The 129,108-nt window shown below is 61.8% G+C and overlaps 13 protein-coding genes across 21 annotated transcripts in view; 9 read left to right on the top strand and 4 right to left on the bottom strand.

Moving 5' to 3' along the window:
* Positions 1–22,609, top strand: part of DNAH17 (dynein axonemal heavy chain 17) — a 28,514-nt gene extending 5,905 nt beyond the window's left edge. The window contains exons 14-61 of the mRNA XM_054221497.1: positions 47–172; positions 290–397; positions 534–665; positions 1,142–1,302; positions 1,407–1,563; positions 1,985–2,089; positions 2,544–2,701; positions 3,219–3,357; positions 3,852–4,079; positions 4,241–4,378; positions 4,851–4,983; positions 5,288–5,415; positions 5,531–5,679; positions 5,786–6,068; positions 6,173–6,346; positions 6,836–7,043; positions 7,140–7,305; positions 7,890–7,992; positions 8,165–8,312; positions 8,647–8,738; positions 8,898–9,059; positions 9,213–9,377; positions 9,541–9,732; positions 10,180–10,446; positions 10,966–11,127; positions 11,633–11,866; positions 12,049–12,213; positions 12,323–12,418; positions 12,511–12,728; positions 12,973–13,180; positions 13,507–13,622; positions 13,964–14,156; positions 14,272–14,507; positions 14,795–14,917; positions 15,586–15,790; positions 16,297–16,461; positions 16,599–16,739; positions 16,884–17,054; positions 17,245–17,367; positions 17,893–18,086; positions 18,217–18,365; positions 18,507–18,634; positions 18,982–19,209; positions 19,763–19,954; positions 20,636–20,815; positions 21,155–21,337; positions 21,954–22,136; positions 22,396–22,609. Of these exons, the coding sequence (XP_054077472.1) occupies positions 47–172; positions 290–397; positions 534–665; positions 1,142–1,302; positions 1,407–1,563; positions 1,985–2,089; positions 2,544–2,701; positions 3,219–3,357; positions 3,852–4,079; positions 4,241–4,378; positions 4,851–4,983; positions 5,288–5,415; positions 5,531–5,679; positions 5,786–6,068; positions 6,173–6,346; positions 6,836–7,043; positions 7,140–7,305; positions 7,890–7,992; positions 8,165–8,312; positions 8,647–8,738; positions 8,898–9,059; positions 9,213–9,377; positions 9,541–9,732; positions 10,180–10,446; positions 10,966–11,127; positions 11,633–11,866; positions 12,049–12,213; positions 12,323–12,418; positions 12,511–12,728; positions 12,973–13,180; positions 13,507–13,622; positions 13,964–14,156; positions 14,272–14,507; positions 14,795–14,917; positions 15,586–15,790; positions 16,297–16,461; positions 16,599–16,739; positions 16,884–17,054; positions 17,245–17,367; positions 17,893–18,086; positions 18,217–18,365; positions 18,507–18,634; positions 18,982–19,209; positions 19,763–19,954; positions 20,636–20,815; positions 21,155–21,337; positions 21,954–22,136; positions 22,396–22,572 (7,992 nt within the window). The 3' untranslated portion in view covers positions 22,573–22,609. The remainder of the gene's footprint in view (positions 1–46; positions 173–289; positions 398–533; positions 666–1,141; positions 1,303–1,406; positions 1,564–1,984; positions 2,090–2,543; positions 2,702–3,218; positions 3,358–3,851; positions 4,080–4,240; positions 4,379–4,850; positions 4,984–5,287; positions 5,416–5,530; positions 5,680–5,785; positions 6,069–6,172; positions 6,347–6,835; positions 7,044–7,139; positions 7,306–7,889; positions 7,993–8,164; positions 8,313–8,646; positions 8,739–8,897; positions 9,060–9,212; positions 9,378–9,540; positions 9,733–10,179; positions 10,447–10,965; positions 11,128–11,632; positions 11,867–12,048; positions 12,214–12,322; positions 12,419–12,510; positions 12,729–12,972; positions 13,181–13,506; positions 13,623–13,963; positions 14,157–14,271; positions 14,508–14,794; positions 14,918–15,585; positions 15,791–16,296; positions 16,462–16,598; positions 16,740–16,883; positions 17,055–17,244; positions 17,368–17,892; positions 18,087–18,216; positions 18,366–18,506; positions 18,635–18,981; positions 19,210–19,762; positions 19,955–20,635; positions 20,816–21,154; positions 21,338–21,953; positions 22,137–22,395) is intronic.
* Positions 22,610–22,611: 2 nt separating this feature from the next.
* PGS1 (phosphatidylglycerophosphate synthase 1) lies at positions 22,612–42,935 on the bottom strand. Of its 2 annotated transcripts, none has more exons than XM_054221498.1 (10): positions 42,734–42,935; positions 37,983–38,172; positions 37,019–37,096; positions 35,804–35,903; positions 34,939–35,128; positions 34,403–34,581; positions 32,908–33,441; positions 28,529–28,677; positions 26,082–26,224; positions 22,612–24,261 (listed from the first exon to the last, which is right to left on the bottom strand). In XM_054221498.1, exons 1-9 carry the CDS (start codon positions 42,901–42,903, stop codon positions 26,105–26,107), a joined length of 1,710 nt encoding a protein of 569 aa, XP_054077473.1. In that variant the 5' UTR covers positions 42,904–42,935; the 3' UTR covers positions 22,612–24,261; positions 26,082–26,104. The 2 variants fall into 2 exon arrangements, with proteins under 2 accessions (XP_054077473.1, XP_054077474.1); XM_054221499.1 differs by having other exon boundaries at positions 22,612–24,172.
* A 1,605-nt stretch (positions 42,936–44,540) lies between these two features.
* SOCS3 (suppressor of cytokine signaling 3) lies at positions 44,541–46,968 on the top strand. The gene is made up of 2 exons (XM_054222013.1): positions 44,541–44,618; positions 45,055–46,968. Exon 2 carries the CDS (start codon positions 45,122–45,124, stop codon positions 45,749–45,751), a length of 630 nt encoding a protein of 209 aa, XP_054077988.1. The 5' UTR covers positions 44,541–44,618; positions 45,055–45,121; the 3' UTR covers positions 45,752–46,968.
* Positions 46,969–63,278: 16,310 nt separating this feature from the next.
* On the top strand, positions 63,279–67,037 carry LOC128918121 (uncharacterized). Its single transcript, XM_054222004.1, has 7 exons — positions 63,279–63,464; positions 63,722–63,805; positions 64,550–64,638; positions 64,939–65,124; positions 65,317–65,454; positions 65,605–65,797; positions 66,213–67,037. The coding sequence occupies exons 1-7, from the start codon at positions 63,398–63,400 to the stop codon at positions 66,548–66,550; spliced, it is 1,095 nt and encodes a 364-aa protein (XP_054077979.1). The 5' UTR covers positions 63,279–63,397; the 3' UTR covers positions 66,551–67,037.
* A 15-nt stretch (positions 67,038–67,052) lies between these two features.
* AFMID (arylformamidase) lies at positions 67,053–70,749 on the bottom strand. 2 transcript variants are annotated; one of them, XM_054222003.1, is made up of 11 exons: positions 70,631–70,749; positions 70,448–70,538; positions 70,236–70,340; positions 70,104–70,152; positions 69,849–69,934; positions 69,696–69,768; positions 69,356–69,453; positions 68,801–68,879; positions 68,433–68,562; positions 68,096–68,200; positions 67,053–67,908 (listed from the first exon to the last, which is right to left on the bottom strand). In XM_054222003.1, exons 1-11 carry the CDS (start codon positions 70,658–70,660, stop codon positions 67,879–67,881), a joined length of 876 nt encoding a protein of 291 aa, XP_054077978.1. In that variant the 5' UTR covers positions 70,661–70,749; the 3' UTR covers positions 67,053–67,878. The 2 variants fall into 2 exon arrangements, with proteins under 2 accessions (XP_054077978.1, XP_054077977.1); XM_054222002.1 differs by lacking the exons at positions 67,053–67,908; positions 68,096–68,200; positions 68,433–68,562 and having other exon boundaries at positions 68,569–69,768.
* A 227-nt stretch (positions 70,750–70,976) lies between these two features.
* Positions 70,977–74,443, top strand: TK1 (thymidine kinase 1). Its single transcript, XM_054222089.1, has 7 exons — positions 70,977–71,226; positions 71,710–71,741; positions 71,837–71,950; positions 72,030–72,123; positions 72,441–72,530; positions 72,619–72,738; positions 72,859–74,443. The coding sequence occupies exons 1-7, from the start codon at positions 71,161–71,163 to the stop codon at positions 73,015–73,017; spliced, it is 675 nt and encodes a 224-aa protein (XP_054078064.1). The 5' UTR covers positions 70,977–71,160; the 3' UTR covers positions 73,018–74,443.
* Positions 74,444–75,672: 1,229 nt separating this feature from the next.
* Positions 75,673–77,074, bottom strand: SYNGR2 (synaptogyrin 2). Its single transcript, XM_054221530.1, has 4 exons — positions 76,909–77,074; positions 76,458–76,695; positions 76,023–76,162; positions 75,673–75,931 (listed from the first exon to the last, which is right to left on the bottom strand). Exons 1-4 carry the CDS (start codon positions 77,017–77,019, stop codon positions 75,734–75,736), a joined length of 687 nt encoding a protein of 228 aa, XP_054077505.1. The 5' UTR covers positions 77,020–77,074; the 3' UTR covers positions 75,673–75,733.
* On the top strand, positions 77,071–86,400 carry TMC6 (transmembrane channel like 6). 2 transcript variants are annotated; one of them, XM_054221526.1, is made up of 21 exons: positions 77,071–77,262; positions 78,155–78,235; positions 78,426–78,544; positions 79,393–79,524; positions 79,632–79,790; positions 79,908–80,013; positions 80,110–80,206; positions 80,298–80,552; positions 80,833–81,023; positions 81,106–81,250; positions 81,514–81,669; positions 81,829–82,004; positions 82,148–82,229; positions 82,602–82,699; positions 82,857–82,952; positions 83,698–83,773; positions 83,954–84,087; positions 84,491–84,667; positions 84,861–84,939; positions 85,092–85,170; positions 85,666–86,400. In XM_054221526.1, the coding sequence occupies exons 2-20, from the start codon at positions 78,180–78,182 to the stop codon at positions 85,161–85,163; spliced, it is 2,406 nt and encodes an 801-aa protein (XP_054077501.1). In that variant the 5' UTR covers positions 77,071–77,262; positions 78,155–78,179; the 3' UTR covers positions 85,164–85,170; positions 85,666–86,400. The 2 variants fall into 2 exon arrangements, with proteins under 2 accessions (XP_054077501.1, XP_054077500.1); XM_054221525.1 differs by having other exon boundaries at positions 77,071–77,327.
* An 821-nt stretch (positions 86,401–87,221) lies between these two features.
* On the bottom strand, positions 87,222–88,614 carry ARL16 (ADP ribosylation factor like GTPase 16). Its single transcript, XM_054221533.1, has 5 exons — positions 88,508–88,614; positions 88,310–88,369; positions 88,098–88,211; positions 87,769–87,884; positions 87,222–87,563 (listed from the first exon to the last, which is right to left on the bottom strand). The coding sequence occupies exons 1-5, from the start codon at positions 88,592–88,594 to the stop codon at positions 87,392–87,394; spliced, it is 549 nt and encodes a 182-aa protein (XP_054077508.1). The 5' UTR covers positions 88,595–88,614; the 3' UTR covers positions 87,222–87,391.
* Positions 88,615–88,657: 43 nt separating this feature from the next.
* Positions 88,658–98,546, top strand: HGS (hepatocyte growth factor-regulated tyrosine kinase substrate). Of its 3 annotated transcripts, XM_054221527.1 has the most exons (22): positions 88,658–88,759; positions 89,102–89,186; positions 89,563–89,638; positions 89,871–89,930; positions 90,150–90,242; positions 92,171–92,294; positions 93,284–93,336; positions 93,842–93,910; positions 94,116–94,240; positions 94,472–94,550; positions 94,638–94,736; positions 95,105–95,200; positions 95,556–95,594; positions 95,679–95,822; positions 95,974–96,187; positions 96,378–96,550; positions 96,688–96,828; positions 96,907–97,084; positions 97,164–97,297; positions 97,598–97,720; positions 97,885–97,980; positions 98,056–98,546. In XM_054221527.1, exons 1-22 carry the CDS (start codon positions 88,723–88,725, stop codon positions 98,161–98,163), a joined length of 2,346 nt encoding a protein of 781 aa, XP_054077502.1. In that variant the 5' UTR covers positions 88,658–88,722; the 3' UTR covers positions 98,164–98,546. The 3 variants fall into 3 exon arrangements, with proteins under 3 accessions (XP_054077502.1, XP_054077503.1, XP_054077504.1); XM_054221528.1 differs by lacking the exon at positions 89,871–89,930; XM_054221529.1 differs by lacking the exons at positions 88,658–88,759; positions 89,102–89,186; positions 89,563–89,638; positions 89,871–89,930; positions 92,171–92,294 and having other exon boundaries at positions 90,161–90,242.
* A 928-nt stretch (positions 98,547–99,474) lies between these two features.
* On the top strand, positions 99,475–103,499 carry MRPL12 (mitochondrial ribosomal protein L12). The gene is made up of 4 exons (XM_054221531.1): positions 99,475–99,744; positions 100,091–100,174; positions 100,288–100,419; positions 103,129–103,499. Exons 1-4 carry the CDS (start codon positions 99,490–99,492, stop codon positions 103,243–103,245), a joined length of 588 nt encoding a protein of 195 aa, XP_054077506.1. The 5' UTR covers positions 99,475–99,489; the 3' UTR covers positions 103,246–103,499.
* Positions 103,500–103,915: 416 nt separating this feature from the next.
* SLC25A10 (solute carrier family 25 member 10) lies at positions 103,916–111,699 on the top strand. 3 transcript variants are annotated; one of them, XM_054222015.1, is made up of 11 exons: positions 103,916–104,044; positions 107,131–107,250; positions 107,413–107,527; positions 107,609–107,657; positions 108,022–108,063; positions 108,420–108,463; positions 108,921–108,991; positions 109,085–109,177; positions 109,426–109,503; positions 109,607–109,663; positions 110,452–111,699. In XM_054222015.1, the coding sequence occupies exons 1-11, from the start codon at positions 103,955–103,957 to the stop codon at positions 110,551–110,553; spliced, it is 861 nt and encodes a 286-aa protein (XP_054077990.1). In that variant the 5' UTR covers positions 103,916–103,954; the 3' UTR covers positions 110,554–111,699. The 3 variants fall into 3 exon arrangements, with proteins under 3 accessions (XP_054077990.1, XP_054077992.1, XP_054077991.1); XM_054222017.1 differs by lacking the exon at positions 110,452–111,699 and adding an exon at positions 110,123–110,441; XM_054222016.1 differs by lacking the exon at positions 110,452–111,699 and adding an exon at positions 110,102–110,441.
* A 2,041-nt stretch (positions 111,700–113,740) lies between these two features.
* On the top strand, positions 113,741–123,707 carry GCGR (glucagon receptor). Of its 2 annotated transcripts, XM_054222041.1 has the most exons (14): positions 113,741–113,869; positions 120,323–120,484; positions 120,703–120,799; positions 120,909–121,016; positions 121,197–121,318; positions 121,398–121,504; positions 121,597–121,750; positions 121,815–121,974; positions 122,064–122,124; positions 122,380–122,449; positions 122,566–122,654; positions 122,784–122,922; positions 123,050–123,091; positions 123,179–123,707. In XM_054222041.1, the coding sequence occupies exons 2-14, from the start codon at positions 120,434–120,436 to the stop codon at positions 123,473–123,475; spliced, it is 1,497 nt and encodes a 498-aa protein (XP_054078016.1). In that variant the 5' UTR covers positions 113,741–113,869; positions 120,323–120,433; the 3' UTR covers positions 123,476–123,707. The 2 variants fall into 2 exon arrangements, with proteins under 2 accessions (XP_054078016.1, XP_054078017.1); XM_054222042.1 differs by having other exon boundaries at positions 122,566–122,922.
* The last annotated feature ends 5,401 nt before the right edge of the window (positions 123,708–129,108 follow it).

The raw sequence follows: 129,108 nt of genomic DNA, 5'->3' as shown, positions 1-129,108 counted from the left end.
GGGCTGGGAGCCGCCGGCTCAGGGTTTGCTGGATGTGACCCTCCAGGTGGAGGTCTGGCTGAACCGCGTGCTGGCGAGCATGCGCTCCACGCTGCGGCGCCTCATCCCCGAGGCCGTGGTCACCTACGAGGAGAAGCCACGGGAGCAGTGGGTGTTCGACTACCCGGCACAGGTGGGAGCCGCCGTCCCAGAGCAGGAGCAAGCAGAGAGCCCGGGGAGGTCCCTGAGCCCTCGAGGGGACGGCGCATTTCCCTTTACGACCACATTTTGTCCCTGCGGTTTGCTGCAGGTTGCTCTGACGTGCACCCAGATCTGGTGGACTACAGAAGTCGGCATTGCCTTCTCAAGGCTGGAGGAGGGCTATGAGAACGCCATGAGGGACTACAACAAGAAGCAGGTTGGCATCCCTCGGACCTGAGCCGGGGCTGTCCTGCAGCCCCTCTCTGCTGCCGAGGTCTGGTCCGGGGGGGTCACCGGGAGAATAGGCAAAGCATGATGCCATTTTTCTGTTCATCATTTCTTTCCTTCCTCAGATTACTCAGCTAAATGCACTGATTTCACTACTCATTGGAAACCTAACTGCTGGAGACAGGATGAAGATCATGACAATCTGTACCATTGATGTCCACGCCAGGGACGTTGTGGCCAAAATGATCCTTGCAAAGGTATTCGTTACGAGATGTTTGTACTGCTTTGTCTCTGAGCACTGCTGAGCAAAGATTTCCTGTTATGTTATGGCTTTCCAATATCTTCAAAGTATCCAAACTGGGTGAGGAAAGCCTGAAGAAGGAAACCACACGTAGGGTCTTAGGGGTGCACGGGAGCCGGGGAGGTGGCAGCACGGCCGGGCTCCGATGAGGCCAGGCTGGGTCTCGTACAAAGCCAGACCAGGAGCGGTTTTGCTGGTTGCTGCCGAGCTCGGTGGGAGCCACGAGCCTCAGCGCAGGACTGCGCTGCACCATCGGGGGACGCGGGGAGGGATGGTCCTCACCCACCCCCGGCATTGCACTGGGACCAGTTTGCACGCTCTCCTCACGGACGGAGGTGACAAAAGGTCCCGGTGGGTGTTTGGGAGTTCACTGTCCCGGCGGGTCAGGGTGGGCAGCGGCGGTGCCCGCCCTTCGCAGCCACTGCTCCGCAGGTGGAGAACGCCCAGGCCTTCACCTGGCAGTCCCAGCTCCGTCACCGCTGGGACGAGGGGAAGAAGCACTGCTACGCCAACATCTGCGACGCTCAGCTCCAGTACTCTTATGAGTACCTGGGGAACACCCCCCGGCTGGTCATCACCCCCCTGACGGATCGGTAAGGATTCGTCTCCCCTCGCCTCCCGCTGCCCACGCCAACGTCAGCTCCGTGCCCGGTCCGCGCCGCCGGCACCGCTCAGCCCTGGCATCTCCCCTCCGCAGGTGCTACATCACCCTGACACAGTCCCTCCATCTCTTCATGGGGGGGGCCCCCGCCGGCCCCGCAGGCACCGGAAAAACAGAGACCACCAAGGACCTGGGCCGGGCGGTCGGCATGATGGTCTATGTCTTCAACTGCTCCGAGCAGATGGACTACAAGGTGGGGCACGGGGGAGCGGGACGGCGGCACTGAGGCAAGAGCCGTGGGGTGTCCGCCAAGACAAAGGGGGACCCTCTTTTGGGAAGCACCGCTGCAGCGTGCGCCCCCGTGTTCGGCTGCAATGCCCATCGCTGGTGCCCTGAAGCTGCTCCCTTCTCCCCCGGCTCGGCAGCCGGCGAGAAAATTGTGGGTCCAGCCCCGGTGCCATCCTGCGCCGCTCACTCCCACCACGCTCCGGCCAGCTCGTGGCCCTGAGAGCCCAGGGGGGCTGTAACGCTGCGGGGCATTTCCCCAGGGAACAGCACAAACCGTAACAGCTCGAGCAGCTGCCAGCTCTTGGGATTTCTTAACAAATCCCCATGTCGCAGCCTCCGCGTAAAAGCTTGGTGTCTGATGCCCGTCTCCGGTGCTTTCTCTCCAGTCCTGTGGCAATATCTACAAGGGGCTCGCTCAGACCGGTGCCTGGGGCTGCTTCGACGAATTCAATCGCATTTCAGTGGAGGTTTTGTCCGTGATTGCCGTGCAGGTGGGTGCGGCAGCGCCGATTGCGGTAGGGACTGGAGGAGCCTCTCGGCGTTTCCAGTTCTACTGCACGTTGTCTGGGTTACTTTCAAAGGGAGGGTTTGCTGCTGTTATTTGTGTTGTGTTGGGGGGCAAATGGAGGGGAAGGGCAGCAGTGCAGAGTCTTTGGGCATGTCTAAGGTCACGCAGACCAGCTGTGTCCCATCCCGGTGACCCATCACCCCCCCACGGGCTCTGCCACCCCCGGGGACAGGGTGCCGTGGTGCCACCAGCCCTCCTGAGCCCGGGGATCGCTGCGCTGCCGTGGCTTCGGCAAGTTGTTGATATTATTTCTAGCATTGCCGATGGCACGACCAAGCCCCCAGCTCGTTTTCCGCGGGCGGGTGGTGAGGGTGAGGGGGGGGTGCAGGGCAGGGACGCCCGGGGCTGCCGGCACCGACGGCTCTGCTCGCCGCCAGGTGAAATGTGTTCAAGATGCAATTCGCGCCAAGAAAAAAACATTCAATTTCCTTGGAGAGACGATCGCTCTGGTCCCCTCGGTCGGGCTGTTCATTACCATGAACCCGGGCTACGCAGGACGGACAGAACTGCCGGAAAATTTAAAAGCTCTGTTCAGGTCAGTGTGTAACTGGCAGCCGCGCTACATCCACAATGTGAACTTTGCTAGTGCAAATGAGGACATTTGTGTGTACTGGCCGCCCTTGTGTCAGGAGACCTTGGCACCCCGGGATAGCCCTGCTCAAAGCCCCTGAGATGGTCACAGGCTGGGGGGAGGACACTCAGGGTGTCTAATTGCCACCTTCAGCTAAAAATCTAATTGAGAATAAGAAAAAAAGATGGTCAAGCACTGGAAGGGGTGGCCCAGGGGTGCCGAGGGATCTCTGTCCTTGGAGGAACTCAAACTGTGACTGGAGAAGGCCCGGGGGACTGAGCCCTGCTTGGAGTGGGAGGCTGGATGAGAGACCTCCGGAGACCCCAACCGGCGTAAATGACTGCCCGAATCTCTGACGCCAACAGCAGCAGGGAACCATTTCTATTGGAAACTCGGGTGCAAATTCTTTCTGTCTGTGGGGGGCGAGGGGGGCGTGGATGTCCGTGCACAGCCCTGATAACCTGCCCTTGCTCTTCTCCAGGCCCTGCGCCATGGTGGTCCCTGATTTCGAACTGATCTGTGAAATCATGCTTGTTGCAGAAGGTTTTATGGATGCTAAGCTTCTAGCAAGGAAGTTCATTACTTTGTACACACTCTGCAAAGAGCTACTATCTAAACAGGTGATTTAACAATATTGCAAGGTTCTTTAAGATGAAAGAGTTCATTTGAATTTCAAACCTGAGGGATTGTAGTAGGATTGCTGGTAGTAACGTGCTGGCTGGCGTTCGGCAGAGTTCAGGTCTATGGCTGGACAAATTCCACTTCCAAGCTGGCGCATCATATGGCATATTTCTGCCTTCTGGAAGAAATCAAGCGGTCCAAAAATAGAATAGAATAGAACAGAGCCAGTTAAGATGAGAGCAGACAGATATTATTCATCTCAGCAGACGTGATTTACAATAAAAATGTGCTCCTAGGAAGCAAGCCAGACGGCCGTCCACCTCGTGACTGACTGGGGCTTGTCTTGTGCATAAGCTCATTTAAGTCCAGCCTGCTGGGCACCGCCTGCGTAACCTGGGTGTGGGGCGGTGGACGGGGTGTTAGTCTGTAGTGGTGTTTAAAGCAGTTCTCCCTCACCAAAGGGGAACTGAAATACTTTGCTGCCTGTTGGCAGGACCACTATGACTGGGGGCTGCGGGCCATCAAGTCCGTGCTGGTGGTAGCAGGTTCCTTGAAGAGAGGGGACCCCGGCCGCGCCGAGGACCAAGTTTTGATGAGGGCTTTACGAGACTTCAACATCCCCAAGATCGTGACAGACGACTTGCCCGTCTTCATGGGGCTGATTGGAGACCTGTTCCCAGCCTTGGATGTCCCCAGGAAGAGGGACCTTGACTTTGAGAAGGTACAAGCCCTGGCGCAGCACAAGCGCCAGAGACATCCCAGCCCTGGCAGCATCCAGAGGCTCAAGGTCCATTTGGCACTTCTGGGGGCGGCCGCCTCGTCTCTGGGGTCTTGCCGAGGCCGTGACGGCTGCCTGTGGCCACTGCACGCTCTCCCTCCCAGATCGTTAAGCAGTCCATGCTGGAGCTGAAGCTACAGGCGGAGGAGAGCTTTGTGCTGAAGGTGGTGCAGCTGGAGGAGCTGCTGCAAGTGAGACACTCCGTCTTTGTCATCGGCAACGCCGGCTGCGGCAAGTCCCAGGTAGTGGCAAAACCATCCCCGAAGACACGGATCCCCTCCTGCTCCTGGGCGAGCACATCCCATGGCCTCCCCGTCCTCTCCATGAGGACGTGGCCACGCAGACCCCAGCTGCAGCAGCCCTGGGTAGGGGATGGCAGCACGGCCAGTGCCCGTGGCCACCCCGGACACTCCAGCACCGCATGTGCTGGGCTCAGCCCGTGGAGTTGAGCAGGTTTGGGACGGGACTGTCCCTGGGCTGGCCGGCATGGCTGCGGTGCCAGTGAGACGGGCTGGCGTGGCTCCGGGCTCTCACAGCACCCCGGCCAGGAGCCAGCTCTGCACAGGGAGGTCTGGCGCCTTCCCAGCGGCTCTCCAGGCCTGGGTGCTCCGCAGCGGGTGGGCGCAGGGCTCTGTGCCCCCAGCTGCAGGAAAGGCTGCCGAAGGCTGCGGGCACCCTCGTAGGAGCAGCGGTGCGCGGTTCCCCTCTCTGCAGGTGCTGAGGTCGCTCAACAGGACATACAAGAACATGAAGCAGAAGCCGGTCAGCGTGGACCTCGACCCAAAGGCTGTGACCTGCGATGAGCTGTTCGGGGTTATTCATCCATCCACGCGAGAGTGGAAGGACGGTGAGACACCAACGCTTGTGCATGTGGCCACGAGGGTGGTCGCTTACCCCAGGTGGGACCTGGCACAAACCATCTTTCAGCAGCTGCTGGTGCATAGGCAAATACCTTCATAAAATGTGACTCTATAAACACTTTGGGATGCGGTGACGGGAATGGGAAGACCTTTTCTTGGGGCTTTTAACTGGAGTGTGAGGGAGGAGAAATGTGTTTCAGGGACGTACCCAGTTCCACGTGTCCCTCAGCAAACGGGCTGTGAGTGGAAAGAGCTGCCAAGGACAAACCCACGTGTCTCTCATTGGAGCAGGTCTGTTTTCTTCAGTGATGCGTGACCTGGCCAACATCACACATAAGGGGCCCAAGTGGATCATCCTTGATGGAGACATTGACCCCATGTGGATCGAGTCCTTGAACACAGTCATGGATGACAATAAGGTCAGTGTCATCACACCCTAGGATCTTTGCTTGCTCATCAGTTGGGGTGATCACTTGCATTTGTGCCTGGGCCCCAAGATCAGGGCATCCTCCCATGACGGGCTACTTTCTCCAGGTTCTCACCTTGGCCAGCAATGAGCGCATCCCCCTCAACCCCACCATGCGGCTTCTCTTCGAGATCAGCCACCTGCGGACTGCCACTCCAGCGACCGTGTCCCGGGCAGGAATCCTCTACATCAACGCCACGGACCTGGGCTGGAACCCGTGAGCCCTGGGAGGGAGACGGGACGGGACGGGATGGGACGGGACAGGATGGACAGGTGCTGGCCCCCCACGCGCTCGCCTGCAGCCCTGCCTGTCCCTCCCGCAGAGTTGTGACCAGCTGGATTGAGAAGAGGACGGTGCAGTCCGAGAAGGCCAATTTGATGATCCTGTTTGACAAGTACCTGCCGGTGTGCCTCGAGAAGCTCAAGTCCGGATTCAAGAAGATCACCCCCATCCCCGAGATCACGGTGATACAGATGGTGCTGTTCCTGCTGGAGTGCCTCCTGACACCGCAGACCACCCCCCCGGACTCACCCCGGGAGCTCTACGAGCTCTACTTTGTCTTCGCCTGCGCCTGGGCCTTCGGCGGGGCCATGTTCCAGGACCAGGTACAGCCGCCCACCCAGCTCCATCCCTCGGCTGCATCCCCTTGGAAAATACCGGAGCAACAGGGCTGGCCAGTTTCTGAGTGTCTCTGTTCGGTTCCTCCCAGCTCGTGGATTACCGCGTGGAGTTCAGCAAGTGGTGGGTGAACGAGTTTAAAACCGTCAAGTTTCCTTCTCAAGGGACAATTTTTGACTATTACATTGATCCGGAAACGAAGAAATTCATGCTCTGGACTGAAAAAGTGCCAAAATTCGAACTCGATCCCGAAGTCCCTTTGCAGGTATTTCCCACAAGCTCTCTGTGTTTGTGTGGGGTTTTTATTCATTACTCCATGGTCTCACCCCTGAGCGTCGCTGGGGTGGCACAGGGATTCGGGATTCGGGCTGGCTCTGCCACTCCACCGCGCGGGCCGGCGGCACCCGGCAAACCCCTTGGCTTTCTGTGGCTCTGCTTCACCCCGCAGAAACCTCAGCCAGAGCTGCAAGTTGCAACTCTTCTTTTTTAATATCTCAGATTAACACGCGGCTTTGTAGATTCTCGTGAAATAATTGTAACTGTCGCCTGAATGCAAAAAATGTACTTTAAAACTTTATTTGCATGACTTTTGAAATGCTGTTGGGTGGGGGGGGGGTGGTGTCAAAGATGTCAGACCAGCAGCATTACCGGGAAAACCAGGCCAGGCTTCCACGCTGCCCGCTGCCTCTGCCTGCAAACATCCCCTCTGGCAGCACGGGGCGAGCTCCGGGGACTGACGTCGCAATTTCCCCAGGCCTCCATGGTGCACACGGCAGAGACCATTCGCCTTCGGTACTTCATGGACCTGCTGATGGAGAAGCAGAGGCCGGTGATGCTGGTGGGGAACGCGGGGACGGGAAAATCGGTCCTGATGCGGGACAAGCTCGAAGCGCTCGGCACAGATGAATACCTCGTGCAGTCTGTGCCCTTTAACTTCTACACCACCTCGGATATGCTGCAGGGTAAGGCTGGCCCGAGCCCGCAGCCGGCCCCGCGCCAGGCTGTGCCACAGGGTCCCACGGCGCTGCCCCACTGCCCACCCGCTCCTCTCGCTGCAGCCGTCCTCGAGAAGCCCCTGGAGAAGAAATCGGGGAGGAACTACGGCCCGCCTGGGACCAGGAGGCTTATCTACTTCATCGATGACATGAACATGCCAGAAGTGGACAAGTACGGCACGGTGGCACCGCACACGCTCATCCGGCAGCACATGGACCACGGGCACTGGTAGGCGTCCGGCCACAGCCCCACTGACCCCGGGGGTTTGGTGACCTTCTGCCGGGCAAACCCATGCTGTGCTGGCACCTCGCCCGTCCCGCAGAGGAGCCCGGCCATGCCCTGCCCACTCTGCCTCCTGTGCCACGCTGACGGTGGAGCCGAGCCACCCCTTCCCTTCAGCCCACTTATACCCAGGGCAGCTGCGGAGGCCTTGGAAAAGGAAGGGGAAAAACTCTCTGCTGGCAGCCCCAAAGCCCATCCAAAGCAAAGAGCTCCGCTGCCAGCACTGGCGGGGGGAGCCATGGCAGGGGGATGACCATGGCCACAGCGCAGCACGTGGCGCAGGCGCAGGGAGGGCTTGCGTGGGAAGCAGGCCAGAGGTATCGAGTGCCGGCTGCCGTGGGGGAATTTGGGGATAGGTCTGGCTGTGAGGTGCGGGAAAGGTCCCTCACAGCATCACCAGGAGCGGTGCCAGGTTGCACCAAGCACCAGGGGAATGGGGATCCCCCCTCCTGCTTCCCTCTGGACGCAGCTCCGTGGGGTCAGTGGAACCCGTCCCCAGGGAAAGTGTCACAGCGTCGGTCCCTGCGCAGGTACGACAGGACCAAACTGACTCTGAAGGACATTCACAACTGCCAGTATGTGGCCTGCATGAACCCGACCGCAGGGTCCTTCACCATTGACTCCAGGCTGCAGGTACGCAGGGCCGCGGGGCTGGGGACGGTGCCCTAGCGGGTTCGCTCTCCTGGGACCGGAGCCAGGAAGGGGTGGGACGGGGTGGGACGCGGTGGGGGACCTCACGGTGCCGTCTGGCTGCATCAGCCCCTGGGGACAAAGCTCCCGCCTGAATTTTTGTCCCTTGCTGCAGCGTCATTTCTGCGTCTTCGCCGTGAGCTTTCCCGGCCAGGAGGCTCTGCTGACCATCTACAGCACCATCCTGGCGCAGCACCTGGCCCTGCGGAAGATGCCGCCGGCTGTGCAGAAGCTGCAGCCCCAGCTGGTCGCGGCAGCGCTGGGTGAGCCCCCGCGGGGCCAGGGGGAGAAGGCGGCCCCCAGGGAATGCACCCACTGACACCGGGAATCCCAAACACCCCACAACCGGCCAGTGCCCCTGGAGCCCCATGCCGCACCTCCGTGACATGGCACAGTCCAAATGAAAGCTCCATTCCTCCTTTTCTCCTATCCATGCTCGAAATATGTCATCGTGTCCCTAGAAATTGTCAGACTAAAGCCCCACGCTTGTCCTTCTGGCCGAGGGTCACGGAGGGGAGAGTGAGCGGCTCAGGGATGCTGCTGCCGGAGGCTGCTCCAGGGACCTGCCCCCGGCTCACCCCTGTTCCCTGCCGACAGCTCTCCACCAGAAGGTCGCCTCCACCTTCTTGCCAACAGCCATCAAATTCCACTACGTCTTCAACCTCCGGGACCTCTCCAACATATTCCAGGTATTGGGAAGGCTCTTTCCTCTTAAACATCCTTATTCCTTGCAGCGCACCATGCCCTTGAAAAGTACCATGCCCTTGTCCCAAAGCCAACCTTTAAACTCAGCTCTGAGTAGCAGTAAAATAAACCCCCGGGGACTGAGGGTTTCACGTGTTTGTCAGGGTCTGTTGTTCTCCACTCCCGAATGCCTGAAAACCCCCGTGGACTTGGTGCGCCTCTGGCTCCACGAAGCTGAGAGGGTGTATGGAGACAAGCTCGTCGATGAAAAGGATCAAAAAGGCTTCGGGAAGGTGCTGGCAGACACCTGCAAAAATTTCTTTCCCGTAAGTTGTGCTGGCAAATGAGGGAGTGCTCCGTCCCCACGGGGCTGGCTGCCAGGCTGAGCTCCCCAGCGCGGGCTCGGCAGCGGCACAGGCAGCAGTACCCACCCCCAGTGCCCCACGGCTCTGCCCCACGGCTGGCATTGCCTCTCCCAGGAACTCAGCGAAGACCTGGTGTTCGCCAAACCCAACATCTACTGCCACTTCACCCAGGGCGTGGGGGAACCCAAGTACCTGCCGGTTCCGAGCTGGCCGGATCTCAACAAGCTGCTGGCGGAAGCCTTGGACAACTACAACGAGGTGAACGCGGCGATGAGCCTGGTGAGTGCCCGGCTGCGGGCAGCTCCGTGCCGAGGCAGCGCGCGCACCACAGAGATGCGGCTGCAGCATCGCTCTCGCTGGGGTGTGTACGTTACAGGGCGTTCGCTGCTTTTCCTGCTGCGATTCAGAATATCGAACCTTCCCCTCCTGTTTTTTTTTTCAGGTGCTCTTTGAAGACGCAGTGTCTCATATTTGCAGAATTAGTCGGATCTTAGAGTCTCCCTGGGGCAACGCGCTGCTGGTGGGGGTGGGCGGCAGCGGGAAGCAGAGCCTGGCACGGCTGGCAGCATTCATCAGCAGTCTGAACGTGTTTCAGATTACACTGAGGAAAGGCTACGGCATCCCGGACCTGAAGGTGAGAGCAACTTTCCTCCCGGCCCCTGGGCCAGCGCCGCTGGCTCGAGGGACAGATCCTGCCAATGCGGAGTGGTGCCAAGCCCCGCAGTGGCTGCGGTGCCTGGGGTGGGTGCGCGGGGCTCTGCTCTCCTCTCGCTGCTGCATCTGCACACCCTGCGATCCGCTCAAAGGTGCTTTCTGGAAGCCCACCAGTCCTGCCCCGAGGGGCCACAGAGTTTCTCCAGCCAGGGACGGGCAGGAGCCACCCGTGAGGGCAGGCGCAGTGCCGGCAGCCCTGGCAGAGCAGCGGGCACCCAGCACCTTTCCATAGGCACCTTCCCAAAGGCACCCTCCCGGCATCCCGGGGCGGCTCAGGGTGCACCGGGCTGTGCTGGACCGGTCACTGCGGAGGACAGCTCGGGGGGCTGAAGAGCCGGGAGGTGACGGCTTCTCTCTCCTGCCCCAGCTGGACCTGGCCTCCCAGTACATCAAGGCAGCCGTGAAGAACAGCCCCACCGTGTTCCTGATGACGGACTCCCAGGTTGCTGAGGAATCGTTCCTGGTCCTGATCAATGACTTCTTGGCGTCCGGGGAGGTGCCGGGGCTCTTTCAGGACGATGACCTGGAAAACATTATCAGTGCCATGAGGCCCCAAGTGAAGTTCCTTGGCTTGCAAGATACAAGGGAAAACTGCTGGAAATTATTTATAGAAAAAGTCAGGCGTCAGTTAAAGGTGGGTGTTCACCCAGGCGGGGTGTTTTCTTAGTGCTCCTGACTTGCCTAATCCAAACCCTATTTGCAGACAGGACACAGAAAATCGTGGTTTCGTTACACAGTGATGGGTTTGGGCAAAAGGTGTTTTCAAAGGCTCCCCAGCCAACGGTGCCCCCTCCAGCCCCAGGGCCACAGCTCTTCACGCCCACGGATTTACTTGCCCTGGGGCCGAGGGACTGAGCCGCCTCCTGGGCTGTGCTGGGCGCTCGCAGGGACACCAGCGCGGGCACTGTGCTCAGCCGCTGGCCACAGCCACCGCAGGGGACCCGGTGCCAGCCCCGACCCTGCTGAGAGGCGCAGGGTGCACGGTCACGGACCATCTCACACGTACTGGGAAGGGAGGGAGGCAAAGTCCCGATCTCCAGCAGAAAAGCTGGCAGCCGTGCGGAGCCCGCAGTGATGCTGCCGCCACCCCACGGGCCAGCTTGGCCCCCCCCGGCAGTGGGGACACCCCGCTCACCCGCGCGCTCTGCCCCAGGTCATCCTCTGCTTCTCCCCCGTGGGCTCCACGCTGCGCGTGCGGGCGAGGAGGTTCCCCGCCGTGGTCAACTGCACGGCCATCGACTGGTTCCACGAGTGGCCGGAGGATGCGCTCGTGTCCGTCAGCAGCAGGTTCCTGGAGGAAACGGGGGACATCGAGGTGAGCTGGGACCCCGGGTCGGTGCACGCCGCGCCTGTGCGTAGCCCCCTCACCCGGGGGAACTGGGGAAACTGGGCTGCTGCGGGGAATGACCTGCGCCGCCACTGCTCTCCTTGTTGCAACACGGTCAGGATGGGGCCTGGGTGACCCAGGGTGCTGGGGTAAGCTCACAGCCACAGCCTGCAGCCCCACACCACACAGGTGGGGACGAACCTTTCCTCGTTTCCCGTTTGTCCCTAAAACACCACAAATAACAGCCTGGGAACAGCAGCGTTTCCCCGGTGCAGCCCAGGTTGATCTGTGGGATCGGAGTCAGGAAACCAGAGCTGGGCTTAAGAACCAGCGTCCTTAGTGCTGTGACCACCCGCGTTCCTCCGCCGCAGGCTGTGCAGTTTAATGAAAAGCGGCGCTTTGCCGCCTGGCCTCTGCGGCTGGACGTGGTTCTGCCCCAGTGTTGGCACCGCGTCCTCGTGCACAGCGGGTCGCTGTCTGTGCTCCTGCGCAGCCCGAGGTCAAGCTCTCCATCAGCCAGTTCATGTCCCACGTCCACATGAGCGTTAAGGAGATGTCCAAGACCTACCTGGCCATGGAGAGACGCTATAATTACACCACGCCAAAGACCTTCCTGGAGCAGATAAAGCTCTACCAAAACCTGCTGTCGAAAAAACGGAACGAGCTCACCGCCAAGATCGAGAGGCTGGAGAAGGGGCTGATGAAGCTGCAGAGCACGACGTCGCAGGTGCCTGCCCACAGCATCGCGCCTGCCGTGGGTCTGACACAGGGGGCGAGAGGAGGGCGTCCCCACAGGGTGGTCATGGTGGCCACAAGGTCCCCGAGCCATACTGAGCCCCCGCTGCGAGGCCGGGCAGAGCTCGGCAGGATCAACCCTCTGATCTGCTCCGTTTCTCCCCCAACATCAAGGTGGATGATCTGAAAGCCAAGCTGGCAGTCCAGGAGGCAGAGCTGAAGCAGAAGAACGAGGACGCCGATAAACTGATCCATGTGGTGGGCGTTGAGACGGAGAAGGTCAGCAGGGAGAAAACCATCGCTGACGAGGAGGAGCTGAAGGTCCAGGTCATCAACACGGTGCGTGGCGCTGGGCCGGTGCCCACCGTGCCGGGGTCCGACACGGAGCGAGGCAGCGCGAGCTCTGTCAGCTCCGGCTGCTCACTGTCCCATCCCCTCGCCCCCCCAGGTCGTGGCCGAGAAGCAGCGAGCCTGCGAGACTGACTTGGCCAAAGCGGAGCCAGCGCTTGTAGCCGCCCAGGAGGCCCTCAACACGCTCAACAAGGTGGGCGACCCCTCGGTGGGAAGCAGGTCCCTGGCTGGTGCCAGTGTCCCCACGCTGGGGTGATGCTCAGCAGCTCTGTGGCCCCTTCCCAGAACAACCTGACAGAGCTGAAGTCCTTCGGGTCCCCACCCCAAGCGGTGGTGAACGTGACGGCTGCTGTGATGGTTCTGACGGCCCCGAAGGGCAAGATACCGAAGGATAAGAGCTGGAAGGCAGCAAAAGTCATGATGGGAAAAGTAGATACTTTCCTTGACTCCTTAAAGAAGTTTGACAAGGAGCACATCCCCGAGGCCTGTCTCAAGGCGTTTGAGTGAGTCCATGGCTGGTTCCTGCGCCCTTCCCGGCCCCGTGCCGCAGGGTCACCCTGGGCAGGGTGTCCGGGAGACCCTCACCCAGCGAGCGCAGCGCGGGTCGAAGGGCAGTGGTAGGATCCAGGCATTTGCTCCGCTCTCCCTCCCTGACACCCACGGGCAGCCCAAGCCCCAGGAGGAGCAGGACGGGGCCACCGGTGGCTGTGGCACGGTGTCGTGGCACGGTGTGTCCTCCCGTTCCAGGCCCTACCAGTCAGACCCCAGTTTTGATCCCGAGTTCATAAAGACGAAGTCAACAGCAGCCGGAGGTCTGTGCTCCTGGTGCCTGAACATCGTTCGCTTCTACGAGGTGTTCTGCGAGGTGGAACCCAAGAGGCTGGCGCTGGAGGAGGCCAACGCCGAGCTGGCGGAGGCACAAGAAAAACTCAGTCGCATTAAGAGCAAAATTGCCGTAAGTGTGTCGTCCCCCGCTCCTGCAGCCCCCGGCCCCGGGGCCAGCCGCTGTTTGCCTTGGCTGGCACCCGCCGCGACCCCATCAGCCACCAGCCATTCAGCTGTGGGTCAGGGCCAGGAGCCAAAAATGAGCGAGAAAGGTTCTTATAATTCACGTCAGCAGGAGCCCAGGTGCAAGAGCTGCGTTGTCACGACAGGGGCTGCAGCAAAGCTCCTCGGGGTGTGCGGGGCTCTCTCCTGGCCCGGCAGCTCGCTGCGGCTGCGCTGGGGGCGGGGGGGCTGGGGGGGGGGGGGTGGTCACTGCCGGTGTGTTGTCTTTTGAAGGAACTGAATGCCAACCTGGCAGCTCTCACCGCAGAATTTGAGAAAGCTACAGCTGAGAAGATCAAATGTCAGCAGGAGGCTGACGCCACCACCCGAGTCATCACGCTGGCAAACAGGTACCGTGCAAACGCTGGTCCAGAAGCACTGGGATCATCTGCTGCCCCCCGGCATTGCTTGGTGACAATGACACAGGGGTCATGGAAGCATCAGAGACCCCCCCCATACCCTCCCCAAATTAAAAAAATCCTGAGAATGAATTGGGCCAGAAATTTGGGGGTGGAAAACGCAGCCCTGGAGCCGTGCACCCGGGGTGAGGGCAGCCCGAGCAGAGGGGGGTTAATCCCAAGGGCGATTGGCGACGGCCACCCCGGGGCATCACGGCCGAGTTGTCCCCACCCCGCACAGCACCAGGAGTGGCGGCACCGCAGCAGCCGCCATCTCTTCTGACCCGCCCCAGGCTCATCGGGGGCCTGGCATCCGAAAACGTCCGCTGGGCTGAGTCAGTGGAGATGCTCAGAGAGCAGGAGAAGACGCTGTGCGGAGACGTGCTGCTGGTCTCTGCCTTCGTGTCCTACGTCGGCTACTTCACCAAGAAGTACAGGGTCGAGCTGCTGGAGAAGCACTGGATCCCCTTCTTTGATAAGCTGGCGGTGAGCGGCCATGGGTCCCGTCCCGGGGTGCCCGGGGCTCCTTCCCCCGATGCTGCCAGCACTGAGGGGCTCCCACTCCTCCACGACCACGCACCCAATGTCCCCTCCCCGGCAGGTGCCCATCCCCATCACCCCGGGGCTGGACCCCCTCAGCCTCCTCACCGATGCCGCCGACGTGGCCGCCTGGAGCAACCAGGGGCTGCCCAGCGACCGCATGTCCACCGAGAATGCCACCATCCTCTGCAACACCCAGCGGTGGCCCCTGATCGTGGACGCCCAGCTCCAGGGCATCAAGTGGATCAAGAACAAATACGGGGAGGAGCTGCAGACCATCTGCCTGGGCCAGAGGAGGTGGGCTGGGTGCTGCGGGGTGGCCGTGGGCTCGGGCTGGACCAGCTCCCCTTCCCCTGGCACCGGAGGGGCGCAGGGCTCTGCAGGCCAGGGCACCCACGTCCCCCATGAGACCCAGGGCATCCCCACTGATGGGGGCACCCGACACCTCTGTGGGCTCCGCCGGGGCTGGGTCTGGCAGGCGCTGCAGGGTCCCCCCGGGGGGGCAGCGGCTGGAGGGCGCTCGCCCGAGCTCACCGCAGCACGCACTCGCCCCACGCCGCACCTCCCGCCCCTCTCGGCTGCAGCTACCTGGACACCATCGAGCGGGCGGTTTCCGAAGGACAGACGCTGCTGATCGAGGACATTGGGGAGACGCTGGAGCCGGTGCTGGATCACCTGCTGGGCAGGAACACCACCAAGAAGGGGAGGTCAGCAGCCCCCGCCTCTGGTTGCCGAGAGCTTCACCTGCTCTGAGCAAACACTGCTGCCCTGAAATGCCGATTTATGCCCCTTTGCATGACAGCAGCTGGGGCCTGACCCTTCCTCTGGCCACATCCCCCAGTTTTCTCCAGTATGTCCCAGTGGGGATACTTGGCAGTTGATGTGACTTACTGGACGGTTCTGGTCAGCAGAGTCCAGTTCATTTAGTGATTTAAGAGCACATTCCCTGAGGCACCTGCGATAAGGTGTGATAAACTGGGAGCGTTTTCTTAGCAGCCAGGGAAGCTGTTCTGGGATGGGGCTTTTGCCGAGAACCCCTTGCCCCATCTCCCTGCCCCACACGGCGTTGCCACCCCCAGCCGCGTCCCCGGGTCTGGCAGGGGCTGCGGGGACAGGGCTGCACGGACGGGGCTGCACCGCGCTGCCCTCACAGGACCCTTCCCCTTGTGTGGTGGGATGGTGCCACTGGTTCCTTCTGCTCCTCTGCCTTTGCCCTGCCAGGGCTGTTTTGGCGCTTCTGCCCTTGCTACGCCTTTTCCCAACCGGAGAAATACATCTCGAGCGGCCGGGAACAGCACGTGGGTCGAGGGGGTGTCTGTCTGTGATGAGTTATTGCCAAGCGTACAGAAATTGATTTGTTTAATTAACTGAACAGATACATTAAGATAGGAGATAAAGAAGTGGAATATCACCCGCGCTTCCGCCTGATCCTGCACACCAAATACTTCAACCCTCACTACAAGCCAGAGGTGCAGGCTCAGTGCACCCTCATCAACTTCTTGGTGACCCGGGAGGGGCTGGAGGACCAGCTCCTGGCTGCTGTGGTGGCCAAAGAGCGGCCAGACCTGGAGACCCTGAAGGTATGAGCCCAGCAGGGAGCATCCCGGGGGGGGGCTGTGGTGGCTTTGCTGCAGGGAGCAGCGAGGTCTCCCCTCCGTGAGCTTGCTGCTGCTGATCGAGAGCCGAGCGAGTCCCGGTCAGAGCCTGCCATCTGCTTGGGTGGCTCTGGGTCCACCATCGTCCCGTGGAGCCTGGCGCTGCCACCGGCACGCTCGCCAGCCCGGGGAGGGCCATGTCCGCCCACCTCTTGCCTCAGCCCTTCGGTGACAGCGTGAGAAACTTGGCTGGTTTCTCCGAGACCCGCAGCTCAGCTGACAGGTACCGCAGCGTGTTGTCTGGGCTGCATTTGTAAAGGGAGAATTCCTAATGAGTAGAAGATAAAGCCAGCGGCGCTGCCGATGGTCCGCAGCCTGTTGGAGGCCGTTGGTTGGGGAGCGCCCAGCGTAAGTCACGGCGACTGATGTTAGAGTTTTTGCCGCGGTCTCTTGACTGACGCGCGTCCCTCCTCCGGGCGCTGGTGTTGTAGGCAAACCTCACCAAGAGCCAGAACGAGTTCAAGATCAAGCTGAAGGAGCTGGAGGACTCTCTGCTCGCCCGGCTGTCTGCTGCTGGCGGGGATTTCCTGGGGGACACGGCGCTGGTGGAGAACCTGGAAACCACGAAGCGCACAGCCATGGAAATCGAGGAAAAAGTAAGCCAGCTGCCCCGGGGCTGGTGCTGCGGGCAGCGGGAGCTCTCCTGGACCGCACCGGGCACCCAGTGGGAGGTTGGGTGCTGCTTTGGCACGTGCCAGGATGCTGGATAACACCCGCCTCCGTGTGTGTCAAGGTGAAAGAAGCCAAAATCACCGAAGTTCAAATCAATGTCGCGAGAGAAAACTACAGGCCAGCGGCAGAGCGAGCGTCCCTGCTGTACTTCATCCTGAGTGACCTCAACAAGATCAACCCCATCTACCAGTTCTCTCTCAAGGTAGACGTGGAGCAAGGAGGGAAGCGGTTTGTACGGGCAGGACGGGGCTTGGGGGATCTCGGCGATCCAGTGTTTCGGCGCTGATGCTGCTCACAGGACACCCAGCAGCCCGGGCGCTGAGCTGCCCGCCCCGCTCTTCCTCAGGCATTCAACGGGGTCTTTGAGAAAGCCATTCAGCGCACGGCCCCCGACGACGACATCAAGCAAAGGGTGATCAACCTGACGGATGAGATCACCTACTCGGTCTATACGTACACCGCGCGGGGACTCTTCGAGAGAGACAAACTCATTTTCCTGGCCCAGGTTGCCTTCCAGGTAACGCGTGCAAATGTCTGGGGCTTCTGTTGTATAATACTGGACATGAATTTATGTGGCTTTAGACAGGTTCTTCTCTTACTTCTGTGCTGCTGCTGGATGCTCAGTAGCTTCTTGCTCGGAGCGCAGCCCCTCGTGCCGTGGCCACGTGTGCCAGGGCGGTTGTGACGCTGCGCCCTCAACTCGCCAGGTCCTGGCAATCAAGAAAGAAGTGAACCCAGCGGAGCTGGACTTTCTCCTGCGCTTCCCTTCCAAGGCCGGCGTTGCTTCCCCCGTGGACTTCCTGCAGCCCCAGGGATGGGGCGGCATCAAGGTTGGTCTGCACGGTTGCCCACTGTGCCGGGGCGAGGCCAGCACGGCCCCCAGCACAGTGGGGCCGGGGTCACAGCGGGGGCTGTGTGACGGCAACGTGCCGGGGTGCAGGGGTCCGCGCTCAGCCCTGTGGCAGGCGGTGGGGTCAGCCATGGAGCTGAGGCAGAGACAGCCGAGGGGGGCCACTCGTGCCAGCGGGAGGAGGCAGCTGGCGAGGTTGTGTCTTGGCAGCATTTTGGACTGTCAGTGTCCCCCGTGTACCCCGCTCCTCCCCCGTGAGCGCAGGGGTGTCCGAGCGATGCCCCGCCAGCCCGTGCGCAGCGTCCCCGTTTCACCGGGCACCCCAGGGATGCCTCTGGGACCCCTGAGGTGGCCGTGCCCCACGGAGGGTCCTGCCGGGGCTGTGGGACCCCTCGGGGCTGGGCTGCAGCACAGCATCATCCGCACGGCTCCACGGGGACCCCCAGCCTGGGGGTCCCGAGGGTGAGCAGAGCCCAGAAGTGATTTTGCCATGTGCGACCTGAAGGTGCTCTCGGAAATGGAAGAGTTCAAGAACTTGGACAGTGACATCGAGGGCTCAGCAAAGCGATGGAAAAAGTTTGTGGAGTCCGAGGTGCCGGAGAAGGAGGTGTTCCCCAAGGAGTGGAAGAACAAGACGTCCCTGCAGAAGCTGTGCATGCTGCGGTGCATGCGCCCGGACAGGATGACCTACGCCATCAGGTGTGATGGCACCTGCCCGCGGCATGTGGCACGGTGACCTCCTGGCAAGAGCCCCGCGGTGTCACCGTGCCGGCGGCACACAGTGACCACGTTTGTTCCTAACTCACGTTATGGTTTTATTTTTCCACAGGAACTTTGTGGAAGAGAAGATGGGGAGCAAGTTTGTGGAAGGAAGGAGCATCGAGCTCGCCAAGGTGTACAAGGAGAGCAGCCCCTCCACGCCCATGTTCTTCATTCTCTCTCCTGGCGTCGACCCGCTGAAAGACGTGGAGGTGCTGGGTGAGCCGTTGCCCCCTCCTCGGCCGGCACAGACCATGGGGGCTGGTTGGGCCAGCGAACGGCCAGGGCTGCGCAGCCCCGTTCCTATTAATACTAACGAAAAAGGCGTCTCACGCCGTGGCGGGTTCCTCCCCTCCCCAGGCAGAAAACTGAACTTCACCATCGACAACGGGAGGATCCACAACGTGTCGCTGGGACAGGGCCAGGAGGTCGTGGCAGAACGGGCCCTGGAGGTGGCGGCCACACAGGGCCACTGGGTCATCCTGCAGGTGGGTGGGAGACACTGGGCCACACCGCGGGGCACACGGCCCGGCCGACAACTGGGAAACGGAGAAGGGCCACAGAGTAGGAGACCAGCAACAGAGAGCGGAGCCCAAAAGCGCAAGAGGCCGTCCAAAGAGGATGGCAGCCCTGCAATGGGGGCACAGCGTTTCTCATGGTGTGCCCCACGTGAGGGCAGTGACACTGCCCATGTTAGTCGGGCGTCCCCAGCCCAAATGGCACCAGGTTGGGCTGCACCTACTCTCTGTGGAGACACAGTAGGAATGCGGGGGGGAATGAGTGATTCCCGAGGTTGTACTTGAGGCCAGGCAGTACAGGAGGGTTCCTGTTGCAGAACATCCACCTGGTGGCCCGGTGGCTGGGGACGCTGGAGAAGATGTTGGAGCAGTACAGCCTGGGCAGCCACGCCGACTACCGGGTGTTCATGAGCGCCGAGCCAGCCCCCAGCCCCGAGGCGCACATCATCCCCCAGGGACTGCTGGAGAACGCCATCAAAATCACCAACGAGCCGCCGACGGGCATGTACGCCAACCTGCACAAAGCCCTGGACCTCTTCACCCAGGTACCCTTGCCGTGGCCGCGCCAGGCACAGCCGGACCATTCCAACCATTCTGGGTCCAGTTCCTCTCCGGCTCTCCCCGTCCCTGGGGTCTCACGGCTGAGCATCTCTGGGGGTGTCACTGCAGACAAGGACACTGCGCAGGGAGCCAGCCCATCCCCAGATATGTCCTGGGTGCCCAGAGCCCCCATCTGTCAGGACATGATTTAGGGGCGATCAGAGCTGCCCCAGGGCTCCAGAACCAGGCAGGGTGCGGAACCACCGGTGCCTTTCCCACGGCCCAGTGTTGGGCTGCTGCAGCTTGGGGCCATGAACAAGCCACCTCGGCTGTCAGCAGGCTGTATAAAAAAACTCCTAATTTTTTTATAAACAGATAAGCGCAAAAATTAACCAACTACCAAATCTTTAAAAGATAATTTTATGCTTTTTTTTTTTTAATAAACAACTTATTATTTTCCTTTGCCATCATCTCTTCACTTTCTCCAGTAGCCGGATGGCTGATAGCGATAGTCACTCATTCACTTGCAAAGCCACTCTCATTTTTATTCCGCTGCAGGACACGTTAGAGATGTGCAGCAAAGAAATCGAGTTCAAATGCGTCTTGTTTGCGCTCTGTTACTTCCACGCGGTGGTGGCCGAGCGGCGCAAATTTGGCACTCAGGGCTGGAACAGACCTTACCCCTTCAACAACGGTGACCTGACCATATCCATTAACGTCCTGTACAACTACCTGGAGGCTAACCCCAAGGTAAGGGATTTAGAAAGCGACCGTACCTCAGCACAATACACACTAGGAAAGTCAATCTTTTTTAAAAAAAAAAAAAAAAAAATCATCAGTTTGGCACACAAATGCCTTCCCTTGAGGAGACACAGAGGTGCCAGTAGCTCTTCCCTCCTCCCCAGGGAGCCACAGGCCCCGGCAGGTGAAGGTGCAGAGTCCTCGGCGCAGCGGAGCTGGGGGGAAGCAGGCGTTTCGCACTGGGCTGCTCTGGCTCATGCCTCGGTGCTTTCTTGGGGTGTTTGTTTTTTTTTTTTTAATTACTTTCCACCCAAAAGGCAAAGCCTGCCCTGAGGATGAAGGTGCAATGAGCAGGACTCAGGTCCACCCTTAGGAGAGTCCTGCTTTCCCCGGCCCTACAGACGTGGGTCAACGTTGACCCGAAAAGAGACGGGGTGACGGGGGTTCAAAGTGGGGATGGCCGCGTCCATTCTGAGACCGGGTGAAACCTGGGGGCGAGCCCAAGAGACACCCAAGACAAGGGCCTGTGTCTTGCTCCCTTCGCTCTGCCACCGTGCCTCCGCAGGTGCGGGGTCTGTCACCTCCCTGGACGCTGGACAGACCGACCCCGGAGCCATCGCTCTGTGGCCCCCGGGGCTGCGGGGGAGCTTTTGGGAGCCACGCGGACACCCGGTGAATCTCTCCTTGTAGGTGCCGTGGGATGATCTCCGGTACCTCTTTGGTGAAATCATGTACGGGGGGCACATCACAGACGACTGGGACCGCCGGCTCTGCCGGACTTACCTGAGCGAATACGTGCGTGCGGAGATGCTGGAAGGGGAGGTGTACTTAGCTCCGGGGTTTCTGATCCCTCCCAGCTTGGATTACAAGGTAAGAAAGACTGAAGTTGCAATTTGCTGTGGAAAACCACCGGTCTGGATAAATGCCCACGAGCCTGTTAACTGATGTTAACCAAGGGGGAATGTAGGGGAAAAAACAGTTTCAATCCCATGGAAACATGCAGAATTGCTGCAAAAATAATTCCTGTGGCTGGGGTGGTAAGGGAAAAACTTAGGTAAGACCTGAGTAAAAAACCATCTTGAATAAGCAACGCCAGCCAGCTGTGAAGCCCCGCCACCAAAAAGCGATGACGCATTTTCAAGGCTGAAGTGAAACTCGCTCCCTTGGCCTCATCTGCTACACTAACGTCAGCGCCCGCCCCGCTCTTAGGGCTACCACGAGTACATCAATGACAACCTGCCACCGGAGAGCCCCTACTTGTACGGCCTTCACCCCAACGCAGAAATTGGCTTCCTGACTGTCACTTCGGACAGGCTTTTTCGGACAGTTTTGGAAATGCAGCCCAAAGAATCAGACGCTGGAGGAGGCGCAGGTGTCTCCCGAGAGGAAAAGGCAAGTTTTACACCACACAATGACGACCTGGAGGCCAGGAGGGGACCAGCGGGGAGGACAGAGATGGGCCCACGCACAAAAGAATCTGACCTGTAATAAATAACTGATTCTTATCAGTGCAAGCTGTCACAGAGATGCCATTCTAGCCCAGCACCTACAGCCCCAGGCCGTCAGCCTGGAGAAGGGGGGGCGCGAGCGCAGAGCAGCGGTCAGGGAGGTTACTCTCTGATGGGGCAGAGATGCGCCAGTGGCAAAACGTGGCTCACCTGCTGCGTCAGCACGTGGAGTAAGTTAGTAATTCCCATTCATGATGACAACTACTAAAATTACAGATATTTAAAAAAAAAAAAAAAAAAAAAAAAAAAAGTCTTCCTCCCAACTCCCTGGATTTTACACTTGAATTTTACAGTGGCTTCAGCTCTTACCTTCCTGGCTATCAAAAACAGAGCTGCAGCTTTTTAAGAGCCAAGAGCAGTTAGTAAAAGAATGGAGTATTAGTAACAGAGGAAGAAGCACAGGAAAACACAAAACCAGAAAAATATTACTAAGTTAATTAACTGTTAACTCGCAGCATTTTCCCTTAGATAAGAGCAGGTTTATGGCGTATTCTTTCCAGGTGAAGTCAGTCCTAGACGAGATTATTGAGAAGCTGCCGGAGCCATTCAACATGGCAGAGATCATGGCGAAAGCGGTGGACAAGACCCCGTATGTCGTAGTTGCCTTCCAGGAATGTGAAAGGATGAACATCTTGACCCATGAAATCAGGCGCTCTTTGAAAGAATTAGACTTGGGACTAAAGGTACGCATTAGGTGGCTGCCTAGAAAGCACCTCTCCCTGCCAAATAACTGCCCGGGATTTGCAAGTGGCTGGTGCTCGTTCCGCACCCCACCTGGCACACAGCGCTTGGCTACCCCTGCTCACGCTCTTATGCCTCCCACTGCGCCGGCTACGGCCCGGCGGGATCAGCCTCCTCCTTTGGGAGGAGTTTGAGACCAAATACTTCCGTGGGTCTCGTTTTCTTCAGATAGAACTGCCCAGACTGTTCTCTTTTCTAAAGGGAGAGCTAACGATTACATCCGATATGGAAGAGCTGGCAACCGCTCTCTTCTACGACAACGTCCCCGAACGCTGGACACGCTATGCCTACCCCTCTCTCCTTAGCCTGGGAGCCTGGTACGCAGACCTGCTCCTTCGGATCCGGGTGAGCACAGTTCTTGTGAAAGTCAAAGCTTAGGGAGGCGGCGGACACCACAGAGGACCAGGAACCACCTCCACCACTGTACAATGGTTAAATGGTTTATTTTTCAACATTAATTTAAGCAGTTTGAAGTACCTGAAATAGCCTGGTTACCCCGAGAATGAGAGCAGAAGGTTCACCTTTAGAGTATATCACTGTTTCAAAAGAACATTAGCTAACCCCATCATAACTTTATATGTCTCAGAAGAAAAAAATATTTCATAAAACCATCTATTTAAAGTCTGGCTTTGTTAAAAAAAAAAATAATAGCAGTATTTACTGCAATCCAAACGAACAGTTTAAGTTTCATTGCTGCAGTGGAATCTGCTGTTTATTCATCACAGTCCACCTCCATCCCAGTCTCCCCCTCTGGAAGATTACCTGCAGCTCGTTAGGCACAGTGAAGCATCAGCTCCTTGTCACATCACATCTCAAAGCAGCATCCTGCCACCCAAAGGCCATGCTTCACTCCAAGTACTTTGTTGGTTTTATTTTCCAGGAACTGGAAGTCTGGACAACAGACTTTGTGCTGCCCGCAACAGTGTGGCTGGCCGGATTCTTTAATCCCCAGTCCTTCCTCACTGCCATCATGCAGTCCATGGCCAGAAAAAACGAATGGCCACTGGACAAGATGTGTCTTTCAGTGGAAGTGACCAAGAAAAACCGCGACGATATAACAGCTCCACCCAGAGAAGGCTCCTATGTGCATGGGCTATTTATGGAAGGTAAGAGACCACATCTTTCTGAGATGTTTCAGACACGGAGAAAGCACAGTTCAGCCTTAAAAATTCTTGCAAACAGAGCAGGTGTTAGCATTCACTGCCTTAGGATTTGTAGAGCTTTTGCAGAAGCTCCAAGCAGTGGAGCCTTTATTCCACGCTAATGTGAGAGACGCGCCAGCTGAGGGCAGCACCCGTCCAGTTTACAAGCAGAGTTTCACAAACCAGAAACTGGTTTTGGAAATTCAGACTGCTGTTATGGACCTGAGGACTGGGCTGTCTGAAGCTACGTGGTTCTAGTGAATAAATGTATTACACTCTTATCTGATGTGTGAGTAAGACAAATCAGGAAATTCAGAACCTAAAATAATTAATGCTAAAAAACGAGGGGGAAGAGAGATGGCAGTATCAGCAGAGCACCGCAGGGGTCCACTTGAACAAGAGCACAGACCACACAGGACAGCTTGTCGTAGTTCCCACCACGGCCAAGTTCCACCTTCAGCTCCACAACTGTCATGCAAACCCGTGCTGAAGGGATGAGCGGGGACAGAATTTATTTAGACATCCCACACACAGTAAGGCAAAACGCATTCATGAGTCACAGTGAGATGATAACATGTTAGCCCTAACGACTACTCAGCCATGGCTACCCAACCGGCACACTCCATCCCCGGCTGGGCTACCAGAGCAACTCCTCCCCACCCATTAGCAGTTACGAAAACAGCCCCCTCCAAGCAAAAGAGCCGTTGGGTAGCAGGTACCCCGACAACTTCATAATATTGCAGGCGCTCGATGGGACATCCCTTCTGGTGTGATCGCAGACGCTCGACTGAAGGAGTTGGCGCCCATGATGCCAGTCATCTTCATCAGAGCCATCCCTGTGGACCGCATGGAAACCAAGAACGTCTATGAGTGTCCTGTCTATAAGACGCGGATGCGAGGTCCCACCTACGTCTGGACCTTTCACCTAAAGACAAAAGAAAAAGCCGCTAAGTGGATCCTTGCCGGGGTTGCTCTGCTCTTGCAGGTCTAAACTTTAATGATTATGGAAAACAGCAAACACTTTTACTTGCAGAAAAACTCAAAGTTGTGTAACTTAGACTAAGTTTGATTGTACCAGAACCATTTTAGCAAAGTATCAATAAAAACATTGCTGAAACTGCTGTCATGTGGAGGCTGCTCTTACAATACGTGGAGTTTCTCATGACGGATACTGGTTTTCAATTGGTGGTTTCTGATAAAGTGCTGGTTGAGAGCCAGACCACCGAAGGAAGCCAAACGGAAAAATTGCATGCAACTATCCGGATTCCTTCCTTTCTCATAGCTCTCTGTCTTTCCACAGCTATTTGTTTGATCGCTCAGTGCTAACTGTGAGCCGAAAGTCATCAAGCCGTGTGTATGACACATTCCTGCAGGGAAGCGTGTATCTGTTTAGACCAGATGGAAGAAGAAAGGGGCAGGTTTGGCCCAGCTGACCAACACGTCAACCTGTACGTCCCAAAGAAAGTCCAGCTGCAAACAGATCCATCTCTGAAATACGTTTCTTTCTATTTCTAGGTTATAGAATCTATGCTACCCTTCCTCTCACAGCATATAACTTGTATCAGCAGTAATGCCTGTCAGAGTGATTAGATCTGCTCTGGCCACCAGACGGAAGCCAATGCCTGTCCCTTTAGCATAAAATAATTCACTAAAATCCCACCTCATTAAATATCTGAACAATCAGTTCTAAAATACAGTTGCATACAACCACCCTCACAGCTAGTGGTAAGAAAAGCCACAAGAGGGGGCAAGTAGAGCTGTTTGCTTCTTTATATAGTAGCATTCAGAGTAAATTACCATTAAGCTCTACACTTACCTTCAGCTCCTTTGAAATCCCTTTTGTTGGCCATACAAACCAGAACACACTGCACGTACTCCACCAGTGGAACTCACAGGGCAACCCAAGCCTGCGCTCTAACACATTTCTATCTGGCTTGCCAAACACCTTCTTTGCAGGATATGTGTTACGGCTTCAGCTTCCCACTCACAGCAAGTAATATCCAAAAATCACACTGGCACCAGAAGTCCTCTCATGCCCTCTCCACAACTCATGAAAGACACTCCTAACGCATCCTAACATGAAGGAGCCGGATACACAGCTCCGGAGACAGAGGCCATATTTATGGAAATAAAATGGATGTGTGAACACTCAGCGTCAAGGGCACACGCTCAAGTGCCAACTGCACAGACTATATGCACAGCGCACGCAAAAAATCTAAAAGGAATTCCATGAAGCTCAGAGGGGCTCCGATTACTGGGCAGTTGAACAGCCAGGCAAATCCAGGACACTGAACGAAGCAGAAAAGTAAAAACAACTGCCCCTATTAACCATCATCTACAAGGTTAAAGCAAAGCACTGATCAGATACAAAAAAGACAAAGCATTTTAAATAGTCCAACAATGTTTTCTATTAGCTGGTCAAGATAAAATAAACATAGTCCCTCTCCACAACACTCTGACAGGGACATTTCAGAAATGGAAGTTTTATTTCTCTGCATGGGAAATACCCTTGTATGGGTTCTCTTTCATTGCCCCTTCCAGAAATTCTCATAGGTGAAACCCAATATAGCCCTCGAGCAGTGATTCCAGTCAGTGGCAAATACCCCAGAAGAAATGAGATGCCTGTTTTTTCCCCACACCACCTATGTTTCCATCATCTATTTCTTCTACATGATAAAGAGTAGTGCACTTATTAATTGCAGTCAGTGCAATATAAATTCCCCAGAATAATGGCAGAAAACTCACCCAAAGCAGCAACTTTTCTTCTTTCAAAAGAAGTTCTTGATCAGAGGTGTTACCAGCTTCACCCACAGTTTCACGTAACGATTTGGCTGCTCAAATGTTGATGACGAGACTACGCCTGAGCAGAGGTAAAGCTGCTCCTGCTCCTATACAGGGAAAGAAACATCACCCCAGTAAATCCTAAGTGTTAAATCATATAATGGCCTTTAAGAAAAGTGAATTCTCAAATAAAATTGGCAATGGATCCTGACAAAAGGATGCATCATTTCTCCCACAAGCCTGAACGTAAGAGTCTCATTCCCTGCAGCACAACTCACAGAGCAACTAAAGACCAAGGATGTGTCCCCCACACCCGCCTGCCACAGCACTCCACCTTCTGATGACGATCAGTGCGCTAAGTAACCAAACCTCCAGAACTGGCAATTTAAACTCTACAAAGAGCAAAGGTAGAAGGTTTTGCCTTTTTGTGCCCCAGAGTTGCAAGAGAGGTAAGCTTCCGTTTCAGAAAAATCCTAAATCCCTCGCTGTAATTGCCAGAAAAGGAAACCTTACCATAATCTCAAGAGACTGCCTTACACGGCTCTTTCTAGACACAGCTCAAGCACTGTGTTTTCAAATGAATATGCAGTCATGATTTCAACTAAATTACCAGAAACACTTAGGTTTCTCCAGTGTGTACACAATACCGCTGAAGGAGGAAATGAACCATCACGATGATGATACATGCTCACACTGCACGTGAAAGCAGCTGTTTGATCAAAGGTAGAAGTGGTTTTCTTATCAAAGCCAATAGGTTTCTAGATTTACAGGCAAACAAGGAGCAGACCATCTACTGTAAATCTGATCATAATCTTTTTTTCATTAGCTAAACTGCCACAAGCAACAGAAAATACTCTGCACTGTTAAAATTCAGGGTGGAACAGGGAAGCAGGAGCCAAGCATTGGAAACACCAAAAAAATGAAACAACAACAGAAGGAAGACATTTGTGTGCCAAATCAGTCTAATTTTAGAAACCCCAAATGCTCCAAGAGCTACGGGCAGCCCTGCTATGAAGGTTCTGCACCATGGTCATCTGATCCAGAGAGGCTATCTGATCCTGGAGGCGAGACCAGTTATGTGAATTGAAGCTCAGTTCATTCACTGGAGCACTCGAAGATACCCAGACCGCTCAAATTTCTTCCCAAATCTCATCACGCGTTTTTAAAATGGAACTGACTGTTACATAGGCAAAGTGATTTCATGGCAGCGTACCAGTAACGTATTAAGTCTTCTAAACAAAGATCACAGAACAGTAAACAAACAGCCAATTTCAAAATCAGCTTCCAGCAAATGGGAATGGTTTAAAGCCCTTTAAATTAGATCACTGCAGCACTGTTTGAGAAAATTCCTTTGTCATATTTTCATTGATTCTCCCCTTCCATTAGAAACAAGTAGAGGCAAGATATGAATTGAAATATTCAAGCAACTCTTCCAGTAATAGAATTGTTTTTGATTAGATATACTCTGACTCATCCTGTGGAAGTGCCCTGATGCAACAGGGCAATTCCCATTGATCTTGAAGACAACTGTGCCTTCTTATGCCAGGACTTGCTTAATAGAACACATTTTTGAGGTCCCTAAGTCACACGCAGAGGCACCAAACCAATTTGCTTTGTATCAGAGCACTTCATGAGAAATTACTTGGGACACTGTTAGTTCCAGCAGAAGATTCCAAGTCAAGACAGCTGGAGAACCAGACAGGATTTAGAGGAGCAGCAAAAGTGCTGAGCAGTCCAAGCTGCCTAATAAAATAAAATATTAAACAAACCGGGGACGCTGAACATCAAACCACTGAAAAATGTTTGTGTCAAGATTATAGGATGTCATATAACTTAACTGGCAATCCAATCAGCCCAGAAATCCTCTTCTTGCAGAAACTAACTAAGATCCCTTGCCTTTGTTCACCTGCACAGCCTTTGGGCAGCCATCCAGAAGCTAACTGATTGGCGTTTATATTCCTACAAAGGATTTCCCAAATGCCTGAGAAGCAAAGTCCTCCAGAAGCCCAAGATCAGTAATTCAAAGGGCCTGACGTCATCATCCACGAGCACGGTGCGATCTTGGCAATGCCCAAATATTGGGAATAAGGCCCAAGAACACGCTGCGTGATCAGCGAGCAGAGGAGAGCCAGCAGATCCTCTCCGAATGCTGTGTCTCTCAGCGCTCCCGACACTCGAGTTCACTGGGGACGCATGTTCTTTCCCGTTATGGCCTCCATTTCCCAGAACCAGGCACTTGCAGCAGGCATCTCATCAATAGTCACTTAACTGACAGCTCCTTGAGACTTCCTACGCTCAAGAAGGTTTTGAATTATTGTAGCTGTAGGTTTTTATTGCAACCGCGTCATCAGCATTCCCTATGTGACCAAGCAGCACAACATCCACGTTACTTCCCCGTAACTGCCACTTACCTGATGGAGCTGCTGCTGCAAAGCTTTATTTTCTGTCACTATCGCAACCTGAGCTTCCAAGTCACGATGAACCGATCGGTATCCGAAATTAGGCGAGCCAATCAGAGTGAGGCAGGGCAGGTCGCTTCCTGCCAGGTACAGCCAGAGGCCTGAAGGAAAAAACAGGAGAAGAAAGGAAGCGTGGCAGACAAAGGAAACGACCCGGGTAGCCTCAAACAATTGCTGTGCTTAGAAGAAATGAATTAAACATGTTAGATTACAGTAACTATAAAAGATCACGACACAAAGCAAGTTTCCTTGCGGGTGGTCTAGCACGTCTTGTAAAGCTTCGTATGACTCTTGGGGTACACATGGGGCACAGCTCACATTGCCCAAACTCATGCTCTTAGCAGAGAGGCCGCAGCACCCTTGGTGCCGCCCTGGGGACACATTCTTAAGAATGTAAATACACTGCATGGAGGGCCCCCAAAACAATCCAGAATGAGTCACTATCGGAGGTTAGAGGTCATTTTGCACCGTGGCATATCTCAGAAGCGCTGAAATAAAACAAACAGTCTTTCAGTAAAGGAAAACCTACAGCAAGCAAGACAGCACCAGGCAGGCAAGCCAGGCCCAGACCAGTCCGTTCCAGAGCTGGAAGCCGTGTAGTCACACAGTGACTAACCCCTTTCCTGAGACGACACAAGACAGTGACGTGAAGTGACAGGGAGATGCCTGCTCTAACAGGTGAATTCACATGAAATAAAGACTCCTAAGAGAAGCGCAAATTATTACGCCTACTCGCTTCCTGAGGAGCCACCCGAAGATGAAACCAAACTCTTGCCAGGACACAAGACTCCCAAGTGCGCTCACCACTGCAGTTCACACATTACTTTGCCAGTGCAACAACAAGAGCGTGTATGATACAACCCAGGACTCTTTTTTCAAGCACAAGCTGGAAACACCGTACTATTCTCAAGCACACCGCTGTAGCACAGCGGGAAAGAACAGCTAGGGATGCCACAGGAGAGCCAGGACTATTGCCAAGGAGAGTCTGTACAGCCATTCTCTGTGTACAAATGGATCCAAGAAGTGTTTGCTCTCCACTTAGCAAGGCACAAGCACTTAGAACAGCCCTGGGCAGGTCCCTGATAGATGGCTTATCCCTACGGCAAGTCACACAAAGATTACAACAAAGAAACTGTAGCATAAAAACCACCTAGTCCTTAAAATAGAAGCAGGTTTCCTAACTCAACCCCAGAGCAGTTCCAAGAATGCCTTGAGTAAGAAGCTGCCGATTCACCGCTGGTTCCTGTAACCTCCTCCCCGCCCCCACATCGCACACACTCAGTGGCTCCGCTGCCACTTTCAGTGACACCTCCGGGCTTGGAGCTGGCACTGCCCAAGACCCAGCCATGGGACCGACCCCTCCACAGGCTCGGCCCACCCGAGAAGGGCAAGAGTGCTGATGCAAGGGGCTCTGGGAGCCACAAGAACACACCTGAGTGGCACAGAGATTCAGCAAGTTCTGCCACCAGGCAGGATGGCTGCCATGGGCTGCGTGGTGCCCCGGCACAGCCACAGCCAGAGCTCTGCCCAGGCAGCAGCCATGAGGAACACGCTTCCTCGCTCTTTCTAAGCGGTCAGGCGGCAGCCCTAAAGCCTTTATGGCATTTCTGGCTTTATGGCCACCTGGCAGGATCTGCTCAAACAGTGACTCACCTTTCCAGAAAGGGGAAGCGTGGTTTCCCAGCCGCCATTCACCAGCAATAATGCAGGTTTATCTCTGAGCAAACAGCCACCTGCCCGGCACTCTGTCACCCGACACTTACATGGAAGGCACCCTAAGCCTAAAGGATGTACCTGTGTCACCCATGACACCACACCCAGAAATGCATCACCAGATGGGTAGATGTGCACTGCTGCAGGTAGGCTTCATGATGTTACACCCAGGAAAGCCACTCGCATGGCAAAGGTTTACATTTCCTACTCACACATGCACAAGGGCTGTGCCGTGCTCTGCCACAGCTGTCCTGGCACTGAACAAACCTAAGGACAGTCGTAACCCTGGTGGGAAAACACACTGCCGAACACTGTGCATGAGGATACAAAATGTTTTAAGAGGAGCTGGAAGGGTTTACAAAACAGCAGCCACAGTGTTTGCTGTAAATCACCTAGATTCTACAGGAGACCAAAGAGTGTCTTTCGTCTTAGCCCAAAAAGGAAGTATTAACAGGCAGTATTTGCTGCTAGGGATCTCACGTCCTCTTCCAGGAGCCAGACTCTGTGTTTCCTCCCTTGCCCTCTTCTGCTCTGTCCTCTCTTTCACACACACTGCGTGAGTCCTGCAGAAGGAAACCGGGTGCATCAAACACATCAAAGGACAGGGAGTGCCAGAGAAGGGAGCTACAAGCTGATCCTTCCAGCACTCCAAAGAGGAAATGGAAAGAAGGCAGCAAACATCTCTGACTGTCCCTCCTGCCACGCACAGGAACTACTGAACACCTTGAGTCTTGCACCCCACTCTCAAGGAGCATACTGTACAGCTCTTCCACAAGAAGGCACAGCTGGCCCTAAAAGGAATTGACTGCCACGTGCACCTTGGTAGCTTGGAAAAGCAGCCCATGCCTTCTGAGCTCAATCCATGCCAAACCACAAAATCCTACTCAGAGTCAGCAGTGCCCAGCAAGAGGAGGAACCTGTGAACCACAGATCGCTTGAGCACGTGCTTCCTGGAAGACAGACCACACACGACTTCCCAGCCAGGCAGGCACCTCCCTCAGGCTGCCCTGGATTGAGATAAAGGTTTTACTGCACTAGTTACTGATCTCACTGCACAACACTCCTTAGATAGGTCTGTAGTTTCAACAGAGGCAGCCTAGTAACACTCGTGTGTTTTCTTTAGTCAAGAGAAGGCCTACTCAGCAGCTTTCTCTCCCTACCTCCTCTGAACCTTCTTCTGAAGAGTCCCGCAGGAAGCAGGGCAGATAGAGGCATCCCCACAATCATTAACAGATCTTCTCCTTAAACAAACAACAGGAGAAGAACAACGGGAACAGGAACAGGGCAGAGCCCCAGGGGCTGCATCCTTCCAGCCTTCAGATCAGACATGTGCTGCAAACAATGGAAATGCTCCTCAGCACGCTGCAAAGCCAGCTGGGGAAACTTGCATGTTAATTAGTGCCAGATTGGGTACTGCTTACAGTAATAGAGTTGTCCTAGGGGACCTGTGAGCCATCACAGGAAGGGACACAGTGACACGGTGCAGAGCTCTGATTGCAGAAGATTAGAGTAACAGAAGATGCTGTGGAACACGGCAAAGATGTCTCAGCTCGGGTGAGGGCCATGCCTGCCCCAGAGACCAAGTTGTTTTGTGAGGTGTTCCACTGGTGCACCTCCACGGGGGATATTTATAAAGTGTCACACGCATCAGACTTCTCAAAAAAAAAAACAACTCCTCAATTAAGTAGACTTCCTAAGCTATTTGCACTATTAAAATCTACTACTGAGCCATCTAATAGTTACTACTGTGTATAAAGTAGGAGAACATAAGAGTAAAGGACTGCACTTTATGGAAAGAAAATTTAGAAACACAACCAGCAACAGTCAGGGGAAAACATTCATGTTTTGTCAAGGTAGCATTAGGTTTGTGAAAGCTGGACACAATCTATCGAGGAAGAAAGAATCTGGGGTCTTCTACAGAAGACCATGATGGCAGTATTAATTATTTTTGTTTATTATTAACTACATTTGTTAAGCAATATTCATTTCTCAGCAACTTCCCCTCCAGCTGCCCCCAGCTCCCAGAAGGCACATGGGTGCATTTTTTCACTATACTGCACTTTCCTGGATGCCATAAGCAGAAGCTGGTACAAATTCCTCAACACCTGGATCCTCCCCACAAAGACTTGCTGCCAAGAGAACGTGGCCTCCAGGACCACTGGGGAGTCACCACTAGCGAGCTCCCTTCCCGCTTCTGCTGTGGATCCCGCCCCGGGGTCCCTGACACAGTCACCACTTCTTGTTGCTGCAACTGGCAAGCAGGATACAAGAAAGCGAATCACAATTGTTACTGAGATCATAAATACATCCAGATGCTTCCTTTTCTTTCACATCAAGTTTCCCATCAAGACAGTGCCTTACTGTCACCACTGGGACAATTCTTGTACAATCTCTGGGACAATATTTGAATCGGGCAAGACATGACTTTGCATGGCCGTCCCCCGAGTGATCCAAACCTTCCAGGTTTATGCAAACAAGATGTTTGAACCTCGGATGAGTATTTTGGAGGTTAACTCTAGACTCGGCACCCAGCCATCCCCTCGCTAGTTGTGCAATCCAGACATGTGCAAGTCTCAAATGCCTTCTGAATAAGTCCCCTTGGGAAATGGAGATCTTACCTTTAGCATGGAAAGTCCACCCAGCCCTAGAGTACTCCTGCAGCTGGACCCTCTCCTGTTGGTGCAGGTAGCAGACCTCACTGTAAAATTGGTGTTCAATGTAAACATAGGCAGCAGGGATGGCACCTGCCACCCCTTTGGCACCAAAAAACCCATTCACCTCCGGTGAGGCCAGAAGAATCCTATACTCAGCCCTAGTGCCCAGAATGAGGTCCATGTACGCTTGTGTCAGGTTGAAGTAGCCAGTGGTAAGGTATATCCTGGCGTCCCGTTCAGCCTCTGTCAGCAGCGTCTCTGTGACCATCTCATCTATTTGAATCCCAAAAGGTTTCATTTGGATTAAGGGGTAGATCCAGGTGTCGGGTTCTGGTTTCAGACTCCCAGACGCTTGAGCACCTTGCTGGGATAACAAGGAGCTGCCCTGCTGGCTGTTGTGAAAAGTCTTTGCATGAAGGAGTTCTTGTCGCATCCTGGCAGAGTTGATCACCTCCATGACTCTTCGATTTGCTATCTCACAATAAGCCATCTTGTCTCCTGCATGACAACCACAAGACATGGCATTTAAGACCTAAAGGTACAGAGCTACCATCACCTATTATGTAGTGGGAAAAAACCACAAGACATGGCATTTAAGACCTAAAGGTACAGAGCTACCATCACCTATTATGTAGTGGGAAAAAACTCCTGACAGGACACCAGTATCAGAACAAAAAGGAGACAACACAAAGACCATTCAACTTTCTTCCTTAAGTTTCAAAACCAGATGTTTTAAGGTTAGCAAAGCTACATTAGAGAAGAAAAACATTCAGCTTTAAGAGGGATAAGAAACTTGACTAACAGCAGCTTGAAAAATCCAACGAAAAATGGAAAGACCAGGGCAAAGCTAAAACGATAACCAAGAATGAACCGGGACATACAAAATAAACTACTGCCCACAGTCCAAGTTTACATCACACAGCAGTGCACAAGGCCAGGACAAAAACTTATGACGCAATCAGCCTGACAGATACATATTCGTCTCTGCCCACTCCAACGGTCTTCCTAATTCAATATTCATTTGATTCCCAGAATAGACACGACTACAAAATATTAATAACCAAAAAGAGTGCTACATTCATGACACTTTCAGAATACGTACACACAGAACATCTAGAATTACAGACATTAACATCAACAACAGAAAAAACTCTCGAGGAATTTAAGTTCTTGTTTAAGGTCATAAGCAGCAGAATTATGAAGAGGCAATGAGACAGTGAGGAAGGAACTTTTAGCCTTTGCACTCTCTGCCAGATTAGCTGGTGATAGCCACTGTGCTAGGAACACTTTGATAAATCCAGTCTCAAATAATGGATGGCACAGAAATGGGACACCCCAGAGTCTGTAAACAATGGTCAGACACTCAGCAATGGATGGGGTTCAAGTCATCCATAAACCCTGGCTGTACTCCCCTCCTCTAGATCATACCATCCAACCAGATAACACAACTCCCTCCTACCTTGGTACGGGTGTACCATCCCCTCCATCATCTGCACTGTGTCATCTCGCTGTAATTGCAGAGACACATCTCCAATCGCATCCACTAGCTCAGTGAAGAAGTCTGCAATCTCAGGAGAGTCCTGCAGGAGAACATAGCGGTCCTGACGATTGGTGAAGTACAAATCACTCAGGTTTGCACTAGGAGAAAAAAAAGAAGAGTTGAGTTCCAGAACAGAGCATAGGCATATGATCCTGAACACCCCAGCCTAGGTTACAGATCTCACTCTGCATATAGCTGGACTAAAATACAAATTGGACATTTCCCTTTGACTCATGGGAAATCTTTCTTTTTTCCTTTTGAGATAGTCTCTTTCATATGAGAACATCATGTGGAAGAGCTATGGTTGCTCTTCCATATCAGAAAAGCATTGATATGATCACTATGGAAAGACCAGATGGAAATACTGAAGTTCAGACAACACTGGCAGCATGCATACCTTGCCTCCAAACCTCAGCTAAATGAACCACATAAGGGCCTGAAGAGGCAGGACTCACCCGCTCAGGATCACATTATCATCAAAGAGATAGACCTTGATGTGCTGCAGTCCAATGGTCTCATTGAAACGCTCTGGAATCAGGAGCCTGAGAAGCCCACGCAGGTTTGGGGTGTGGAAGAGGGACACACGGACTTGCTCAGGGAATCGTTGCAGCAATGGAATTAGCATTGTTCGAGAATTCTTCCTACCTGGGAGACAAGGGGAGTTTCACACACAGGATCACACCAGGCAGGGGATACATTGTGGCATGGCATCACAGCTCCTCAGCTAGAAGCTGATTACAGAATGATCTGTTTTGCTGGCACTTAATGTGTTTTCCTTTTTCCTTTTTTTTAAATCGCTTTCATTTGCACTATGTCAATATTGAAATTGAATCCAGAACTGTAAGTTTGTTGATGAATGGGCCTTGGAAACGGCCACTGAGCAAGTCTGACATCATTCAAGCTTCTAATCAAGCCACACCTAGCACTAGCAACACACACTTCAAAGAGTCACCACAAAGTTTTCTGGTTAAGTGTACTCCTACTTCCAACAATTCCCACTTTCCTTTAAAAATGAAAATATAAGAGAGTATGACAGATAAGGGCAAATGCACTATAAGTGAACTAAGCAAGAAAGCACAAGCTGCACAGACCAGAGGTAGGCCCTTCTTGCTCCTAGCACCTATTTTCAGAAGAAAAACTGCTCAGCTTGAAGATTTTCTGGGAATAAGTAGTTACTGGCATACAAAAGGCCAGTTTTGAAACGTACATGATTTAAGCAAGTGGGTCCAATCAGTCAAGACAGCCTCTCCCTGAAAACAATGTTTTCCAGCCCAACTGTAAAATAAGCCTTTGAAGAAAGCAAAGCCCTGTAATATCTACCCCGAGATCCCCTGGTGTAGTCAAGGAGAATGGAAACTCTGAGGTTAGACGATCCTTTTGCTTGCAGTGATTTCTCCAGTGTTTCTTCTAAGCAATCCACCTGCAGAGAGAGGTTTCTTTACTCATTACAGAGAGCAAGTAAAGCTTTATAAGGAAAGTGTTTAGCAGCCAGGAGGCCAGTGGCCACGAAAGTTTCCACACCCTAGTACGAGTCTTTCCTACTCGTGCAAAACACTAACACTGTGTGTTTAGACTTTGCATCTGTCAGACTGGCATCCTACTCTATGAGCCTAAAGCAATACATGAAAGGGCATTGATTTTACATGCATGCATTCTTCAAGCCACTGATCAGGAATTAATTTTATCAAAGAGAGTCCCAACATCATTCCCAAATCACAGATTTGCATTACCAAAGAGAAACCTTGCTAGGAGTTCACAACCGATGCAGAGGCAGTTTTATTCCTTAACTACAAGGCTGTTTGTCACATGCTAATTCAAATCTTGTGTACAAGCCCAGACAAAGCCAGGCACAAAACCCTGTGCAGGGTTCTGTCCACCTTTACCCTGCTGTGGAATTTGCATTCTAACATAAGAAACTGGCAAGGCCAGGCTTCTCCCTGAAGGTCTTAGGTAACGCTTTTGTTTCTAGAGGGAAGGAGAAGAAACAGAAAAGCTAAACAACATGAAGCAAAACTGACCTCTCTCTTAAATGCAGAGAGCTAATACTGCATCTGCATACTGTACTTAGAGGACAAAACATAGCACTACATACGTACAACTTCAATCACGTTAAAGAAAAATGCCAGGAAAAAAAAATGCCCATGATCCCACAGTTCTGCAAAATCCCTTTGAACACTATGCCAGTAACCTCTAGCAGTCGGAAAGATGCAGGGTCATTATCCCATGAAAACGTTCCGTAGTTCCATGGCTCTGTACTATACTTAAAACAGAAACGCCATGTGTCTCCCTTCCAAATTCCTCCCACCCCACTTAAAAGTACACAAATGCAGCCAGAAACCCTGAGAAAACTCTCCAGGAGAGGAGAGAAGGTAGGTAAAGTGAATCCCTACCGGAAAGTTTTAAGGACATTACAAGCTCACAAATCACAGCTCACATACGCCTCTTGTACCTGCAGGAACAGGAGGCTTTTTACACAGGTAGACACTTTCTTCCTGTGTTCACTTTCTCCCCTTCCCAAACCCTTTCCACACTCACCAGCTCCTGTTCGAGGAGCCCCGTCCCCAGGTATAGTGAAGCCATCACCACTCGCTGCTTAGCTGTCTTTATCTGCACCTGGGAGTAGCAGAAAATAAGTTGAGTTTCATCTTTGGTCTCTGTGATCACTGGTGACCCAGACCACAGAATCACAGAATGGTTTGGGTTGGAAAGGACCTTAAAGATCATCTAGTTCCAACCCCCTGCCATGGGCAGGGACACCTCCAACCAGACCAGGCTGCTCCAAGCCTCATCGAGCCTGGCCTTGAACACTTCCAGGGATGGGGCAGCCACAGCTTCTCTGGGCAACCTGGGCCAGGGTCTCACCACCCTCACAGCAAAGAATTTCTTCCTGATACCCAATCTAAATCTACCCTCTTTCAGTTTGAGGCCGTTACCCCATGTCCTGTCATAACGCTCCCTGATAAAGAGTCCCTTCCCATCCTTCCTGTAGGCCCCCTTTAGGTACTGGAAGGCTGCTATAAGGTCTCCTCGGAGCCTTCTCTTCTCCAGGCTGAACACCACCAACTCTTGCAGCCTGGGCGAGCTGTGGTTCCCTCGAGGACAATCACTTCAGCCAGATCATAGCATTGTCTCCCTTGCCTTGTAGGAGGAAAGGCAGAAGGATAACATACTGAGAGCAAAGATGTAAAACACGCAGGTCTTTACAGAGCAACATCAGCATCATTGATCCAAAAATCAAGAAAGAAATCAATGCTTCCTGGAAAACCAAGGAACATGTTCTCTGCAGCTAAAACTGTTACATACGAGAGCAGTCACCACACACTCAGCTAGACAAAGCCTGCCTGACCTGATCTACTCTTTATGACAATCCTTTGCAAGTAGAAGTGTGGACCAGTAACCTGCAGATGCTCCTTCCTAACAACTTGTCTATGATTCTCCATAACCACTGGAGCTCTCAGCCCCCAAAAACCATTACTGCAACTTGGAACCCACACCTCACCTTCAAGAGTTCATAGAATTCCGTTGGGGATGAAAGCACCTTGACATGTGAGCTGGAGATCCCAAACTCTGGAACCAGATTCCTGATCCACTGGAACCTGTGTGCTCCTTCGGGACAAAGGGAACAAGGCGGGGCTGTGATCACAGGAACAGGAGGGGTGAGCAACGGGGCCAGAAGAAGCCATGATGATCTGTGGAAAGAAAGATGGAGGAATTCTGTATGATGGAGCCTTTGTTTCCCACAAACAGCCTCCAAGCCAATACATTGTAAGGATCCACAATGGCAAGAAGGCCTTTCCCTTTCCACAATTGCAGATGAATCACCAAAGCCAAATCTATAAATAGAAAAACACAAGAAAAACGTGGGAGAATAGATCTTAACATCATCAGCTCCCTCCCCTAACTAGCAGGGGAGACGAGGGGAAACTACTCTTTCATCAGAAGAGGAACACAGGAGAGGACACAGGCTGGAAGCTGAAGAAACTGAGGATGTGAACTCTCCCAAACACCTACAAATCAGACGTCTGGCAGTGCCCCTGTGGTACCAGCTATCCCTGTAATCATGTCCTCATCACACATGCAACAGTTTTGCCACAGCCAACAGTCACTTTCACATCTAGTCTTAGCTCTCAGCTGAGCTAAAGATTCCTTGTTTCTATTTCAGGTAAAGATGTCTTAAAAATCACACTTCTCTAAAAGTTCCTTAACAAAACAGAAAAATGCCTCAACCCCTCAAATTTACCCAGAACAAGATCTACACCATGCAAAGTGCCTGCGTGCAAGTCCTAGCAAGAGTAATGAAGTCGTATCACCAGCAAGACCTACCAAAGCACCGTGTGTATTTCAACAGGTACGAGCCAAGAACCACGACTGCAAAACATCGGGTAGCCCTCTACAGGGATGCCACTTGCGTTCTGCACAAAGACTTCTCTTGCAAACTTGAAAGTAACTGTAAGGGAAAGAGCAGGAAGCTCCTTCTTTAAAAAAAAATTTCAGAACAAATTTAATTCCTTTGAAGTCACTTCAGGAAGAAACCAACTTACTGCTAACAGTCATGCTTCAGGGGGTGACAAGCAGCAAATGGCATCTTTTCTTCTCTGGAAGCTTCATGCATGCAAATCCATCAAGTCATACAGTAACCCCCAGTAGGAGTTTGTCCACATGACAAAACCACATTTCAGCACAATTAGCAGCAGCAACTCCCATGAGATCCAGGAACTGACGAGCAAGGGACAGAACTACATCCCCAAAGCCGACAGAAGACACTCTGCAAATCCAACTCGCAGAGTCAGATTTGCCGTCAGGACAGATCCGAGGTGGCTGATCTCATCCCAGAGGACCGCCAGGTCCCTCGGGCCAAGAGGCAGCCACCATCTTCTGACCCATCCCGAAGCATTCTGCCACCACCACACACCAAGAAAAAACTTGATTACAACCTTTACCAGAATTTGTTACAAGGAACTTTTAGGTTTTACCACAATCCAAAGCCCAACTGACCACAGATTCCAGGAAGATGATTTCACTCTTTTGCTTCATGATAAAACACTGGATCTTCACAAGGTTTCTGAACACCCTTACGCAGAAGCCAGACAGTTCGCAGTTGCGTTTCCTGGAAAATCCACTAGTTTGTCACTGACTATTCATCGCAACAGAAATCTGAGTCAATTTGTGCAAGAATTCCTAGGATGGTGGTTTTCAACAGAGCATGTGGACCAGGCTCAGACTTAACACCCAGAAGTTGTATAGATTACCAATACAGGCTGTTAAAAACAATGGAAGTATTCCAGAGAAGATGTTAAAAAAAAAAATAAATCAAAGCAGATTTTATGCATTTTACAATAATAATTAATGAGCAAGAGGAGATAAATATTTTCCTTATTATTCCATTGGTCAATCCTGGCCAATTATACTTCCAAACGCCAGTAGAGTGGCCAAGAAGCCACCTTCCAGAAACAGGATTCCAAGAAGCCATTTTCTGGCAAAGAGTCTGACAACTGCAAGTTAAACTGCATCCTCACCCTACGTGGCCAAGCGTCAGGTTTATGATCGACGTGGTGCTCCTCAGGCAGACCTCTCCCAGGGCTGCTCAGGGAGTAAAATCGACCTGCATCACCAGCACTATTTGGATTGAGCCTTCAGACTAATTCTATCGTATTGGTATCCGCTAGTTCTATACTCTGGATTTTTTACTGCCTCTGCAATTTAGAGTATATCTACAGTCTGATCTTCTAACCCAATACTGAAATTTTAGAACTTCTTTAGTGTTGAGAGCCTAAGGCTTTTATAATTATCAAATAAATCAGTATTTTGTTCTAGCCAACAGTAACAATGGCACAGCAACCGTCCACCAAAGTGGCAGCTTCTATCCACCAGTGACTGAAAACAGCTCAAGCAACTACCCCCAGTATAACACAATCCTTTCAACTGTACGCACATGACAGGCAGAAACCATGTAACATTATGAAGAAATAGTCAAAATTCCATACTTTGACAAACCAGCTTTCAGAGAAACAGAAAATGGGGCGGAGGGGGAGCCCTTCCTATGCACTCCACATCATCATGTTAACCGGAAAGAGAAAACAGAACTAAAAGGAACCACCTCAAATCTTTTCTACATAAGAAGTTGACCCTAAATATAACGAGGGATTTTTCTGTGTGTGTTCTATTTTTAAAAATTGTGGTTTTGGTAGACAAACTCATGATGCAGCTGAAACACTCTTATTCACTGCAAAACCTCATCTGCAGAACAAGAGGTGAACTGAAACTGCAGGATACGACGCTGTCCTTTCACCCACGCATACGTCACCACACAGGGGGATCCACAAATTGCTTCTCTTTGAATTCAGTTGCCTCTTTCCAGGGCTCAGTCTAGTAATTTATCTATCTACACTAAAAACCACCGATGAAACCAAAAGAAAAGTCTGAAAAGAATTTCCTTGGCTTAACCAAGAACGTACAGCAGAACATGGGCTTATGCAGGGCTCCCAAACAGCAAGGACAACTGCAGCAACCTGCTGCCCAGGGGGAAACAGAGCGAAGACATGCCATGCCACGAGAGATGCCGCCCTTACAAAAATGAGTTTAACTCGTCCAGAAGATCGTATCAGGCACCATACTAACTAAAACAAACCACAGGATCCTTCCAGCGCTCTCTTACCAAGTACAATGCAAAGTGATGCCCAAAACTGGGAGGGAAGGAAAGACCTTTTTTTCAAAAAAAAAACCTTCTTCAAAGCATTTTGTTTGATCACTTCTGAACCCGAGACACGGCTCTACAAAAAGACAACCACCTCTGTATTTTTAATGTTTTGGTTTTAGCATGACTTGTATTTCTGATCGCACAGCCCCACAAAAGCAGCAGTGAAACTAAGGCAGTGATGCAGTGGCAAAAATAAGAGGAGAGGCTGTTCAGGACAGCATGACTACGGAAAGTTTGACTAGAAGAACCACAGTCCAAGGCTACGGCTGTGTGTTCCCTCTAGCACAGCATGGCTGTGCCCAAGAAGGGCAGATGCACCTCCCCACAGCTGCACCTTCCCTGTCCCTTACGCTCCCTGGGGAAGGAGAGAGAGGAAAGGGAGAGTTTGGGCAATTTTCAGAGGTCAGATCCTAGATCCTGCTCACTGCGCAGCTGTCCAAGGGAGATGTCAGGAAGGAGCTGTGGGAAGAGGAATGAAGGCCGACTCCTTCCCACAGCAGTGCACTAAGAGATCCGTTTAAAACAACGGTGAAAATATCCTCTGTGGACGGTCTGACAATTCACCTGCTCCAGCATAACAGTGACCGCCGCTGGAAGGAGCGGCCTCTTCCCCACTCACCTCCCTCCTGCCAGACATGGTCCCAGCACAGCTGGGACCGAGTCCCATTCCCCAGGAGCAGGGGGTTTCACCCTCCACGGGCAACGCGTGGTTGGGCTGTGCCCAACACCTGAACCCCGGAGGCTGATCAGCACTTGTGGCAGCCCAGTGGAAAGCCACCCCTAGGAAATGAGTGACGGCAATTAGCACGTGAACAGCAGGAGTACAGCAAATGAAAAACAAGAATCACAGAATGGTTCGGGTTGTAAGGGACCTTAAAGATCATCCAGTCCCACCCCCCTGCCATGGGCAGGGACACCTCCCACTAGACTAGCCTGCTCAAAGCTTCATCCAGCCTGGTCTTGAACACTTCCAGGGATGGGGCAGCCACAGCTTCTCTGGGCAACCTGGGCCAGGGGCTCACCACCCTCACAACAAAGAATTTCTTCCTTAGATCTTCTCTAAATCTCTCCTCTTTCAGTTTAAAACTGTTCCCCCTCGCCCTACCATTCTACTCCCTGATGGAGAGTCCCTCCCCAGCTTTCCTGGAGCCCCTTTAAGGACTGGAAGGGGCTCGAAGGTCTCCCCGGAGCCCCCCAACTCTCTCAGCTTGTCCTCACAGAAGGAAATAAAGCACATGCAACGTCCTAAAGACAAAGGGACAGCCAGCGCGGACCGACAGCCTACAGCCAGGTTAAGGAGCAGAACCTCAGCCTCACCCGCCCCCTCAGTGGCTGATTCACTATGGAAACAGACACCGCTTCTGCGGGGGAGGCCGGGCGGGGGCGGGGGGGGGGGGGGGGGCTTGACCGGCGAAGCCAGGCCCATTTCTAACGGGTTTAGTCAGACACACACGGCGAGAAACCCCCGGGCCACACCGGACTGACATCGGCTTCGACCGAGGCCTCCCGCCCTCCGCGTCTCGGGGTAGGCCCCGGCGCGCCGGGCTCCTTACCTCCGGGCCCGCCGATCGCGGCCGCGGGACAGGCGGTCGGAGAGGCGACCGAGCAGGGCGGCCAGGCCCAGGCGACCCCGCGGTAGCCAAGCCGACAACCGCCGCCACAGCTCCGCGCCCCCCGCCGCCGCCATCAGCTCCAAGCGCCTTCCGCTTCCGCCCGCTGCCATGGCGACGCCCCACACACACTTCCGCTTCCGGGCCGCCGTCGCGGGTCGCCCGGGGGGCTCCGTCGGCCGGCTCCCGGCCGACGGAGCCCCCCGGGCGACCCGCGACGGCGGCCCGGAAGCGTGGGTAGCCCAACCCCGGTTGCGGGAAGGCCCATCCCGCTCGGTGGGGGGAGGACACGGAGCCGCGTCCCGGTCCCGGCCCCCCACCCCCGTGCGGAGGCTCCCGCCCCGTTCCCCGCCCCGCGTTCGGCCATTCCCGCCCCCGGGCAGTGCTCCAGAGGCTCGTTTGCATTTGGTTCACCGCAGCCTGACTTCCCAGAACTGCTCCGCTCCTGTTTATTCCCTGACTGGCAGGAGGCGGCAGCTCCTCCAGGGCAAAATTAAAACTATTTAAAATAAACCCCCCCACACACACCCCACTGACAAAAAAAGGCTGGTTTGTTTTCGAGGTCAAAAAATGACAATCGCCAAACGAAAAGGCGAAATCGCCAAACGACAGAGGAACCATGTGGGAAGGGAAGGGGGGCCATGGTCGCCATTTGGCTCAGCCAGGCTGGGCACGGTGCTCTCTGGGGGCACCGGCACTGCGGCCGCTGGACCGGGGCCAGGGCAAAGGGACGAGGAAATCCCTTGGGGACAGAGCCCCAGTGGTGGCACCCGGCCAGGGGAGGGACGGAGGCCCCCGGCTCCTGGGCCTCACCAGCGGCTCCCCACCGGCCCGACACAGCTCCGCAGACGGGCGCCTCAGCCCCTGCCCTCGGCCGCGCGGGTGCCAAACCCCAACCGCACGGAGCATCCCAGGGCTCCCGGAGCCAGCGCTCTGGCCACAGGCACCACCGCCGCCGCCACTGTCCCTCGCCGCCCTCATGGGGCATGGCTGCCCAGGAGCGGTGCCCATGTGGCTGCTGGCCTGGTCGGCTCCTGGGAGCCCCCAGGCACAGCCTCGGCGGGGATTCGCCCCTTATTGTCCCCAGACATGTAGATCGAGGGGTTTTTTCTTCCCCTGGGGACTGCAGCCGAGGCCGGTGGCAGCCTGGCACATTGGACTTGAAATAAAGGCCGGTGTCATGGGGACCTGGATCTGCTGCCCCACGGCATGGCGGCAGCCCCCCTCCAGTGTACCCCGGCCTCAAACTGCCTCAGCCGGCTGAGCGTCTGCCCGAGTGCCCCCAGCAGAGGTGGGGGCTTCGCTGAGCCCTCCTGGGGCACCGGCGTCCCCGCTCCCCGGCTCTCGCCCTCCCCGCGGGCAGGACGCCCACCGCGTGGGGGTGTCCCACAGCCCGGGGCGGGGGGGCTGCGGGCCCTCTGCCCGGGGGGGCCCAGGGCTGCCCCCGCGCCCCGGCTCGGGGCCACTCATTCGAGCCGGACCCGGCTGCCCCGGCGGGGAGGGGCGGGCGGGGGGGGGGGGGGCCGCGGCCGGGACTCTCCTCTTCTTAGAAGGAAAGAGCGCGGAGGGGAGCGGGAGGGGGCGGCCGCGCTGCCCGGAATGGGCCGGCGGAGGCTGGCGGCGCGCCGAGGCGGGCCGGGCCGGGCGGGGCGGCGGGAGGGCGCCGGCAGCGTTACAAGAAGCCGCGCAGTTCCAGGAACCCGAGGGCGGGCTCTGCGCCCGCTATAAGAGGCCTCCCCGGGCCGCCCCGGCAGCTCCGCCGCCGCCCGCTGCCGCCGAACCGGCCCCGCCGCCGCCGCCGAGACCGGCCCCGGCACCCGCGCTCCAGGTACGGCGGGACCGGACCGGGCTCCGGGAGGGGGAGCGGGACCGGGGCGTCCCGCGGGGAGGGATGGCCGGGCACCGGGGATGCCGGTGTTCCCCGGGGGAGGGGATAGCCCGGGACCGGGGCTGCCGGTGCCCCCCCGGGAGGGAGATCACCGGGGGCTAGCGGAGCCGGCGCCCCGCGGCGGGAGGAGAGCCCGGGACTGGAGATGCCGCTGCTCCCCGGGGAGCGGGATCGCCGGGGATGCCGGTGCCCTGGCGGGGCTACAGCCGGGATCGGGGGGACGCCGGAGCCCCCGTGGGGGAGGGCGATAGCCCGGGACCGGGGATGCCGATGCCCCAGGAGGGCAGTAGCCAAGGACCGGGGAGTCCGGTGCCCTGGGGGGGAAGGGGGACCCGGGGACCGGGGGTGCCGTGTCTCACCGCCGCCTCTGCCGCAGGTGATGGTGTAGCAGCCGCTGCTCCCGGCAGCAGCACCCCGAGCGCGCAAAGCTGGCTCCCTGCGCCATGGTCACCCACAGCAAATTCCCCGCCACCGGGATGAGCCGCCCCCTCGACACCAGCCTGCGCCTCAAGACGTTCAGCTCCAAGAGCGAGTACCAGCTGGTGGTGAACACCGTGCGCAAGCTGCAGGAGAGCGGCTTCTACTGGAGCACGGTGACGGGCGGCGAGGCCAACCTGCTGCTGAGCGCCGAGCCGGCCGGCACCTTCCTCATCAGGGACAGCTCGGACCAGCGGCACTTCTTCACCCTCAGCGTCAAGACGGAGTCGGGCACCAAGAACCTGCGCATCCAGTGCGAGGGCGGCAGCTTCTCCCTGCAGAGCGACCCTCGCAGCAGCCAGCCCGTGCCCCGCTTCGACTGCGTGCTCAAGCTGGTACATCACTACATGCCGCCCGCGCCCTGCGCTGTCCCCGAGCAGCCGGGGGGGACCCTGCACCCCAAGCGCACCTACTACATCTACTCGGGCGGCGAGAAGATCCCCCTGGTGCTGAGCCGCCCGCTCTCCTCCAGCGTCTCCACCCTGCAGCACCTCTGCCGCAAGACCGTCAACGGGCACCTGGACTCCTACGAGAAGATGACTCAGCTGCCGGCTCCCATCAAGGAGTTCCTGGACCAGTACGATGCCCCCCTCTAAAGGGCCGGCGGAGCAAGGTTACAAGCACAAGAGCAGCAGACAGGCACAACGCCCCACCGGCGCGGGGACTCGCAGGGCACGCCAAGCCTCTCCCTCTGGGAAGGAGAGGAGGGGGACTGGGGCGAGCCACGGTGGGCTCGGGGCTGTGGCCAGCACAGCCTGGCGCCTTTTGTGCTGGGGGACACCCCGAGGAAGCGTGACATCCCCTCTCCATGGGGAAGGAGGCTGCTCCAGTTGGACGGTGGATGTTACAGTGTGCCCAGGGAGAGCGGCTGGGGAGAGCCCCTCGGTGAAGCCCCCGTGGGGCTCGGGCAGCCAGGACGGCACCCATGGCACGAGGGGACATGCGCCCCAACAGCCGCAGCCCCACCGCCATGGCGGGACCACACCGGGGACATCCTGGCGAGAACCCCCTTCTGCCACCAGAGAACGGAAAGCACTGGAGTCCAGCGAGTGCCTGATCGCTTTTCCTCGGTTTTAAGGGGAAAGTGTTTTTTGCCCATACTGTACTTTACCTCTTGCTGCCTCCTTGTGGGTGGAAGCTCCTTTCACACCAGGCCCCAGACTTGGAGGTCGCTGCCTTTTTCCCCTCGTTGCCATTTTCCGGGGGACTAAGCCTTAATATTCTCCCTGCCCCATGGTCTGGGTTACTGCACATCGTTTGGTGACACTGCGCGTTAACGGTCCCGGTGATGTCCTGCGAAGCCAGAGAGGAAACAGCAAGTCCTGACGCGGCTGAGTGCTGCGTGACCGATTCTGCAAGGAGCTCCTGGGGACCCGGTGCTGCCGCTGGACCGTTACTCCCAAGTGTTGCACCCCACCTCTGCCCAGCCGCTCCCCGCAGACCCCGGACACACTGCTCCGCGGGCACCGATTCCCATGGGAATGTGGCGGGAGCATCCCCTGGAGCGTGTTGTATTGCGAGCGCTTTTCTGCGTCCTCCTGGAGAAGCGGTTGGGTTTTTCTGGCTTTTTTTTATTTTTATTTTTTTTTTAACCTAAGGGATGTTTACAGGCCAACGTGAATCACTGTCTTTTATAAAGATTCCATCTTCACCTCCAGCCTCGAGGGCTGAGCAAAACCATGCTTGAAAATTCAACCAAACAAAACTCAGATGAAACTTTGCACATATTTATATTTATATTCAGAAAGGAAGCGTTTCCATAATTTATAATAAAGAGCACTATTTTTTAATGAAAAAAACCCACCAGATCTGGTTTGTTTCCTCCCCTGCACCCCCAAGGCCACTCAGGCCCCCTGGTGTGACGCATGTCCCTCCCCGGCCGCTGCAATGCTGGGATGGTGTTTACACCACGTAAGCGCCGGCTTCCTGGAGCCATTCTCGGTGCCGGGGTGATCCCGTCGTGGTGACTCACAGCCTGGCGTGCGTAAGCGCTGCCCCAGCGCTCAGGTATGTCTGAGCCCCACGACGTCACTCCGACAGCCAGGACAGGACCCGCTCCCGACTCCGGGCATGTGGTGCAGCTGCGAACTGTCCCTGGACCGCAGGACATGGCCCCTTGCCCTGGGCATGGAGGAGCTGAGTTGGTGGCCAAGGCTGGCCCGTGGCACAGCCCCAAGCACAGCCCCACACTGCGCTCTGTAGCGAGTCCCTCAGCCTGTCCCCAGCCCGGCTTCAGGAGGGGAAGGAGGAGACGGCGTGTGATGGGGTGGGAAGCTGCAGGAACGGGGCACGGAGAGGCACAGGGTTAGAAAAGGGTTTGTGGCGCTTGTGCTGTGAGCGCAGTGAGGTCAGGCGGCGGGGGGATAAGCAGGGAGGCTGAGGTCCTGCGTCCTGCTCATCCCCACGACACAGAGTTAGAAGTTCCATCCCTGAGCCACTGGGGCTGTGCTGCGCAGATCCCGACCCGCCAGCCCCCAGCCTGGCCCAGAGCAGATGCCCCAGGAAGGGCACGAGAGGAGGAGGATGAGGAGAGGATTTCCCCCGGGGGTGTCCCAGCAGCGGGGAGCTCTGACCCCTGCTCTTGCTTCCCACAATGGCATTGGCCGTGAGGGTCTGAACCAGGCACGGGAATAATCCGCAGCTACGGACGGAGGCGAGCGCGATGCCTGGCTGGAGACCTGCATCCAGGAAGCATGGGGAACCCCCTGCAGAGCCCCCAGGAGCAATGAACAGCTGTGCCCGGGCACCCTGTGCTTCGCAGCCCCTCCAGCCCCCCCACAGCACCCCCAACCCCGGCACCATGAGCATCGTGCCGGGCATCCTGCACCCTGCTCCTGCCTGGGGAACCCCAGCTGCTGGGAAAAGGCTTCCCTTAGGAATCGCCCCGGAGCAGAGGGATGGCGAATGTGCCCGCTCGGTTCGCAGGCACAGCATGGTCCCAGTGACTATTTTGGTGCTGCTCTCCGGGTCGTGGCTCGCGGGCTGCCAGGAAGCGCCGCGTAGCCTGCCCGGGCACCCGCTGGAGCTATGCAAGGAATGTCCATGCGCACGGGTGGCCGCCCGCCAGGCCCTGCCGAGGCACATCCCCGACGTCAGGGCTCCCGGCAGCACCGGTGACTCCCGGCCCCGCGCCAGGGAACGGGTGGGAGCCACGCCGTGGGGCAGAGCAGCCCCTGGCCAGTGGGGACCATCACCCCCACCACGTTCACAGCTTCTGGGGAGGTACCTGGGGCCTCGCAGCTCTCAGGCAGAACAAGGCACAGCAGGGGACGGGGAACCAAACCCTGGGGGGCCTGAGCACCCCCAGTCCCCTGGCAGAGTGGGGGGAAGCTGCCCTCCGGGGAAGGCTGCCCGCAGCAGCCATGCCCAAGCCCCCCGGCCGGACCCCAGCCCTGTGGGAATGGCCCCGGCTTCGCCGCTTCCCAGAAGGGCCCCGGGCCCCCACGCCGCCGTTCGGGGGCCTCTTCCCTCCCGCTCAGGCCACGGCGGTGCTGCAACCCGCTGCTGAGTCGAGAGTCCGGGAAGCTCCGCCAGCCCCACGGGTTTCTTGGAATAAACCCAACCTCGCGGCAGCGGTGACGCGGCAGCCGACGGGCAAATCCCTGCCGAAGGTTTCACAAACCTCTCGCCTTCTCCAGAAAAGCCGAGCGGACTTAGCCCCGCGTTTCGTAAGCGGCCGATCGAGCGTGTCACAGGCAGCCAGTTCCCCTCTGCCCCGCGGCCGGGGCCGGCTGAGCTCATCCCCACAGAGGCTTCCTGGACGGGGACGGCATTCTCGGAGGTGATGAGATCCTTTTGCTGCCTGGTGGTGACGGGAGCCAGACGGGAAACGGGGGCACAAATGCAGGGGGCCATGAGCGGGGCTGGGACACCGCGGTCCTGCGGCTCCCCCCACCCCGCATCTCCCGGGGCCAGGCACCAGCCAGGTGCCGCGTGGCTGCCCACCGAGCCGGCACTGAGCAGGGCACACCGCAGCCCCCCTCACCCTGAGGCCCTGGTTCCCACCTGCACGGCCAGGAGCGCTCGGGCGATCAGCTGCGTCCCCAGAGAGGGACTCGGGGCAGCCTGAGGACCAGCCAACAGTGAGTGTGGAAGTGGCCGCGGCACCAAGCTGGGCAGCCAGCAGCCAAGGAGGGTGCCCAGTCTCACTGTGCCACACCAGCCCTGGCATGGACCAGGCACCGGCACAGCACCCTGCCAGGTGGCAGGCCCAGGTGCCGTCCTCCCCCCGCTGGAGGCTGAGGCCGCCCGCGGGCTTTCCTCTGTGCTGGGGCTGAGCTGGGACCAGCAGGGACGGGATGGGACAGGATGGGTTGGCCACCATCTCCACTCTGCCTGCTCTGAGCATGAACAACCCAAACCTGGCGCAGCCGGGCTGGGCAAACCAGCACTGCCCCTGCCCTGCCCGGGGCACTTGTAAGCAACTGCAGCCCCTCCACGGACCAGCTGCCCCACCAGGCCAGTCTGCGGCACGGGACTGCGGGACCGGCCAGTTCCCAGCTGGTGGGGAGACTTCTGGCTCGAGCACCTCTCCAGGCAGTGTGGGAGCCACAGGCTGAGACCCAGCAGAACTCACTGCAGCTGTAAGCACAGCCTGTCCCCAGTGCCACCACCTCCTCCACGCCATGACGGCGTCCGTGCGGAGCAGGGTGACAGTGAGCAGGGCCACAGGAGAGCCTGCTGAGGTGCTGGGGTACAGGAAGGCGGTTGGGCAGGGACAGGCAGCCGCCCTGCTGCCCCTGGAACCCCCCGCCATGCCCCAGCCTGGCCCCCCCAGAGGGGTGCGGGGCAGCCGCCGACGCTTCCCACCACGCTGCCGGCTCATTACTGGCATGAGAAGGAAGTGTCTGCCGGGATGGTGAAGCTGAACCCTGTGGGGTCAGGGGGTGCAGGAAACCCGCTCTGGTGCATACCAGCATCTGCAGACCCAAAAACAGGAAACAACTGGAGCCTGCGATTGCCACGGGCCGGCAGCCCCCGGCGGGGCAGGCAGCGCAGCAGCCGGGGGGGCTCAGCTGGGCACCGCAGCTCTGCTGCAGGTACCCCAGCCACGCGGCGAAGCCCAGCCGGGCACAGCCAGTGGCCATCCCTGAGGAGCAGGGCAGAACCACGGGGGCACCCCAGCCCTGCACCGGGACCCCCAGCCTGCCCCCACTGCCGGTGTGTGGAGAGCAGCCCCGTCCCCTCGCAGGGGCAGTGGCCATGCCGGGAGGGGACCTTCCTGCCTGGAGCTGTTGTCCCCCTAGGCCATGCCGGCTCCCTCCAGGGAGGATGCGCAGGCAGGGCAGGCTGCGGTGAAGACACCGAGAGAGCCCACAGGACAGGCCAGTCGTGGGGCCGGGCATGACCCACAGCCCACGGCAGGAGGGAGGTGGTGCCACACGGGACACCTTAGGGCTATCCCTCTGGGCTGGCCAGGCCATCACCCAGGGGCCAGTCACCCACCAGCCTCTCCTGTCCTTGCACCTGGGACTCAGTGGTCACCCCGAGGAAGGTGGCAGTGAGAGGCAGCACCGGCAGCCGCCCGGGCAGCAGATCCAGGCCGGGAGCCCGCCATGAACACCCCGACCCCGTGGCACACCCCTCGCACACTTCCTCCTGCCTCGGCTCTGCAGCGCCAGGACGTTCCCACGTCCACCGCCGCGTTTCCCAGTAGGATGCAGGAAAGGGGTGTGCAGCAGCCGGGGACTTACTGTAAATGGCACCACCTGCTCCTTACATGGCAATTCCTCTGCAGGCCAGGGCCACGGGGACGGTTGGGAGCAGGGACTGTGACATCTGCTCCCCGGCGTGCTGCCGGGAAGCACGAGCTCAGGCTATGCGGCACAGCCCCGGGGCTGGCACGGGAGCCCCCTGGTCCCACGGCATCCCCCCATCTGCCCCCCTGCCCTGGGCAGGCGCACACAGCACGGCCCTGCAGTGCGGCACCAGATCCCTGGCCGCGGCAGGGGCTCGGATGGTGGTCACCCATCCCATGGCTGGCCCAGAAGAGGCAGAGCCTCAGTGGCCAGGGGAGCCACAGGGTCTTCCCCGAGACCCTTCACCGCGTGCCTGGCTTGGCCCCAGGCTGTCCCCGGCCCAGGCAGGGCTGGGGGCAGGTGGGGAGCGCAGGGCGGCAGCAGGACCCCCGTGCCCAGGCCAGGGTGTATTTCGGGATGCAGACGAGCCCAGAGGCATGTGTACGTCCCCATGGAAACCCCTCTCTGTTGCTGCTTCTCCAGCCAGACCCGAAGTCAGCTCGGAGGGAGCCAGCAGCTGCGGATTCCTCACTCCTTCCATCAGCGGCTCCGCGGGGCTGCACTGCTCTGGCCCCCCCCCACCCAGCGCCACATCCACCAGCCGCTGCTCCCCTCGCCTGCCCGCTGGGCCGGGGGTCCTGCTGCCCCACCGGCCAGCATCGCCCTGGGCATTGAGAGACGCAGACCCTTCACCCGCCCCACGGGACCCTGCGAGGGAGCAGCATCTCCCACCGACCCGCAGCCCCTGACAGCCCGTGCCCACTCCAGCGCTCGCCCGGGGCTCAGTCCTTCTCCCTGTGACCACCGGCCATGGCGTGGGGGCAGAGCTCTCGCTGCCCACACTGATACAGACGTTCAGGGTGGAAACCCCCCCCCCCAGCACGTTTCCACAGCCCGGGAGGAAGTTTTCATCCCGGCAGCGGCAGCTGGAGCCCGAAGAAAGTCTTGACATTTCAGAGGAAGGTTTCAAACAAAGCCGCGTTGCTGTGGCAATGGCAGCCGCAGGCCCCCCCGCCCCGTCCCGTGGCTGGGGACAGGGCCAAGGCAGGGGGAGCAGCAGCCCAGCACCGGTGGTGCCGGGGCTGCCGGGGAGGGGACAGCGGTGGGCCACATCCTGCAGCACCAGCCCTGCCCCTGTGCTGGGGACCGAGGGTCCCGCTGCCACACGCCGCCTGTGCCATCCCCAGGAGGGCCGTGCCCGGCACAGGCTGAGGATGCCAGCACACGGGCACACCCCATCCTGCGCCCTCCCCGGGGCCGGCCGTCTCCCGCTCCCTGGACGCAGACCCCGACCCAGACCCATGCTGCTCTTGCACCTGCATTCGCAGCAAGTGGCGAGGTGCCCGCCACCGGCTACAGTCACTGCTGGGCACGGTCACACCGACGGCACGTCACGGGAGGTCCCCGCGGGTGCTCCGGGCTGCAGGCTGCCAGCTGCCTTGGGTGTGTTTGCCCAGCACAGTGCGGAGTCCTCAGATGACCCTGGCAGAGCAGCCGTGGGCAGGTGCCAAACCCCAGCCCTGGAGCATCCCTTGGCCTCGCATCAGCCCTGGCCTCGGCCCCGGCGCAGGAGCGGGCAGCGGCAATGCCACACACAATGTCCCCAGCTGGGGACAGGGCTCCCCAGACACGGGACCCTCCATCTGCAGGGCTGGCACTGCTGCTCCCATTCCGGCCCTGCCCACCTGCCCCCTCCCCACCAGTGCACAATGACGGGGGGCCCAAAGGACCCCCCAGCCCAGCAGGCTGTGCCTGTCCCGCGAGTCCCGGGGCCTGTTGGCAGAGAGCAGCTCCATCCTGCGCTGGCTGGGCTGGAGGCGATGGGCAGAGGCGGCGCCACGCTGGGTGAGAATGGGGCGTGTGGCTGGCAGAGGGCACAGCTGGAGCAGATGTTCCCTAGAAGGACCCAAGGGCCCCGTCTCAGCATTTAACGAGTGGGAATGGGAGCACTTTACTGTAATTCCAGCAATTACATTGTTCATCCTTGGCAGCCGACACCAGTTGGTGTCCAGTGCCATGGGATCACAATAAGCCACCTGGCACAGAGACTTGGCAGCGCGCCGTGCCGCTGGGCAGCCGGCCAAGGCAGGGCAATAAAGGGCTGCAGAGTGAGGTGTGAGGTACGGTAAGGGCCCGCCCCGGGAGTTCCTGTCACCGGCACAGCCCCGGCGTGCAGGTGCCGGCCAGGAGGGCTGCGGTGCCCCGGGGTGCCTGCCAAGCCTGCAGGACCGGGGCTCCCCAGCCCCACGGCTCCAGGGAGTCGAGCCGCTGCCCGGTGGGGGCCTGGCAGCCGCTCTGTGCCGCGGCAGCCCTTGCGCCCTTGCAGCCTTGCCGGGGCACTGAGTGGGAGCTGCCGGCAGCAGGATGCTCCGGCCAACACGTGGCAGTGAGGGCTCGGGGCAGTGAGGTGCCGGTGGGGCGGAGGGGACACCCACTCGCCGGGCACAGGAGGGGGCTCGGGGACAAGGCAGAGGCTGCGTTCGAGGGCCCGTCACCCCCAGGGACTGCGGGGACCCAGCATCCTGCACAGCCAGCGCCTCCCCAGCCCCTGCTCGCCCATTGCTGGTCCCAGGCAGGCACTGCCCCGGGCTCTCCTCCCCTGCATCGCCCGCCCTGGCCCAGCTGCCCCATCCGCCGGGTGGTCCCCACCAGTGCCCAGGGCCACACGGGAGCAGGGGACAGTTGGCACCCAAGGGACGGGAGCGTGAGCCCTGCTGAGTCATCACTTTGCTGTTCTCGTTTTTCCATGGTGCTGTTGTGCAGTTTGCTGGAAGCCAGCTAAGAGCCATGACTAATCTGTTCTCAAAACAAGCACAAAGAGAGCAGGGAGGTTTGTGCAAGCCCCGCGGGGAAGGGGGGCTGAATCACGGCGCGGGGCTGGGGGAGGCGAGCAGCCGGGAGCAGCTGGGAATGCCCAGCTGCCGAGCAGCCCTGCGGGCAGCACCTGCCCGGGGTGGGCACGGCGCGGGGCTGGGCAGGGGCAGCAGGGACCCCCAGCCTCCCCTGCCCGTGGGGTGCAGCCGAGCCAGGCAGGGCTGGGGTGAAGCAGGCAGGGCAGGAGGGGTGAGCCATCGGCACTCGGAAACGCACGTGCAGCCACCAAGGTCAGGGCTCCCATCCTGGTCATTTCTGCCCTGCAGGGAAGCCGTCGGCCGGGGAGGCCGGGGAAGGAAGTGCAGGAGTTTGCTCTGGCCGGAATCGGGCATCCATTGATTTGCTGTTATTAAAACCAGAGCTGCTGTCGGGAACTCTGCAGCCTGGCTGCCCTCGCGCAAGCTTCCTGGAAAGGGCTGTCCCGCGTGCCCTCACCGGCGGGGGACGGTCCCCCCAAAGCACCTGGCTGTGGCACTGGCCCGTGCCAGGCTGGGGTGGCAGTCGGGGCAGGAGAAGCCCCTGCAGGGACAGGAGCTGGGGAGTTGATTCCACACTTGGCGCCCACCTCTCCTGCCCAGCGGCTCTCAGCCCCTGCCGCCCCCAGCCCTCCTTGGCTTTCCCGGCACCCCCAGTGCTGCCCATGGGGCTCTGGGTGGCCCTGTCAGCCCACAGCGGGCACTGGTGGCTGTGAGGACACAGTGGCACTCGCTGCCCCTTTCCTCTGCTGAGCTGAAGAGGGTTTACTGGAGAGGCAAAGTCATCACTTCCAGCGGGGGATGAATCACCCCTGTCAGGAATTCTGCCCGGGGGCTTTTCTGTAAGAGTGTGGAATTTCGACACGCAGAGGCTGCCGTGCCCTCCCGGCCCGTGCGGGTCCCTCCTTGCACAACCTCCCGCGGGGGTTCCTCTTCCCAGCCCTGGCCTCGCAGCTGCAGACGCTGCCGAGGGGCGCAGCCACAGGCACCCCAGTGCGGAGGGTCCCTGCCCACGGCAAGGAGAGGGGCCCTGGAGCCGCTGGAGTTGGCAAGGGGGCCAGTACAAGCCCGGGTTCCCAGCGTGGCGTGGGTGCCCCCACCCATAGGGTTGCACACCCCGGTGCCCCACAGGGCTCCCCCAGCCACCAGTGGGTCCCCGCAGGGCCATGGGCTCCCCGGTGCCGCCTGTGCTCAGCCCTGTGTGGCCGCGGCTGCTGGCGGGCTGTCGCCGTGACAGTCGGCTGCGGTTGGCAGCCCCCAGCTGCGCTCGCACCCACAGGCAGGTGCCAATAGAGGGGAAGTCGCGCGTCCCGGCCGCAGCGGCTGCACCGTCTCAGCAGCAGCACCTTCCCTCTGCCCCAAGCGGGCACATCCCACCCCCATCAGTGCTGGCAGCACCCAGAGTGACAGGAGCAGAGTGGGGGATGCCGCGGTGTGGCTGCGGACGGAGGGGAGCTCCCCGCTGCCCCTGCCACCATCTCAGTGCCACCCTGCTGAGGGGCACTGCGGGGGGACACTGCTGAGCTAGGGGGACACCACAGGCCCAGGCTGTTCTGGCATGGGCTGCTGCAGCCCCAGGGCCAGGCTATGGCTGGAGGGGAGGTAAGGAGGGGGCCAGGGCTTTCCCGGCAGCCAGTGGTGACCCCATGGGAGCCCAGCCAGTCGGCAGGGCTGTGCCGGGGCCGGGGCGTCTCTCGGTTTCCACACGCTGCAGAAACTCTCTTTCAGAGCGAGAACAGGGGGGTTTCTTGATAAGGGGGGAAGCACACTCAGAGCAGGAACCGAAACATCACCTTTGAGACTGGCGGCTCTTCCCCAGGCCACCAGCCCGGTGCAGCCTCGCCACTCTCCTGGCAGCTTTGCGGTACAGGGGGCTGCCAGAGTGGGGGCTGCCCCTGCCCCACAGCCAGCCCAGACCACCAGGACCCGGGGTAAGCTCTGTGTGGGGGCACAGTATGGCCCCGCTCCCTCCAGCATTCCACTGTGGCCTCCCCAGAGCCTCAGCCCCACTGCTCCCCACAGCCAGAGCAGAGCTGAGATGAGCCCCGCAGCCCCCTCCTTCGCTCAAACTTCTGCTGCCCAACTGTCCCACTCCCCCCTGGGGCTGTGCCTCAGGCTCTGCCAGCATGCCGGGGCCAGCCCTGGGGGATGGAGTGGGGGCACACGGTGGCTGGCACACGGGAGAGATGAGGGGCTCAGACCACCCCAGCGGGCAGAGGACGCCGGCAGGAGCCCCCGCGAGTGAAAGTGAGCCCCAGCCCCAGCTGCGGCCGCAGCAGCTGCCCTGCGGTGAGCACGGTGTGGGCAGACGGGCTACGCCGGTTCCCCAAACAAACCATCCCGCAGGTGAGAGCAAACAGCACGTCCCCCCGCGGCGCCGCAGGGCCTGCGCCGGTGAGTGCATCGCTGTGGGAAAACAGAGATAACAGGTCCCGCTTCCCGGCGCCTCCTTTCCCGGACACAGATCTGCCTGGAGCAAAATGCGCCAGAGCCCATTCCCAAGAGGCCCTTCTCGATGTGAATCTCGCCCGTGCCCTGCTCCGGCGTCCCAGCGAGGCTCCCAGCCAGGCACGGCCCCGCACGGCCAGTGTCCCCAGCAGGGAAGGGACGTCCGCCGCGAGCAGGGCAGCCCAGCGCTACGTGGGGCTGTCAGGACTTGCAGCCTCCCTGTGCCAGCGGCAGCCGGGCACATCTGCTGCAGGCAGCTTCGGTGCAACGGGCCCACGTGCAGCCCCTGCCACCACGGCGCTGCTTCCCAGCAGGGGCCAGCCATCCTGCGGTAGCCGCCGGCCACAGCTGCAGCGATGCTCCCCGGAGCGCTGGGTAATTTGCCTGCGCTGCTTTGCATGACTGAGGCTGCCCCAAAGGCAGGGGGACGCAGGGTGTGCAGCGTGCGGGGGCACAGCCCTGGCCCCTACCCCAAGGCAGGGGGGCAGAGCCACCCCCGCCCCAGCACTCTGAGCACCCAGCAGCCTCCCTGGGTCTGGGGGAAGGGGGTGGGGGATGTGGGGAAGGATCAGGACACAGCAGGACCTCAGCTGTGGGAAGTTGCTTTATTTTGCTTTCTGCCGTTCCTGGAAACAAACAGCTGGAGGGGCTGCTCCGACCTGCCTGCTGGGAAGCAGCCACGGCCCCCTCAGCCCCCACCCCTCTCCGCCTGCCAGGATGCTCTGCACCCAGGGGGGCTCCCATGGCCCCCACGGGGCTGCGGCCACCAAGCCCAGCCTGTCCCAAATCCAACCGCCCCAGAACTGGGGGGATGTTCATGCCTCACCTCAGTGTCACAGAGCAACGCCAGCCCTGCAGGCTGGGACGGCTGCGTTTGGACCCCCTTCCGACCCTCTTCCGCTGCGTGCAGTGCCGGCGAGCCCGCGAGCTGCAGTGCCGTGCAGGGAGGGTGATCAGCTCCCTCCCAGCCCTGAGCCGCCTGCGGGCTGCGGTCCCCATGCACCGAGGCCGAGCAGCTCCATCCCAGCAAGCCCCACGCATTAGCACCAGGTTGATTTATAGAAATCCAATGGCTGGGGCTGCCAGTGCCTCCTGCCAAACCTCATTAACGGCTGGCCTGGGAGCAAGGCAAACAGCTCGTGCAGCAACAAGGAAATCCTTGTTTAAGCATTTCTGGCCATGCAGGGCCCTTCCCCTCACGCCCAGGGGAGGAGGAGGAGGAGGAGGAGGTGCAGGCCACAAGCCCCAAGCTGGCACCACCTTGGCAGCCACAAGGAAGAAGACATGAAGGGACATAGCAGGGTCTGCACAGGGAGGGAGCCCCCAGGACGGGCTGTGAGCCGGGAGGGAGATGGAAGCCACAGGGGCACAGTGGGGGGCAGAGGGCTCCCACGCTGCAGCACTGGCGTCTGGTGTCTGTCATCCTCCCTGCACCACCACAGCGGCACTAGTAACTGATGGCGATATGGGGACACGGGGACACAGGAGTGCCAGCACTGGGTGACCGAGGGCTGGCTGAGAAAGGCAACGCTGAGCTGACAGCTTCAGGCAGCCAAGGGGCTCCGTGTCTCACTCCTGCCCCTCTGCCCGGGGTCACGGGCCAGACCCGTGTGCCGTGCCATGCCATACCGTGGGGCAGAGCTCTGCCAGGGCTGGCCAGGGCTGTCCCAGAGGGATTTGCCAGTCCACCCTGCGCAGAGCAGCCTGGAAGAAGCTTCTGTGCAGGGCTGGGACAGGATCCTGCCCATCCCTCTGTGCCCCCTGCTCCCACCCATGCTGGGTTCCCCACACCAAGCGCTGGCTGTGTGCGCAGCAAGCTCCAGGCACACGGGGCTGCCGGGAGGCTGTGGGAGCTGGCGCCGGCATGCCTGCCCCACAGTGGGTACAGGGCATCGGCACAGCTGACCCACGGACCTGGCACCAGCAAGCTCCGGAGCAGCCTCAGCGACCTGCATCCTCCTGCCCCACGTGTGGCTCAGGATCTATTTCATCATCTGGAGAAAAGCATTTACTGCCAATAAACGGGCTAATTAATTCTCCTCAAAGACCTCTCAATTATTCATCTCGGGCCACAGAGAAAACAATTACAGCACTTACCTCAGCCCTGGCTCAGCCAGTGCAGCAGCCAGCGCGGGGCCAGGGCTGGCGGCAGGCAGGGCATGGCCCAGGACGGCCCGGCACTGCTCCTGGCACAGAGACCTGCCCGGCCAGCCCCAGCTGTGCCCACACGGCAGGAACAGCCCCGCGGAGCTCTGGAGAAGGGCTGCCGAGCCGTCACAGCCACCCAGCCCCAAGCAATCGCTGGAAACGGTGCTCTCCCAGGGTGCTCATGAGAGCTGCTCCCGGCACCTGGGCTCAGGAGCGAGGGGACCTACCCAGCCCCCCACACCGCTCTTTGCCGCAGGGCACGTCCCATAGGTCCGACCCCAATCTGCCCACACGCAGCCGAAGCCTCTGTGTCCCATCCACCGAGGACACGGCAGCGGTTTGCCCTCTTCCCCCCACCCGCCTGTGGTGGTCCCCTCTCCCCACCGTTGTCAAGGCGGCCTGGCTGCCCTCCACACCTCTGCCCAGGGACACACACCTCCGAGCCATGGCCAGGCCCAGCCACAGGCACCCCGCGAGCCGACTGCCAGTAACCCCAGCCCCGCGCAGCACATTGCTCCTGCTTGACCGGGGACAGGCAGGACCCGTCCTGCCTGGGGACCCAGTGCCCTGCTGCCCCTCTGCCCGCAGCCCCAGGGGCCAGGCCGTGCTGGGGTTCCCCTGGGAGAGGGGCTTTATTCCCCAGACCGTTCCCCGTCTCCTCGTCCCTTGGGATGCTCCTGCTGCCCCACGGCGGGGTTGAGGCCCTGCTCCCTCCGCGTCAGCTGCGCCTTGAGAAGGAAAACCTGCTGCACCGCTGGCACCGTGACCTCGGAGGTCCCTTCCCCGGCACAGCTGGAGCACACCTGGGCAGGATGCGGGCGCAAAGACCCCCGGGGCCGGGGCTGCTCTCTCCCACCCACCCCCGCGTGCACGGCGGCTCAGGCTCCCCTGGCACAGCCATCCCGCCGCCTTCGGGACCCCTCGCCCCCCCGGGAAGCGGGGCATCGCTTCCCCGGGGCGGGCGGGCAGAGCCCCGGGCCCGCAGCCACCGGCCGGGGCAGCGCAGGGGCCCGGGGCGGCGGCGGGGCCGGGGCGGGAAGGGTTAAGGGCGGCCCGCGCCCCCCCCGGCGGCCGAGGGGCGGGCCTGTCGGGAAGCCGGGATTTCTGCGGTGGTTTTACTGGAAAAGTTGTTGCCGGCGGAGGGAGGGGTCACCCCGGCAGCCCCGGCAGGTTGGGGACGGGGGGACCGGCCGCGCCGCACCTCCCGCCGCCGACTCCGCCGCGCTCCCGCAGCCCCGGGGACCGGCAACGTCCGCCGGGCTCTGGCCCCGGGCTCCGGCCGCTCCCACCGCCTGCACGGCCGGGCACCCACGCACGGCTCGCCCGGCTGCCGGACGGAGGCTCCGCCGGTGCAGACCCTGCCCGTGCTCCCGGGACACCCCCGGGACTAGGGCCGTGTCCCGAGCTGGTGCCCCGTGGGGAGCCACCACCCCAGTCGCAGCCGAACCTCGCACCACACTGGCCACCCCCACCAGCCCTCCTCGGGCACTCCCAGCCCACCGGGTCGGGGCGGCCGGTGCCCGCCAAGTGCGTCCCAACGGGGCCATCGAGGGTTTGTTCTGGGCTCAGGCTCGTTGGGACGCCACGTGTGCGAGCAGCCACCGGCGCACGCCCCAGAGCCTGGGCCCAACGTGCCAACCGCGCCGTTACAGCAGGACAACGGCAGAGACGGCAGTGCCCATCCCTCGGCGCCACCTCCACCCCCAGCACGGCCTGGCACTGGCTGTGGCACGGCACGGCACGGCACGGCACAGTGGAGGTTTGGCGGTACCCCTGGCAGGCTGAGCCAGGAGCCTGGCACATCCCAGCGCTTCCAGGCATCGCTCCACAGTTCCCGACAGTAGGAAATCACTTGGCTCCGTGGCTCCTGCCCCTCCGGGGGTGATTGATGGTGGCTCCCCCCTGCCCGGGTGGGAGCGGGGCCCTCTAGGCCAGCCCGCCCCAGCCCACAAGGACGAGCTATGGCAGCCCGCAGCGCAGGCAGCGTGGGCAGCGTGGGCAGTGTAGGCAGCGTGGCCGCAGGGCCAAGGCAGCCCAACAGGAAAACGTCCCTGAGCTCATGCCGAGCATTTTGGTTCACCACCAGGCCCTGCGGCCAGTGCCAGGCACCCCATGCAAGACACCCATGGCAATCTCTGTGCCACAGGCAGCCCTGTGCCCACAGCCCCTGCCCGCCTGGGAGCCAAGCACCGGCCACCAGCCCTGTCCCTGGGGCAGCCATGTGTGTCGGGGGGCAGGCAGCTCGGCCCCAGCCCAGCGATGGCTAAGGAGGCACAGCCACGCCGGTGCTGGCCACAGCCCCTCCTGAGGCACCAGCAGGGAGGACGCATGTGGGGGCCCAGCCCCAGGGCCAGGGGGCCAGGAGGTGCAGCTGGGGGAGCGGGCAGGGGCTGGCGGCAGCTCTCACAGGGCTGCTAGTGGGGCCGGGGGCTGGGGGAGCCCGGCCGGCTCCGGGAATCGCCCCGGCAGCTGCCAGGCCTGTGGCAGGGAGGGCGGGGTGGGGGGGGAAACACGATCCTCCCCGGCGGGACCCGGGCTCCGCTCCCCGCCGGGCCTCGGCAGCTAATTTTAGCCCTGGGGAGGCACCGCTGGAGCGTGAGCTCAGCCCACCATGGCCACACGTTCAGTGGCGCCGGGAGCCAGGAGCCACCAGCCAGCACGGGCAGGTGGGCGGCCATGGCAGCCGCGACACAGCCCAGCCCCGGGCAAGCCCCCGAGCGAGCCCCCCCAGCTGCTGGACGAGCCCCTGCTGAGCCGCCAGCCAGGCGCCGGTGCTGCCCTCCCGCTGCCCGCGTGCCTGCGGCCTTGGCTCGGCCAGCCCCACACGTGGCCACAAGCCCTCCTGCGGGCCCCAGCACCGGCCCCGCCAGGGGGGGCTTGCCAGGTGCCAGCAGCCGGGGAGACCCCTGAGGCAGGTCTCAGCCCAGCGCCCCGGGGAAAGGCCCTGGGGGGGCTGGCAGGACGTGGGGCTCGGCGGAGGAGGCCCTGCCATGCCTCAAGGTCTTGCCAAGGATGTGGCCACCTCCCAGCGAAGGAGCCCCCTGCGTGGCCACGGACCCCAGGCCCTGCCGGGCCGGGGGGGCTGCACAGCGCAGAGCCCCCTCAGGTCACCCACGGCAGCGCTTGCAGGGGCTGAGATGAGAGGCACAGCCGGGACGGGTGCTCTCCACAGCGCTGCAGCCGGCCCCGTGGCACCATGGGACACCCCAGGGCCACCTGGCTACCCCCGCCGGGAGCAGCGTGAGCGGACGGGCAAGTGGCTGGGGAGGCCACTGCCAAGGGATGCTCCGTCCAGCCAGCCCTTCCCGAAGGAGCCGGGGAAGCGGCTCCGGAGCCTGCGCTGCCCCAGGGCAGCTGCCCCAGCCACGGTGGGGTCCCCAGCCCAGGGCCCCACAGCTGCAGTTCCCCCCAGCCCTTCACCTGCGGCGTGACCGGCCAGGCTGGCCGGCGCTTACTGGAAGAGGAAGCTGCTGGGAAGGCAGCGGGGCAGCTTTGGGGAGGAGAGGCTCGGCTCAGCAGCCGGCAGAGCTCGGCTGTCCATGCTCCCAGGTCCAGGGCCAGTAACGGGAAGCGTCTGCTCTCAGTGACGGTAAATCAGATCGGGGAGATTAGAGGCCTTTTTGCCTAATCATGAGCAGCTTGAAGTTGGAGGACAAGTTCCTGGAACAAAGAGGAAATGGAGGCAGTAAATAAAGAAAAACTGTTAACATGTGGCCCTGCGTGTGAAAAACGTCTCCGTGAAGAACTGTTTATGGCTCACTCATCTGTGGGGCTGGCAGCGCGGGGCGCAGCGGGAGGCGGCGATGAGGCCCTGCGCGCAGGGGTGCGGGCAGGCAGCTGGGGCAGTGGCGGGGGGCTCGTGGGTGGAGGGCCTGGGGGGGCTGGGGGTGTGTGTGGGAGCATGGCAGAGGGAGGAGGAAGGCGGCAGTGTAGCGGGGCCATGGCGCAAGTGGCTGGAGCGGGGATGCCAGGGAGGCTGCGTGCCTGGGGAGGCAGCAGCACAGCATGGGCGAGGAGGGAGGCACCGGGCAAGCAGGGGCCGGGCAGCACGTGGCCCCCAAGGGGAAGGGGAGCACCCGAACACCCCACCGCTCCCCCTGCAAGTGCCGAGTGCTGCAGAGCTGTGCCGTGGGCTGGTCCAGCCCAATGTGGGGCAGGCTGCGGTCTCATTGCTATGCCAGGCAGGTGCCCCCCTGCTCCGGGGGCAGTGGGGATTTCTGCCAAGCGCCAGTGAGCCCCCTCCCCACTGCTGGCAGAGAGTGCCGAGAGCTGTGGAGCTGCCCCCGGCCGACACGAGCGCTGCTGCTGTGCGTGCCTGCCCGCGGAGCCACAGGACGGCGTCAGCTGTTGCCAGGGCAGACGCAGCCAGAAACCAGGGCCGATTCCCAGCAGCAAGGTCACCTCGCGCTGTCCCTGCCAGCAGCGGGAGCAGCATGGCGGGAGCCATCGCTCTTCAGCACATGGCACCATGGGCCTGCGGAGACTCATGGATCCCCGCACAGTTGCAGCTGAGCGGGCACACACGGCCTTGTGCTGATGCTCCCTGCAGCTGGGTGTCCAGGACGGGCGCTCCGGCAAAGCGAGGGCACACGGGAGAACTGGGGAGTCGGGGGCAGCACCCACCCGTGTCCCCCAGTGCCTCCGCCTGTCCCTGCACCGTGGCTCGGGGTGCAGGGCGGAGGGGGGGATGGAGGGCCGGAGGGCTGGGGGGGGGGATCTGCGGGGCCGCGCTGCGGGGGCAGCCCCGGGACGCGCTCGGTGCCCACGCCGGAGCCGCAGCCCCGTACCCGGCCACCCCTGCGGGTCGCGCAGCCCCCGGCAGCGGGTCGCCGCGCCAGCCCCGCCCGGCCGGTCCCGGGAGCCCTTGCGGGGGGCGGTCCCGGCGGTCCCGGCCATGCTGGCGGCGCGGGGAGCGGGCGCGGCGTTGCGGCGGGGGCGGCTGCCCGCGGCGGGGACCGGGGCGGGGGCCGTGCAGCCCCAGGGCTCCCCCCGCCCCGCCGGGTGCCCGCCGCGCACCGTGGACCTGCGGAGCGACACGGTGACCCGTCCCTGCGCCAGGATGCGCCGCGCCATGGCCCGCGCCGCCGTGGGCGACGACGACTACGGGGAGGACCCGGCGGTCAACGGTGGGCGGCGGGGACGGACCCCCCCGCGGCCCCGGGCACGGCAGAGACGGGGGGCGCCCCCCCGCGGCGAGTCCCTGCCTGCAGCCGCCCGGCGCCCGGGGGGCAGCCGGGATGGGGAGCCCCGAGCGGGGCTTCTCCGGGGCTGGGGGGACTGGGGGCGGCAGCCCGGACCTGGGGGGCTCCTGGCTGTCCCCCCCCACACCCACCCAGGGCCAGCAGACACCCCCCCACAGCCCCCCCGTGCTTTTCCCCTGCAGAGCTGCAGCGCCTGGCCGCAGGGATGCTGGGGATGGAGGAGGCTCTTTTTGTGCCCACGGCCACCATGGCGAACCTCATCGCCGGTGAGTGCCCGGGGCTGTGCCCGGCCCTACTGCCCCGCACCCTGGGGCGGCCAGGCCACACACCGAGGGGTTGGTTTATGCCCCCATCCCATGGAGGGTGCGGAGGGCGAGACCAGCCCCGCTCCTCCCCAGAGGCCCCACAGAGCCCCGCTTCTGCTTAGGAGGCTGCCGGGGTGGCCGCAGGGGAGAGCTGTGGGCAGCACGTCCCTTCTGACCCCACTGCATCTCCTCGCCCCTTCCTCGGCCCCCTCCACCTCAAATCTGTAGCAGCACAACCCTGCTCAGACCCCGGAGCTGCTGCCTGCTTCACGCTGGGGATGAGCAAACCCCCCCCACTTTGGGGCTGCTTGTTCCTGACCCACATTCAGCCTCTGCTCTGTTAACCTTTACCCGCTTCGCTTGCCTGCCCTCCTGTCAGCGGGGCTCCACTCTGCACTGCGTGGGCCCTGCTCCAGCCCCAGCCATGCGCGTGCACTGTGGGGCAGAGGCCGTGTCCCCCCAGCTGCTGCGGGCACTCCCCTCTGACAGCCCCCCACCTCTGGGGCAGAGCGGGTGCCCCGTGCCCGCAGGAGCCCACGCTGCTGCCGTGCCACTGTGCTGCGAGCCCAGCCTGCGCGCGCTGGAGCCCCCCAAAGCACCAGAGCGCAGGCAGCTCGTGGGCGCCCCAGCTGAGCCTGCCCACCCTCCCGCACCCACCGGGTGCTGCCGCCATGCCCCCTCCCTCACGGCCCTTCTCCCTCCTAGTGATGTGCCACTGCCAGCGCAGGGGAGCCCAGCTGCTGCTGGGCCGGGACGCCCACCTGCACGTCTACGAGCACGGTGGAGCCGCACAGGTGGGTGCTGTGGACGGGTGGGCTCCGGCCGGGCTCCCGGGGCACGGCGGGCCCGGTGGCACCGGCGGCGCAGGCAGGGGCCGGAGGGTGGCTTGCTGCTGCCCTCCTCTGGCTGCCGGGCCCGGGGATCCCCCGTTGAGCTGCAGCAGCGGCATCACCCGGGTCACCCCGAGCCACGGCCTGGGGCACGAGTTCAGCTGAGCACGCCTGGTGCAGGGGATGGAGGGGCAGAGGGCTGGGACCCCCATGCACCGCCACTGTCCCCTGTCACCTCTGCTCTCTGCCCTGTCCCGGGGACAGGTCGCGGGCGTCCACTCCCAGGCACTGCCGGACCTGCCAGACGGCACCTTTGACCTGGACCAGCTGGAGCTGACCATCCGTGAGGCCCACGGCAGCCGGTACCACCCGCGCCCCGAGCTCATCTGCCTGGAGAACACGCACAGCTCGGCGGGGGGCCGGGCGCTGCCCCTCGCCTACCTCCAGCAGGTAGGAGCCAGTGGCTGGCAGCAGCCCTGCCTCGGCGCAGGCAGCCGGCCCGACCTGGCAGGACGCCAGCGCAGGGACGCCAGGGCCTGCCTGAGGAGCTCGGAGCACGGCTCTTATTGGCACCGGCTGCTCCACGGGGCTCGGTGCTTCCGGGGGTCCCTCCAGGCCCAGCTCCTCCTTTGCATCCCCCAGGTCCGTGGGCTCGCTGACCGCTACGGGCTGCGGGTACACATGGACGGAGCGCGGCTGATGAACGCGGCGGTGGCCCAGGATGTGGAGCCAGCTCGGATCACCCGGCACTGTGACTCTGTGTCCCTGTGCTTCTCCAAGGTGTGTTCACACGGGGAGGGGGTCCCCGGGGCCAGGTGGGACCAGCACAAGCTGGGGCCTTACCCTTGCCCAGGGGCATCGGGCTGAGCACCCAGCCGGCAGGGGCAGCCCCCCAGGGCAGCTCAGGTCACCCTCCCAGTGGCTCCACAGGGCCTGGGCGCCCCGGCCGGCGCGGTGCTGGCCGGACGCAGGGAGTTCATTGCTGAGGCCTGGCGTGCGCGGAAGCTGCTGGGCGGGGGGATGCGGCAGGCAGGCGTGCTGGCAGCCGCTGCCCGCGTCGGGCTGGAGCACGCGGCCGCGACGCTGCGCAGAGACCACGACAACGCCCGACGCTTCGCTGAAGGTACCCTGGGGCCCCTTGGCACACTGGGAGGTGCAGGCGCCTGCAGCCCAATGCCACGCTCTGCCCACGCTGCTGTGCAGCCGGGTCCTGCCCTGCCCCACAGCTCGGCGTGTGCCCAGCCTTACCCCCTCGCCCCCCGCCGGTGGGGCTCACCGCACCCAGCACCTCCCGGCACTGCCGGGGGTAACCGTGGTGCCGACACCTTCCCCAGGCAGCTATGCTGGGTCTCCAGCCAGGGACAGATGCCGCTGGGGTCCCTGCCTGGCTGGAGTGATGGGACGATGCTTTCCCTGTCCCCATGGTACCCCTGGTGCCACTCAGGGGGAGGGCAAAGGGCTTCAGCCGGGAGCTGGGGCAGCGCTGCAGCCTCCGCTCCCGGGCACCAGGCTCTCAGCCTCCCCCCTGCCTCCCCCAGGCATCCAGGAGCTGAACTCGCCCCTGTGCTCGGTCAACCTGATGGCGGTGGAGACAAACATCGTGATGGTGAGCGTCAGGGGGGGCTGGCCGTCCCCCGCCGAGCTCTGCGAACACCTGCAGGCTGTGAGTGAGGAGGAGTTGGCCGAGACTGGCCAAGCTGTCAGCGTCCTGCTGTTCCCCTGGTCGGCACACACTGTGCGCGCTGTCTGGCACCGTGACGTCTCAGCCCGTGACACCGAGCTCGCAAAGAACAAGCTGGAGTTTGTGGCTAGGAAGTGCCAGGAGAAGCTGGCCCTGGGACTGCACCCGACTCCTCCGAGCGCAGGGGGAGCCTGAGCATCCCCCCAGCCCCAGCCCGGGGCAGCTGCTCCCCTGGTGCTGCAGGCGAGCTGGGCTCTCCCGGCTGTCCCAGCAGCCAGCAGCAGAGGGGCTGGGACCAGCCACAGCGTGCTCTAGGCACGTTCCCAGCCAGCTGCAGCACAACGTCCACCCCTGCGTGCAGCCCAGCCCCGGGAAACCCCAGCCCACCCCCAAAGTGGGAGCACCGCACCTCCCCGGAGGGAGGGAGCACCTTCGCAGACATGCCGAGGGGCAGTGGGGAGCCCACATCTCACACCACCGCCCAGACCCAGCAAACACAGCCTCAGAGCACCATCTAGTCCTCGACAGCAGCTCTGCTTCTGTAACTCAGGTCCTGCACCCAAAAGCAGAGCCAGACACCTCCCACCCCAAAGGCCACACGCTGCGCCTGGCCCATGCGCACCGCACGTGTGCAGGGATGCTGCAGCAGGGAGACAGATCCCGAGGGATGCTAGGGGCTCAAAATAAACGTGTTCTGGCAGTGCTGCGGCTGTGCAGGGTGTTTTCTCCCAAACATGCTCCTCCCTTACCGTGCAGCAGGGACGTCGTCACAGCCCAGAGGTCCCCGTTGAGGGACCAGAGCTCCTGAGGATGTAAAAGCATCTCACAAGTTTGTATCTGGCCAGGACTGTCCCAAGGGCACAAGCCCAGCCTGGCCCAGATGGCTCCCCAGTGTGATCCTCCGTCACCCCTCATTCCCAAAGGCTCGTGTCACCCCAGTCCCACAGCTGGGCTCTCAGGGGTTCTGGGTTGGCGAGTCCCCAACTCTGCCAGTGCAAAGAGCCGGGCCGGGCTCTGATGCGTTCCCTGCTGCCGGCATGAAGAGCCTGGCTGTGGGACGGGGGCTCCGGGCTGGGAGAGGAGATTCTGCAGCCACATCTGGTGTGCACTCACCAGCTTAGCACAGCCCCAACTCCCAGGGAGCAGAGTTACACCCATGCAGCAGTTATTCCCATTATATTTTGTATTGGCAATAAGCAGTTTAAAGGAAACCGACGGAACAAACTTCATCACCAGGTCATCCAGACAGAGCCCTGCAGGCCTGCCAGCTCCGGGCACTCCAGACAGGCAGGAACACCCCAGCAAAGGAACGCCAGCCCAGGCGAGAATCGGTGATAACCGGTGCTTGAGGCCGCCCCGCCGGCTGCAGGCTGGAGGGAGCGGAGGGATCACAGAGGGTGTGTGGAGGCAGAGGCTGCCCTGTGCTGCAGGAGCGAGGAGCGGAGCAGGGCAGGGTGTGCACAGGCTGCCTGTCACCACCACGCAGGGCTGTGGTTCCCGTTCAGTTTGCTCCCAACATGCCATCAAGCTCTTGAAATCATGGTCAGAATCACCTGGGATGTGGAACCGAGCTCTGTGAGCAGTGCCTGGCCCCGCTCCTCCACCCCTGGAGATGATGTCCAGCCCCAAAGCCACAGCCCTGCACCCACCCAGGTAAGCTCCCCTCGGCACGGCGCTCCTGGGCTGCCGGTCTCAGCCATGCTCGGGGGGGCAAAGGGCGGACGGGAGTTCTTCCCCTACCTGAGTGAGGACATAGCTCTCCTCCGACAGCTTCTCGATGATGTCAAAGTGATCCACGCCCGCGAGATCCAGCAGGGAGACGGACCAGCCGGCAGCACGCAGGGCCTGCGGAGGGAGTGGCACTGCCAGGAGGGAGCCGACCTCCATCCTCCCTGGGCAGGGCAGCAGGAACCACGGCCTGGCAAGGACCAGCGTCCTCCCCCGAGCCTCTGTCGTCTGCGCCAGCAGCCACCGCACAGCAGCAGAAATACAGCACACGAGCTCTTTGTCCCAGCCCAGCAGGTCCAAGCGGGCTGGCAGGAGCAGCGGAGCCGAGCGGGGGCTGCTGGGGGCTCACCTGGCCATACTCCTGCGACTGCCTGCGGAACTCTGGGGAGTCGTGCTGGGCCACAGCCACAAGTACCTCGCAGGACATGGGCGCTGCTGAGGGGATGCAGAGCATGGGGCTGTTCCTCTGGGCCACCTCCCTGGAGGAGACACCGCAGTGACAGCCCACGGACCCCTGCATCCTCGGCTGTGCGCACCAGCCGTCCAGGGGGCGTGGGGGTCGCCAGTGCCTGGGGCTTGGGCTTTCTGTGCAGGCAGGGGCAGAGCTGGCTGCAGAGCTGATGGCGTTGGCCCGCAGGCTGTGCTGGCCAAAGCCACGCGTGTGCGCAGCCGGCCTGTGGCCTTTCCCAGCTGCTGCCCCGCCGTGGGTGACCTCACCGGCTCATGTTCAGCGCATCGTTCACGTAGGTGTGCAGGATGGGCTCGAGGTCGTACACGCCACTCACCAGCACGGCTCCTGGAGGCAGAGGGGCCGGCGCGTGAGGGGCCCTGCAGCTCGAGCCTCTCTCATAGAACCATCAAATCACAGAATGGTTTGGGTGGGAAGGGACCTCTAAAGGCCATTTAGTCCAACCCCCTGCCATAGGCAGGGACAACTTCAACTGGATCAGGCTGCTCAGAGCCCCGTCCAACCTGGCCTGGGATGTTTCCAGGGATGGGGCATCTCCCAACTCTCTGGGCAACCTGGACCAGGGGCTCACCACCCTCAGCGTAAAGAATTTCTTCCTTACAGCCCTGTGCATGGGAACTCTCCTTGTGCCCGCATCCCCAGGCCTCGGTGAGCTGCTGGTGGGTGCAGGACACGCACACCCCGGGGGCAGCTTGTCCAGGAGCCCAGAGTCCTGCACTCCCCGCGCCTGTGGGCAGCTTGTCTCCATCGGCAGCAGAGATGCCTCGTCCCAGGTACGGACACCCTGGACACAGCTGCGCTACCTTTGATATCCGGCACCACTCCATACTCCGTCCAGTCCGTGGCCAGCACCATGGCTGCCAAGTGGGCCCCGGCCGAGTGTCCACACAGGTACAGGCCTCTGGGGAGAGGGAGCCATGAGCCAGTGCAGGAGGGGATGGCGTGGCGCCTGCCCAGGGACACCCCGCTCCGCGCGGAGGAGGCGGTGCAGCCGCAAGCACCGCAGCCCAATTGCGGCAGCTCGGACGCCGCATCTCCCGATCCATCGACTGGCGCCTCACGCAATGACGCAGGAGCACCGTTTGCCCGGAAGGCCCGCCAACGGCCACGGTGGTGGGGCGGAGGGGACCCCGGGTGGCCCACCTGATCCTGGAGTATCGCCGCACCAGGAAGGCGAGGCTGCGCCGCACCTGCAGCACCATGGCGTCCATGTGGCCTGGGCAGAGGGCAGAGGGCAGAGTCAGGAGGGCGCCGAGCCAGTGCTGGCAGCCGCCACCTCCACTGGGCAGCACCTACCTTTGGGGGCTATGTCATATCCCACTGCCACCACCGCCACCCCCTGTGACACCAGCGGGGGGGCTGCGAACCCCGACTCGTCCTTACTTAGGGGGGAAACAGAAGGTAGCCATGCCACGGGGGCCGGGGGCTGCCGGGAGGCCGAGCAGACCCAGAGCACCCAGAACAAGTCCGGGTGTCCTGAGAAGGGAGGCAGGGGGAGTGGGCCGGGGGGGTCCTGTCCCGAGGGACCCCCTCTCCGACAGCCCACCTCACCTCAGGCACTGCCAGTATCCGCCGTGGATGTAGACCAGGGCCGGGAATGCTGCGCAGCACAGCCCGGGGTGAGCGGGGAGCCCGGCCACCGCCCGCCCCTCCGCCGACCCACCCCCCGCCCCCGGCACCTACCGCCGGCGGGCTCCGCGGGGAAGTAGATGTCCAGCTTCTCCCGGTCTCCGTCGCCGTAGGGGACGTGCAGCGAGGTCTGCGCGCCGGCCCGGGCCCGCTGGGTCCCTGCGGGAGGACGGACACGGCGCCTGGCGCCCCGCTCCCCCGCGGCAGCCCCGCTCCCCCCCGCGACCCCCGCTCCCCTCGCCGCCCCGGCACCGCCCCCGCCTCACCCGCCGCCGTGGCCTCCAGGTGGGCCTGGATGACGGCCTCGCTGTCCAGGCGGGGGGACCAGCGGCTGGGGGAGTACTGCTGCTCCAGCGCCTGCGGGGGTGCACGGGGCTGCGCGCCGGGGCGGCTCCGCCGGGGCGGCGGGGACCGGGAGAGACGCCCCGGGCGGGAATCGCGGACCCTACCTCCACCGGCATGTCCCGCCAGACCCCCATGCTGCTGCCGGTCCCGATCCCGATCCCGATCGCGATCCCGGTGGCGGTCCCGGTCCCGATTCCGGTCCTCGCCCGACGCGGCCCCGGGGGCGGGGCCAGAGCCCGGGGGCGGGGCCAGCCTGCTCCTATTGGCCGTCCGGGGCGAGGGCGGGATGAGGGGCGGTGCCAGAACCATGGGGCGGGAAAGGCCCCCTCCCATTGGCCGGCCGGGGGGCGGGGCTGGGAGGTGTGGACGGGGGGGCGGGTCCGCCCCGCTGCCATTGGCAGCCTAGGGGGCGGGGCCCGGGCCGGCGCGCGTGCTGGCGGGGCGATGACGTCGGGGCGGCGGCGCCGTGCACGCCGTGCAGGAATATAAGAATTTTCGCGCCCGTGCTGCCACTGGCTGGCGCGGCATGAGCCCTCCTTCGATTGGCTGGAGTGATGGCGCGTGGGCATGAGCTCTCCCCGGATTGGCCGGCGCGGCCGTGAGGCGCGCGCGGGTTGTTCGTCCGTCTGTCGCCATGAACTGCCTGACTGTGCCCGGCGTCCACCCCGGCTCCCCCAGCCGCCCGCGCGGGCAGATACAGGTATCGGTGGGGGCCGCCCTGAGACGGCGACGGCGGGCCGGTATTGGGGGTTGGTGGGGCTGCGGGCCCAGGCCGATCCCGAGGGGAGGACGCGCGGCTGGGCCGGTACCGGGGCAGGGCCCGGGGACGCGGGGCTGGGCCGGTACCGGGACGGGGCAGAGGGATGCGGGGCGGGGCTGGGCCGGGCCGGTACCGGAGGGTGCGCCCGGGCTGTGCGGGAGGACGGCTGGGGTGAGCCGCTTGGGGCCCAGGCTCTCAGACCCATAGTGGGGCTGGGCTGGTCCTGGGGTGCAGGGGACACCGGGGATGCCGGGCCGGTTCCGGGCGGGATGCGCTGGCTGCGGGGGGCAGGGGTCGCACCAGCTCCGGGGGGGAGCCAGGACTCCTGGAGCCATCCTGTGGCTGGGCTGGTACCGGGGGCTGCCTGCACTGTGCCCCCGCCGAGCTGTGCTCACACCCGCTGACCCCACGGTTCTGCCCCAGGTGATCTTCGGCCCCATGTTCTCCGGGAAGAGGTAGGTGTGGGGGGATAGGGGGGAGGCAGGGGCTAAGGTAGCAGGGGCCAGGTGGGCAGGGGGCTGCAGGCCCTGCTGACTGCTGTCTCTCGCAGCACGGAGCTCATGCGGCGGGTGCGGCGGTTCCAGCTGGCTCAGTACCGGTGCCTCCTGGTGAAGTACGCCAAGGATACGCGCTACTCCGTCTCCGGCGTCTCCACACACGACAAGTGAGTCCCTGGGGCAGGAGGAACCCCGCACTGCGGGCCAGGCAGCCTGGCTCACCCTCTCGCCCTCCCTTCCCCGCAGGAGCACCATGGAGGCCCTGCCAGCCTGCCTCCTCATGGACGTGTACCAGGAGGCGCTGGGCTCTGCCGTCATCGGCATCGACGAGGGCCAATTTGTAAGTGTATGGCCACGGCAGGTCCTGGGGAGCTCTGTAGGACACAGCCTCTTCTCAGCACCCTGTGCAGAAGGTGGTCTGAATCCTCTGTGGGAGGGAGGGATGGGAAGACATACCCTGGGGCAGTTTGATCCTGCTGGACTATGCTGGTATGGTCAAACCCTTCCCTTAGTCCCTGCAGGCTGAGGGCAGTGGGGTTGGCGTCCACGGAGGGGCAACATGGCTCTAATTTTCTTGTGCCCTGGGCACGTGCTGCTGGATCCTGAGTGAAGTGATGCCTCTTCTTCCTCCTGACGCTGTTTCTGTCCCTCCTCCAGTTCCCAGACATCGTGGAGTTCTGTGAGATGATGGCAAATGCTGGGAAAACCGTCATCGTTGCTGCTCTTGATGGGACTTTCCAGAGAAAGGTAAACCACTCTTTTCTTTAGTACAGCAGCTGCTTTGGGCTCCACGTAGAACCCATCCAACAGAACTGCCCCTGCTGTCTTGGCACAGGCTTTCGGGAGCATCCTGAACCTCGTCCCGCTGGCAGAGAGTGTGGTGAAGCTGAATGCCGTGTGCATGGAGTGCTACCGAGAAGCCTCCTACACAAAGAGGCTGGGAGCAGAAAGGGAGGTGAGTTCCCTTGGAAGAGAAAGCACTTCAGTAGCTTCACCCTGCCGGTCCTGCCAGTCTAGAGGGATCCCCTCAGGGGAATGGAGATCTGCAGAGTCACTCTCCCAATTTTCTTGCCAGGTTGAAGTGATTGGAGGAGCAGACAAGTACCACTCTGTTTGCCGAGCCTGCTACTTCCGCAAGCGGCCTCAGCAGACTGGGTTGGAAAACAAGGAGAATGTGCCCATGGGGGTGAAGCAGCTGGACGTGGCTGCCTCACGGAAGATCTTTGCTTCTTGACTGCTGGGCTCCTGCACGGGGAAAAATGAGAGGAAGGAAGCTACGTGCTGCAGCCCCCAGATGCCAGATCTGGCTTCCCCTGCTTTTAGCAAAACTGTTAAGTGTCTTAGCTCTGCCTGCCAAGCCGCTGTTCCTCTGCACTGAGCGCCGGGAAAGAAGAGGATCAACCCGATGTGATGCCGGGGGGAAGCTGAAGCAGGAGCCTGACTAAAAGTGAGTTCCTTTCTCGTACATGGAAAAGCGACAGGTGTAGTTACTGATGCTGCCACATAAACAGGTCCCAAAAAACCGTCCCAGCAAGCCAGGCTGCAGGGCTTCCATCGCCTGCCATAGTTCGGCCTGGTCTCCTCCCTGTGTTCAGGCTGGCACTGGTGGATGGTTCACTTGCCTGTCAACGCAACCGTTTCTTTATCTCTTGCACACTGTTGCTAAATTCCAGGTTTCTTAAGACAATGTACAGTAAGTTAGTATTTTAAGCCCACTTCCTTTTTTAGCAGCCTGAGGGATAACTCGTTGCTTGTCGTAGAGCTGTGGCACAACTTTTCAACTGACACACGTAGCAGCTGCCCGGCCCTCAGCAGTCCCTCTGAACGACTCTGCACGGCCTGTCCCTTTGCTGTTACAATCACTTGCTGTAACTGTCCTGTAAACTTTTGTTGAAACAGAGGCGGCGGGGGGGAGAAGGAAGGCTTGTCTTGACAGCCTGACAGTGGGCTCTTCTGAACCCTTGAACTTTAAAAGGGCTGGCAGTAGTCTCGTAGTAGTCTGTGTATTTAGTTCTTCCAAAAGGACTCTTGACTTCACTTCAGGAAGAGCCTCCTCTCCAAAATCAGGGTGGTTTTGCTCAGGTCCAAGCTTCGTGCTGCCACTTCAGTGCTTGGTTACCTGTGAAGGGTTTGGAGGCTCAGGACTTAATCTGTAAAGGTTTGGGCTACTGTTTCTGTGCAGATCAAGCTACCTGGAGAAGGGTCTCTGCTTTGAGTGGTTCTCAACTCTAGTCATGTATCTTGCTCTCCCTCCTGAGCCTTCTAAAAATTCTCGAGGCTGATTCTTCCTCTGCTGTAAGTTGACTGAAGGATCCTCTTTCCCCTTTGCTTGACTTGGCTTCTGGTAGGTTGTGGAGTTTTTTTCCTTACTTCTTGTAAAAGTGCTTTTCCCTGTAAGCCAGTGTCCGCGAGCTCCAAGCAGCAGCTCTTGGTTCTGGCCAGGTCAAATCTCCACGTGTGAATGCAGTGCTCTCTGTTTGCTGACACCCTCCAGGGGGAGGAGGCATCTCCCGAGAAGGTTACAAGAGCCATCTGAGAACCCCTGCTCCCTCTGCGTCACTTGACATGATGACAGTTGTACTCACAAGCACTTCATTGCCAGGCCTGGGCTTTCCCCTTGCAGGGCGGGGAGGCAGCACTGCTACTGGTTTAGATTAATAAATAACTTAATGAAGTTGTCTGTGTGTGTTTTATACCAGACTGCTCTGAGGCGGCTTCCCCGCAGTTCACAGTGTGCGAACGGTGGGGGCTGGTCGTTCGCAGCCCTAGCCCAGGTTGGTCAGCTGCTCGTGGCAGCTCTCTGCCCAGACCTTCTACCAAGCAGACTCCGCTGAGCGGGAGGAGGGATCACCTAAAAATAGATGCCAGCATGAGTGTGCTGTTTGCAGCCCAGCAGTTGGCTGGGGCTGCTCTACCGCTTCCCTGCCTCTGGAACCCCCCCAGCCCTCTGGGGAGAGAAGAGAAACAACCCTGTTTTCCTTCCCCAGAGAAGAAAGGCACGTGACGGCTCGGTGAAAAAGTTTATTCCTTCTCTACAGTGACAAAGAAAGAACTATTTCAAGGCCAGCCCCAGCAGCGACAGCTCGCACACTGCTGCTGGGAACAGCTTCACAGCAGGTGCAGCAGAAAACACAACCTGAGACGGCGCTGGCACGGGCAGCCCGGGAGAGCCAGGAATGCGGCGCGGGATGGCGGCCGCGATTCTGCAGCGGCAGTGCTTGGTGGGAGGCAAGTGAGGGGGCCCAGTACCAAATCAGCAGGAAAAGCGTTCCGGGATCTTCCTCGGACGCCTGGAGCAGCCACAGCCCTGCCGAGTGATCCTGGCACTCGCTGCTCCCACGGATCCCAAACCGCGTCCTCCAAGCGCTGGCAGCTCGAGTGCAGGCTGTGAGAAGGCACAGCACGGGGGTGCAGTCTAAAGAAGTCGGGGCTTTGGCATCAAGCTCACCCAGCAGCAGCCGAGGGGAAGGCACGGGGAGCCGGCGGAGCTGGGCCACGCCACCCAGCCGTGCCACGGCAGCAGGAGCCAGCACTTGAGGGGCTGGAAAGGCACCGGGGCCAGGGCAGCAGTCACGGGGGCACAGCCAGGACAGAGCTGGGGGGGAAAACCACCCACCCACCCTGCCGCTTCCCCAAGGCACAACAGCGAGGGCAGGGGCTGGGGACCACGCTCAGCAGTTGCGAATCACCCACTATGTGCCAAATCACCCATTATGTGCTGAATCACCCACCACACACCAGGCTCCCGGTCCCAGCGGCAGCGAGCGGGGCTCCACCGCTGGGACCAGGCCCCTCCTGTGCCCCAGCACTGAGGCCCGGTGGCTTCACACAGAGCAGCTGCCACCCTCCCGCCCCACCTTCCCCCTCCGAGTCGCAGGTCCCTCCCCTCCCGCCCCACCGAAGAGAATTGCACTGGTACAGCCGGCCCCGCCGCGCCGCCGGGCAGGGGCTCAGTACACTGGCGGCGGCTGATAGCCCTCCGGGCCTTCTGCCGTGTGGGTGAAGGGCGGCTGCTGGTAGCTGTCGTGGCTGATGTTGGGGTAGCTGGAGTAGGGAGTCGGAACCTCCGGGCTGGGGTCCACGTAGCTGCGAGCAAAGTCCTCCACCCCCATCTTGTACCTCTTGTAGGCAAAGGTGATCAGGAGGCCCTGGGGAGACAAGGGGCTGCGGCGTCAGGGCTGCGCGGCCCCAGGGAACCCCTCCACGCTCCCCCCTGAGCTCCGCCACGGCTTCACTCACCCAGGAGAAGACGGAGAAGAAGCTGAAGGTGATGGCGGCACGGGCCGAGTCAGCCCCAATGTGCACGTCCCCAGCTGGCGTCCAGGCCCACTGGTTAGTCAAGAAACAAAAGCCGATGAACCACAGGAAGGTCCAGAGACCTGCGGGAAGAAGGTGGCGTGAGGGGCTGAGGCTTTGTTCCGCTGCTCCCAGGCAGGTCCCCAGGCTAGACTCTGCTCCCACCGGGCGCCTGCTGCCATGGTGGGGGGGTCGGAGCCCAGCGCCACCACCCGCGACTCGTCGGAGCGCTCTCAGCAGGCAGCGCGTGGCCCGCGGGCAGCAAGCCAGGCGGGAGCGACTCCCTTCGCCAGGCACCGGCAGCCACGTCACGGGACAAGGGCAGCCATTGTAGCAGCGGCAAGAAGGAACAAGCCTTGCCCCGCGGCCGCCGGGTACCTGAGAAGCCGAGGTCCGCCAAGACCAGGTACTTGCGGTCGGTGGCGTTGCTGATCTGGGGGAAGTAGATATCCACCATGAAGAAGAAGATGCAGGCGAGGAAGGCCAGGATGCCGATGCCGATGCCGTAGCGGCAGGCGTCCTCGTTGCGGTTGAAGATGCAGAAGAGCTGGGGGGAGCTGGGCGAGTTGGTGTAACCCTCCCCAACCAGGCAGGAGAAAACGATCAGGGCGAAAACCTGCAGAAGGTGGGAGCGGGTGTCCGGTGGGTGGCACCCCGGCGGTACCGGGGACCCTTCCCCGGGACGGGATGGTGGCACCGGGCAGGCAGGACGGGAGGGGAAGGCCGGGATGGGTCGTGCGGGCTCCGGGGCCCCGCGCCCCGGAGCCCGCACGACCCATCCCGGCCTTCCCCTCCCGTCCCGCCCGCCCCAGTTCCCGGTGGAACTCACCGCGCTGGCGATCCGTGCCAGGACCTGCGGCTGCTGCACGAAACGTGCCAGATCGAAGGCACCGCCGGCCTTGGCCGCCCCGTACGCTCCGCCGCCTCCGCCGCCCTCCATCGCCCCGGAGCCGCCGCCGCTCCTGCGCGGCACCGCCCCGGGGAGGGACGGAACGGGCGGTCCCCGTCGTCTTCCTCCCCCTTCCTCCCCCGTCGGGGCGGAGTGGGGCGTGCTCAAGCCGGCGGGATCGGCTCTGCCCCCCCCCGGTCACCCTCGGTGTTCTCCGTGCCCCGTAGAATACTGCAGAGCGGGGCCCGGTCCTGCGGCGGAGGGTCCCGCATCCCCCTCCCCGGTCAGGTCCCGGTGAGAGCGGCCGGTGGAGAAGAGGGGGCTTCGCAGAGGGGTGCTCCCGCCGCCCCCCTCGCCCGGTACCGGGAGGAGGCTGGAGGGATGGGATGGGATGGGATGGGATGGGATGGGATGGGATGGGATGGGATGGAGGGGCTTCACACCCACGCCGAGCCTCCTCCGGTGCCCCGCGGAGGCGACGGCAGCCCTGGGACTCGTCTCTGTCTGTTCCCGGTACCAGGGAGGGCGAAGGGCTGCCGGGGACCCCCTGGGGTGGCGGGGCCGGGAGCGGGGCGCGGGTAGGGTGGTCGGGACCCCAGCCGGGGCGGCCGCCGGCCCGGAGCAGCCTCAGTCCGCCCCGGGGGGCTGCGGAGCCCGGTGGTGGGGAGGGTACGGGGAAGACGCTGAATCCCCCCCTGCCCCGGGGCACCGACGGGAGGTGGGAGGGGATGCGGGCGGCTCGGTCCCGGCGGAGCCGCGCTCCGGCCCCGGGACGGCGCTGGCGGGGGGCACGGAGGTCTCTGCCTGGTGTCCCCCCCCGCCGGGGCGGGTGTGACCCCCGCGGGTCCTGCCGTGCCCTGCCGGGGTCGGTGTCAGGGGGCGCCCGGGGGCTCCGTCCCCTCCCCGGGACGGGGGCGGCGAGGCCCCGCCCCGCCCGTCCCGCGGGCGGGACCGGGACGGGCCCCGGCTGCGCCGCCTCCGCCATCCGCCCGCCCGCCCTTCCTTCCTGCCGCCGGCAGCGCTAGCCCGGGGCTAGTCCCGGGTTTAGCCCCGCCGTCCCGCTCCCCCGCACGCTCCGGCTGCGGCTCCGTCCACGTCCCAGAGGCGGGCGGGACCCCGGGGCCCCGGGGGAGCCGTGGGATTCGGGGTGGCCGCCGGTGCTGACCCCGTCCGCCCGCCGTGGCAGGGCGGCGTGCCCGAGGGAGCGCAGGATGTCCCGGCCGCCCTCCTTCACCCTCCGCGTCTCTGAGGACTCCGGGAGCGATGGGTGAGTGGGGGCCTGCGCTGCCCCAGCCGTGCCCCGCACGCTCGGCCCCCGGCATCCCGCAGGCACTGGGTGCCTGTGACGCAGGGCACTGTGGCCGGGCTTTGGGCTGGCACCGGGGCTTTGCCACGGCTCCATCCCCAGGCCCCAGTGCCCAGCCCAGCCCCGGGTGAGTGGGTCCCTGTCCCTGCAGCCAGGAGCCGAGCCCGGACAACGAGGGAGCCCTGCACACGTCCTTCCACCAGCTCATCCAGGAGCAGAGCAGCTTGGTGGAGGCGGGTCTGGAGCTGGAGATGCAGGCGAGGGGCAGAGGTAAAGCGCCACGGTCACAGCTAGGGTGGGGACAGCGTGTATGCCCAGGGCCATCTAGCCTCCCAGACCCCGCCTGGCCAGCTAGGGCTTGTGCCGAGGCCACAGCCAAAGCACTTGTAGGAACCCACTGATGCCTTCACCAGTGCAGGCAGCAGGGCAGACCTGCCCTCGGGGACACACTGGTGAGGCCACAACTGGAGTACTGTGTCCAGTTCTGGGCTCCCCAGTTCAAGAGGGACAGGGAACTACTGGAGCGAGTCCAGCGTAGGGCAACCAAGATGATTATGGGACTGGAGCACCTCCCTTATGAGGAAAGGCTGAAAGAGCTGGGACTCTTTAGCCTGGAGAAGAGAAGGTTGAGGGGGGACCTGATTAATGTTTACAAGTATCTAAAGGGTGGGTTTAAGGAGGATGGTGTCAGACTCTCTTCAATGGTTCCCAGTAACAGGACAAGGGGCAATGGGCACAAGCTAGAACATAGGAAGTTCCGTTCAAATACACGGAAAAACTTCTTTACGGTGAGGGTGACAGAGCACTGGAACAGGCTGCCCAGGGAGGTTGTGGAGTCCCCTTCTCTGGAGATTTTCAAGACCCGCCTGGATGCAGCCCTGAGGGATGTGCTTTAGGCAACCCTGCTCTAGCAGGGGAGTTGGACTAGATGATCTCCAGAGGTCCATTCCAACTCTGAAGATTCCGTGATTCCGTGACACAGAGAGTGTCCCTGGAGAAGGGGACACTCTGGGGGGAAGGTGCCTGGCCCTGTGCTGGAGTAGGGCAGCGGGGCCACGAGGACTGGAGCTGTGGGTGTTCCAGCTCTCACCGCTCCGCGTCCTGCCCTCCTTCTCCAGAGCACCCGTCACATCTGGCTTCCCCGGACGCCTGTGCCACGGCCTGGCTGGAGCCCGGGCAGGGCGAGCAGCACCCTGGCTACTCCTCCACCACCCTGCGGATCCTCGCCAGCATGCCCAGCCGCACCATCGGTAGGTGCCACCCGCCCTTCCCCAGGCCAAGAGCCCCTCGGGAGAGCTCTCCCCTCTGCCCTGCTCTGCCGCAGCCGCCCATCCTCCTGCCCTGCTCTCGCCCGCAGGCCGCAGCCGCGGGGCCATCATCTCCCAGTACTACAACCGCACGTCCCGGCTGCGGCGCCGGAGCAGCCGCCCGCCTCTGCAGCAGCTCTGCCGCGCGGCACGGCCCAGCCTGCGGCAGTATGACCTGGAGACTGACCCTGCCATGGCCACACTGGAAGGTGAGGGTTCTCTGAGAGCAGGGGCAGGCAGTGCCGGGCACCGTCTCCATGCCGGGTTTGGGACGGGCATACCATGTCCTGGCTGGCTGCATCCTGCTGAGCCCCTTGTGCCCCCAGACAAGCGCAGCCTGCTGGTGAAGGAGCTGCTGAGCCTCTCGCCCAGCCAGCGCAGCCACATGCTGCTCACTGTGCCCCTCAGCCTGGCAGAGAAACGCACCCTCCGGTAGGTCCTCTCCCCCACCCCGGCCAGGCAGGGCTCCCGCAGCCGGAGCCATGCCGGGGCCTGCGCCGCCCTCTGACACCCCTCTCTGCGGGACAGGTGGGAGCTGAGCGGGCAGAGGGGCCCCTTGCAGCAGCACGCCCAGCACCGGGCATCCTCCTCTCCCTGCGGCCGGTCCAAGGACTACATTGTCCTCGTAAGTCTGGGGCGCGGGTCTGCACAGCAGCCGCCCGGGGCTCCGGTGCAGGCTCCAGCCCCAGTGCTCTCCCCGGGCTCTCTGTCCCCAGGGCTGCCGGGGGCTCTGGTACCGGCTCCTCTCCCTGCTCTCCGCTGCGCAGCCCTGGCACTACGCCCTGAAGCAGATCGGCGGCCGCTTTGGTTCCAGTGTCCTCTCCTACTTCGTCTTCCTCAAGACACTCCTGATGTTCAACATCTTTTCACTCCTCATCCTCTTGGTCTTTGTGGTGGCCCTGCAGGCTGCGTATCCCCCTGCCTCGGTCAACCCCCAGCCCTTCACCGGCCTCGAGCTCCTCACAGGAGCGGTAAGCACTGCCAGATGCTAGTGCCAGCGTCCCCGGGACAGGAGCTGGTCCAAGCCTGGGGCTCAGCCCTGCATCCCTGCCACGGCAGTGCCCTGGTCCCTGCCCTCACACAGCCAGGGCACTGGGACCAGCAGTGCTGTGGCTGCAGAAGGGGGTGCCTGGTTGCTGCCCCAGCCCAGGGCTCTGTGTCCCCGGGGGCCGGCACAGATGTGCCAGGCTGAGCAGGGAGCCACAGGCACCAGCAAGATCACCGTGGGCCCCATCGTGCGCTTCCCCACAGGGCTACTTCACTTACTCGCTGCTGTACTACGGCTACTACAGCAACATCACACTTAATGACCCCTGCGCCTCCAGCCCCGACAGCAGCGTGTGCCCCCTTGCAGCCCCCCTGCTCCCATACAACATGCCGCTGGCCTACGTGTTCAGCGTTGGTGTCTCCTTCCTCATCACCTGCGTCCTGCTGGTGTACAGGTGGGTCGGCAGCACCTCCGGCACTGCCAGCCTTCCCCCTGCGCCCAGCCCCAATGCCCTGACGCCCTCCCCCTCGCTGCAGCATGTCCCGCTCCTTCGGGGAGAGCTACCGCGTGGGCAGCTCCATGGGCAACCTGGCTGTCAAAGTCTTCTGTGCCTGGGACTTCAAGGTGATCCAGAGGCGCTCGGTGAAGCTGCAGTGTGAGAACATCCGCACCCAGCTGAAGGTGAGGAGCCAGTTGGTCCCTGCACGCCCTGCGCCTGCACTGGGAATGCAAAGGTGTCTGCAGGAGCCGGTCCAGACCCCGGGGCTCAGCACCCCTCTCTTGCCCACTGCACAGGGGACTCCTGCAGCTGCACATACCCCCTGACCCGACGCTGCAGCACCCCTTTGTCCATCAGCCCTCCGGGTCCCACCTCAGTGCAGCAGGACAAACCCTCGCTCCAGCCCCAGAGCGTGCTTGGCAGCACCGTCCCTGCTCTCTTCCAGGAGCTGCTGGCGGAGCAGCGTTCCCGCTCCCGCTCCCTGAGCCTCTGCCAGCGCCTGCGACACACAGCTGTGCTGTTCCTGGCCTGGGCCCTCTCGCTGAGCACGGTGCTGGGCTGCGTGTTGGCTGTGCGCTACTTCTCGGAGCACATGCACACGGTGAGTGCGGCCCCTCGCCAACGGCTCCCCCAGCTGGTGTCAGGGTACCAGGGAGGGAGGCAGCGGCAGCCCTGGTACAGCTCCCGTCCCGGTGTCACTGGGCTCCCAGCAGCCACGCGCTCACCCCGGTACCCGCTCACCCCGGTACCCGCTCACCAGGTTCATCAGGACCACCGCGTGCGGGGCAGTGGCGAGCGGCAGCAGGAAGCCGTCCTGCTGGTCCTGCCCCTCGTGGTGTCCCTCCTCAACGCGCTGATGCCCCACCTGTACAACTTGCTGGCCATGTGGGAGAAGCAGGAGTCCCCCGTGGTAGAGGTCTATGTGGCGATCTGCAGGTAGGCTGGCCGGGGCGGGGGGAGCGTCCTGCACCCCCACCTGTGGTGTGGGGGGAGGCTTTGGGGCCGGGCACCCCGTCTGCGGGGCTCGGCCCCTCCGTCCCCAGGGCTCAGGGGCTCCCAGCGCCGTTCCTGCTCCCCAGGAACCTCATTCTGAAGATGGTGGTCCTTGGCCTGCTCTGCTACCAGTGGCTCAGCCGGAGAGTCGTCTGCTCGACAGAGGAGGTCAGCACTGCTGTGCGGGGCCGGGCTCTGTGCGGAGCCGTGCCAGGAGCCCATGGAGCCCACCTGAGCCGGCTGGGCCACACCATCCGGACTGTCCCATGCCCAGGGAGCGCGGAGCAAAGCCAAGGCTGCGGTCCCAGCACCAGCAGGTGGCAGGGCAGGGGTCTGCTGGACGGCACCGCAGGCACCATCGGCTGTCTTGCTGGGGAGAGGGGGGTGACAGCCAGACAAGGGCACCCCAAACACCGGGTGGCTGGGGAAAGGGGAGGAAAAGGTCCCACAGCCCCTCACATCCCCTGGGGAGCATGGGAAAGCCATGGGGGAGGAGAGACCTTGTTGCATGCTCGATGCCACCTTTGCTTGTCTCCCCAGTGCTGGGAGACGTGTGTGGGGCAGGACCTGTATCGCTTTGTGGTGATGGATTTCATATTCACCCTGCTGGACACGCTCTTTGGGGAGCTGATCTGGAGGTAACGTGCCCTGGGAGGGGTCCCCCCACCGACGTGGTGTCCCCGGCACGGCCCTGGGTCTCTGCTGCACCCGGGCTCTGCCGCTGTCGGGGGAGAGGTGGGGGGCTGAGTATCCCCCCCAGCAGCAGCGTGGGAGCAGAGCTTCGCTCCTTCCCAGGCTGATCTTGGAGAAGAGGCTGAAGAGGAAGCAGAGACCTGAGTTTGACATTGCCCGAAATGTGCTGGAGCTGATCTACGGGCAGACCCTGACCTGGTGAGGTGCCGTCTTGCCTGGCGCGGCTCTGCTGGCAAACACCTCATGGTCCCATGTGAGCCCCGCAGCTGGTAGGGACCAGGCATGGGAACTGCACGAGTTTTGCTGAGCGGGGACATGGGAGACACCTCCTGAGCCCTGCATCGGTGGGATGAGAGAGATGGGTGTTCTGGCAGCCACAGCACCTGGGGCTAGCACCTTACAGCCACAACCCGGGAGGTCTGGCTTTGGTGACAGGGTGACAGCCACAGGGGCATCAGCAGCAGAGCATTCCGGCACCGGTCCAGCGTCCCCTGCCCAGCTGGTCCCCTCCAGAGCTCTGGGGAAGCCACAGGCTCCAGTGCACACGCAGCCCTGCTCCTTAGTCCAGACCGTAATGGCACTTGCTGCTCTGAAGGGACACGCTCCCCTCCAGCCTGTCCGCTCGGCTCCTCAGGGTCCTGCCTTGCCACCCCCCAGTGCCTCTCTGCAGCCCCCAGCCTTGCCCCCCCCGCCCGAGGAGGGGATCCATGCACGTGCTGCTGCGTGCCCACTCACAACACACCCGGGACCCGCAAAGGCCACAGCCACCCCGGGGGTCAGTGACATCCTAGCACAGGCTGCGCAGCAAACCCGGCTCGGCCCTGGTGTGCCTGCTCTTTGTTCTACAAAAGCCTGGCCACGGCTGGGGCCAGTGCCGGCCACTGCCCCCGACTCCCGCGGGGCCCAGAGCTGGCACAAGCTCCCATTCCCCCCTCTCTCCCAGGCTGGGTGTTCTCTTTGCTCCGCTCCTGCCGGCTGTGCAGACACTGAAGCTGGTGCTGCTGTTCTATATCAAAAAGGTGAGAGGTGTTCCCCCCCGGCAGCTCCCTGTGCGTCCCCGTGGCGGGCAGCACGCAGGGAGGGAGGGGGTGATGCTGGGACAGGGTGTCACTCAGCTCCCGGCGGACAGAGGGACGGGGTGCGGAGTGGGGGCTGCTTCCCCAGAGGCAGCAGCACACAGGACTCATCCCTGTCTGCAGACCAGCCTGATGCAGAACTGCCAGTCCCCCAGCAAGCCCTGGCAAGCGTCTCACATGAGTACCGTCTTCATCAGCCTGCTGTGCTTCCCGTCCTTCCTGGGTGCAGCCATCTTCCTCTCCTACACCATCTGGTCGTGAGTACCCGCTGGAGTGGGCTCGGGGCACAGACCCACCGGCTGGCTGGCCAAGGAGAGGGGCTTGGGGAGACGGTCCCTCCCCCCGCGATGGCTCACAGAGCGCATGGTGCCCAGCACGGCACCGTGCCGCTGGCAGGGAAATGCTGCCCAGCCACCAGTCACCGCACAGAGCGTGGCAGCGATTGGCCCGTGCCCGTTCCTTCCAGCTGTTCCCAGCTGTTCCTGATGCAGGGCAAGGGGATGAGGACCCCCTTGTCCAGCCACTGGGGATGGCTGGGGCAGGCGAGGCTTGGTCCCTTGCGGGGCTGGACATCTGAGGCTGGGCAGTGCCCTGGGCTGGGGGCAGCGGCTGTCTGGGCTGCCCACCGCTCTGACCGACCCCACCGCTCTGTCTGCTCAGGGTCCGGCCATCAGAAACCTGCGGTCCCTTCCAGGGGCTGGAAACCATCTACAAATCAGGGAAGACCTGGGTGCAATTGCTGGAGAAGTCCAACCCGAACATCACCTGGTTTGCCTGGGTCCACCAGTACCTGGTGGAGAACACCTCCCTCCTGTTCTTCGTGTCCGGGGTCTTGCTGTGAGTAGGGACCCGAGCCTGAGGCTGAACCTGGGCCCACGCTTTGCGGGTCCTGCTGTCACAGCCCCGAGTGGGGGGGTCTGGGAGCTGGGGTGTCACTCCAGAGCCCTGTGCCCCGGCCTGGTGCCAGGAGTGCAGTGTCTCCCAGCTTCCCACCCCGGCTGCCACCATCCCATTCTGCCTGTCGTTGCAGAGCCGTGATCTACTTCAACATCCAGGTGGTGAGAGGCCAGCGGAGGATCATCCACCTGCTGAAGGAGCAGATCGCCAATGTGCGTGAGCTCCACACACTGCCCCTGGCCCATCCCAGCTGCTCCATGCCCTGGTCCAGCTGGATTCAGGCTCTAGTCTTGACAGTGCTGCCACCTGGGACGTGCAAGAGCCCATCCCGTGGCTGCTCACTGTGCTGTCTCTGCTGTTACAGGAGGGGGAAGATAAAATATTTCTCATTCAGAAGCTTCACTCCATTTACGAGCAGAGGGAGAGACGCGCCTGAGTCCCAGGTGAGCCCTGCACGAAGGGGAGAGGGGGCTGCCGGTGTGCTTGGAGCTCAGTCAGGCGCGTGGATGTTCCTCGGCTCCGTGCCGGAGCGGGGCTGGCAGGAGCACCAGAGCCAGCCCAGCCCTGGCAGAGCGCCTCTTGTCAGGGAACGGGAAGGGGCAGGAGGTGATGGGGTGAGCCAGCCTTTCCCTTGCTCCGCTGGCACGGGCGGCAGCGTGGCTGGGGATGAGGGGCCAGGGAGACGGTTGGGCTGCCCCAGCATCCAGCCTGTGCCACAGGACGCTGGATCCCTGGTGGTGCTGCGGCCCAGGGATGGCAGACCCTGCCAGCAGAGCCAGCACAGGGACAGGGTAGGGGATGGGGACAGGACTGGGAGAGGGAACAGGATGGGGATGGCGATATTTAGAGAGCCCCATCTTTGCTCTCATCGTGGGGCAGTGACATCTGTCCCTGGCAGCAGACCCTCGGGGTCTCAGGGACTCTATATCTCCCCTTAGTGTCACAGTCCCCAGGAAGGAGCGGGACAGGACAGGACTCTGCTCACAGCCAGGGATGGGATCAGCCCCTTTCTAAGCCATGGCGGCGCGGTGCTGGAGGCAGCGGGGCCGTGGGGTGCCGGGGAAGATCCTCTCCTCCGGGATGCAGCGGCCAAGGACCCATTGTAGCACCGGGACGCGCCTCAGCTCTGCAGGGACACTGCGGCACAGGGATGTGGGTGCTCCCACGGCCCAGAGCCACTGGGGCTGCGGCAGGCACAGCAGGATCAGGGCCGGGACTGCCATCGCGCCCCAGGGCACAGCTCCACGCGGGGCTGGCTTGCCAGCAGAGCCCTTCTCCGTGGGCGTTAGCAGAGAACAGCTCTCCCCCCTGCCAACGCCAGAACAGCTTTGGGCTGTTTTCAGAAGCCTTTGGGGACAGTGAAGACTTCTGGCTGGAGAGAACCTGCGTCCCCCTCTGCACTGCCCAGGGACGGCTGCCAGGCACCGACCCAGCTCCTGCCCCGTGTCTGGCTCGCCTGGAGGAGAGCAACTGGCCAACACCCCCATGGATGAGGCCACTCGGCCGCCCCCCGGGCCAGGCAGCCCTCTGGCGCACTGCAACTACCAGGACGGGCACAGGGAAACCACCACGGTGCTGAGGGCTGGGCAGAGGAACCCCAGGCTCTGGCTGCCCAGCCGCAGGCTCACCGGGCCCATTAAAGCGTAGCTGCACAGGAGCCCTTCCAGCCTTTGGACCTGTCGGGCTAGAAGTGGGCAAGTGGGTTTGGTGCGTCAATGTTCGTTAGAGGTGGTGACTCATCAGCCAGGACAGGGTGTGCTCAGGCTCCTCACCCCTGCCACTCGGGCTGCCCTGGGAACACCTCAGCTCAGCCCACACCGTGGGAGCAAGGACCAGTGCCACCTCATCGCATACGGCCCCGGGAGCCACTCACCATCGCGGTGTGGTGTCCCTAGCCCCGGGAGCCACTTGCCATCCTGGTGCCATGCCTACAGCCCCAGGAGCTGTTTTCCACCCCGGCACACCGACAGCAGCCCCCAGCCCCGGAAAGCCGGCTGCCCCCGTGGCATGGCACCCATAGAGCCAGGGCAGGTTGTGCCGCGGCGTGTACCAGGCCCATGCAGCCACAAATACCCCCTGACTTGGCACTCGCACTGACGAGTGCCACAGCTGCCCGCACGGCAGCGTGCTGGGCTGGGCTCTCCGTGCCGGCACAGACAGGAGTTCACAGACCCAGCCGTTCTCTGGGCCTGAGCAGTGCTGGGGACTGCGGTTCATGAGATGTCCCTGCCTGAGGCACTCCTGCGGCTCAGCCTGCCCTGGCTCCCAACACCCACCCAGGTCCCCTGCAGTCTTTCCCTGGGTCACTCCACACAGGGCCAAAGCTCCCAGCAGGAGCCCCACGCACACTCAGCCTCCAACCCGCGGGCCATTACTAGCCCCAGCCCTCCTTATCCCAGCCCGGGCACTGCCACAGCCCCCCATGCCGGCACAGTCTGGCCTCTGAGGCTCCTGCTCATCCCTTCCCCAAAAGGCCGGGGTTTCCACCCAAGCACGAGGCAGCTGCCAGCCTGGACAGTACAGTGGAGGTTTTACTGACAAGTCCCACAGCTGTCCTGTCCCGTGACGCCATGCTGGGCCCCGATCCTGGCTCCGCTCAGGGCAGCTACTCGCCGGCCACCGCCATCGGTGACAGGACTCGCCTGAGCTGCCACGGGGTCAGGGTCAGCGGGGGTCTCCAAGGGCAGCCCGAAGCCACTGCAGGACGTCGGCCAGGCCGGTGCCGTCGCGGGCGCTGGTCTCCAGCATGGTGATGGGCTGCGTGGCACAGGAGACGATGTCCTGCATGCGGAACAGTGACTTCATCTCCGCCAGCGACATGTAGCAGGGCAGGTCACTGCAGCCGGGAGGGGAAGGGGCCACGTTAGCCCCCTGCCGTGGCTCTCCCGCCCGGCCCGGCCCCCACCCGTGGGTCTCCGCAGGCAAAAGTGCGGCTGCTGCCCCCCAGGACGTGCCTGGGGGGCATCACCTGACAGAAGGGACGTGGGAGCCCACCGCAGGCCCTCAGCGTGTCCCCCCCCCCCAGGCTCTCCCCCCCTCACATCTTGTTGAAGAGGACGAGCACGGGCACGGAGGCGAGCTGCGCGGCGGAGAGGACGGAGAGCAGCTGGACGCAGGAGTTGGAGACCTGGCTGGGGTTGGCGGCGTCCACCACGAACTGTTGGAGAAGGAAAGCGGTGTGTGGGGCAGCCCCGGGCTGGCCCCGCGCGCAGCCGGGCCAGGGAAACCGAGGGAACCGCGGGGCTCGACGCCCCACAGCGGGGCAGGGGCCAGCGCCGAGCCCCGTGTCCCCCGGCCGGGCCCCTCCCTGCGGGCCACGGCTCGAGACGGGGTCGCCGCCGTCGTGGGGTCCAGCGTGGCGGTGGCTCACCATGAGTGCGCTGCACTCGCCGTAGTAGCTGGGCCAGATGGGCCCCATGCAGCCGCCCAGCTCCCGCACCGTCGCCTTCCGTGGCAGCCGCAGGTCGGTCAGGTTGGTGCCCACCTGCCGGGACGGGGGCGGGGCTGGTACGGCCGCACCGGCGCCCCCCGCCCGCACCGGGCCTGCTGCCCGCCTGGCCGCCCCCGCCGGGCCCTGCCTACCGTGGGCAGCGTGGCCGGGGGGTCGCCCAGCCCCGCGGGACCCTCCTCGGCGCTCAGCTGTGCCCACCGTTAAGGACTCGACGGCGCCCGGGACACGGCCCGACTGGGACCCCCCCTCGCCCCGGGACCCCCCGCCCCGCCGGGACGCCGGGACCCCCCCCCCCGCCGGGACCCCCCCCCCCCGCCCCGCCGGATATGACGCAGCCGCCGCGCCAGCAGGCTCTTGCCGCCGCCCGCCGCTCCCAGCAGCAGGCACGTGGGCACGGGCCGCCCCGCGCCCGCCATCCGCCCCGCCCCGCCGGAAGGAGCCCCGCCCTCTGCCGGAAGCCGGAAGCGGAAGGCGGAAGCGGAAGCGCCGGAGGAGGGGCGGTGGGGCAGAGCAGGGGAGGCCCGGCCGGCGGCGGGGGGACACTATGGGGCGCGGCGGCGGCACATTCGAGCGTCTCCTCGGTACCGGCCGCGGGCTCCCCTCGGCGGGCGGGCGGGGGCCGGGCTGAGCCCCGCAGCGATTGTCCCCGGGGGGGCCGGGGAGGGACCGGGGCTACGGGCCAAGCCGGGCCCGGGCCCCGCCGGAGCTGATGCGGCGGGTGCGAGGGTTCCTGACGCTCCGCGGCGTCTGAAGGGGAAGAGCTGACGCGTCTCGGGAAAAATCGGGGGTTTTTATTCCCGAGCGCTCGGGTCCGGGGCATCGCCGGCGTCCAGGGCAGCTTCCCCGCAACGACACCGGGGCGGCGGAGCAGAGGGAGATCGGCAGAACCGCTTAAAGCAGCCTCACAGGTTTATTCCTTGCAGATAAGGCTACGAGCCAACTCCTGCTGGAGACGGACTGGGAATCCATCCTGCAGATCTGCGACATGATCCGTCAGGGAGACACCCAGTAAGTTGGATGTGCTGGAAGACCAGCGCTCCCTGCTTTTGTAAGGCAAGGCATGAGGGTCTCGGACCTGCCAGCCTGCCGCAGCACGCATTTTGTTGTCCTTTTGGAAAAGCGTTGGAAGGGCAGTACTGTACACCCTGATGTGTTGAGGCACTTCCCTGAGTTGTGGGTTACCTCTGTCCTGAAATCCTCAGAGAAACTCAGGTTTGAGTGTGCTTATTCCCTCTCTTCCCGGTTTGCCTTGGGGGAATCACATAGACCAAGACACAACTGTACCCTTGTGTCAGGGCCGGGGTTAGCGGGTTATCAGCAGCGGGTGGAATCTCCCCTCGCATTCTTGATCACCTGAGGACGTAAACTCTCTTTCCTTACCCAGAGCAAAATACGCCGTCAATGCTATCAAGAAGAAAGTCAACGACAAGAATCCCCATGTGGCACTCTACGCACTGGAGGTAACGTCAGCCCAAACCCAAGCACTGTTGGGGGCCCAGCTCGCAGGCCAGGGAGTTTCCCATCTGTTATAAGCAGCATCCAGGGCTGCGCAGCCCGCACGGTGTTCTCTGCCCTGCCAGGGGAGTGGCAGAGTCATGGCCTGGAGCTTGCCTCCTCCTGCCTCTAGCGCAGAGGTTTCGTGACTGATCAGCAGGCTGTGAGTTTCATTCTTTAATTCTGTCTTGGAGTTAGAAACAGACAGAGCTGGAACTTGAGACACTGTCCCTGGGGGTCTGTCTCTACACAGCAAAGGTACAAAGGCCACTGTGCAGTTGAAGCATAGCTAACTCCTCCAGCTTGGCGGTGTGGGTTTCTCTGGCTTGACTGACACTGCCCTAATGCAACTCATTGCTTAAATAGTTCCCCTGTCTTGGTGTGCTGGCTGCAGTAACCTGTAATGCTGCTGTGACTCATCACAGGCCACAGGGAAGGAAGAAAGCAGCAGGCTAATATTGTCCTTTGTCCTTGCAGGTCATGGAGTCGGTGGTTAAAAACTGTGGCCAAACAGTCCATGATGAGGTGGCCAATAAACAGACTATGGAGGAACTGAAGGAAATACTCAAGGTAAATATATCTAATTTTACTACCATTTTTGAATGATGTTGGAAAAGAAGCAGCAGCAGAAGAAAATGTGCATGTCTTTCATTCCCTTTGTGTAAGGAACAGAAGGGAAACTGTTCGGAAATGCATTTCAGAAAAGAGCAAACTGTATTGCATGATTGTGAAGAGATGAGTGTGGGGGTTTGGCTATACGGTAAGGCAGGGTAGGAATATGCTGTAAATGCCTAGACCATATGATGGTAAATGCTCCTGGGTGCAACACTCTGCTTGGCTTGAGACAGCAAAGGAAGACAGAGGTGATGGTCTGGCAGTTGCACCAAGGACCTGAGCAGCGGGGGGAGAATTTCCTTCCCATAGTACAGTATGAGGCACACGGGAAGGTAAAGCAGCAGACTAAAAACGGGCAGAAGCTTCCTCTTTGTCGTGGCCATTTCATTAGCCTGTGGAATTGTGTGAGGAGCTTTGCAGGATGGCTATTTTCACTGATGAGCTGTTGTCACAAGCCGTCACTTGCCAGTTTGATGTAACGTGATGCCTGCACGAGCTCTGTGCGTCCTTGGACTGGAGACTTCAACAAGTAAAGTGGAAATGGGAACTTCCGTCTCCAGTTCCCAGCTCAAGAACAGTCAAGAGCTTGTTAGAGTAGTGCTGTTCCTTCCTTACAGCCTCCGTCTTCTGCCAGAAATAGATGACCAGATGACCCAGGTGGATAAGCTGTGCGAGTCTCATCATTTCACACACCGTAGCAGGGTGTCTCTCCCCTGTCACCTTCCTGTTAGGGCTGACTCAGTCTCTGGGCAGGATCTTCTGCTGAGATAGGAATGCTGCCGCGATGTGATGGCCAGGTGTAGTAGCGCAGGCACTCTGAGCGCTGAGAAAATCAGATCAAGAGATTTTGTGGTTCTCTGCAGTCCTTGTCTGTCTTGGTAGTTTCATAACTGCCACAGACCCATTCTTTTCCTATGCTTGGAACTTTGCTGCTTGTTGAATGCCTAATGCTGGTAAAATAGCATTAGTTCTGAGGAGGTTCAGGGCCGTGACGTGTGGAATGCAGGATTTTGTGAAATCTAGAAGTTTGGAGCTCCAGGAATTGTCAGTAAGTCATGCTGTGTGGGCCGAGCTCTCGTCTGAAATAGGAGCTTGACAATGCTCCTCTGCTTCCTGGAGGATTTCTGGAGCAACCGGTCATGTGAATGCGTGATGACTTGGTCAGCTGATGACAGGGCTGCTCTCGGAGGCTGGCTGGGATAGGAACAGGCTTGCCAAATTTCCTCTGGCTCCTTGAACTGTGATACAACTGCCCCTCTCTCCAAAGGGCAGGCTCCCCAGCTGTCCATACTGCGTCACATCCCAAGGTAGCTTTGGGTATTCCTGGGCAGGAGTCTCGGGGCCGGGGACACTGACAGCCTGGCACCAACATGCTCCAGACACCCTCCAGCTGTGAGCTGGTGGTGCCCTGTCAGCCCTCGGGCAAAGCAGGCTGTACTGCTCTGCCCAGCTGGGTGTGTAGGTCCTGCGACTTTCTGAGTGCGCGATGAGCAACTCTTGTGAGGAGCAAAGATGTGAACAATGGCACTGGGCAGGCCAGTGCTCATGCCTGCCCCGGGGAGCAGCTGTGCAAGTTTCTGGGCATTTTCTCAAAGCACCGTCACCACAGCCCTTTTCAAGTTGGTCTGTGCTGCTCTGAAGGACATTTTCTTGTTGCTGGAGGGGGGAAGTGGGGGGAAGCTGAAGGAGTATATAGTCTTCGCTGCGAATTGTCCTTATTGCAGGTTTCTGACAGCTCTTACCTTGCACAAGTACTCTAAAGTCTCTCTTTCCATGAATGGTACTTCTGGCTTCTCTTCTGTGGAATTCACGCCATCCTTTGGGTTTCAGGCTATTTTTCTCAGATTTTTTTTTTTTTTTTTGCCTCCTCCCTTTCTGTGCAGAGGCAAGTGGAGACAAGCGTCCGGAGTAAGATCCTGTACCTTATCCAGGCCTGGGCTCACGCCTTCCGCAACGAGCCCAAGTACAAGGTGGTGCAGGACACCTATCAGATAATGAAGGTTGAAGGTGAGGACTCTGTGGGTGAAGGCGGGTGGACAACTGGCCAAGCAGCTCTGCTGTGGAGGAGCCTTGCAGGAGAAGGAATAGGTGTCAGGCCCCTGCCTGCTGTTAGCGAAATTCTGGACTTGCAGTACTGAGCTTTTTCTTGGTGCCCGATACCAGATGAACCTCTTGGAGTGACTGAGGCCCGCTGCAGAGAGAGGACAGCCCCATTGTCCCAGGATCAGGGGCTGCCTTGCCCCGGGCCTCCAGCCCAGCTACCAACTAAGGGTTGGCAGCGAGACCTGAAAAGCAGGAGCTGCAAATGTTCTTCAGGAAACTGGCAGCAAATCAGTGTGTCCTCTGGGAAGGGATTTACAGTGGGGTGGTTCCTTCCTCCCAGGCTTTCATTAGTACCTCCAGGATGGGTCCACGCTCCTGCTTCCTGACAGTGCCAGTATGGCCCTATCTCTCTTGTCCTGGGGATGGCAGCGTTCCTGGGAAGGGACGCGCTGCTGTCTCTGCCTCTTGCTGCCCAGCAGAACCTCCACGGGCACTGGCAAAGCCTGGAGGTCTTGGTCCCCTACTGAGCTAGTGTTGCCACACTCTTGGCTTTCCAGGGGTGAGACTCAACGCCCTGCCTGCCCACGCAGTGGGCTTTCCCCCTCTCTGTGCTGAGTTCAAGGTCTTGAGAAATAAGCTTTATCCAAAGGGCCCCAATGTGCCTTACAGGTGTATAAGGGAAACCAACAGGGGATTGTCCGGTGCGTTCGAGAGCGTGGCTGAGAGCCCAGTACTTCGCAGACAGCAGCAAGTGCTGTGTGAGCGTTGCCCTCTGGCCTCCTGCAGGAGGGAGATTGCTGTTAGTTGTGTCAGAGTAAGATAATGGTCAGGGCAGGCATGCTGAGCTGGATCTGGCGTGTGTGGCTGGGCACTATGGCACAAGGCTGTGGGCTCCATGGCCTCCCTGCGTGGAGGAGCCCTCTCACAATGGGACACTGTCACTTCTCCCACAGGTCACGTATTCCCGGAGTTCAAAGAGAGCGATGCCATGTTTGCTGCAGAAAGGGTGAGCTCTGCTGGTGGGGAGGGAGCTGGCATTGCAGGACCGACCTTGCTCTCCTGTCCCCTCCCTACTAACCCTGCAGTTCTTGCATTCCTCCATTTCATGGAATTAGAGACCTTGCTCGGTACATACTGCTCCCAGCTGTCACGCGGGCAGTGATGGAGGGGAGAATTCACCAGGACAGGGAGTTAGTCTCATCTTACCCTTCTCGGTGGCCTTCCAGCAGCATGGCAGTCTGAGTATGGCAGCAGGGTGTTGCTAAAGCAATTGCTGTGCAGATAAGTCCCTAGAAGATTTCTTGCTGACTGGGAAAGCATCACAGTCTCTGGGAACACAAGAGGAAATAACTTGTGGGGATTAGTGTTTCCTGTTAAGCTGCAAACACTTACAGTCTCCCCCATTCGTGATAGTGCCTTAGTTAGTGTTAGGAGCTGCTGAAGGGCTTGGTGGAAACACGCTCCTCAACACCCTCCTCCCCTCCTTACACAAGTTTCCTTAACCCTCACAGGCTCCAGACTGGGTCGATGCCGAGGAGTGTCACAGATGTCGAGTGCAGTTTGGCGTTGTGACGCGGAAGGTGGGTGCCGCTCTGCCCTTCTGGGTTCCCTGGTCCTGCACAGGCCCCCGGGACTTGCAGGACTCCCCAAGCCTGCATGGAAGTTTGTCGGGGCTGGATCGCGTTCCCTGGCCACTGGCAGGGAAGTGTCAGGAGTGTCCGAGTGATGTTGTATAATGGTGAAGGAGTGTGTTGTTACTGCACTGATGTCTCCCATCCTTTGCAGCATCATTGCAGGGCCTGCGGGCAGATCTTCTGTGGCAAATGCTCCTCCAAGTATTCCACCATCCCCAAGTTTGGGATTGAGAAGGAAGTGAGAGTCTGCGAGCCCTGTTACGAGCATCTCAACAAGTCAGTACCCTTTATAGTGTGTTTCTTTGCCTGCAACATCTGTGACTGAGGGGAGAAGCTTGGTGTGGAGCCACCTTTCTGCAGACTAGAGCGAGAGTTTCCCAGGCTGTGCAGGCTGGGTTCCCTTCCTTCCTGGGGACGGGGGTTACAGCTGTAGTGTTGTGCAGAGCTGGGGCTCCAGTGCGGAGGAAGGAGCATTCGGTCTCCACTGTCGCCTCTTTCTGACTACAGGAAAACTGAGGGTAAAGCTGCTGCCACCTCCGAATTGCCCCCCGAGTACCTGACCAGCCCCCTCTCGCAGCAGTCCCAGGTGAGTGGCTGCCCTGTGGGTGATCTAGTGATCCTGACCTGCTGCTTGATCCCTTGACTGACCACCTCCTCATCTTTCTGCTTGCAGCTGCCTCCAAAGCGTGACGAGACAGCTCTGCAAGAGGAGGAAGAGCTCCAGCTAGCTATTGCCTTGTCTCAGTCGGAGGCCGAAGAGAAGGAGAGAATGGTTCGTGCCCTGCTTGGTGTCTGGGAGTGGTTGTTTCCACACAGCCCAGATGTGCTGGGCATCTCCTAGCTGTGCGGTAACAGGTCTCTAGGCACGTCCTGGCGTGAGCAAGTCACAGGGCCTGTGGAATGAGAGGGTGAAAGCAGAGCCAGCCATGTGCTGTGTTGCAGTCCCACATCTTGGAAGCAGGCTGTGCCCTGGGGCACGCTGGCCTGCATGAACTGTACAAAGCGTGAGGCTGGGTCTGCTGGCTGTGCCTGGCCATCACTAGGAACCTCACCCACCCCGTGTGCCCAGTCTGTTCTGAGTGGGTGATTTGGAGGAGTCTGGACAGTCCCTGAGTTCACTTCTTTTTTTCTTTTTTGCAGAGGCAGAAAACAACCTACTCCATGTACCCGAAGGCTGAGCCCACACCCGTCACGTCGTCAGCCCCCCCGGTCAGCACGCTCTATTCCCCACCCGTGGTATGTTCTTGGGAGCCCCTGACCGTGAGGTGGCTGGATGCAGCCCAATTCTGCCTTGCTTGGGTCAGATTTAATCCCTGTTCCGAGAGAAAAGATTTGCCCCATTCAATTCCTTGCTCTTTCACAGCACTACTGTGTTTTCAGCAAGAAGGTCTGTACTCAGATGGCATTTAGGTGCCTCCACTGCTTCCCGTAGCTACAGCCTGTGTCTGGATGAAGGAGACGGCTGTCCCCTTCCAGTCCCTTGCTGGTGCTCAGCACTGGTGGTTGTGCATGGCCAGGGCTGAGCAGGACATGTGTGAGAGCTGTGGGTCTTGTTTCTCTGAACCAGATTTCCCTGTTTATCTCTTTCCAGAATTCCTCTGCTCCCCTGGCTGAGGACATTGATCCAGAGGTAAGGACCCAGACCTTACTGGTCTGTGGCACAGGCGCACTCCCAGCGGGGCTGCCATGCTTATCTTTGTTCTCTTTCTGGCAGTTGGCTCGGTACCTGAATCGCAACTACTGGGAGAAGAAACAAGAGGAGGTTCGCAAGAGCCCCACACCGTCAGCACCTCTGTCCCTCACAGAGCCAGCTGCTCAGCCTGGGGACGCCCACCCTGCCCCGCTTGGTGTTGTTGAGGTAAGAGGGGGGCCTGGACCTGTGCCTGGCAGCTTCTGAGGGGCAAGAAGTGCCCAGCCCCTTTGTTCAGCCCAGTCATGCAGCTCTGCGGGCCTGCTGCTGGCTCTCGTCATGGGAGAGTTGAGGCTGACTGGCTGCCCTGTCCTTCCAGCAGCAGTACCAGAATGGCGAGTCCGAGGAGAACCACGAGCAGTTCCTGAAGGCGCTGCAGAATGCGGTTACCACATTTGTCAACCGCATGAAGAGCAACCACATGCGGGGCCGCAGCATCACCAATGACTCTGCCGTATTGTCCCTCTTCCAGTCCATCAACAACATGCACCCCCAGCTGCTGGAGCTGCTCAACCAGCTGGACGAGCGCAGGCGTAAGTGGGAGCTGCCTGGCCGTGGGCAAGTGTCCTGGGGAGGAGCGAGTGGCTGCCGGGGCTTCCCCCAGTGCCGGGATTTGGCATTCCTGTGACACAGCCTCTCTGGAGAGAAGCCAGTGCAGCCTGCAGGGGTGGTCGGAGTGCTCTGCCCCGAAAGGGTCCCTGAGGCTGTCCCTTCGCTCCCCAGTGTACTACGAAGGCCTGCAGGACAAGTTGGCCCAGATCCGGGATGCACGTGGGGCTCTGAACGCGCTGCGGGAGGAGCATCGGGAGAAGCTGCGCCGTGCGGCAGAGGAGGCAGAGCGCCAGCGCCAGATCCAGCTAGCCCAGAAGCTGGAGATCATGAGGCAGAAGAAGCAGGTGAGGCAGGGAAGCATTCCCAGGGTGTCCGGGGCTGCGTCAGCCTGCAGGCCTGCCTGCACCTTGGCACAGCTGCCCTGGCAGGGGAGGATGCTGTGGTGTCCTGGCTTCTAGCCATCACGGCCCTGTTCCCGCAGGAGTACCTGGAGATGCAGCGTCAGTTGGCCATCCAGCGGCTGCAGGAGCAGGAGAAGGAGAGGCAGATGCGCCTGGAGCAGCAGAAGCAGACCATCCAGATGAGAGCCCAGATGCCAGCCTTCTCGCTGCCTTATGCCCAGGTACGGCTTCTGGGCCAGACACCCTCCTGCCAGGTCCCAGGGGAGATGGCCTGAAGCTTGCTTTTCTTCCCTCAACAGCTCCAGGCCATGCCCGCAGCCAGCGGGGTGATCTACCAGCCCTCTGGGCCCACCAGCTTCCCTGGCACCTTCAGCCCAGCCGGCTCTGTGGAGGGCTCTCCCATGCACAGCGTGTACATGAACCAGGCAGCACAAGGGGGCACGGGGCCGTACACTGCAATGCCCGTCACGGGGACAGGTATGTTGGCCAGCTGAGCCCACCTGGGTGGAGGCTGCGTGCACGGTGGTTACTTCAGCCTCTGCCCTCTCCACCCCAGATCCCAGCATGGTGAACGCCTACATGTACCAGCCGGCGGCAGGCAGCGGGCAGGCAGCTCAGCAGGGGCAGGCGGTGCCCACCACCACCCCGGCGTACTCCTCCTACCAGCCAACTCCAACGCAGGGCTACCAGGCAAGTGAGGGCAGAGCTGCTTGTGGCCACTGGGGTATTCTGCAGGGCTGGCACAATTCACCCTGTCTCGGAGACGGGATCTCTGAGCGGGCGGGAGAAAGGGCTGGTTGGTTCTGGATCTGCTGCTGCTTTCGCTGTGGGGGTGGGCTGGAGTCAGAGCCAGTTCTGGGCTCCCCATGGCGCAGAGGGAAGCAGATGCCCTGGTTCCAGCAGAGCGATGAGAGCGGTGCTGGTCCTGGGGGGGCTGTTATAGACAAGCCATCACTGCCTGCACCACCCCTCATTGTCCTCTCCCCCCAGCCCCAGAGTGCAGCCTCGCAGTCGCAGAGCATCCCGGCCATCTCCCAGGCCCCCCAGTCGGGCACCATGGGCTACATGGGCAGCCAGTCGGTCTCCATGGGCTACCAGCCCTACGGCATGCAGGTCAGCACTCCCCGCCCCACGGCCCCCTTCCTGGGGGGATGAGCTGCGGGTGGGCTCCGGCCCGTGGAGCCCTCCTAGTCCCACGCTGCCAGTGGTGGGGCAGGGGAGGCCGGGCAGAGGCTGTGCATCCCCCAGCTCCTCTGATGAGCCCCTCACGCCCACAGGGCCTCATGTCCGCCCTGCCTGGCCAAGAGGCCGCGCTGAGCAGCTTGCCAGCCCAGCAGTCCTACCTGCCTGGCCAGCAGCCCCTCTACCAGCAGGTGAGTGCTGCAGGACCCGGGGGCTGGGACCTCAGTGGGGTTCACTTTCTAACGAAGCTGCCTCGTCTGTTGCAGATGGCTCCGGCTGGAGGCCCCCCCCAGCAGCAGCCGCCCCCGCCAGCGCCCGCCCCTGTGCAGCAGCCACAGGGCAGCAGCGAGGCCCAGCTCATCTCCTTCGACTGATCTCTGCCGCAGGGCGGGGGGGTCCCGTTTAACACTACTCTTCATCCGACATCACTTCTGTACTTTGCCTCCTCATTCTGCCCGCTCAGCCCCCCCGCCTCTGTCCCTGGCCGGGGGGACGCGGGACCACAGTGTCCCTCTGGGGACCCGGCGGCAGGGGGGCAACCCCCCGCCCGCCACCGCGGCTGCTCCCCTCCTCACCCGCAGGACCAGGGCCAGGCTGGGCGGCGTTGTGGCCGCAGCCCCTGCGCTCCCCTTGGCCGAGCCCCGTTCCCCGCCAGCGCCTCCTCCCTTCCCTGCCCATCCCCGTCCCCATGGCACAGCCGCCCGCTCCTTGCGGGGAGACCGAGCGCCAACGGTGATTAATAAAGTGTTGGGAACGAGCTGCGGTGTGGTGTGGTGGAGCATCGCCAGCCCCATGGGGCTGGGAGAGACCAAAGGAGGTTCATTGAGCTTGTTGAGTCAAGTGACTTTATGCACCTTATTCTAGAAGGGAGGCTTTTGTCTTCCGAAGGGAAGCGGTGTTAAAACATGCCTTTAGCATTTGTATAATTAGGAATCGGAAACATGATAAGGGAGAAAGGGCAGAGGGCAACATTCGGTGCTGCTCTGAGCATGTGAGGAATGATTTGAAATTGCTGAGGGAGAAGGAAGATGGTCTGGAAAAAAAGGTTTTTGAGACAAAAGTGGTTTTATCTCCCTGGTGAGGAAGTGTGGGTCTGCGGAGCTGGAGCTGCTCAGCTGCCTTTTCTTCCCCAGCCAGAGAAGACGGGCTCGGTGCGGGCTGGGGGCTGCGGTTCAGCACAGGCTCATTTCCCCGGGCAGCTCTCGCCTGGCCATGGCGGGACGGAGACCCCCCCTCTTCCTCCGGACCTCGGGGAGCCTGTCCATGTCGGATTGCTGGGACAGGAGCTATGGAGAGAGGGAAGACATCCTCCGGGGAGGGGGGGGGGGGCTCTTGCCTGGGTGGGCTCCCAGGAACCCTCATGCCCAGAACACCCCAAAATTCTACATCCACCTGAAACTACTTTCCTTTTAACCTTTTGTAAAACAAAGTCAGGACTGAAGAAATATCTTGCTTTTTAGGAGCAGCTATTCTGGGAAGGAAGCTACTAAAAGCTCTGCTTTTTTTCTTTAAAACACCCTCGGGCTCCTGTGAAGGGCTTTTCCAGCGGGGAGCGAGTCCCGGCGGACCCGGCGGACAGAGCGCCGCCCCCGCCCCACCACCGAGGCGCGGCGCCGGGGCCTAGAGCGGCCGTGGCGGCGCGGGGGCCGCCGGAACCATCGAGCGCGGGGCAGAGCGCCGCCGTGTCCTCTGCGGCCGCCATGCTGCCCGCCGCCCGCGCGCTGCCGCCGCGCCTGCCCCGCCGCCCGCCGCCCGCCTGGCGCTGGGCACCGGCCGGGCCGCCCGCCGCCGGCCTGCGGGCGTTGAGCACCGGCCGCGCCCGGCGCTCGGAGGCGCTGGCCGGTGCGCCGCTGGACACGGCCGCCAAGGAGTACTCGCCCAAGGTGCGGCAGCTGGTGCGGGACATCGCGGGGCTGACGCTGCTGGAGGTGGCTGACCTCAACGCGCTCCTCAAGGTGGGTGGCGAGGGGCGGGGCGGGGCGGACCGGCTCATCCCGGACCGGCCAGGCCTCTCCCGGCTCATCCCGGACCAGCCGCGCTTATCCCGGACCGGCCAGGCCTCACCCGTCCCATCCCGGGCCGGCCCGTCCCATCCCATCCTATCCCAGCTCAGCCCGAACCGGCCAGGCCTCACCCGTCCCATCCCGGGCCGGCCCGTCCCATCCCATCCTATCCCAGCTCAGCCCGAACCGGCCAGGCGCGGACCGGCTCATCCCAGACCGGCCGGGCCTATCCCGGTTCATTCCGGCCCGGACCGGCCCGTTGTCTCACTGGCCGCCGGTGCCACTGTTTTTCCCGCAGGAGACGCTGAAGATCCCAGACGTGGCGGTGATGCCGGCGGCGGCAGCGGCTGCCTCCCTCCAGCCCTCCCAGGCGGCTCCGCAGGTACCGGGGGAGGGGTCGGGGGTTGGGCACCGCGGGCCCCCACGCGTGGGGCAGCGGGGAGGGGGCCCCGTGCGCCCGGCCGGGCGTCTTCACCAAGCTCTGGCTGCTTCCAGGAGGAGGAGGAGGTCCCGCTCAAGAAAGAGAAAACACATTTCACCGTCCGGCTGACAGAGCTGAAACCCGCTGACAAGGTGAAGCTGATCAAGGAGGTGAAGAACTTCGTGCCAGGAGTGAACCTGGTGCAGGTGAGGAGGGGGTTGCCCAAGGCTCTGGCCACCCACCGCACCGCCCCCGTGCCTGGACGGGTTCTGAAGCACGTTGCAAGTGGCGGCCTCAATTCTCTGTTCAAAAGGGAGCTTGGATTTACGTGTTTAGGAGAACGCTCTGCCTGTTGCACATCTCTGTGCAAAGATATGGACGAGGTGTAGAGCAGGAGTCGGTTGCGCCCGTTTGGCCTTTATTAGAGAAGGCTGTTCCATCCCAGCTCTGCTGTGTGGCGAGCAATCAAGCCCTTAGCAGGAGCGGTGAGGTGAAAGAGGGGGCTCAGAGCAGAGACCTCAGAGTCCTCTGTGCCAGCCTCACCTTCTCCAAATCTAAGAGCTGCTCTGAGCTTTCCTGCAGGACTCAGGAGCAGCCAGGATTCTTTGTTACAGATGGATTTGGCTTGCCTTCCCCTAAAGTTTCTTGCTTTTTCAAGGTCAATAACTTTCTGAATTTAGATGAGTTTGTCTAATTGATGCGTCTTGCAATCCACGCCTCCAGTGCTTTTCAGAGCTTTTCTTTTCGTAGGCGATGCCTCCTCCTTTTTCTCGGGGGAGACGGGCCTTTCACAGTCCTGTGCACCGTCTGAGCTCGTGCCCTTGAGCTGTGATGTAGGCTCAGAGCAAAGAACATACATCTGCTACTGCAGAAGCATTTTAACGTGCTTCAGTTCTCCACTGGATGATGCTTTCATATCTTGGGGATAGTAGTAGCGCTTTCTATTTATCCACTTGCAAGGAAAAAATGTTGAGTATCGTAAAATGTACTTTTATTAGTAGCCTGGGATATCAGAAGGATTTGCAGAAAATCCAACCCATTCGTATTGCTGTATTGCAAAGCAAACAGTTCAGTAACAGAGAAACGCTGGGGGGCAAGATGTGAGTTGCATTGGCCCACTGGGGTAATTAACTGAGTATCAGCTTGGTCAGTCTGGCAGTTGTTTATCCAGTATCAGTCCCAAGCAACCATTAAAATGCCAAAACCCTGTAACGGACCTGATCAGCGAATAATTAAATCTGCCTGGAGAACTAATGCTAGATCAGCTTGGCTTAGCATGTGGAACCTGTCAAACAGGCTGGCGACAATTCCGAGGCAGGTACAAGGTTGGTAGGTGCAGGTTATTGCGGGTAAACCTCGTCAAGTGTGACTTACCCAACATGGGATTTTGGTTAAAACACACACACAGAACAAACTGCTACTGATGGTTCTGTCTACAGAGGTTGTATTCAAAGTGTAGCAATACGTTTTTATTGTCAATTTTATTGCCATCCAATTGAGGTGTTTTTAATGAGATTTGCAGGGAACCTATTCTTGGCCTGTAGGGCTGTTAATGATTTGGAAGAAGGCATTGCTAGTGAAATCGTTGGATGTTGGGTGCTGTTGTGACTTGAGCAGGTCAGCCCTACGGGAACGACCGCTTGATGAGACATGCATCGTCGGCACAAGCTGGACTCACATCCGTTTGCAGCTCTGAAAGCGTGTTCAGAGCCGACCCAACACACCCATCGCCAGCCCTGGGGTGGTGTTCTCCTGCTTTTGGAAACGCGTTGCCTCTGCCCCGTGGCTGTTACTGCGCAGGTGCAGCCTGGCTCAGGCCCTGCTCTTCCTCCTGCTGGCAGCTCTGAGCAGCCGCTTCCTTTGACCGGGGCTGCTTTAGAACAGAAATTAAGCATTAGTGAGCAAGGATCTCAAATGAATAACCTCAGTTGTCTTGCCTGTCCTTATCACAGCAAGCCAAGAACAGGCTCCTTTCCAGATCCTGTGGTGAGTGAAGCCATGCCTGCCCTGCCGAGCTCTGCCTGCACCGCTGCCCCTTCTCATGAGCAAAAAGAGCATTTTCTGCCACCACAAATACATTGTCACTGCACCCAACGTAAATGAAAACAACAAAACCCTTCTATTAGCAGTGGTCAATCCGTTGGGTGCTAAATACCTGCAGTGCCACGCGGCAGGGAGCTGGCAGCGGCTCTCCCAGGGTTTGTTTTTAAGGAACCAAATAGCTTTGTTGATGCTGCTTTGTCTAAGAGCATCTGACTGCAGCAGGGGCTTATCCTGCTGGGCTCCTGTCCCTTTCTGCACAGCAGAATTGCAGGAAGTCCCTTTAAATCTTTTCAGCTTGCCTTAAATATTGTGGTGCTGCATAGTACCAGTAGTTCGGTATAAAAAGTCCTGAAAATACCAAGATTTTGTGGTCAAGCATAGTCTGTACTGGAACTCTTTTTTTTTATCTGATACAGTGGATTCCTGAACAGCCACGTATAAGCCCTGACAGCCTCTCCTCCCCACTGGCAGAAATATGTGAAACAAAGCATTCGCATTGAAAAAAGTCGACCCAGCGCAGGCCGGTAGCTGCCTTGGCAGGTTACTGCGTGGTGGCCCAGCGTGTGTCCCAGATGCCTTCTTAGACCGGGGCTGCACATCTGGGAGCACCATGCACGTGGTGGGAGGAATTTATGGGCAATTACTCGCTGAAAAAGGTCTTCCAGGGCTGTAGTGGATGCGCCGTCACTTGCAGCCAGGTTTAGATGTCTTCCGGCAGGATGTGCTGTAGTTCAAGTGGAAGTCTTGGGTTTTGGAGCAGTGGGTGAGTTTCCCTGGTCTGCTGAGGCAGAGGTCAGGCTCGTGGCTCTCAGTCTGTTAATCCGGTTAATGAAATGCCAGTTTACGAGTCTCGTACTTTGTCCCTCCTGCAGGCAAAGAAGCTGGTAGAGTCCCTTCCGCAGGAGATCAAGGCTAACGCCTCCAAGGAGGAAGCAGAGAAGATCAAAGCGGCGCTGGAGGCAGCAGGAGGGACTGTGGTTCTGGAGTAGGCGGCCCGGTCGCACCACGGAGGGACTGGTGTGACGCAGCCTTCCCCGTTGCCGACGGCCACAGCCGGGCCGGGCTCCGGACGTCTCCCCGTGCGGGACGTCCCCTAGTTGCGCAGTGGGAATGCTCTCTCGAAACCATCTGGTGCAAGAATGCTGTACGGTTTGACAGGGCTGCTCTCAAGTCCCGGCATGGCAATGAACTCTACCTTCATAAATATCCAAAAAAAAAAAAAAAAAACAAAAAAAAAAAACAACCAAAAAACCAAAACAACCCTGCGAAATGGTTAAATCTCTCGAAAAACAGCCCCTGGGCTCAACGCGCGTACCCCACGCCCACCGCACCCCGCAGCAGCCCTTTTCCTCCAGCTGCTTTTTGGTGCCGCCACACCAAAACGGGATAGTTTGCCCCCCCCCCACTCCGTTAATTATTCACTGTTAATTAAGGGGAGGGGTGCCTTTCTCGGTCTGTGGAGCTGGCTGGGGGCTGGGAACGGTGCTCCTGGAGCCCGGGGGGGTCGCGACAGCTCCCCCGCGCCGTAGCGGCGCGGGGGAGCTGTCGCGACCCCCCCGGGCGCGATACAGACCCCCCCCCCCCGGTGCTGTGCGAGGGGCGTGGCTTGTCGGGGAAGTGGGTGTGGCTTAGCGTAGGGGGCGTGGTTTGGGCCTCCGCCGCGGATGGGGGGCGTGGCTTTAGCGGAGAGCGGCGCCGATGGCGGAGCGGCGCGTGTCGCGCTGGTACTTCGGCGGCCTCGCTTCGTGCGGGGCCGCCTGCTGCACCCACCCGCTGGACCTGCTGAAGGTGAGGGGTAAAGGGGGCGGCTGCGGCGGGGGGAGGCTGCGGGGGGACGGGGAAGGGCAGCGGGGACGGCTGCGAGGGGCCGGTTGTGAAGGGCCGGCTCTGAGGGGTGCGGGGAAGCGCTCTGGGGGTCTGCAGAGCGGCTGTGAGGGGCCGGCTCTTGACAGGCCGTCTCTGAGGATGCCGGGGAAGGGCCGTGAGGGGCTGGGGAGCAGCTGTGGGGCCGGCTGTGAGGGGCCGGGGAACAGCTCTGAGGGGCTGGTTCTGAAGGACCGCCTCGGGGGGACCGGGGAGAACCACTCTGGGGGACCGGGAGGCGGCTGTGGGGCCCGCTCTGAGGGACCGGGGAACGGCTGTGAGGAGCCGGCTCTGAGGGGGCTGGGGAACCGCTCTGGGGGCCTGGAGAGCGGCTGTGAGGGGACAGAACGGCTGTGAGGGACCGGGGAGCCGCTGTTGTGGGGGGCCGGCTGTGAGGGACGGGGGAACGGGTCGGGGAGCAGCAATGGGGGTCTGGAGAGCGGCTGTGAGGGGCCGGGAGCGGTTGTGAGGGGCCGAGGAACGGCCGTGAAGAGCAGGTTCTGAAGGGCCGGCTGCGAGGGGTCGGGGAACCACTCTGGGGGGACCGGCAGCGGCTGCAGGAGTGGCTCCGAGAGACCGGGGAACCGCTCTGGGGGTCCGGGGAGCGGCTGTTGGGGGCAACGGCTGTGAGAAGCCGGGGAACGGCCGTGGAGGAGCCGGAGAACGGCCGCCGGGTGGCCGGTTGAGGGGCCGGCTCGCGGCTGTGAGGGGACCGAGCGCGCAGGGACGCGGCCCTGGGCTCGGGGAGGGGACAGGGACTGGGGGGGGAGACGGCCGGGGGGGACAGGGACGACTGTGGGGCCCGGCGGCCAGGGGACAGGGGCAGGGTGGGGTGGGTCACAGGGACAGGGCTGAGGGGACGCGGACCGGCCCCGGGGCAGGTGCAGGTGTGGGGCTGAAGGCTCTGTGGAGCTCAGGGTGTCAGCTCCTGGGCTGTGGGGCATGGAGGACACCGCGGCCCAGGCGCCCGTGTGAGGCACGGCAGTGGCTCCAGGCCCTGTGGTGTTGGACGCAGGCCCACTGGGCTCCGTGTCCTCAGGCCAAGATGTCACCTAGGCACCGCGGACGGCCTGGCATCCCCGCTCCCACACAAAGAGCGCCGCGCGTAGCCCTGCGCTGCCAGCACCCACGGACGGGGTGAATGCCAGCGCTGCCCGGAGCCTTGTGTGCCAGCCAAGCAGCGACAAGGCTGGCAGCCAGGCAGGCTGTGGAGGGGGAGCAGGAGAGCGAGCCCAGGCCAGGCCATGCCATGCCCAGGGCTGTGCCCATGGGTGAGGCTGGGGACAGGCAGCCCCTTCCCACCCCACGGAGAGAGGGGAAGATGTGCCGGGCGCAGGCCCAGGAGAGGAGCCAGCACTGGCAGGAGGATGCCGCTTCCCCAGTGCTCGGCCTGTTGCCGTGCCCGGCTGGCCCTGTCTGCCCAGCAAAGGTGGCTGGCAGCCCATGGGAGCTCGTGTAGGATGCCCTGGCAAGCCGCTAAGAAGGGGAATTAGTCTGGCACATGCCTCTAGGTCTGTGTCTGAGCCAGTGTGACGGGTGTGACTTTTCAGCTGCGTCCCCACACGCTATGCACTGCGGATGCGAAGCCCCTGCGTGCCCCCTGGCCATGAGCAGCCCAGGCCAGCTGGCTGGTTTTGCCAGAGGGTTCACACCTGAATATTGAACACGGACCTGCTTTGGCCCAGAGCCCCCCACGGCAGGGGCTGTTGCCAGGCGTGGGGAAGCAGGAGGGGCCTCAGGGTCTGGCAGGGCAGGGGGCCAAGGGTGTTTTGCTACACCTTTGGACCTTGGCCCCCATGGGAGGCCCCAGCCAGCCTAGCCGGATGGTGCTCGCACCCCTGCTGGAGCCCCTGAGCTGGCACTGCACACAACCTCTAGCCGCCCACGGGGCTCTGCCCTGTGGCAGTGACCACAGCGCTGGCCAGCCCCTCCCTGACTGCCCTTTCTGTGGCCCTGGGACAGGCAGGCAGTGCAGCGCTTCTGCCCGTTCCCTCTGCCCCGGGCTGCCCAGCAGCCGCTTGCCCAGCTAGCTCCCCAGCACACCACGAGCTCTGGTCCCCGACATCCAAATTCTGCTTGCTGGGCTCCAAAGCTAGTCCCTTCCCTGCATCCCTGCTGCTGCTCCACACGGGAGGCAGAGCCTGTTCCCAGCGTCCTGCTGCGTGTCCCACGCCCTGGCCGCACCGGGGCTTCTGTAACAGGAGCCAGGGCTGATCCCCTGCCAGAAGCCCTTTGCTCTCTTTAATTTTACCTCCTGGGACCTTTGACCTGCATCGTGGGGCCGGGTGGGTGCGCTCAGAACGTGCTCCGGCTGGTACAGCTCCTCTGTCCCAGGCAGCCCCCATGGTCCTGCTGCCGCTTCTCTGGTGATGGTGGGAAGTGCTGGGCTGCTGCGAGTGCAGAGGGGAGCGCCCAGACGCCCAGGCTGTGCTGGCCGTGGCACGAAATAGATTGGAGCTGGTGCACAGAGCTGTAGGGCTGTCTTCCTGCCTCTGCAATTCCTGTGGCAGGGGAGGAGGGGAAGTTCCTTCTGGAGGCCTGTTGCCTCATGTGGCAAGGGTGTAGGGCACAGGAGGTCACGGATTCACTTGCCCTGTTGTAGTCCCTCCAAACAAACTCACGCTGGTTGCTTGCTTGTTCATGTGCTTCTGGATCCTCCCCACCCCGTTGTGGCCCAGGGCCTGTCTTGGAGGAGCAGGCGCTATCACTTCATCTTGAGGCATGCTGCTGAGGCCACCGAGCTGGGCAGGCGCCTGGGAGGGACTGTGGGCAGGTGCCTCAGCACTGCCCCTTCTCCTGCCAGCCTCCACTGCCCTGATGGTGGGCTGGGCCTGTTTCTAAGTACTGCTTAGGTGTGGGGAGCCTGGAGCTATTGCTGTTTGTGCGGAAGCAAGCGCTAACGAGTGACCCTGACATGGACTCAGAGCGGCCATCCCTGCCCTGCGCTCTCCTGTTTTCTGCCTGACCCCAGCCCTTGGCTGGTGCGCTAATACTGCCAAACTCTGCCCCAGGTCCACCTGCAGACGCAGCAGGAGGTGAAGATGCGGATGATGGGGATGGCCATGCATGTGATCCGCACCGACGGCTTCCTGGCTCTCTATAACGGGCTCAGTGCCTCAATGTGCCGGCAGGTGAGTGCCACCATGCCCTTGATGGGCTCTGGTCCCCCAAGGCCAGCACGGAGCTCCTGCTGTGCTGGTGGCTGGGCTGGAACTGACAGGCTGCCCTGAGCTGCAGGGCAGAGGAGGCGGGTGCCCAGCGGGGCACAGCGGCTCATTCTCCCTCTCCTCCAGATGACATATTCCTTGACTCGCTTTGCCATCTACGAGACCGCAAGGGACCGCTTGAGCCGGGGCAACCAGGGGCCTCCCCCCTTCTACCAAAAAGTGCTGATGGGTGCAGTGGGAGGTGAGTGAGGAGGAGGGTCCCTCAGCCCCAGGCTCCCTCGGGCTCAGGAGCCCCCTAACCCCAGCTCTTCTTTGGCTGCAGGTTTCACCGGCGGGTTGGTGGGGACCCCAGCAGACCTGGTGAATGTCAGGTCAGTTCTGCCCGTGTCCCAGCGCTGCTGGTGTGCAGCAGCAGTCGGGGTGGTGGGGCACGCCCCGTGTTCCTGCCTGCTCTCCTGAACAGGCTGCCCTGTGGCTATCGGCCCCGTCCTGGTGGGGAGCTCTGTGCCCAAACAGACTAGAGTTGTTCCGCGTTCAGTGTGCAGCCCTGGGCCCAGCCCCATGCCTGGCCCTTGAGGGGTGCGGGGCTGGAGGCAGCTTTCTTATCCCTTTGCAAACAGCCGATGCAGTCTGTCTGCTGGGCCTCTGCCTGCTCTTCTGAGCAGGGACAGACTTGCCCCGGGCCCCTGGTGTTGGGGGTGGGCGGCAGGTCACCCGTGGTGCTCTACCTTACAGGATGCAGAACGACATGAAGCAGCCACCCTCCCTGCGGCGCAAGTGAGTGGGGGGCCAGGGCTCCCGGGGGGGCTGGGGCAGCGGGAAGAGGGGTCGGGAGGGGCCGGGAGGAGCTGGGGCTCCCAGGGTGGGCCGGGGCGGGGGGCTGGGGCGGCGGGAATGGGGGTCGGGAGGGGCCGGGGCAGTGGGAAGGGGGGCCGGGAGGACCCGGGACTCCCGGGTCCGGGGGTCCGTGCGGCCGCGGGGGGGCAGCACCGCACCGGCGGCGCGCCCGGTGCCCGGGGGTGGTGGGGCCGGGGCCGCGGTCCCGGGAGCTGCAGCTGCCCGGTGGGTGCGGTGGGGCTGCCGGGGGCTGGGGAGCCTCGGACCCTGACACCTTCCCCTCTTGCTCTTTCCAGCTATTCCCATGCCCTGGACGGCATGTACCGCGTCTTCCGGGAAGGTGAGGCCGTGCCAGCCGGGGTAGGGTGAGCCTGCCTGGGGTGTCCTCACTGACACTGGGAAACCGTGGCAGGAGTGTCCCAGGGTGCTCTGTCTGGGAGTCGCCGCAGGTGCTGGCTCAGCCAGGGCAGGCAGAGGGGACGGATGGTGACTGCAGTGCCTGTGGGGCTAGGGGAGCCGAGGGTCAGGCAGCCTGCCCTTACTCCAGAGGGAAAGAGAGACCTGCCAGGAGCTGCTATGAAAAAGCACAAGAGTGCGGAGCAGGTGGGAAGGAATGGGAGGAGGCAGGACTGTTCTGAAGGGGTCTCCTTTCCTGCAGCATATTTGCTGTTGTGTGGTTTAAGCACTGTTGTATGAGGAGTCTGGGACACGGACCAGGCAGGGAAGGAGGCTCCTGGGGGGAAGGGAGTGTGAGTAATGTCCCAGGACTGTGCTGATCCCAATCTGTCTGTCCACAGAGGGCTTGAAGAAGCTCTTCTCGGGAGCTACGATGGCATCCAGCCGAGGGGCCCTAGTCACCGTTGGGCAGGTAGGACAGTTCTGATGGGCAGTAGGTGCCCGGGGTAGGGACAGGGGGAGTCCCTGGCTTGGCAAGTGTCACTGATACCCTGTGTCTCTGCAGCTCGCCTGTTATGACCAGGCCAAGCAGCTGGTTCTCTCAACTGGGTTGCTGTCGGACAACATCTTCACTCACTTCCTGGCCAGCTTCATCGCTGTGAGCAGGGCTGGGCGTGGGGAGGCAGGACTGGGACTGGGTTTGCCTGCAGGAGCCCAGGCTGGGGCTGCCAGAGCTGCCTCTCGGGACTCTGATGCAGCAGGGCCAGGCACAGAGGCTTCTATGGGGCTCCCAGGCTGGGGCTCGGCCCGGGACGGGCTCTGGGTCTCTCCAGGGGCCCTGGCTGTTGCTGGCACCTGGGTCTTCTCTGTGAGCTGGGGCTGCTGACCCTGGCTGACTCTCCCCAGGGTGGATGTGCCACATTCCTGTGCCAGCCCCTGGATGTGCTCAAGACCCGCCTCATGAACTCCCAGGGCGAGTACCGGGTGAGTAGCCCCTCCTGCCCGCCCCGCTGCTGCTGGTCCAGTCCCCTTTGCACACTGGCCTCTGCCTCCCTGCACCTCCTCATCTCTCTCCATCTCACTGCAGGGTGTTGCCCACTGTGCCGTGGAAACTGCCAAGCTCGGCCCTCTCGCGTTCTACAAGGTACTGATCTGGGGATGTGTGGGATGGGCTGGCAGGGTGGAGTGTGGGAAAACTGCCTGGGAGCAGAGGTTTAGGTCCAGAACGGTTCTGGGGCAGGAGCCTTCCAGGCTCTGCTGCCGGCAGCCTGACTGCGTCCTGTGTCAGGCCTTCCTCCGGCTTGGCCTCTTCTGGGCTTGCAGCCTGGGTCCGGGCACCACAGCAGCTGCCCTGTTGCACCCGTTGGGTTCCCAAACGGGAATGCAGGTACGGGCAGTGGTGCTCCAGCACTCGTTGGGTGTAACTGACGAGCAGACACTGGTCAGCTCTTGGGCCCTACGTGCCCGGGCTTGGTGCAGTCACCTGTGTGTTCAGCCTCACTCCTGGGAGGGCCCCTGCAAAGGGGTTTCGCACCCAAGGTTTATTCCAGATGCTGCCAGTCAGGCGTTTTCCCTGTTACAGCCTGTCTGCTCATCTTCCCAGGCAGCGTCCAACCCCCTTCTGAACCGGGGGCTGTGGGATCTGACCGGGGCTTCTACCGAGATTCTGCCTACATAGTGGTGATGCCAGCACTGATGTGTTTGGGGGAAGAGGGGTTGATGCATGATGCTGAGCTCTGTGTGCACAGCGATGGCTGCGGTGCCTCCCTCACCGCTGTGGCAGCTCTGCTGCATGCCCGGCCAGCTGGCCCCCCGTGCTTGCAAGCTGGTGCCGCTCCCCGTGGGTTGGGCTGCTGGGCACCCTCAGCCCTGGCGGGGAAGCCCAGGGTCAGGCACATGCTGACTCTCCTCATTCTCGCTGTCCACTTCCAGGGCTTTGTTCCTGCTGCTGTCCGGCTCATTCCTCACACCATCCTCACCTTTGTCTTCCTGGAACAGCTACGCAAATATTTTGGGATCAAAGTGACCACCTGAGTAGGAGGGACGGGACCCTGCCCTCGCCCCAGGGGGGTGAGCATGCAGGTCACCGCTGAGATCCCAGAACCCCTCTCCCCTGTCTGGGGCCAGCGCTGCTCCCCCTGCCCCTCATCCCCACTCCTGTGCCTTGCCAGTGCCTGTGGCCAGCCAGTCCCAGACTCTCCCTCCCTCTCTCACCCCCCCTTCTCAGCACCTCCGTTACCTCTGGGGTATTCTTGGGCCTCTTGTCCCCTCTGCACTGTTGGTTTGGGTTTTTTTTTTTTTGCTTTCTTCCCACTGCACTACTGGCCGCAAGTTCTGCCCTTACCTCCCTCAGCCCTGTCCCTTATTTGCCTCCTGGGAGCAGGACTGTGCTGTTCTGGGGCATCCGGCCTTTGGCTCCGTCCCTGCTCACGGAGCCTCACAGGGCTGGGGGGGGCCAGTTCCACTTGTGCCCACGCTGCAGCAGGGCCTGTGTTGGTGGCAGCAGAGCAGGCGTGCTTCCTGCCTCTCCTGCAAGCAGCAAGGGGAGACGTGGCTTTAGCACAGCAAAGCCCTGTCCTCCCTTAGTGCCTCTGGCCCCACGCGGTCCTCCGCCGGCCCCAGTGCAGCCTGGCATCCCCGCTCTGCTCCCAAACACTTCCCGCTTCTGCTTGGCCAAAACTCACCAGCGCCCAATGGCTGCTGGGCTCTTCAGGGATTGTGCCTCATACCAATGATGACAGAGAGTGGACTCTGCAGGCGAGGGGCAGCCGTGCGGCCCCCCTGCCCTGCTGGCCAGGCATGGGCTGGAGCCCTTCTCACCTGGCCGGCCCAGGGCAAGGTCACAGCTGCGCCCCTGGCCCCTGGCTCCAGCTGGGGCTGGGTAGTGCCTGCTTGAGGACCTGGTGTCAGCTCGCCTGCAGCGCCCTCGCCCTCCACCAGACCTGGCCTCGGGTGGGGGCGTCTGTCCAGTACCACCTCACACCCCCCCACACCCCTCACACCAAGGTCGCCTCACAGCCCCCCCTCTCCCTGCACCGCCCTGCGCATGGGGGCTGCCGGCACCAGCCCCTCTGTCCTGTGCACCCCTGTGCGTGGTGGCCCCGAGGGATCAAAGAACTGGAGTATCTGTGACCTTAATATATAATAAACAGTGGAACAAGCACAGGGCTGAGTGTCCTGCTTGCGGGGGGGCGATGCTGCGTGCCTTCCCACTGTAGGAGGGCTCAGGCTTGGAGCAGTGGGGGTCTTTACCCTGTTCCATGCCCCCAGCCCTGAGGGCGTGTGTGCCCACCGCCTCCCGGCCCTGCAGAGTGGGAGCTGTGGGCTGGGCTCCCCCGTGCCAGCCCGGCTCCGAGCTGTGCCCGGTCTCAGCCCTGCAGGCAGTCCCTGGGCAGAGCCGTGCCGAGAGCGCCTGCCCACCTCCTCCTCCTCCTCCTCGCGGGAGCTGCCTCCTGGATGTGACACTAATTGGGCTCCAGCAGGCGGAACAGAGCCAGCCTGGGACAGCAGAAAAGTGAAAGCTTGTCACCTTAACGAAGTCTAATGATGCTGGCTGGCATCGCGGCTTTGTTCCTGTGCCTGGTTCTGGGTGAGAGCCGTGGGCAGGTGCATGTGGGGCCAGTGGAGCCCTCTTTCCTCGTGAGGGTCTGGGGGCTGCCTGGCCCTGGCTGGGCTGCGGTGGCTTGTGCCCCGGACCCCCTGGCACTGCTTTGGGGCTGACACGTGCTGCTCTGCACCCATGCCAAAGGCCAGCGTGGAGCGGGAGAGCGATGGAGCCACAGGGCCCTGCCTGGCCATCACCCCTAGTGGCATGGAGCCCTGTGCTGGCCACCGGCAGCGATGTTCCAGCCAGGCCATGGTCCTGCCGGCTGCGTCAGCCCTGTGTTCCCCGTACCCGCATTCCCTCTTCCTACGTCCCTCACCAGCGGAGCTGTGCCGCGGCCACGCCGGCAGGACAGCATGTGCCAGACACAGCCTGGAGCACGGAGCGTCCGGCAGCTGCACAGAGTGGGAGCTTCTTATCTCTGAGCATCGGAAAACGAGAGGCCTCGGGACTGTCAACAGCTCGTTGCCAGCGGTGTTTGCGCTCGCGGAGCTGACTGGCCCCCCCCAGCCTCATCCTGCCCTCTGCCCGCCCCGGGCAGTGCGCCCAGCCCAGGCCCTGCTGCCTGTGGGGGGTCCCACAGGGCACCCCTCTGCCGCACCATGGGGGCTGCTGGCCCCCCCTCCACAGCCGGCACCCAGAGGGGTGCAAGGGCTGTCTCGGGGGGGGGGTGTGCAGCTATCAGTCTGACCCCCCAGCGCTGGCGAGGCACCCACAAACCCCAGGTTGTGCCCAGGTGGCTCTGTCTGCACCCGTGGGGTCTCCCAGCGAGCGGGCGGCTGAGCAGAGCAGGACCCCGGCGGGGGGCACCAGTTCGGAGGGCCACGGAGCCCCACGCTCAGCCAGCCCTGAGCTGGGTGGGGGGGGACACGCTTGGTGTCCCCGAGCTGCCGGGGCCTGCGTGGCCGTTGCGGCCCACGGTAAATGCATTTGTGCGGCGGGTGGGTGCTGCACCCCCGCGGCCGGGGGTCTGCCCAGGCCCCGCTGCGGCCCTCGCCCGGGGATCTGGGGGGGCCCAGGGCGTCGCTGCTGCGCTGGGACGTGTTTACCTGCTGGTGCTGCAGCAGGACTGCGAGTGGCACACACGGACCCGCCACCGCCGGCGGCCGCCGGAGCGCGGGGCCCGAGGCAGCTCCCGGCCGCACGGCGGAGGTTTGCCCGGGTCCCGGGAGGGGGGGGGCGAGCTCCGCTCCCGCGGCAGGAGCCGCCAGCTCCGCGCACAGGCGGCACCGGGGACCGGGACAGCCTCCCCGGGGGACCCCGCGGGGGCTGCACCGCCCCTCCCGGAGCCGCGGGCACCCCCGTCCCGCTCCCTCGGGGGCGGGCGCGGTCCGGCTGTCCCCCGCCGCTCCGCCCGCCCCGACGAGCCGAGCCGGTGTCCGGGAGCGGGGCGGGGCGGAGCCGCCGACGGCGGGGACCGGCGGCGGGGACAAGCGCCGGCGCCCCCGCAGCTGCCGGTCGCGTCCGCCGGTGATGAGGGGCCGCGCGGGCAGCGCCGCACCGAGCAGCCGGGGGCGGGGGGCACCGGGCTGCGCCCCCCCCGTGCCGGCGGGAGGAGCGGGGCGGTGGGATGCGGCTCCTCGCCCGCGGTCCCTCCCCCCGCCCCGGTCCCTCCCCCCGAGCCGCCACAGCCGCCGCCGCCGCGGCTCCGGCAAAAGTTTTCGGCGGAGCGGCCGAGCGCGCCGGTCCCGGTCCCCGCCAGCACCGCGATGCGCCCGGGAGCCGCCGCGAGCCCAGCCCCGACAGGTACGGGGAAGGAGGGGCGGAGGGAGGGAGCGCTCATCCCCGCGGCCGTGGGGCTCCCCGTCCGGCGGACGCCGCACGACCCGACGCGGGGATGCGGACCCGGGCGGCGGCGGCGGCGGCGCATCCCCGGGGCCGCGGCGTGAGCCACGGGGGTCCGGAGCAGCAGTTCCCGGAGCCGTCCCGGTGCTGGGCGCCGGCGCCGGGGGGGCTGAGCCCGTCGGCAAGGGGCGTCCTGCGCTGGGGAGGTCCCGGCTGGGCTGTGCCCCCTCCCCATCTGAGCCGCTGCCGCTGCCACCCCCGGGAAGGGGCTCTGCCGTGGGGCTTCTGGGCGCCTCTGGGTGCTGCCGTGGCTGTCGTGAGCCCAGGGCGAGTGGTACCAGCCGGGCTCTGACGTGCTGGGAGCATCTCCCGGAGAAGCCCCTCGCCGGGGTGTTGCCCGCTGGGTCCCCTGCCGCGGACACAGCAGTGCCTAGAGCTTTCTTGCTGGGAGGCAGAAGCAAGGGACACTTTTCCACCCTTCCCAGCTCCCAAGCTCTCCGGGTGTTGCAGGGGCCCATTGCGAGTGCCCTTTGTGACTCTGTCCCGAGCTCTGCTGTGTCAACACGGTGTTGGTAAATGGCTTTGTTTAACCAGGACATGTTGGGTATGTGACCTTGCCGCCCTCGTGGTTGCAAGCGCATCTCCAAAGCGGCTGCCGAGATCACCTCTGCCTGGCGCTGCGTTTCCTGGCCCGGCAGCTCCCGCGGGGCGGCGAGGGGAGAGCAGGGCACACCGGTGTCAGCCCGGCTCCCCTCGAGCCATGGCGGCTGGACAGGCAGAGGACGGGGCATCTGCTGCTGCCCAGCCCACGCTGCCGAGCGCCCGCCCCACACCTCAACACGCACCCTGTAACGCAGCCGCCTTGCCCCACACAGTGCTCAGCGTGTGTTGTGGGTGTCCTGACCCATGCCAAATTCGGTGGGTGCCCCTGTGATTTCCTCGGCTTTATCTGTGCATCAGCAGGAAAATTTAGGGCCCGCAGCACCCCTCCTCGGCATGTTAGTGCCGCCCCAGCTGCCAGCTCCTGTCCTTCCCACCAATCCCCATGTCTTTCCGCACGCTGCGGTGCAGATTTTTTTTATGTTCTGTTGCCTGGAGAGGGGAAAAGAAAAAAAGGCTCAACAGAGAAGAGGCAAAATGTGGATTAAAAATAGTTAATGAAAAAATGCGACCGCAAGCCCTGATCAGCAGCGCAGGGCTGAGACCAGCCGCTGAGCGCAGCGCTGCTCCGTGCTCCTCGCTCTGCCAGGCAGAGGCAGGGTCTGGGCAAGCCGGCTGCAGGGGAGATGGGATGGGATGGGATGGGATGGGATGGGATGGCCGCTCTGCTCCGTCCTCCCGTGCTCTTCCATTGCATCCTGCCCTGTCCTGCGTCCCCCACGGCTAGAGCCCTGTCCTTGTGCGTCTGACCCAGCCCAGGGGTCTGGGGAACTTGGCTGCGAGCAGCAGGCGCCAGTGGATGCTGGGCACAAATGCCACCCCAGCGTTGCGGGTGCTTCGGGACAGGGAGGGACTCTGCCAGGACGGGCTGCTGTGTGCGATGCCATTTGCACATCTGGACCTCAGCAGGGCAGGGTTTGAGCTCCCTCGGTGAGGTGCCGGGAGGTTGTCCCGAGCTCCGTGATGACCACAGCGTTCATTCGTGACATGAGCTGCTCCGGGGAAGCGGGTGCTGAGCTCCTGGTGCAGGCGAGCGTGCACACATGCCTGTCTGCACTGACCTTTTCCTAGGCTTTTCCCAGTCCTGTCCTTCCCCTGTGGCACACTAACCACACGTGTCACGCCGTGTCTCTCGTGCCATCCTCCTGTGTTCCATGGGCTCTCATGCAATGTGATGAACAAGAAAAACCCGTTTCCCTCAGCATCCCCTCGCCGGAGCCTGCCGGGCAGCAAGGTTATTTGGCCACTGCCCGCTCGTGCTGGCAGCCCACGCTCCCTCTCTGGTGCTGGGCGGCTGCGGAGGATGCCCTTGACTGTCCCTTTCAGTGCTGTTTGGTACCAGGGCAGTCACGGAGGTGATGCAAAGAGCGTTCGTCCTGATGGCACGGGGGCGAGTGCCGTTTGTTTGCATCCTTTGTTGCTGTTGACGAAAACGCTGTCAGGGTTGGTTTAGGTTTTCTTGGTCCAAAGTGACACAGAATCCGACATCGTCGGTGGCTGGTGACGTCGGCTCTCACTGTGTGCCGCTGCTCAGCGTTTCCACAATCATGTAGCTCTGTGCAAACGAGCTGCGGTCTTGCAGCGCCAGGGCTGCTTCAGGCAGTTCTGCTGTTCCTCTGCTGCCCAAGTTCCTCGTTCTCACTTCATGGCGGGGGGTTGGAGCAGTTGTGGGTCGCAGGTGGGGAGCGGGAGGGACCCCCAAGCTCGGGGCAGGGACACAGGCAGGGACAGCACAGGGTGCGGGACAGACCTCCTGGCCCTCTCCACCGCGGCCGTCTTCCCCGCACCGCTTGTCGTGCTTGCCGTGGTCCTGGGTGGAAAGTGGAGCAGCATCTGCAGGGCCAGGATCGCGCTGGCATTGCATCAGCTTTGGCCCTGCACCGTCCCCTCCCCTGCCAAGTGCCGAAGCCCCTGCCGCGCTGGCTTGTAGCGCTGAGCTCAAAGCCAAGCCAGCCGTGGAAAGCACTGCATTAGCGCACTGGGGGCTAATCCCTCTGTCTGGAGGGCACGCAGCCCCCTCCGCCCCGTCCTGAGCGAGCGGTGCTGTGCTGGGCGCGGGGCTGCGCTTGTGGGGGCTGCGTTGGGCTGCACCGGCTTCCCGGCGCTTGTGCGGGGCCGTGGCTGTGCCCGGGTGCTCCCGGGTCACGTTGCAGATGCCCATGAGTGTCCCCGTGGAGGCTTCACCGAGCCGCTGATCCATGTAGCAATCAGCCGCAGCCATCCCAGATGTGGAGCTCGTTCCCTCGCACGTGTGGTGGCAGCGGGAGCCGGGCGCCGTCCGGGGCAGCAAAATCCCGCTGGGAAGCCGAGCTGGGCAGAGGCGGGTGCTCAGCCGGCTGCGGGGGGGTCTGCACGGGCACAGAGCTGCCGCAGGGCAGCGCGGGGGCTGCACACCCGCAGGTGGGGGGCAAAATCCCGACACAAGCCTTTTCCCATCCATTCCTTGTGGCTTGGTGCGATGCCGCAGCGGCGGCAGCAGCCCGGTGGCACAGCGTGCTCTGGTACCCAGCTCACCCTGTCCCCTCCCCAGGCTGCGCGTCCCGGACCCTGACTGCCGGCAAACACGGGGCCAGCAGCTGCCGGGCCATGAGCCACTGGGAGGGGGCAGGTCCGGGGGCCGTGGAGAAGCTGGTCCAGGGGGAGAGGGGGGTCCTTGCTCTGCCCCTGCTGCCGCAGGGGTTGGTACCGCCGGCTCGGGAAGGGCTCAGCACACCAACACGGGCACCAGTGACGCCCCGCTCCCCCAACCCCAAGGGCAGATGATGGAGCAGGTCTGACACCGCCGTACCCCAGCACTGGGGCTGCCAGCACTGGCCCCTTCCCTGCGTGGGTGCAGCCGTCCCAGGGGCTGGTTCTATTTTCCTCCTCTCCCGTGGCAGGCGCGAGGTCCCCCTCGTCAGCAGAGCAGCGCCGGGTGTTTGCAGCCCGGCCTCCGTGGGGGTCAGCAGCCGCAGAGCCATGACACAGGAACATGTCGCGTTGCCCAACGCCAGCGTGGGGCAAAAGTCCCCTGTGTGCCCGCTGCAGCACGCCGCAGCCCCAGCAAATGCACCCGCTTGCATGCCAGGCATGGTGGACAGTCCCCCAAAGCCTGGCCCCGGCTGGCAGCAAGGTGCCGGGGCGGGGGAACATGGCACCGGGAGCCAGTTGGGCACGGCAGGGTGACGGGAGGTGGTGGCTTGGAGCTGGGTCCCTCCCGCGGTGCTGCCTCTGGCACTGGACATGGCAGAGAGGGGCTCCCGGCACCAGTGGCCACAGCACATCCAGCCAGCGACGACGGCTGCTCCGAGCACTGCGGGCACCGATGCTGGGCAGTGCCAGCTGCCGGGGAGGTGCTCAGTGCTAGCAGTGGTCCGAGCTGCCCCAGATCCCCTCTCCCAGCCACGCAGGGCCACTGCTCCTTCTCTGCCGCTGCCCGTCTGCCCCGAACCACAGACAGTTGGTCCATGGCTACTCCTGCATGCCCGGGTGTCTGCTAGAAATAGCCTGTGTCTCCGAGCGCGCACTGTGGGGAGGCCGAGCTGCCGGGGGTCCCTTGCCCCGCGGGCACGGGGGCCGGCACCGCGGGCAGCTGGGGCAAAGGGCCTGGGCAGGGCCCCGCTGTGGAGCGGGGAGCCCCGTGCCGGAGCGAGGAGCGTGACCAGCCCCGCGCGCCAGGACCCCTCACCCAGTGCAGTCTGCCCAGCTTGGCCACGGCAGTGCCCCGGGGCCGGGGGAGCCGCTGCCAGCCGGGGGGGGAGTCTAGGGCAGAGGCCTCCCCGACGCTAAATCCCATCGCAGGCAGCTAAAAATAGAGACACCTCTGCCCCAAAGCTGCGGAGAGGGGCCGGCAGCGAGTTCGCTGCTGACCTGCGGTGCCCGGGAGGAGCCTTCCCCCCCACTGCCCCAGGGCAGGGATGCTCGGGGCAGGGGCCGGGCACCGGCATGCTGGCCGGGGGCTGAGGCGGGGACCGGGATGCTGGCAGGGGGCTGGCAGAGGGACAGGGATGGGGATGCTGGTGTGGGGCTGGTGGGTGGATGAGGACGGGGGTGTGCTGGTGTGGGGCTGGCAGAGGGACAGGGATGGGGTTGCTGTTCGGGGGGTGACGAGGGGAGAGTGGTGCTGTCGGGGGACAGGGATGGTGGCAGGGGGCTGGCAGAGGGATGAGGACAGGGATACTGGCGGGGGACCGAGGGAGGTACAGGGACAGGGATGCTGGTGGGGAGTTGAGAGGGGGACAGGGACAAGGATGCTGGTGTGGGGCTGGCAGGGGGACAGAGACAGGGATGCTGGTGGGGGACTGAGGGGAGGGACAGGGATGCTGGCATGGGGCTGGTGGAGTGATGAGGACAGGGATACTGGTGGGGGACTGAGGGGGGGGACAAGGCTGCTGGCATGGGGCTGGCAGGGGGACAGAGACAGGGATGCTGGTGTAGGGCTGGTGGGGGATGAGGACAGGGATCCTGGCACGGGCAGGTGGCCGGCGGGCACCCACTGAAGGTTCCTGTTCCCAGAGCCCACCCAGTGAGGTCTGTCCCAGGAGACGGTTCCTTCTGTCCTGGGACTGTCTAAATAAGGCACGCGCCGGCAGGTCCAGCTCCCCGAGCCGCATCTGGAGCCCCACGCGCTGATTAATGAGCTTCTCAGGCAGCCGCTTGCGACATGGCGAGTGGGTCTGCATGGAGGAAACACGACTTTCCCAGGGATAAAAATAGGCATGGGCAGAACAGCGAGCCCTGGGAGCGATGGCTGGTTGGGGAGCGCGACGGTCCGGCTGGTGCCCGGGGGGAGGCTGGGGGGGGTGATGCCGCAGTGTCTGCAGTGGCACCGGCACTGCCGTCTGTTCTGTCCCCATCCCCACCAGCTCGGCTGCCCTCACCCCCCACGGCCACGCTGTGCCGTGGGGCTGCCGTCAGAATGGCCCCTTGTGGGAAGAGATGAAATCCTGCTCAGGAGCCCCATAACCGGCTTAGGGGGATGTAAGGAATTATGGCACCTCGTGAGCCCGGCTTTGGACGGGAGCTCCCAGGCGTCCGGTTAATGGTTAACGGCCCCAGGGCTGGCCGCTGGCCCCGTCCCTGCCCTGGGAGCTCCCTGCCCACAGCCGGGGAGCCCTGCGGGGCGAAGGCTGGGGTGACCCGAGGGATGCCCAGCCACCCTGCGGGGCGAGGGACAGGGTGGCTCGAGGGATGCCCAGCCACCCTGTGGAGCCGTCCCAGGGCCAGGCTGCCTCTACCACTGGAGCCAGGTGCGAAATCAGCGCTGCTGGGAGCGGTGGTGGCAGGGAGGGGCGTCAGCCCCCACCCTGGGAAGATGCTCGGGCGTGAGGAGGGGTCCTGGGCTCTCGGAGCTCAGCACTGATGTGCCACCGGCCACCAGCACCAGTGTGGGGTGGCCCTGGCCCGGATCTGCCCTGTATGGGGCAGACGTCCCACGTGTGGCCATGCAGGGGCTGGGGAAGGTGTGAGGGCAGGGACCAGGGGTCTGGTTTGGGCTCAGTGAGCAGAGGGGGGGCATGGCCGTGGCTCCAATGCTTATCCTGGGGAGGAAGCGGCAGGTACACAGCAGCTTGTCAGCCTGACGGGAAAACGCATAAACAACCAGCTGAACATTAAAGCCAGGCGGGGTCAAGCGAGGACCATGGCGCAGTGACCAGGGGTGGCTCTGTGCTGGGGCAGCCTCCCCTCCGGTGCCTGCCCCTGGCCACGCGTCCCCCAGCTCTGCCCCGGACGGGTCCCGCCACCCACGTCCCCGTGACTCGGCGTCTCGTGCAGGGTCACCCACGTGCCAGGGCCACCACCGCCGGGGCAGAGGAGCTGCCGAGGGCCGGTAGGAAGCCCAGCGTCCTGCGCCGCTCCCCATGCGGCTCGTGGCCCAGCGGAGGGATGTCCCAGCCATGTCTCCTCATCCTTCTGCTGCTGCTCCTCTGCTGCCAGGTAAGGGTGGGTCATCCGGCAACATGGTGCTTTACCTGTCCCCGAGCCACCATCAAGCCACCCCTGCCCACGGCACAGCATGGCACAGCATGGCACGGCACTGAGTGGCATGGCATAGCCTGCACTCGCCCATGACTGTCCCCAAGCCGGGGTCGCTGCCCTGCCTGGCACGGTGGCCCCGCGGGCAGGCGGTGGGTGACACTCCATGGTGTCCCCAGGGCCCCTCTGCCCAGATCACAGATTTCCTCTTCGAGAGCTGGAAGGAGTACAGTGAGGAGTGCCACCGCAACATGAGCCGCCTGCCCGCGCCCACAGGTGAGAGCAGGGCACGGTGCTGGGGGACGGGGACTGGGGGACAGGGACTGGGGACCGGGGACAACGCAGCAGCTGGCTGAGGGCGCCGCCATCTCCCGTCCCTCTGCAGAGCTGGTCTGTAACCGCACCTTCGACAAGTTCTCCTGCTGGCCTGACACGCTGCCCAACAGCACCGCCAGCGTCCCCTGCCCGTGGTTCCTGCCCTGGTACCAGAAAGGTAACGGCCGGACGCGTGTGTGACGTGTTGTGTGTGTGTGTGTGTGTGTGTGTGTTCACATGTGTTGTGTGTACACACATGTGTGTGCTGGTGCTGCTCCCAGCGGTCACCTCTGGGCCGGTGTGCAGCGCCCGGGGTAGCTCTGGTGCCTGGGACCCCCACGGCCCCCTCCCCTCGCAGTGAAGCACAGACACGTCTTCAAGACCTGCGGACCGGACGGGCAGTGGGTGACGGGCCCCCGGGGACAGTCCCTGCGCGATGCCACGCAGTGCGAGCTGGACGCCGAGGACCTGGAGGCGCAGGTGGGCAGAGCCCGGGGGCAGCCGGTGCAGGGGTCCCTGCCCACCCTGCCCAGCCCTCATCGGCTCCTGCCCTCTCCAGGAAAAATTTGCCAAGACCTACGGCAGCTTCAAGGTGATGTACACCGTGGGCTACTCAGTGTCACTCTGCGCGCTGCTCCTCGCCCTGGCCCTGCTGCTGGGCTTCAGGTAGGGGCGCGGGCATGGGCACAGCCGGGGGGCATGGGGGGGCCATGCCGGGGTCTGGGTGCGGGCACTGATGGCAGCTCCCCCCTCCGCAGCAAGCTGCACTGCATGAGGAACTACATCCACATGAACCTCTTCGCCTCCTTCATCCTGAAGGGCGTCTCCGTGCTGGTCATCGACGCCCTGCTCAAGACACACTACAGCGACAAGATTGACGACTACAACGTGCACATCTGGCTGAGCGACGAGGTGAGCGCGGGGACGGCGGGGACGGGGGTGTGGGTGGCGTGGCAGACCTGACCCCTGTCCACAGGCGGCAGCGGGCTGCCGGACGGCCACGGTCTTCATGCAGTACGGCATCGTGGCCAACTACTGCTGGCTGCTGGTGGAGGGCATCTACCTGCACAACCTCCTGGTGGTGGCCGTCTTCTCCGAGAGGAGCTACTTCACCCTCTACCTGTGCATCGGCTGGGGTGAGTGCGGGCGGGCTGGCTCCCTGTCCCTGTCCCCCAACCCTGTCCCCTGCCATGCCTCACCGTTCCCCCGCCCGCCTCCCCTCCAGGGGCGCCTGTGCTGTTCCTCATCCCCTGGGTCGTCGTGAAGTTCCTCTACGAAAACATCCAGTGAGTACCAGCCCCTGCAGCGGGCGACAAGCGGTGCCTGCGGGCATGCGGGGATGGGCAGGCGCACATGGGACACGTTGAGGGATGGTGGGGACGGTGTGACAGCCCCGCAGAGGCTCCATGCCATCGCCCTGTGCAAGGAGCAGGGTGTCGGGCCGTGGCGGTCGCTCGGCTGGGGCTGCCAATGCCAGGCCAGGCTCTGGCAGCCGCCTGGTTGAGGGGCTGCCTGGCAGTCCCTGTCCCGCCCCTCTGCAGGTGCTGGACCACCAACAACAATATGGGCTTCTGGTGGATCCTTCGCTTCCCTGTGTTCCTGGCCATCTTGGTGAGTCCGGGGCTGCGGCTCTGCCCACAAGGGCCCCCAGCCCCCTGCGAAAGGGGCTGCCCTGGGCAGGGGACAGAGCTGCCCGGCCCCTCATGGCTCACGCCACTCCATTGCAGATCAACTTCTTCATCTTCATCCGCATCATCCAGATCCTCGTCTCCAAGCTCCGTGCGCACCAGATGCGCTACACCGACTACAAGTTCAGGTGGGTGGTGGGCGCAGCCCCGGCCCTGCACGGCCATGGTGCACGGGCTGCTGCGTGTGCATGTATGCGTGCGTGTGTGTGTGCCCACCCCACAGCCCCAGCGCTGACGGGCCCCCCCTCGCCGTGCAGGCTGGCCAAGTCCACACTGACACTGATCCCACTCCTGGGCATCCACGAGGTGGTCTTCGCCTTCATCACGGATGAGCACGCCCAGGGCACCCTGCGCTACGTCAAGCTCTTCTTCGACCTCTTCCTGAGCTCCTTCCAGGTGAGCCCAGCCCCGCACGGGACCGATTCTCCATGGGGACCCCCCTCCATCTCAGGAGGGACCAGACCAGGGTTGGGGTCAGGGTCTGACCCCGTGTGCCTCTCATGCCTCTCCTCCCTCTGCCCAGGGGATGCTGGTGGCCATTCTCTACTGCTTTGTCAACAAGGAGGTGAGCTGGATGGCGTGCAAGCGGGCAGCCGGGGGGGGCTCGGGCAGCCGGCAGGCACAGGGCCATGGTGACGGTGGCTGCCCACAGGTGCAGGCAGAGCTGTTGAAGAGGTGGCAGCGGTGGAAGCTGGGGAAGGACCTGGCGGAGGAGTACAAGCACACCTACAGCCACGCACCCAGCGCCCGCAACGGCGCCGGCAGCGCCTGCGAGAAGCATCAGCTGGTGAGCGGCAGCGCCAACGGGCTGGGGCGCAGCGTGGCCCCTGCGCGCCCCGGCACCCACTACCTCGAGAGGACCGGCCACAGCACTGTCGAGCACCTTGCCCTGGGGGACCGGCACCACTGCTACGAGTTCCCCGAGACCACGGCCGAGAGCCACTTCTGAGCCTGCAGCCGGAGCGGGAGGGCTGTGCCGGCCCGGCTGCCACAGGCTGAGCCGGCTGGGGCGGCTGCCACCTCCCTCCCCAGCCCCGTCCCGCTCCGGGCGCTGCGGGACCCTGCCCGCCCCGGGGAGCACGCGGCGCCGTGCTGGACGTGCACGGGACGATGGACACGGCTGGGCCAGCTGCGGGTGAGGCACGGCAAGCGGGACCTGGACCTCTGTGGAGAGGGATCTGTGGGGCAGGGGGATCTGGGGGGGGGTAGGGGAGGGAGGGGGGGGGTTGTCCTGTGGTGCTGCCCTCGTGCGCCTTCGAGACCCTTTGCGCCGTGCTGTAATTTATCTGTTGTAACTGTAAATAGGTGTGGGCCCGTGCCGGGCTGCAGGGCCAGCTCTGCGTGTGCCTCTCTGTCCACAAACGGTGTCCGGCGGGTGGGGACCGGGGACACCATGGCCCCAGACTGTGCCCGCGAGCACCCACGGGTGATCCCACAGCCACGGAGGGGGAGCTGGGCAACCCGGCACGGATGGGCTGCACCAGAAGACAGCCCCACTGCCTGCCCCACAGCCCCACTGCCTGCCCCACAGCCCCACACAGGTGAGCGAGGCCGACGTGAGGCAGTGGCCGCTGCAGCGCTGCCAGCCGGGGCTCCAGCTCCCCGCCAGCACATGCTCTCCTCCGGCCGCTAATCGGCTCTGTCCTCTCACTGCCAGGAGCCCTTAATTAAATCATTTGGCTCTGCCTGCCGGCACCCCCTCTCTCCTGGGAACTGGCCCAGGCCACGGTCCGGGCAGCGGCCGCCGGCAGCACTGAGCACTGTGAGCAGTGCCATGGGGTGCGGGGCCACGGGTCTCCCCGGCCGGCGGGCTGGGCTGTCTGTCTGCGGTGGGGTGGGAGCGCGGCGGGCCGGCACCCTAAGAGGCTTGTGCCGCACACATGAGCGCTAAGCCCGGATGCTGCAGCTTTGGGCACCACAATGGCCCGGTGTGCAGGGATTAGCCCGGCACCTCCGCAGCCGGGGGCACCCTGCCCGGTGGGGGGTGGTGGGACAGCCAGCCAGCCCTGCCGTGACCCCCGGCCACCCCACAGGCCCTAGGCACGGGGCACTGCCCATCACCATCCACGGCAGGCCCCTCCTGGCCCTGAGCAGATGACAGTCCCTGGCTGTCGGACCCCACGCACAGCCCGGTACAGGGGACATGACGAGCGGGGCAAGCGCTTGGAGCCGTGCCCCAGCGGCCACCGGCAGCCTCCCACAGGAAACAGCAGCGCTGGGCAGGCAGCCGCCTCCCCACCAAATCCCACTCTGTCCCAGCGTCGCCAGCACTGCCACGGCCACGGCCCTGCCCGCCCACGCCAGCCGGCACGAGGGACGGCGGGAGCCATGCTGTCTGCCCGGGGGCGGTGGGGTCCCGGACCATGGCGAGGGCGTCATCGGGGCTGGCCATGGCACGGGGAGGGCACGGCCGCAGCGCCGGCCCCGGCTGCGCAGCCCTTGGCTCCCGGCGGCAGCGGTGGGCCGAGCATGCAGTAATTTTCCTCTGTTTACTTGACAACTTGCTGTCTGCCCCGGCCAAGCGGGGACCCAGCATCCAGGGGCTGGTGCAGCGCAGGCAACGGGGACGTGGTGCGGGGGGCTGCGAGCCTATGGCAGCAACGCCGTGGGGCCACAGTTGTGGGGCCACAGTACCCATGGGGTACCCACAGTAGCCATGGGGCTGAGCAGGCGAGGGGAGGGAGGCGCAGGGGTTGGGGTCTGCCCGGCTCCCTGGGTGCGGGGATGGGGATAGGGACAGGGAGGGGGACAGGGATGGACCCTGCCCAGCGCTGTGGTGCCGGAGCCGGCCGGGGCTGGCCCCCATGGCCGCTGCCGTCACTGTGGCCTCCTGACGTGGTAACAAGCCTAATTGAGGCAAATTGCTGGAGCACGAAGCGGTTTCTGGGAAGGTAAATATGGTCATCGCGTGGCGCCGGGCCCTGTGCATGTTGCTCCAGCGTTGCCGTGGCAACACCCCACTGTCATCCCCTGGTGACATGGTGATGCCCTGCTGGCCCCACGGCGCAGAGGGCACGGGGACCCCCAGACCCTGCCCAGGAGGGGTGATATGAACCCCTCGCCCTGTCTGCTACAGCATGATGGGGACCCTTCAGGGACCCCAAGCCAGTCCCAGCCCACGGGGTGTCCCTGCAGCAACACCCTGTGTCCCCTGGTGCCACAGGGCAGCCCCCAGCACTGCCCTATGTCCCCACAGCCCGCTGTCCCCCGCAAAGCCCCATGTCATGTCCCACCATCCTGCCCGCAGCCTGGCTAAGTCCGGCACCCCGGGGGTCCGTGTTGGGGGTGGCAGATCCCCTGCCCTGTCCCTGCTGCGGGGCCGAGGCACATGGCAGGGGCTGGCTGGGGTCAGAGCTGCCAGCACCGGGCACAGCCCTGAGCGGGGACGGTGTCTGCGGGTGGCCGGGAGCCTTGTGCAAGTGCCCGATGACCGCCCGTCCCGCGTTGGAGCACATGCCCGTAGCCCCCGCCGCCAGCCCAGCTGCCGCCCCAAAGCCGGGGCAGTGCCTGTGCCACGGGGGTGAGCCTGCAGCCCCCATGCCCTGGTTGTCCCCCCCCTCAGCCAGCAGCTCCCTGGCACACATGGCCCCCCAGCACTTCTGGGCACGGTGACACTGCTGCTGGGACCCTGGGGAGAGGGAGCAGGGTGCCCCCCAGCCCCTGGGAGCAGGGCCAGTCCTGCCCAGGGACCCAGGTCCCTCAAGACTGCCACCAGCATCCTTTCCCATCACCATGGGGAGCCTCTGGAAGGGGACAGCTCATTGTCCCTGCGTCACTGCACCCTGTGTCTGGCTGCACCCCAGGCTGAGGGCAGAGCCTTCATGGCACCCACCCTGCTCCATGCTGTGGGACAGGGCTGGCAGGACGAGGGTGGCTTGGAGGAAGGTGCCTGTGCCCCTCGCCCCGGGGACCCTGCTGTGTGGGCTTGGGAAGCTGCTCCCTGCTGCAGCCTCGCACTGCCCACAGTGGGGGGGTCACCCCGACAGCCCCCTGGGGGTCACCGCCTGCACCCTGACACCGCTGGGGTGCATCTCAGGCAGCAAAACCTGCACATCACACACATGCGTGCACGCACACTCACACAGACACACAAATACACACACAGGCGGGTGTGCACAGACCTTGGCTGCCCGGCAGAAGCCACCTGTTCCCCGTGACTGGTGGAACTAAGGTGGTGCCACCAGCCCACACAGTCTGGGCAGAGAATCACAGAATCATAGAATGGTTTGGGTGGGAAGGGACCTTAAAGCCCACTCAGTGCCACCCCCTGCCCTGGGCAGGGACACCTCCCACCAGCCCAGGCTGCTCCAAGCCCCGTCCAACCTGGCCTTGAACCCTTCCAGGGATGGGGCAGCCACAGCTTCTCTGGGCAACCTGGGCCAGGGGCTCACCACCCCCAGTGTAAAACGTTTCTTCCTTAGAGGTGCCAGTGGGGGGGCAGAGGCCAGGCTCAGCCACAGCACGAGACCCTGGCTGTGGGGCTGGACCCATGGCGTGGGGCCGGAGCGTTCAATCGCCACCCATGGCACCTCCAGGGCTGCACCCCGGGGCCGTGGCGCCTTGCAGGAATACTCCCACTTTATCAAGGGAATTGAGCACCACAAATTGGTCTTCTAAGTAGATTCTGCCTGCTGCCGTCCCCTCTTCCCACCGCTTAATTCAATGATACAACACATACCTCTCTTCCTCCCACCATTTAATCTAATGATAAGCACTGTATCCGAGTCACAGGGAAAATAAACCCTTGCCGAGTTCGATTTTTATAGGTAAACAGCCTGATTTCTCTGGCCTGGGGCCTCGCTCCCTTGCAGGGGGACCCCCCCCGCCACCTGACTTCCACACTTCTGCGCCGCCTCACCGCCCTCACCCCCGTGGTTTGTTATTAGTCTTTATAAAAATTGCCTGTTTATAGAATGATTTTGGTACGACATTTCATTAGGGTTTGAGTGACTGCTTCGCCTCCAGCTTTACAGCGCCCAAGCCAAGAGAAAAACAAGGCAGTGGCCAGCAGGGTTGGGCTGCAGGACCCCTGTACATGCCCTCCAGCTCGGGGACACCACTGCAGCCCCCAGGACAGCCCCAGAAGTGGTCTGCGGTGTGTGCCCAGCTGCGGGGAGCAGTGCCAGGCTCTGTGGCAGCCAGACAGCAGCCTGCCCGGCCGGGTAGGCGGGGAGGTGGGCACCACACACAGCCCATCCGGCACCAGCCATCGGAGCTCAGATGCAAGTGGCACAGAGGAGTGGCTCGGGGGCTGCGCCAGCAGCGTGCGGGCAGCTCCCAGAATGTTGGCGTGGCTTTCGCCCACGCCCCTCGCACAGCCCTGCGCCGCTCCTTCCCTCGGCCACCCGAGTTGCAGGGGCTCCGGCCGGCTGGGACAGGTTGCCTTCCTCCAGCCCCTTGCCATTCCCTTGGGACACACAGACCGGGGGACACACGGCTACAGCTGTGCTCAGGGCTTCCCACTCGGCTCCACACTCCCCAGACGTGGGGCACACCACGGGGCCCACCCTGCAGGGACAGCCAAAGGAGAAGGACCGTGACAGCGATGTCACCTCTTGCCCCTGCTCCCCTGAGGGCACCAGCTCCCCACAGGCTCCAGCAGAGTCGGCAGCAAGAGGTGCCGAGGTACCATCCCGTGCGCCAGAACCTGGCAGTGCGCCTTGGGCATGTTCTGGTGATGGGAGGTAAACAGGGTCGTGGCTGAGTGTAAAGAGATGCACTTGAGAAGAAATCCTAGCAATGCTAAGTATACTTTAAATGCCACTAAAGCAGCGGAGGGAAGAAGATACGAGTGTATTAATAGTCTCAACATTTAAAACTTTGGTCCAGCGACAACTCAGAGGATGCTGGCTCGCAGGAGGGCTGCCAGAGCCCAAGGGCATTGTGCTACCAGCACGCAGCGCCAGGCTGCACATGCTTGTGGTGAAATTAAGAGCCCAGAGAAAGTGCAAGGGCAAGATCCCTTCTGGAAAAAATGTAAAGAAATAAAAGTAAGAGGCAGCTTCTACACTTTGCATTATGTCTCCTTAGGACTTGGTCAGGCCTGAGGAGGCACAGAAAGCCCTGGCCTCTATTGCCAGTGCTGGTCTAAAACGGAAAACACGGGGCTTCAGCAACAAAATAGGAACATTTTGGAAGTCTAAAAAAGGGCAGAACGAGGGCCCTGCCCCAGCCAAGCTGCAGGCACCCACGGGACAGAGCAGGGGGCACACACAGCTTGCGGGCACAGGCACCAAGGAACCATGGTGGGGATCGGGCAGGGAACAGCTTGCCGGGACGCCATGGCTGAGACAATGGGTCTTGGCAGCGCCACGCTGGGCACAGCACACCAGCACCATCAGGAGCAGCTGGGCTCCACACGCTGCTCCACCACCAGCCACAACCGCTGCGGCAAACAGCCAATGGACCGGCCCCGCTCCCGGCCACAGCAGCCACGGTAGGGGCTGCGGCAGCGTCACAGGGAGGCACAGCCAAAAGGACACCAGCTTTTATTTACAATACTCCTCAAGTGACAGACAACAGAAAAAAAAAAAAAAAAAAAGAAAAGCAGACAGCATAGCTCACCGACTCAACAAAGGAAAG

The sequence above is a fragment of the Rissa tridactyla genome, chromosome 15, assembly GCF_028500815.1.
Source record: "Rissa tridactyla isolate bRisTri1 chromosome 15, bRisTri1.patW.cur.20221130, whole genome shotgun sequence".
Lineage (NCBI taxonomy): Eukaryota > Metazoa > Chordata > Aves > Charadriiformes > Laridae > Rissa > Rissa tridactyla.
The sequence above is the reverse complement of the archived record's forward strand: the minus strand, read 5'-3'. Positions and strand labels throughout refer to the sequence as shown.

Bases quoted from the DNA above. Each gene is read 5' to 3' on its own strand.
- MRPL12 (XM_054221531.1), top strand. From the start codon at position 99,490: ATGCTGCCCGCCGCCCGCGCGCTGCCGCCGCGCCTGCCCCGCCGCCCG. The intron at 99,745-100,090 runs GTGGGTGGCGAG...TTTTTCCCGCAG, and splicing joins ACCTCAACGCGCTCCTCAAG to GAGACGCTGAAGATCCCAGA. The intron at 100,420-103,128 runs GTGAGGAGGGGG...TCCCTCCTGCAG, and splicing joins CAGGAGTGAACCTGGTGCAG to GCAAAGAAGCTGGTAGAGTC.
- ARL16 (XM_054221533.1), bottom strand. From the start codon at position 88,594: ATGGCGGGCGCGGGGCGGCCCGTGCCCACGTGCCTGCTGCTGGGAGCG. The intron at 88,370-88,507 runs CATATCCGGCGG...TAACGGTGGGCA, and splicing joins TGCTGGCGCGGCGGCTGCGT to CAGCTGAGCGCCGAGGAGGG. The intron at 87,564-87,768 runs GTGAGGGGGGGA...TCCCGGCTGCAG, and splicing joins CTCGTCCTCTTCAACAAGAT to TGACCTGCCCTGCTACATGT.
- TK1 (XM_054222089.1), top strand. From the start codon at position 71,161: ATGAACTGCCTGACTGTGCCCGGCGTCCACCCCGGCTCCCCCAGCCGC. The intron at 71,742-71,836 runs GTAGGTGTGGGG...TGTCTCTCGCAG, and splicing joins CCCATGTTCTCCGGGAAGAG to CACGGAGCTCATGCGGCGGG. The intron at 72,531-72,618 runs GTAAACCACTCT...GTCTTGGCACAG, and splicing joins ATGGGACTTTCCAGAGAAAG to GCTTTCGGGAGCATCCTGAA.
- PGS1 (XM_054221498.1), bottom strand. From the start codon at position 42,903: ATGGCAGCGGGCGGAAGCGGAAGGCGCTTGGAGCTGATGGCGGCGGCG. The intron at 38,173-42,733 runs GTAAGGAGCCCG...TTCTTTCCACAG, and splicing joins CGCGATCGGCGGGCCCGGAG to ATCATCATGGCTTCTTCTGG. The intron at 35,129-35,803 runs GTAGATATTACA...CTTGTCTCCCAG, and splicing joins CTACACCAGGGGATCTCGGG to GTAGGAAGAATTCTCGAACA.
- GCGR (XM_054222042.1), top strand. From the start codon at position 120,434: ATGTCCCAGCCATGTCTCCTCATCCTTCTGCTGCTGCTCCTCTGCTGC. The intron at 122,450-122,565 runs GTGAGTCCGGGG...ACTCCATTGCAG, and splicing joins CTGTGTTCCTGGCCATCTTG to ATCAACTTCTTCATCTTCAT. The intron at 123,092-123,178 runs GTGAGCTGGATG...GGCTGCCCACAG, and splicing joins ACTGCTTTGTCAACAAGGAG to GTGCAGGCAGAGCTGTTGAA.
- LOC128918121 (XM_054222004.1), top strand. From the start codon at position 63,398: ATGCGCCGCGCCATGGCCCGCGCCGCCGTGGGCGACGACGACTACGGG. The intron at 63,465-63,721 runs GTGGGCGGCGGG...TTTCCCCTGCAG, and splicing joins GGAGGACCCGGCGGTCAACG to AGCTGCAGCGCCTGGCCGCA. The intron at 65,798-66,212 runs GTACCCTGGGGC...TGCCTCCCCCAG, and splicing joins CGCCCGACGCTTCGCTGAAG to GCATCCAGGAGCTGAACTCG.
- SYNGR2 (XM_054221530.1), bottom strand. From the start codon at position 77,019: ATGGAGGGCGGCGGAGGCGGCGGAGCGTACGGGGCGGCCAAGGCCGGC. The intron at 76,696-76,908 runs GTGAGTTCCACC...CACCTTCTGCAG, and splicing joins TGGCACGGATCGCCAGCGCG to GTTTTCGCCCTGATCGTTTT. The intron at 76,163-76,457 runs GTACCCGGCGGC...TTCTTCCCGCAG, and splicing joins GGCGGACCTCGGCTTCTCAG to GTCTCTGGACCTTCCTGTGG.
- TMC6 (XM_054221526.1), top strand. From the start codon at position 78,180: ATGTCCCGGCCGCCCTCCTTCACCCTCCGCGTCTCTGAGGACTCCGGG. The intron at 78,236-78,425 runs GTGAGTGGGGGC...CTGTCCCTGCAG, and splicing joins GAGGACTCCGGGAGCGATGG to CCAGGAGCCGAGCCCGGACA. The intron at 79,791-79,907 runs GTGAGGGTTCTC...TTGTGCCCCCAG, and splicing joins TGCCATGGCCACACTGGAAG to ACAAGCGCAGCCTGCTGGTG.
- SLC25A10 (XM_054222015.1), top strand. From the start codon at position 103,955: ATGGCGGAGCGGCGCGTGTCGCGCTGGTACTTCGGCGGCCTCGCTTCG. The intron at 107,528-107,608 runs GTGAGTGAGGAG...CTTTGGCTGCAG, and splicing joins GCTGATGGGTGCAGTGGGAG to GTTTCACCGGCGGGTTGGTG. The intron at 109,178-109,425 runs GTGAGCAGGGCT...GACTCTCCCCAG, and splicing joins TCCTGGCCAGCTTCATCGCT to GGTGGATGTGCCACATTCCT.
- HGS (XM_054221527.1), top strand. From the start codon at position 88,723: ATGGGGCGCGGCGGCGGCACATTCGAGCGTCTCCTCG. The intron at 95,201-95,555 runs GTATGTTCTTGG...ATCTCTTTCCAG, and splicing joins CGCTCTATTCCCCACCCGTG to AATTCCTCTGCTCCCCTGGC. The intron at 97,298-97,597 runs GCAAGTGAGGGC...CTCTCCCCCCAG, and splicing joins CTCCAACGCAGGGCTACCAG to CCCCAGAGTGCAGCCTCGCA.
- AFMID (XM_054222002.1), bottom strand. From the start codon at position 70,660: ATGGGGGTCTGGCGGGACATGCCGGTGGAG. The intron at 69,935-70,103 runs GTGAGGTGGGCT...TTCCCCCCTAAG, and splicing joins GGATACTGGCAGTGCCTGAG to TAAGGACGAGTCGGGGTTCG. The intron at 69,769-69,848 runs GTAGGTGCTGCC...CCCTCTGCCCAG, and splicing joins ATATGACATAGCCCCCAAAG to GCCACATGGACGCCATGGTG.
- SOCS3 (XM_054222013.1), top strand. From the start codon at position 45,122: ATGGTCACCCACAGCAAATTCCCCGCCACCGGGATGAGCCGCCCCCTC.